Raw genomic sequence first — 144,179 nt, forward strand, 5'->3', positions numbered from 1 at the left:
ATCGCCCTTTAGTACACAATGTAACTACAGAAGAGTCAAGTTTTAAATAGGAAAAATATCAAAACTCTTTGGTTATTTTTTAGCGTGATGCTAATGGTCTAATCTGATTCAATGGCTAAGCTATGCTAAAAGGGGTAGCGCCAGACCTGGAGATCCCTTTAAGATAGTATCATTTAATTGGAGAACCAAAGGTAAAAGTGTATAAGCAGAGTCTATCATCTATCGTATCTTACTATGCAGAAGTAGGTTAAACACCGCAAAAAGTATAAATACTGTCTCTGTGCTATTTGTTTGAGCAAGTGAGGTGTAAAATACTTGGAAAAACCAATCCATTAGATTTTCCATTTAACTCGGTTCAATCCCAACCAACCATCTAAAGCCAACCAGTCAAACCCTGACACCCTGGTTCAAGCATTCCAGCCAGCCCAACATAGCTACATTGGCTCGCCCAACGCCATGAATTTAACACAGGGACAAGAAGAGTGTCGAAAAAGTCTGTTTGAATGCGGATTACTTTTGCTCATCCATTCGGTGACCATAGTAACACAGAAATTACTCCCGTAAACCTCTTCTGCATCCTAATAGACCTGAAGAAAGCATCCTGCCCTTACTGACAACACGTTCGACCCTAGTTTTCTTCGAAAGACCGCTCTGCTTATGACCTGCAGCAATCCCTGGTTCGAAAAGCATATCCTTTAACATCTGTATGTAGGGTGCAATAATGGTTGTGGATGATGATGTCAACGTTCTCCCCAGCAAAACAGAGATGGGGTCAAATCTGACCCCTTATTTTCTTGCTACGCCTGCTGCACCGATGGCCTTTCAACTGGATAATCCTGCATCACCTATAGGCAGTAAATGACAGCCTTTCATCGCTTATAATTATGGTGGCACAGCTGTAAAAAGGCAAAAAGGTAATTTATATTAATTACAGAGGAATGAGTATAATAGCGTAAAACAGTGCGGTTTGACACGCTGTACAAAACATGCAGTAAAGCTGTCACAGGCATGTGGACAGGAGGCCCGTAATTGATGCTTAAAGCTGGGTGTGTGTCTGCAGTTGCGGCAGTCTATAAATTATCATCATCTACAAGCTAACAGAGTCTGTGTCACTGTCTAAGTATCGCACCTTTGCTCCAACAACCTCTGACACGCTCGCACGCTGAATGCTTTAATGCGACCGTATGCGTGCTCTACTGAGGACTCGAAATCAAATGCTTTGCATGCGAGAATGCTCATTCATATCAAAATAGCGGGTGTGTTTTGTATTCATTGTGCGTGCAGCCCAATGCTGAAGCTGAGCAAACAGCATGGCTGCGATAAATGGCCTGCATTTGGTATAGGCAAATACAGGCGGTCCAAATTCATCAAGGACCATAGAAAGTGGAATCCATGCACAACAAGGTTGAGATAAGAGTGGAAACTACGCACGCCTGTTATGCCGAATTTTGACCTCCTGCCAGATACGACTGCACTCATTCAGACTCCTGAATGATGAGCCAACAACTAAACCCAACCACACTGGGGAATAAGTGGAGTCATAATCGGGCAAACAGTCATTTTTCGACACACCACACGGGTCCCTAGGCTAGCACGGACGCTAGCGGAAACGCCTCGTGTGACTTGATGTTTTATGGCGCCTCTTTCTCTCGCAGGGCTTGTTTATGGATTCCCGTCCAATAGAAAATCATTTCACATCGGAGGCAAAAGCAGCCAAAACCAACAGCAATGCCACGACTTGTGCTGATCCAGCAGTATTTCAACAAGCTATTCTATCGTGTGTAATAACAACGTCGTCTTTGCAGTATTTCATTTAGAGCCGCGTTGAAGTTATTCGTCTCCTGAAATCGTCAGAAGCAGTCACTTTTGCAGGTTTAAAATCCTTAAACGTAAACTTCACAGGTGTACGAGTACACTTAGGAAATCCTTGAGATAAATCTCATATATGGACTGCTAAAGACCGGCTAAAAGTACGGCTTTAAAACTTGGATCCCGTTCGCATTTAAGCTATGTGCGATTTCAATATTTACACAAGCGCACATTAAGCGTTTCAAATGTGCCATTCAGAAAGGCTAAGATGTTATTGCTTTGGCCGGACCTCCGCGCAAGAGTATAGGCTACCTTATTTTCATATCGCATGACGGAAAGTTTAAAAACACATAAATTTAAGCGAAGGCATGCTACATTTATCAGCCAGGCTGTTGGAAATGTCTACAACTGTTTAGACGTTTCTATTTTAGATTTGCCTGCGCTATTTGTCACCGAACCTGGCCGCGGCCCCCTGTTGAAAACGAGGCCTGTCGATTTGAACCAAAGATGTTTGCTGAGTACAAAACGCGGTAAGCAGCAGCCTGTTGACATTTTTAAAGAGGGGGCCCTTCTTTCCTGCCCCATGATTTAGATGGAGACTCAAATCCCCTAAGATCCCAAAGTCCGTCCTGCTGCGTTACAGCTGTACACGCAAACCAACAAACACGCTGTCTTTCTTAGTTGTGAATGTTCATGCGTGTAGAACATCTGGTCAGCAGCCTTGCTCGAACTAAGCACCATGGCCCAGCTCAAACAAACCACGAGTCATTTTTTCGTACGTTAAATCATTAATTTATGTCGTCATGTTACGAAGAAGCATTTGAGGTTTTAAATGGGCCGAATGTGTTTGAGTGTCGTGATCTGAAATAATCTTAACGGAGTCGGTGATTAAACCAGTGATGTAATTGTTGAGCGTTATGTAGCCATAACTCACTTTTGCCGTGGACACTCAATGTCACGCACAGCAATGGTAGCAATTAAGCTTTACGACATTTTTCTTTTTCTGGTGTTAGGGGATGCGTGTATTCGTCTTCTGTGGTCATGTTTGGTCTTGTTTCGCACAAATTTTCACTTTGATTTTCACCCATTATGGGTTTACAAATGAATCGTTGGGTAACCAGATCAAGACGAGCAGGATTTTTTGCACGCTTTAGCTCTAAGTGCTCAGCTTTCCCCTCCCTCGACCACTCTCTCTCTCTCTCTCTTTCTCCCTCCTTCATATATACTTTCATTCCCCCCTCACCCTCACGGATTCCCCATCTGCACCACAGCGCCCGTTAACAGACGCTGGCCTGACAGATTTACCGCCGCCGTCCCACCATTGGCTGCCAGCATGACAGAGTTGATTTAATGCTCGCCTCTGATTGGTCCGGGGGTGACAGGCGAATTTATGGCCGCGCTGTGATTCGACGCTGGCTGTCTTTGATGTGAGTTACCGCTCTGTTGCTTATGGGACACAGAAACGGTGTCAGGTTTCAATCGTAAAATCCTCTCCCCAAGGGAAGGTGCACGGAGTGCTCAACATTCCTGACGTCAGAGAGCAAGAAGGAAGGAGAGAGAGAAAGAGGCAGAGAGATGATTTGTAGCCGCAGTCATTTTCACTCACTCAGGCCTGCTTCTGTTTCTTTGTGGAATGCATTTGCTATCAAACTCAAAAATAACATCCTGCTCCATGATTTTGGACGGGCAGGATCATCTCAATCGACAGTCCAATAGAAAAGTAAATAGTGTTTTCGAGCTCCTGTCATCACCGTGTCCTATTTGATGTTTACTTTGTGGCCTGCCAATAATAACCACATACATGTTTTAATTCTAGGGGTTCTGCTAAACAATGGAGCATTAAATGTTTTCTTTATCCTCAGTTTACTACCCTTCGAGTAATATAGCCGACTAACAGACTGAAATTTGCTTTTGCAAAACTCTACGCTAGAGTTTATTTCTTACTCAAAAAACCAAACCACAAATCTCAATCACAATCTGATTCCAAGACATGGGCCTCCCTACGTCTATGCGAATGTTTTACCGATGTTATCGTCCACCAGGTGACAATGTCGTAAGGATGATCTGAAGTATGATTCATATCTATACCACAGATGTTATCCGGGGACTTATGCACTAAAGTATCACATTAAGTTTTGATGATTATTTAAGCAAACACCATTAATTATGCCATTAAAACCGAGTTGTGCAACAATATGTGCAGTTAAACCGCTAATATGTAACAAATGCTGTTACTGTAGCTCAACTTGTAAAGCATGTCACTAGCAACTCCAAGGTCATGGGTTTGATTACCAAAGAACACAGAAACTAATGGAAACCTTGCACTGAATGTTGCTTTGAATCCAAAGCGTCTGCTAAATGAATACTTTGATGGCAACATATTGTTTCCATGCTGAAAGTTTCTTTGGCAGTCAAATCGATGCAGTATAGTCAGAAAAACCACATGCACCCACAAGAAAACAAAATACTTAAGTTTATTTGAAGTATTTATCATAGTAAACTGTACTACACTATACTATATTGTTTTGTAGTATTGACTATTGATAAACTGTACACTAAAATGATGTGGTTGGGTCAAGTGCAGTATGAATAAACCAAACCATTGGGTTAAAATTAAACCAGAATACTATAGAGTACTTTACCATAGTAAGATTTGAAACCACTATAGTATTTAGGAATTTTACTATAGTAAACTACAGCATTTTGTCATTTGGACACAGGTTCATTAAATACTGTACTTAACCAGGTTTAACTACAAAAACAATGGTTAAACTAATTTGGGGTAACCAGGGTTAACTCTTGTTGCCATGTCTTTTGTTTATTTTGCAGTAAAACCATAGTTAGTTTGCATAAGGGTATAGTTACCATATGCAGCATAATCCGGTTATATGTTAGAAGAGACCCTAACGAAAAATAACCATGGTTTATCTACAGGTAAAACCAAAAAATCATGGTACTCCCTTACGAAAATTAACCATGGTTTTACTACAGTTAAAAAAAATGATTACTGTAGTAAAACCATGGTAACCACAAAATAACCATGGTTTTGACAACCATGGTTTTCAAAAACTATAGTTAAACCATGGTTAGTGCAGTAAAACCATGGTTTTGCTGATAGTAATAAAGACACCAAAAAAGTAACCAATACACCAAAAAACATGGTTACTACACTTTTACCAAGGTTAACACAAAATAACCATGGATTAGCGAGCATGATTTTCAAAAACCATAGATAAACCATAGTTACTGTAGTAAAACCAATAGTAATCAATAGTAATCAATAAACCAAAAAAACATGGTTACTACACTTTTGCCACATTAATTTTCGTAAGGGGAAAATAAATGCTTATGTCCAAAAATTCCACAGTGTGCAGTAAGTATATTTCTTCTCAAATAATTGTTAAAAAACCCACGAGAAAGGATCAGCCGGCAGTTTTTAAAGATAAATGGCGGCACGCAATTACTTCATTGTCACATAAATCTTTACTTTATCTCTTCATCGGCGCGCGTCTTCGCGTGTACTCTGAGTGGGTGTGTACGCGCGTGTCACTTGCACTATCTACCTCACGAGACTCCATATTCCTTTGAAAGACGAGAACGTATCACAGTGTCCGTGGAAATTTCCCTGAGATGATCAAAAGCAGGTTTGCGGAGTTATCTCTGCCATTAATTTCCCCTTGTACATTGATGCCTTGCAGGTATTCAGTAAATCACAACTTGAGTCTTTAAAGCAATAAGGCCGCAATAAGCCAAATGGGCTTATATTGCTTTTAAAAGCGGCTATAAACCTGACAAAGTTTCATACAAACAGAGAAACAATGATAATATGATCATTAATATGATATTAATGATAATGATATTGTAATTATTATGTTATATTCTTCCGCCAATCAAGGTAGTTCCTCAGAAACATTCGCGTTCAATGGTTGCCATGCAACACACGCGCAGTGGCGCAGTAATACTGCGGTCCCAGGTTCATGCTGCATTCGACAATTACGTACTTTTATACTATAAATGCGAAAAACAGCATGGGAAATGAATAGTAGATGTCAGAAATCTCAGTGTTAAAAAAACTGAGCTAGAGGTAGTGCTTTTATGTACCAAAAATGTATTCCCTGTGGTTAAATTGTACCTGTTTTAACTACACAAACAAGTACATTTTTTATGGTTGTTGTTAATGCATCATAAGTGAATAATCGTATGACTCACTTGATATTAAAAACATGAATGTACTATGTACAGAATGTTCCATACCCTGTACAAATGTATTTTTTACAGTCAACAACTTTTATTTTGACTAGTGATGAGTTGCTGTAACTTATAAAATAAAGTTGAATTTGCTGAACTTATTTTAACTTTATTTTATAAGTTACAACAACTCATATTCAAGATTAAAAATAAAAGTTTAAATGACTTGTACACTTGAAAATCTGATGTGTAAATGCTATAATTTGGTCCCCAGTGCTTGTATCAACCCAGATCAACCCAGTAACTTCGTTTTGGTAAACCATTCTCTGCAGGCATGTGAAAAAATAGGTAATTGAAATTTGGCTCCCCTTGTGATGTCAGAAGGGGATCTTATTACAGTAATCCCACCCCTTAATCTGCACTATTCAACCACGACAATGCCATTTAGTGCAGAGATCAGCTCATTTGCATTTTAAAGGACACACCCAAAAATGGCACATTTTAACTCACATCTACAAAGTGGCAATTTAAACATAAATTATATGGTATTTTTAACTAAAACTTCCCATACACACACTCTGGGAACACCAAAGATTTATTTTACATCTTAAGAAAGTCTTGTGAAATGTCCCCTTTAAGTGCAAAACATTTTTTACAGTGCACACATAGGCCTACTATACAGACCGTATTTATTTGATAATAATTAGGTAATTTATTTAATCCGTAGTTAATTCCGCAGTCACAGTAGACTACACTTATGTCTACAATATGTGGTGTTGGCTCGACCAATCATAATCAAGAATCTGATTGTTCCGTTTATTAAAGAAATCATAACCCTGTTTGCTGTTCATCAGACCATTTTTTTACCAATTGTCCCTATCTTGCTCCCCCTCAGATTAGCAGGGCTACATATGACTCATATCTCTTCAAAGTACTTTGAACTGTCTCATATAAATCAATGTATCGTAAAGCTGATCAATAGCAGCTGACTGCCAAAGTCACTTTGGCCTACCGTCTATTCGTTCTCTCATCTCCTTAAACGCTCTCTTCTCATCCATCTATATCCCTTATATCTACATCAGCCACGCACAGCTTACATGTTGGAGATGGCGAGCGCAAACCTACTGAAACAGCTGTGACCCGTGATAATTTCTAAGGGTAAATAGCGAGGCCGAAGCCGTCCGTCAGAAGCTCAAGGATTCGTAAGACGTGCACCTCCACCTTACCCCTCGCTTCACCTTGCTTGTTCATGTGGAAAATTGCAGTGGGAGGGCACGAGCACAAAATGAAGGCCCGCGAAGGCCTTCCCAACCTCACGCATAATTGCATAACATCTAAAGAGACGCATTAGGGTTTTTTAACATGCGTGCCAGCATGCGAGTCGCACCCGGGGTTCGTATCTCACTGCTGGAGGCATATTGCATGCTTGCAATTTCTGTTTTATGTTTCTTCCTGAACAAACAGGTGTCATAAATGTATCAGCGATTGAGACAGTGACACGAGCTGTTTATGGAAGGTCAGGGAGGAGGAAGTGTTTACACTTTGATTAGTTTAATCAATTTTTGTGTTGTATGCCGAAACGGTGGCTTGATTAAATTACAGCTGGGGCACGAAATCCCATGCATGCAGAATTATCCTTCACTTTCAAAACACCATAAGTTCAGGATTTCTTTTTATTGTCGAGCTTATTAGTCAATCATGAAGCAAAATTAATGTGCAAAAAAATAGCGATAAGTTACTATTGCATTAATATAAGAAATAAGAATTCCCAAGCACTGCTTCTCGATGGGAAAAGTATAAGATATATTATTTTCTGGTCAGCCAGCTACTTACGAATGTAGTATTTACAAAATAATATGGCAGTAGTTGTAGCCTAGCGGTTAAAGATCTTGGCTAGCGATACAAAGGCCACAGAAACACTTAAGTGTTGTAAATAACACAGCTAATAACACTTAAGTTTGATGCCTATGCTCTGCATTTGTGTTCGCATTTAAGTTAGCCTTTCTCATAACCTGTACGGAGGACCTTGGAATGCTCCTGTGACCCAGACTACATCATCCTCAGACCCCTTTATTCAAGAAGGGCCACCATTTAAGAGTGGTGACTCAAGTGGGAGTCAGGCCACGGGCTTCTCTAGGGAGACCTGAAGCGGCGATGTGGGACCCAACAAGCCACAGATTGATGGGGTGGCACGGGGCCACTGTATGTTAATGTATCTGTCGAGGGGAATGTGCCTCTGTCTAAGAGTGATTTTAACGCTCTCGGCAGGATGCCGAGGCATTCGTTCTGTCATCAGGAATGTGAATGACTCTTGAGCGAGATAAATCTTGACAATGAGGTGCTGGTCAACTGAGTCTGTCTCACCACTTTGGGTCCCCCCTCATAAAAAGAGTTTAGGGGTCGACAAAGGAATCTTCAGAGGAGGAAAGAGAAAATTAATTCCAATAACTGCTTTTGTGCACCTTTTTGGAATTGTTTTTCTATTTTGTCACTATCAACATTTTTATGATACATTTTTTTTTTAGCATGGTTAAAAGCAAAAGCAGTTAATTGGAATATGTCATGTATCAAACTATAATTAACTATGTTTTTAGCAACACACATTTATGTCATTAGTGTATTTTTATTGTTGTTTTCTTTTATTACTTCTAATAAAACAGAAAGAGAAATATGATGACATGTCATTTATCATCTTAACTTTCTATAAGAGCTGTAAATATGTTAAAACATGTTAAAAAAAACATCTTGTGTAACTGCATAAAAGTGTTTTGTTTTTCATATGAATATGCATGAGTTATTTGGACAGAAAAGTAGGTCAAAGAATTACAGTAGTTCCAATTCCCTGGTTTCCTGTCAGCAGTTGTTGACAGCATGTCTTCTTTGAGAGCACATTGTAAAATAACAGAGCTCCTTAATTAATCTTCATCAGGACAAAGTAAGGTCTGTTGTTAAGATATATATATATATATCTATCTATCCATACATCCCTCCATTCATTTATCTATCTATCTATGCATCTATCTATCTATTTATGCATCTATCCATTTATCTATGCATCTGTGCATCTATCCATCTTTGCATCTATCCATGCATCTATCCTTGTATCTATCCATCTTTGCATCTATCCAACGTCCATCCATCCATCCATCCATCTATCTATCTGTCTGTCTGTCTATGCATCTATCTATCCATCCATCCATCCATCCATCCATCCATCCATCCTTTATCTATCTATCTGTCTGTCTATGCATCCTTCCGTCTGTCTGTCTATGCATCCATCCATCCATCTATTCATCTGTCTATGCATCCATCCATGCATCCATCCATCCATCCACCTATCTATGCATCTATCCATCTTTGCATCTACAACGTCCATCCATCCATCTATCTATCTGTCTGTCTGTCTAAGCATCTATCTATCCATCCATCCATCCTTTATCTATCTATCTGTCTGTCTATGCATCCTTCCGTCCGTCTGTCTATGCATGTATCCATGCATCCATCCATCCACCCTTCCATCTATCTGTCTATGCATCTATCCATCCACCTATCCATCTGTGCATCTATTCATCTTTGCATCTATCCATGCATTAATCCATCTATGCATCTATCCATCTTTGCATCTATCCATCTATCTGTCTGTCTCTGCATCGATCCATCTATCTACATATCTATCCATGCATCCATCCATCCATCCATCCATCCATCTATGCATCTATCGATCTATTTATGCAGCTATCCATGTATCCATCCATCTACCTATCCATCTATCTATGCATCCATCCATCCATCTTTGCATCTAAGCATCTATCTATGCATCTATCTATGTATCTATCCATGCATCCATGCATCTATCCATGCATGCATCCATCTATCCATCCATCTAAGATAAATCTATACACACACACGCAACATTTCTGTGCAATACAATAATCGATTTTTATAATGACATCTGCCAATGCAAACAGATACCAATAGTTTTGCTTTTCACTTCTTGTTTCAAAATATTATCTCATTAAATCCTAGAATTGAACAAACAAATCTGCCGATGTTCAATAGTGAGAACAATGCTTTTACCTGCCGATACCGATTTTAAGCTGATATATCGGTGCATCCCTAATATATAACTGTTTGTACGTCTATATCTATCTAGTTGGGGCTTTTTACACAGATGTTTATGTGTTTTAAACTCAAAGTAATGCAACAGAATGCAGTCTCAAGATGCATTTCTTAAACTCCCCATACTTAAACAAGTATCTCCAAAACCACATATTCATTGCACAAATAAACAACAATGATAAGTTGCAACAGTCAAACAGTGCACGTCCACACAGAAAAACAATTACAACGGCCCATTACAGTGCATTTATACAGTAATGAAACCAAATATTCAATATCAGGTCATTGAAAACCCATAATGGTAGAGGATTACCTTTAGCAGGGTGTGTACCCACACTCATTAACCATTAGGTTAACCACCTCTAAAAAGCTACAACACTTTAATATTGCATTTCCATCATTTCTGGGGGTCTGCATGCATTAATCCATGGTCCATGCGTGCAGCTGTGTCTGGGGAGATTGAAATTTTAATGAAGATGGCTGCCTCGCTTGATGGGTACGGCAAACCTCTGCTTGGTTAAATATCACCGCTAATTAACACGTAAAGGTGCAGCGCTATGAGAATGACTGATGGCTCCAGAAATGCATGAAAGGGCTGATTAATCTATGAATTAAACATTACACAGTGCCGTACAAGCGGATTGACGTGAAAGAAACCCCATGTGATGGGTGTCAGGGGGCCACGGATGTAAAATAAAGACATTTTGAATTTAATCTATAGACTGTTTTGCTACACTGGTATATAAAGAACATATACAGGACATTCGTTTCCTAATGCAACTGCTTAAATTGTATGAATCTTGGATTTTGCAGATGTCTACATCTAAGAATCTCTTCTATTTCTTGGTTTTAAAAGCGAGTGTGTTAAGTGCACACAGCCCATGGGTGCTGTAAATCAGGTTTAGCAGTGGCACTGGAGAGGCTTTGGATGTCTGCAGCAACACAAAGGCACAGTCTTTGTCTGACTCTGTCTCCTTTAGCTGGCAAAGCTGCGTTTTCCCTTGCATCTCTTTTCTGTTGGAAATTTCAGATCTCAGTGGTATTAAACACTTTTTTCCAATACCAAGTCCTTTCCAGGCCATATTTCTACACTACAATGGCTGGTGATATATAGCCGCTACTATTGTGGGCTGTTATTTAAAGCGTTGACAAATATACAGCAGTAACCCAAGGTAAACTGTGGAAAATGTCGGTCTTCAAGAGTAATATATGAAACATGAGACGCGTGTAAAATAGCTTATGTATGTAAACAATACATTTTAGCTTATAGTAAGCTCTCTTTTACAATGCAAGTACTTAATCTGTTTTACACTGACTGCTTTTATTGCTCCTATTGCAGCAGTGCATGCTTTTGCTTAACGTAAATGAGTGTTTGTGACATTAGACATTACGATGGATCTCACAGTAGCTTTAGTGTAAAAAAATGCTCCCTAGCTGTCAATGGGATGGTACCCCTGGTATAACTTTGCACCTAAAGAGTTCATATTAGTACCAAATGTATACATATACGTACCTGAATAATACACATTGGGGACGGTTTTAAAGGGGACTGCCCCAGTGACAGCTCGGGACCATTTCATCTGACTATTTAAACAGCACATATGCTTGTATTTTAGGTTTTGCATTCTGATGACCTAAATAAAGAGCAAAAATTGTATTTTTTATGATTCAAGGCAAACTTAATATGCACATTTGTTAAAATCTGGTGGCTTATGCCACCTGCTGGCAAGCTTGGGTTTCTTGCAAAAATCAGTTTACATGTAATACATTTCACAGACTTTTATCCAAAATTGCTCACAGCACATTTAAAGTATACTACATATATTTTTTTCAGTGCATGTGTTCCTGTTGTCACTGGTACCTTTCAAAAAGGTCCTAATATGTACCATTTTGGGGTACCAGTGTATCTTTTAGGTACAAAAGTGTACTTTTTGAAAAGTACCACCCCAGTGACAACTTTGGTACCTTCTTGTACCTTTTTCCTTTATTTTAGAGTGTGGGAATCAAATCCCTAATGTGCCTTTTTAACACTCTACCAACTGAGTTACAAGAAAACAGAGATGAGAAACAAATTTCTGTAATAAACAAACCCTTAATACAGGGTTCCCACACCTTAGTTAACTTCAAATTCAAGGACCTTTCAAGGACTTTCCAGGTCCAATACCCTCAAATTCAAAGACTACATGTGGGGACACATTTCACGTAAGTGCAAGGTTACATTGTGTAACCTTTTAAGATACATTGTTACAGTTCCCTTTTGAGGGAACTCGCGCTGCGTCACTGCGGTGGCCCTTTGGGGACGCCTCCAGGGGTAAGTGCGTCTGAATATGTATATCAAATTCAACCAATGGTGAGGCTTAACGACAAAGACAGGGTGACGTGCAAGACAGGAAGTATATCGCTATCTGAAATATTGGCAAAGACGGCATTAAAGGGACGCAGGAAGTATGGCAAGGGAGACGCAGCGTCTCGTTCCCTTCTCAGGGAACAACAGTAACATACGTAACCCGAGACGGTTTAGCATGTGTCCTTAAAAGTCTAGAAATTGTATGATATTATCCTGCACTACACAGGGAATAATATGGATTTTTTTTTCAGAAAACTTCTTGCATAAAATAGATTCAAGCACTTTCTATGTATCTATGTATGTATATTTTTAAAAACTTTCCAGGGCCTTGAATTTTTTCCACCAGATTCACAAACTTTCATGGATTTCAAGGACCCGTGGGAACTCTGTTAATAACTTGTTAGTTAAAAAGAAGGCATTTTTTTTAGAAAAGAAAATTTATTTTCAATTTGAGGTCCTATGCCTTCACTCTCTACATGGCGCCTATCAGGATAAGAATGAACTTTAGTTGTTTGTGAACAGTAAAAAATACCAAACAATTAATTATTTCTTAAAGAAAAAAGGAACATTTTCACTTTAAAAACATTAACAATGACTTATTTACAATATGCATTTAACAAAAGGAACATGCACACGTACATAAAAAAAACAACACAAGGAAACCACTACAATAAACAGTGGCAGCAGTCTAGTCCAGCTACAGTTTCTACTTAAATTATTTGAAATGCTGAAAAAATATATTAACTCAAGTTCAGCAGTGAAAAACTGCACAGGTCTGTGTTCAAGGGTAATATGAAATTTAAGACCTATGTGAAAACAAGCAGTTTTTATATAGTCGTTGTCTCTCTATGAACCCGTTAAAAGGTTTTTAATGCAATTCTTGGCTCGGCTTCATCTTTTCAGACACTGAGATGCCAACAGAATTGCCACATCATACGGTCTCGAAATGTCTAATTCACTTTCTAATACTCAATGAAAATTCAGTGTTCATTTTGACCGAAAGGCTAACATCGAAAGCTTGACAAATGTGCAGGCTTGGCATCATGATCTCTCCTTTGGATGAATTTATGATGTTTCAGACGTTTCTTAAATCTTTTTAACCAGTGTAAAGCTGTCAATGGTCACAAGCTTTTGTCACATTATTTTATGAGAATACACTCTTGAAATAGCAATGATTCATTGATGAGTGCATCAAGAATCTCATAATTTGTCTACTGTAACGTGTTGGAGCAATGTATAAGATTGCTCAATCTGTTCACAGGCTGAAAAGCGCACAACAGCGCAAGTTTACCCAAACTACAAACCTCCACGGGAACAATAGGAAGTCATTATCTAGCCATTATTGCCTGGACCATATAAAGGAATAAACTGCTTGCTGATGACAGTACCATCTACAATAATTAAAAATACAAAATACGATGTTTCCCAGTGTAACAGTATAAAAGATTTCACTGTTGGTGAGTCATTAAAGAGTTCAGAGGCTCGTGGTGCCGGACTGTATGATTGGCCACAGTCCGTTCTGTTTGCTGGGGAGAAGTTTGTATGAGCGATCAGCAGGTCCGTCACACTGCCAGCCGGCTGTTGTTTGTCTGCAGTGGGCTCCATGAAGACGTGTGCTGGGAGGGGTCCTGAGAAAACGGCCGCACCTCGCAACACGGCTGGTTCTCCTCTTTTGGGACGCCCACGGCACACAAACGTCGATGTCGAAGTAACCGGTCGGTTCTGGAAAAGTTCTGCATGACAGAAGGAGTTCGGATGATTACGTACGGAAGAGGTTCGTTCGGACGTGATCTGTCGATCTGATCGTACGTATTTTACATGATGGCTAATTCGTATAGATTCATAGGACCAACTGAAACCCCTAATAGGTTGACTGAACTCATTAGATTGAGTAAACTCGTTCCCTCAATTCAATTTAGCAATGGGTCTCCCAAAAACTTATATATTTAAGTTCACTTAATTTGGTGGCCACATAGACTGAACTTAATTTGTTAAATTCAACAAATTTGGAGTTTGTACAGTGCACTTAAACAATTAAATTCACTTGATGTTCATAAAGACTCGTCTTTTAACTTTATATGACAAGGTGTTATGAAATGTATTCAGGTCTGACTCTATGTCAATCAACTTAATTTTTCACATTTTCGCAATGGAAAGAGTGTAACACTAAATTTTTTTAATCAACAACAAACATATTATTTATGTTTATATGTCCCATCAAGTTGTTATTCTTTTATCAAAATTAAATCAATCAAAATTTTCAGGTACAAGGGATTATGGGTATTCCTCAGGCTCACAGCATTTTGATCTGATCATTTTAAGTTAATTGCACTTGAATTTGTAAGCGTATGGTTTTTGTAAGTAAATAAGTTAAATGAACAAACATAGTTAAGTTATGGATCCAAAATGCAAAATTAACTGGGCTTTCAATGTAGGTATTGTACGATTTGCTTTCACCCATGTGATGTTGCCGTTAGGGGTGGGGTATCATAATTAATTTTGACTAATAATCGTATATTTTTGTATTTATTTATGAACTTATTCGACTTTAATTCATCCAAGAGATCAGGGTGGTATGACCACTGTAAAAATTCCTTGTTTCACTTTAAATGTTTAAATTTAAACAACTTGAATTAATTTAAACTTTGTTGACTAGTTGGTATAAATTAAAAAAATAAAGTTTTTCAGAACTTATACCTATTCAACTTTATTTTTTGAATTTATACCAACTCCTCACCAAGTAACATTTACATTTAGCAGACGCTTTTTAGTCTAAAAGTCTAACACAGTATACACAGTCAAGGGTTAGTATATATATATATATTTTTTTTTTTTTTTTTTTTTTGACAGAATGTAAAGATAAAGATAGAAAAAAGAAAAGATATTATCAAATTGAAATAATTTTTTACAGTGCAGTAGTCATCACGTGGCATTTTACTTTTAATATGTGTAATCAATATGGCGTTGATAAAATTATTTAGGGTGTGTTTAACATTGTCAAATTTACATAAAAAATTAAAGCCAAAGTCTATAATTATGGCAGCACTAATGTCACAAAAATAATTGAAAAATTTGATTTTTAAAGAAAAATGGTTTCTGCAGGTTTCACCAAGTCAAATTTAAGACTTTTTAAGACCTTTTTAAGACCATTATGAGTGAAATTTAAGACCAACGCGACACAATGATCTCAGAAATTCTCAAAACATTATATTTTTTATTTTTATTATATCATTACATTTTTTTTTTTTGACAAATAAAATCCACTAATATGGGAAGATCAGTATGGTCAGCTGATGATAAGTGCCTTGTTAACATGTTTTACAATTTCTCCACCCATATGTTATATGCATAAATATGCACTATATATCGCCATCACATTTATTCGTCTCTCTAATTACACAATAATTAAATGAATTTTATTTTTTGCGGACAAATCTTTTCGGGAATAAACGGAGACAAGAAATTTAAGACTTGGGTTAATTAAATTTAAGACCTAGGATGAAAATCTGGCCCTTTTTAAGACTTTTTATGGCCTTAAATTTAACTTTCTGAATTTTAGACTTTTTAAGACCCCGCGGGAACCCTGTTTCCAAATAACATTTCAAACATCTTCCTGTCTTTTATTGGTTGTCAACCAAGGAAATCAGCATATAAGTGACCCTGCCTTTGAAAACCCAGATATTTATCCAAGTTATTTTATTTGTCCTTTACCGTTTTCTAGAAAAAAATCATCCTACATTTGATTTTTCAAAGACAAAGAACATATTGTGCAATTATTATTTTAATTGTGTAATATTTTGTAATATAATTGACTGAGTGAATTTTTTTTCAAAATAATAAAAATGTATTAAAATAAAACTTAAAACTCTTATAAATTGATTATGAAACTTCAACCTGGATTTTACAGACACGGTCAAATACGGTAAGTTTAATAGCGTCCGAATATTAAACTTGGATATGAGAATCCATTTTAACTTTGAAAAACTTGACAGTCAAAAAAACGATTTTGTCTTAATATCATACACAAAAATGGGATACACCTTGAAATACTATTAAAAGTGTCAAAAACACAAATAAAATACATGTGGTAAGTGTAAAAGTGTTGTATATCACCTGTTGACAGCGGTCACACTGATATGGCTTCTCGCCGCTGTGAACACGCTTGTGTCTCTCCAGGTGATAGCGCTGAATAAACCTCATGTCACACATATCACATCCGAAAGGCTTCTCCCCTAAACACAAATTGAAGCATATATTTTCAATTATAGGCTGGCTAGGTCAGCGGACAAAACCCATAAATAAGTCATATATACAGAAAATGAGATGAGGGACACGTGTTACACTTCAACCTGAGTGTGTGCTTAACCACATAGCCATAGCACTATAAACTAAAAAAAAGATATATCAAAATAGACAACGAAAGGTTCATGGCATACCCGTATGGGTGAGAATATGTCGTTTCAGATGGTAACTGCTGCGAAAAGCGCTATAGCAGTGTTCACAGATGAAGTTCTTCTGAACTTGAGAGCTGAGCAAGTTATCGTCGCTAACATCAGGCATCTCCATCTACACATACACACAAGATAACAAAGCACATGCGTTCTGTCAGGACATTAATATATAAAGCAAATGTTATTACCAGGCCAACTCGCAGGGTAATAGATCAAACAGAATGCTTGCCTGGGGTTTATCTCGCATTTTGGAGGGAAGTCCCGACTTCCTGTTCTTCTTCTTTGGCTGGACGTTCTGGCTGGCTTGCATGTCTTTTACATCCAAGAGCCGTGACGAGTGAAAGTCTCCATCCTTGCGGATAAGCTGTTCGAAAACAGGGAAATATAGGTCACTGAATTATTTTACAAATACTTCACTGTGATATGTACACGTCCCGACCACAAGGTTTCAGACCACAGAAATCCCTAGTATTTCAAGAGTTTTGATATTCACGGAAAGTGAACAAAAGAAATCCCACTTTCCCACAAAAGTGGGCAATGAATTCAGACATGGACTTGATCGATTTCAGTCAAAACTGCTCTTTGATCCCTAAAATAAACCAAGTGTGAACACTACTACATGTCTGCTTGTGATCATTGTCTTTTTCCTTACCAGTGGTGGGCAGCTGACCCCTGAAGGTAACACCATGTGGCTATGTTGGTTCTGGGTCTCCTGGTTATGGTTTTGGTTGTGAGTATTGTTGTGATTGTGGCTGTGATTGTTTTCTCTTGGTCCTTGGCCCAGATGAGAGCCCATCTTCTTGTGGTTGGGCATGGAGCCGGCCTGCATGAGCGCCATGCTGGACAGCACCGCTTCACAGCCCAACAACCCAGCCTGCATACAAGCACAACAATAAACATACAGCATTTATTACAAGTAAACCAACAGTGCTATCCAAACTTTTTTGCCGACCACTAATCGGATGGTTTTGGGATTCAACTTTAAATTTGGGTCATAAATGACAGGCAAGATTTGCCAGGACAAATATGCGATTTTTTAGGAATACCACAAATGAAACGACAGGAATCACTAAGAAAATAAGAAATGTGTATGTCACAACCCTTGTCTTTTAAAGGAACAGTTCACCCAAAAATAAAAAATTAGCATATTCTCATCCTCAAGCCATCCTTGGTGTCTGTGACTTTCTTCTTTCTGCCGAACAGAGTGGGAGTTATAATAAATAACATCCTGGCTCTTTTCAGCTTTGCAATGGCATTAGATAGTGCCCCATTTTAAAATCTCCAGAAAGTGCACCTATCCAATAAAAACTAATTCATACAGGGGTGGTTTCCCGGACAGGGATTAGCTTAAGCCAGGACTAGACCTTAGATTAATTAGGAAATATAACTAGTTTTAACAAACATGCCTTAAAAACATTACAAAAGGCACTGATGTATTTTAAGATATGTCAATGCAAGTTGTTTTCAATTTGACCAGCTCATACATTTATTTTAGTCTAGGACTAGTCTAATCCCTTTTTTCGGGAAACCGCCCCACAGTTATTAAATATCCTCCAAGGGGAAGTTAAGTAAGGGGTTTTGCAGGGTAACATTCATATTTTAAGCATTATAAACTACGACTCTGACCCAACACTCCAAAAAATGTCTGGGTTGTTTTTAACCCATGCTGGGTAAATATTGGACAGAACATACCGCTGGGTTCAAATTTACCCAATGCTGGGTGGTTTTAACCCAAATGTCGGGTTATTATATCCCATGGCTGTGTAACCACATGCCAACATTGGGTCATTTTTAACTCAGTATGTGTTCTGTCCAATATTTACCTAGCATGGGTTAAAAACAACCCAGACATTTTTAAAGCGAACGTTAAAAAAACATTGCGTCACTTCAGAAGACATTTATCAACTATATAAATTAGTATTTTGTAAATAGATGCGCTTTTTGGAGCTTTAAAAATGGGGCACTGTCCAATGCCATTATAAAAACAACCACGATATTAAATTAGTCGGATTGTGTTCCCTGAAAGAAGAAAGTTATATGCACCTAGGATGGCTAGGTGAAATATATATATATATATAATATGGGCTAATTTTCTCTTTTTTGGGGGTTAACTATTCATTTAACGTCAGAAAACTTGGAAGCAGGGCTACTCGTTAAAAGTCTCAAAGTGCTGTCTCTCATGGTGTTACTAGTAAAATTGCTTACATTAGTTTAATACAGTAAAAAGGATGGATGAAGGAAATGACTTATAATTCGTTAAAACACAATATAGTCAAAAGAAAGTAAAATGGAAATGTTAAACAACTAATGTAGACAAATGCGAACAAAAGAGGAAAAATGAAACACTGACCCATTTCATGTGCTCTCGTACTGAGTTGTTGGGAAGGTGTGACATCGCGGTGGTGAGAATGTGTGTGTGTGTGTTTTGGGGGACAGAGAACTTCGCTCTGGGCTGGATGAAAGTTTAGAGACCACACAAGCCCCAATCATCAGGGGCCCAAGCCTAGAAACAGAAGGGGTGGGACATAAAGCCAGGGTAATATCTATCTCTGTCTATGAAGTTGCCACATTTCCAGCTCACCACATGAAGACAAATCACAGCGTTTATTCGCTGGAATCATATATATTATATCTTTGTTGCCAAAACTCTGTTTGTGTAGGCCTAAAGGATTGGGTTTTCAAACCATACAGTAATTTCCAGGCGTCAAGAATTCCAAAATGTGGAAACAAACCCCATTCAAAACGGCAACTGAATGGAGTGAATTCTCACAGATCCTGAAATACATTCAAGCATTTACAACCTGTTGATTTTGGATTGTTATGGGAATCATTCCGGAATTTACAGGAATAGTAAAAACATTGTTATTTAAACCACCCCTCTCCTTTCTTCAATCCCTTTCTTTTGTCTGCTTGCACGTAACTTCTAAAGATCCTGTTGGTTTGATAAAAATAAAAAAATCATAGAAAACAGACAATTCAGAGTATGAAAACGAAGTAGGTGAAGTATATTAACTTAATAAATGAAATGAAATAAAATAAATCAAAAGGCTGTGGGTGACTACTGTATATTGTCAAACTTGAAAATGCTCTTCAACTTTTAAGTAGATTTGGATAAAAGCGCCTGCTAAAGAGATAAATGTAAATGTCAATATTGTGACATCATATAACATCAACTCTGCTGACTTCTTGGGGATTTGGCATCCAGTCAGTTTGTAAGGTACAGTTCACTTCAGCAGATACAAAATAAGATTGCATCAGACTTATCACAAAGCAAACAGTACTGAAGCAACTTTTGCAAGAAATAGATTCAGTCTATTTAATACCTTACCTTTGCAGCTTAAATGTGTTGACTGCGACACTGTATGCGTGCATATCAAAGAAAGCATTTAAAAGCAACGCAGTGCATTGAATTTAGAGCAGCTGAATCAAATAAATTAGCTTTTTTATCTAATATGCACGAATATTACTGATCTCAAACCCATTCATCACAACAGGGCGTGAGTTTACCGTCTATTTAACTCCACATTACAATGTCTTTTAATACTGTTAATATTGAGTATTGTGTATTATACTGTTATGGGCTGCATTAAAACATATTTTTGGTTTACCTTACTCTTCTTCTTTTACAGTAGAGGAATATTTTCCTGGCGGACTTGCAATGTTTTCAGTTTACAAACACAGGAAACGTTACCGGAAGTGCTCTCTTGGGAGAGCGCCTGTCACGTGATTGCCAGGTCAGGAACAAATTATGGGCTGCTTCCGGTGTAAATAAACTCCACGTTTCAACATCCAGTGTTATGAAGAAATGATTTATTATTGTGTAAAATGCTGAGCAATAAATCAACTGCTTGCTTGACGTTTTACGAATTTTGCGCAGACTTTTATTATGCCTTACATGGTTTTTTTTTTTTTTTTTGAATGCACTGGACAATTTTAAGGTCTCAAAAAACAAACTGAAATAAAATAGATTTTAGTTTAACAAAAAAAAAAGTGTTAAAAAAAAGGCTGTGAACAATCTGACGCAGTTTGTGTATAACAGATAATGTAGTGTATAACAGATAATGTAATTTTTTGGGATTTAATTTTCTACATAAAATCATGTTACATTATATAAAGAACATTTTGTGAAAATATAATCTTAATATCTTTAATATTTACTGATGTCATTGAAATTAAAAACTATGAGTGAAATCAAATTAGATTATGAGACTTTAGTCTGGATTTCACGGACAGGGTCACAATGTTTATATATGTAAGAAATAATTGACAATATGCCATTGGATTATTCGTAAATAATGCACACCCGAAGGTGGGAATTTTCTAATTATTCAAAGGATCAGAGTCAATTATTGTGCTTATACCATGGTTACCACAAACACTGCTATGGTGGTTATTTTAAGACATTTGACCGGGTCACACGGTGTGCATTTATGGAAAAATAAAGCATACTTGTGGAACAAGTTGCACTGGTAGCACCTTTGTATAACATCAACTAATTTATAAAGTATCCTTGGACACCAACACAAAATAAAAATAGTACATTGGACAAAACATTACAATAAAATAACAGGAATGTCAATTGTATCAAAAAATTAAACAAACAAAGACAAATGATATACAAATTTTGAAAAAGATATTGCATTTTTAAACATAACAGTTTTATGTGTTGTTAAATATTATTAATTTAATACCATGTATAAAATGTCTATATCACCAGAAATGGTGTCCTAAAATATCACAGTCTAAATGACAGACTTGTGAAAGAGACAGTTTACCCAAAAATAACAATTCTGTCATAATTTACTCACTCTTGAGTTATTCAAAACTTGTATGAGTTTATTCTGTTGAACACAAAAGAAGACATTTTGATAAATGATGGCAACCACCACACAGTTGACAGCACCCATTGACTTTTAGGAAAAACAAATACTATGGATGTCAATGGATACCATTAACCGTGCACCATCATTTATCAAAATGTCTTCTTTTGTGTTCAAAAAATAAAGAAACTCATACAGGAAGGCTACAGAACAACATGAAGGTGAGTAAATAACGAAAGTTTCAATTTTGGGTGAATTATCCCTTAAAGTCACAGTTTTTGTGAGAGGATTCAAAAAGAGGGTGTGTGCTTGAAGAGACATTGGAAAGAAGGAGTCTAATTAACATGGTTTAAATCACTTACAGCAACTTAAACAATGATTTTTTTCATTTTTATATGAACAAGAATCTATTAGATCCATTGACTTTAAAAGCATGTCCTATATGTAAAGGGGACATTTCACAAGACTCGTTTGTGTATGTATGTATGTATGTATGTTCTAGCTCAAAATATCATATAGATAATTTACTATAGCATGGTAAAATTGCCACTTTGTAGGTTTTAGCAAAAATGTGTTCGTTTTGGGTGTCCTTTTAAATGCAAATGAGCTGATCTCTGCCCTTATTGGCAGTGGTTGGATAGTGCAGATTAAGAGCGGGATTATCACATTCTGACATCACAAGAGGAGCCAAATTTCAATGACCTATTTTCAATGACCTATGTTTGTAGAGAATGGTTTACCAAAACTAAAACTAACTGGGTTGTTCTTTAACAATTTTTTAGGTTGATAGGTTGTGGACCCAATTATAGCACTTAAACATGGAAAAAGTCAAATTTTCATGATATGTCCCCTATAAAAATATAGCAGAGTGTGTGGTGCATCAGTTAAGGGACATCTATCAGTGATTATTTTATATACTTCCTCTACATATATCTAATCTCATTATAATTAGGATTTTTACATTTTAAGACAATTGCTCAATTCAAAAGTGGATGTAAAAATAGCTACTACAAGGCAATATACATATTTTTAACTAATTACAGGTCTTTGCCTAGTCTCTCTATCTCATTAAGAAGGAAATCCATGTCTTTAGTGGTGAGCTGAGGAGAAACAACAACCATCCGGAAGAAGTTGACGTATCCATCCATAGGCTGGTAGCCCACCATCGTTGTTCCACATTTCACCATTCTTTCTTTGATGATTGGTGCCACCTGGTGGTGAAGATTGAGAATTATATTAGAATTATTGTACAAAAATCCTCTGACCAAAAAAAAACTTTAATATTTTGTCAGGCTGTACACATGTAAACAACACCAACCTTTGATAGTTTTTCCTGATAATCTATGCTGTTCTCTTTCCCTCTCAGACTGGGAGGTATATACCAGAAACAGACGTTCACAAACTGCCTCTGTTAGTAAAAACATTTACAACCATATAAAATATATTTTTATATAAACAAGCACACTGTAGGACTGCATACAGTACATTACCTCAGACACCAGCTGAAAATGTTCCCTCTTCTTCATTTCTGCCACTAAATACCTAGTTCGAGTTACAAATAAAGAGTGCTGAAAGTCCGCAATTCAAAAATGGATAATTTTGACCCATACAATGTATTGTTGGATATTGCTGCAAATATACCCGTGCGACTTATGACTGGTTTTCTGGTCCAGGGTCACATATTATATATCATATCAATAACATACAATCATTATTAAAGCAACACACCCACATTTTGGGAAAGATAAGTCCGTACATACCTTTCTCATCTCCGTGTGCGTGCTGTAAATCTGTCTGACGCAGCCCCTGCTAGCTTAGCTTAGCACAAAGACTGGAAGTGAATGGCTCCAGCTAGCATAATGCTCCCAATAAGTGACAAAATAACGCGAACATTTTCCTATTTATGTGTTGTGATTTGTATAGTCACACTGTGTACAAATAACAAGGTCATATGAGAGACAGCCAGCTTTAAACAGTATACATACTGGGAACTATATTCTCAGAAGGCGAAGCACTGCTACTTGGGCGGAGTGATTTGTACAACTCTGACCGAACTCTCTGCTCCTCACCAGAGATGGCTGTGTCTCATATGACCTTGTTATTTGTTCACAGTGTGACTATACAAATCACAACACATAAATAGGAAAATGTTCTCGTTATTTTGTCATTTATTGGGAGCAGTATGCTAGCTGGAGCCATTCACTTCCAGTCTTTGTGCTAAGCTAAGCTAGCGGGGGCTGCGTCGGACAGAGTTACAGCACGCACGGAGATGTGAAAAGTATGTGTGGACTTATCTAAATCTGCGGGATACGGTGAATAAGCTAAATTCCGGTTGTGCCTCATAAGTCTTGAAAAGTGAAGCTGCTGGCTCTTTGATCGCCCCCCCCAGTGGCTGGCTGCAGTACAAGTCATAACCCCGCCCTCTCCATTTAAACGAATGGGACTTTGCTCTAAATAAAAAATATTTACACTTCCAATTAAAGTTTCAGAAAGATGGTTTTGGTCCTTTCAAGTAGTTGTTATCACGCTGATATAAGTGTTCATTTTTGTGATAAGTTTCATTTTAGCTAGAAATTTGATGCTATAGAAACGGGGCGTGTCGTTAAGATTGGCATGGTTGAATTGGTCGCGCGAGTGTTTGGGCGGAAAATTGATACCGCGGCCCCACCTCTGGCTCCATGAACAATTCCTTCTGCGCATGCCTTGGCATGACCATGGTCGGACATTTTTGGCTTCAATTCATTACAATGGAGAGAGGCGATGTCGAGTCATCCATCTTTTTTTTACCGTCTATGCTAAATTCCCAAAATGTGGGTGTGTTCCTTTAACTTCTGAATCCCACAAATGGCTAATCAGAAACAAGTATCACAGAGAGTGGAAACTAATATTTTTATTCAACTACACGGTGATTAATTACAAAATGCACAAAATGCAATATAAAACTTTTTTTATAATTTATTTTATTAAATTATTATTTATTAATCAAAAACATACTAGTGCACCATTACCTTGCAAGGGAAAATGCCTTGTCTACACGCTCTGCAAATCCATGCGATCCAATTGCCTTCCACATCAACCAAAGCTTCAAACAATCCACCTTACGGCCACACTGGATAGATTTGTCTCCCGTGTCTAGGCTTGTATCGTAAAACTTGTCTTGTTGGAACAAGTAGGTTGCTTTTGAACTGTGACAGTGCATCAGCAGATCCTACGGGGAAAAAATTGCATGTCAGAATTGTATTCATAGTAACAAAAACTTTGGTTGGTAAAACTTGGCAAGTGCACACCCTGTACTGTATGTGAGCATTTCAATCTGCTATATTTACAATAGTTACTTCTAAGTAAAAAACACAACTTATATTTGACTGAATACTGCAAGTTATTTGCAAAGACAATGTAGACTTTGTCTACAACGCTACATTTCACAGAACTTTCTTACCGTGGTGTCTCTAAACAAAACCACAGAGCACTGCAGGCCAGCGAGAAGCATTTTGTGGGGGTTCCAGGTCACAGAGTTGGCTCTGAGTAATACAAAAACATATTTTTTTTAAATGACACAGTCAAAGATGAGCCATTCTTTTGTCAAGACAAGGGTTCCCTTTGTCATTGTGAATAAGTTCATATACTTCTCACAGCCAAAACACCAGCATAAAGATTAAATATAAAAAACATGGTTATACTGTATACATGCTAGATTAATATAGTATACTTTGTGTCACTGTCATCCATGAGTCCAAAAAAAGAGGTACACATTTTTGGCAAAGATTTTGTTCAGAATGAGTGCTAAAACTATTTCCCCGAGGCCTTGTTCTGTCAGCTCATAGTGCATGGAGTTCAAACCTTTCTATTCCAGAGACCAGATGTCTGTGTTTTTTGGAGAACAGCACGCTTCCACCCCATGCAGCCTGTAAATGAGAGAGGATGGGATCCAGATTGTATATGTTGGAAAGCAAAATTATAATACGTCTAGAGCTTAATAAGTGCATACAACAGCATACCTACAGTATAGTGCTGAGGCACAAGCATATACTGTATGCAAAGACAAGCAGTGACTTGACTGGATTGCGTAATTTTTATGTATGGCTACTACACGTACGTCAACATGCATCCAGATGCCGTTTCTTTCGCTTATGTTAGCGATTTGGTTCAGAGGATCAAAGGCGCCCTGCACTGTTGTGCCTGCTGTGGCATTGACAAAAAATGGCACAGCATCCTGAAGGAAAGACATTGGAAAGCAATGTTAACCTTCGGCCTTTAGATACTTAAAGTAATAGTTCATGCAAAAATTAAACTTCTGTCATCATTTACTCGACCTCATGTTGTTCCAAACCAATGTGAAGCCAAAAATAAAAACAGAAAAAAAGTAAAGTGTTTGGAACGAGATGAAGGTAAATAAATGATGACTGCAGATTTAATTCCAGCTTATTTCTTTTAAAATGTTCAAATAAAAATCCTAACATATACAGAATGCTTCAATTTACCATATTGATTATGTGGGAATTTGAATAGTTACTTGGGATTTTGCCAGCACGATTTTTGCCTCCAGATCCTCTGGTATCATGCTGCCCCTATGATGTAACAAGAAGCAGAATTTGATAAAGTGAACCAGTGGTCTCCTGACACATGCTAGAAACTAAAACTCACGTACCTCTCATCCGCCTTCACGACAAAAACATTCTCCGTCCCAATACCAAGAAAAGCAGCTGCTTTCATCATGGAGTAATGACTCTGAAAGAAAAAAAATTGATAATAAAAAATACTCAATATATATTTATATCCACAATTTAACGCCATTCACACAGCACTTTGGTCCAAGAAAATTTCCCGTAAATTGGTAGAAAGGCTTCTGTGTGAACAAAAACACGTCCCACACGTAAATGTTTTGGGATAGCTCCCGTAAAGAGGAACCAAGTACCATTTCCGTAACATTCACGGAAACCATTCTGTGTGAAGCAAACAAGATGCAGAAATAATGCCAGGATGTCAGGATTCCTACACCTTAGTTAACTTCAAATTCAAGGACCTTTCAAGGACTTTTCAGGTCCAAAACCCTCAAATTCAAGGACACATTTCAAGTGAGAACAAGGTTACATCGTGTTACCTTTTAAGATACATTGTTATAGTTCCTTTTCAAGGGAACTCGTGCTGGGTCAGTGCGGTGACACTTTAGGGACGCCTCAGAGGGTAAGTGCGTCTGAATGTGTCTAATTCCACCAATGGCGAAGCTTAACAACAAAGACATGGTGACGCGGGAGCCAGGGAGTATATCGCTATCTGAAATATTGCCAAAGACGGCGTAACAGGGACAAAGGAAGTATGACAAGGGAGACGCAGCGTCTCGTTCCCTTCTAAGGGAACAACAGTTACATATGTAACCCGAGATGTTTTCATGTGTCAAACACAACTATGCAAAAAAGCATTTTGGTATGAATCAACATTCGCATACAGAAGATAAAAGGATTTAAAGCAAACAGTTCAGCACGTGTGCTTAAAAAGTCTAGAATTTTTCTGATATTATCCAACACTACACAGGGAATAATATGAATTTTTTTTGCCAGAAAACTTCTTGCATAAAATAGATTCAACCACTTTCAATGACCTGTATCTATGTATGTATATTTTCAAAAACTTCCCAGGGCCTTGAATTTTTTTCCCTTAGATTCACAAACTTTCAAGGATTTCCAGGACCCGTGGGAACGCTGGTTTTGGTTCAGCTCTTTGACAAAGGGATTTAAATCCAGATCAACATTTACAAAGAGAAATGTCGGCAAACTGGACTGAAGCAGAGATCAGGGAGCTCGTATACGCGCTGAAGCCGAGATCATTGACCAGTATGACAGAACAGCACATTACGCGCTCCTTATGATCTTGTCATAAACGAAAATGCACTAACAGTGTGAATCAGTCCCTCCAGAAAAACGTGATTATGCGATTGCATGATTCAACGCATAATCAGCCAAAGTCCGTATATTTATGCGGGGGCCGCATTTTTTCAAATACTCCGCACTTTCGCAGCATAAATTGCAGATTTCCGTGCGCAAAATACGGGGCTTGCATGATTTCATAATCCCCGCATTTTCGAAGCATACATATATTTTAACAGAAAGTTGAAAAATTTTGCATTTGCTTCACACAAGCGCAGCCATGTCCCTTGTTGCCATGGGAACGTTATGAAGTGACGTGATTATGTGATGTGAACATCACTGAAAAGCTGCAAACAGTTTTTGCAAGTTCCCTGCAATTTTTGCAAGTTCCCACAATTTCATCGCATAAAATTGCATAAATATCCTGCATATTCCATCGCATTTTTTAAGAAAACGTGCCACAAGATCAAGAATTTTGCCCGCAACAATCACAAAAAAAATAGTTTTTTGGAAGGACTGATGAATGAACCAAAAATCAAAGTCCCGGATGCATTTTCAGTAATCTCTGTGTGAAAAGGGCTTATGTAAATTGTCATTTTAACATAAAATTATTTGAAAACCTGGAATGGAAATGGAGTAAATTGAAAACTATTCTTTTAAGGGCCCTTTAAAAACTCTTTACTGTACCTGCTGTGATGTAAATATGGCCAGGCGCGGTATGGCCCACAATCCTTGTGTCTTCACATTGGGGAAGGCCCAGTATCGTGCGGTATTCATGGCGTACATGTTGGATATAGATCCACCTGGACAAAATATTCCATCTCCTTCTGACCATCCAACCAGAGATCGAAGCTTCCTAAGCACCTCCTCCTCCATCAGGACAAACACTGGAGCCACTTCATAGGTATATCTGTAATGACATCCAACTAAGTATATTGTCTAATGGCCATGATATATGCATGCGTTTGAATCTTAACATTTCAGCGAAACCAGCAGCTTTGTGTTGGTACCATCTGATAACTTCAAGTGCAGATAAGTTACTTATTACTATGACAGTATGAGTTTAATGGAAAACTATTGCATCAAAGAGTAACAGTGTACAGTTTACTCAAAGTGTCAGATTGATGCAATGTTTTTTTTTTTTTGATTTTTGCTGATGAACAGATTAAAGCACTTGCAAACTTATATACTTTATGAACTAGAGATCTTCTTAAATAACTTCATCATGACGTACTGGCTGGTGTTGAGTGTCTCAGTGAGGAATCGTCCCGTCAATGCATGGTAGTCTATACCAGCAAACAGCTGATTGAAGAACCGAGGATGACCTATCATAAAAAAAGCCTTATTACAAGTTGCATGTAGTGATGTAGTGGTTAAGAAAAAACATTGAAAACCAGCATCAGTACATCACTGATGAATGTAACATACAAGTTTTAACGCTGTATTTCGCCACATCCTTCACCCTTTTCAGTAACTGTTCGTGAGATTCTCCATGATCCCTAAGCTCCAGATCCAGTAGAGATCTCAGCTGATCTGGATCTTTCCACTCACACACCTGTGGATGTAATAGACACACACACTTATGACCTCAAGATACAAGATAAGATAGGAAGACACGAAAGTTGATAAATTAGATGATAAACTCTCAACCTTCTCTTTTATGTCAGTTCCCTTGTGAAGTATCTCCTCCACAATCACTTTAAAAGACTCGGTAAGGAACAACGTCCCATCTGAATCATATGAATCTTCAATGTGGACAAAGCCGTTCGTATACTCTGTGAAATTCATAGAACATCTCTTATCATATAGACCAGTAAGTTAATAACCCCTACAAAATTGACCATGGTTTAACAACCAATTAAACGTGGTTACATTGTAAAACAATTTATCAAATTCTCATGAAACGTCCCTGTTTCAGCAGTGCTTTCTTTATTCGGCGCTGCAAGAAACGACAAACGGATGACGTCAAAGTACCGCGAGAGCGATTCGAAAAATCTTATTGAGTAATCAAGTTTCGACTAGCTCTCGCGGTACTTTGACCTCATCCGCCTAGAACCGAACACACCTAATGTCAACACACAGTGGCCGTTTCTCAATCGGAAGGCTGCATACATATGATTTAGTTTTAGAATATTAACAATTACAAAGTTGACTAATATTCTTCATTTCATCATAAATTGTTGTGAATGACTTGCGAACTTAAATAAACCAGGCTTGATGACGTATGCAGTCTGCATATGCGACCTCTGGTGGCTGCAGGCAGCCTTCCGAACGAGAAACGGTCGGCCAGGAGAGATGGAAAGTGATGCCAAGAGAGCAGCGGCTGGGTGTGTCAACTGTGTAATTACAATTGAGGTCCACACACAGCCTTATCACTTTGAACCTTTGGACCCTCGCGTGCATACAGGAGAAGGTGATGACGAACCAGATGAAGTCTCGCACTAGCGTTTTTAAAATAACTATTTTAAGTTTATCTTTAATATAAACTCTGACGTACTTACTGTACTTTGAACACTCCTATTAATACAAACTAACCTGTATTGCGTCTTTCTTCAAAAGAAGACGATCTGCGAAACCGGATTGCACTAGTCCCCAATTCACAAGAGTGTCCGGTAAAAATGTTCCTTACAAACATATTTTCCGTGTGTGTTTGAGGGCCACCGCAAACCAGCACATTGCACCCAAACTTCACATCTGGTCGTGTCGCGGGGAAACGAAAATAACACTTTTGTGTTGCACTGAACAATGCACGAGCCATGACTATAAGTTAAACAACAACACCGAGTGATGATACTAGTGACACTTTGCACATATAAATACTGCAATAGCTCGTGCAAATCACGGCGCAGTGATTGGTTTAGACGAGTCGTTTCTCATGAATAATGCTAAAAAAACTGTGACGTGCATTCGCAGTTTGTGACAGCTATTACTGATGTGCAACAACACGTACATCTGTTAACATCTAAAAAATGTGTTGTTGACCTCCATGACACTTTAACTATGGGTTTTCTAGTAACCGTACTGTAATTTAATCATAGGCTTTATTCAATAAGCTGGGTTATTTTCAAAACAGCATTGGGTCAAAAAGGGACAAACCCCGGCACTGGATTGTAATTTACATGGGTTGGGTGGTTTCAACCCCAAAATATGTTTTTTAAACCTATAGCTGGGTCATATATAAACACTTCTGGGTTAAAGGATTATTTCACTTTCTAAAAAAACTCCAGATAGTTTACTCACCCCCATGTCATTCAAAATGTTGATGTCTTTCTTTTTTAGTCGGGAAGAAATAAAGTTTTTTTGTGGAAAACATTCCAGGATTTTTCTCAATTTAATAGACTTTATTAAACCTCAACAGCTTCAAAGTGCTCTAAACAATCGCAACTGAGGCATGATTGTCATTTTCGGCAAGAAAAAAAAACACTTTTAAAATCATAAGCCATGTGACGCGCCAGCACGACCTTACGTAATGCGTAATAATGTCGAATTATGTCTTTGTGTCAGTTTATTGTTAAAATGGTCTGCAAATGTGCATTTCACATTTGTCAAAAGTGACCTTTCAACGTTCTTATGCATTACGTAAGGTCGGCTAGTGCGTCACACGGCTGGTGCAAGATGAGAAATTGTGGTTTAAAAATGCATATTTTTTATTTTTCTTGGAGAAAATGACAATCGGTTTGCTAGATAAGACCCTTATGCCTCGGTTGGGATTGTTTAAAGTCCATTTAAGCATTTTAAAAACACTTTAAAAAAAACTTAATTTCTTCTCGACCGAACAAAGAAAGACATCTACATTTTAGATGACATGGGGGTGAGTAAATTATCAAGGTTTTTTTTTAAGAAAGTCGAATATTCCTTTCATTTAACCCAATGGCTGCTTTTCTCCCTTTTTACCCAAGGCTGGGTTGAAAATAACCCAGCATTTTTAAACATGAAAGGTTACTACATATTTACCAAAACAAATCAACAGCACGCACATAAACTGGGACAAAAACAAAAATCATAAAAATTCAGGCTAAAACAAGAAAAACAGGCTATAAAAAATAATATACACTGAATCTCCAAAAGTATATAAAAAAGCATTGTGGACTTTTAAACGATTTTTGATATTTTTGAAGCTTCTGTGTTCTTACTTTTAAATATATTTTCTACTATACTTTTAATACTGGAAAAAGGTGGTAAGCTGGAAGCTGGTTTAAGCTTTGTATAGTTAGAACCCCAGTCATGTTTTTGAATGGTCATGCATCATTTTCTCAGTTGTCGCTGAGACAGGAGAAATACAGATTTCAGTGTTGCACCTCCTTCTTTCAATGATGTAAAAATCATCATTTTGCATCATTGAAAGAAGGAAGTGCAATATCTTTGTTGAGGGAGTGGGACTACAGACACCCCTTTTCTCTGTCAAATAGGCACCAAATTCTAAATGTATGTTACTTTTCGACAACAAATATGACACACTTTCAATAAAGATTAATGTTTCTACGGGTGAAATGCTCCTTTAAGGTGGCAACTGGTTTAAGCTAGTTCTCCCAACATGGCAAAGCTGGTCAAGCTGTTAGGGTCAGCTTGTCCAGTTTAAAAAGAGAACCAAAACACAGCTAAACAAGGCTGAGAGACCAGTTAAATCCAGCTCACCAGCTTTTTTCAGTAGTTCGTAGAACAACAATATTAAAGCAACACCAAAGAGGTTTTTTTTACCTTAAAATAACGTTTCCAAAAAAGTTTCATTGGTTAATCCACTCAAAACAGGGTGAATGGCACTTTCACATTCGCTTTGCAGCCCTCTATCGGCCAAAACCGCACTAAAGAAGTTTCCAACTGTCGGATAGTGGTCCTGTAGTTCGAGTGAAAACTTCAAAAACTTGCTTTACGTCCGACCTACAATCCAATCAGAGCCAGCTACGCTGCAGTATTTACGACAGTGCTAATGAACAATTACGCGTCTAACCTGTAGGGGGAGCAAAGAGCAATAACTCTTTAGTGCTGCTTAGCAACGAACAGTAGGGTTTCTTCCAAAGCGTCTAATTCAATCAGAATTTACTATCCACTATTTTAAACTGCTAATATAATACTTTTTATTTTATAATTCCAGCCTTATGCTTGAGTCTTTTGTTGTTACTCAAGTATTATACACCATGCATAGATTAAACAGAAGCACCAATCACAGTACAGTATATCATAAGAGAAACGTCATCAACGCCCAAATTCTTTAACTTTTTTCCTGCTGGAAAATGGAAATATGACACCGGTGCAAGCTGGCTCAAAGAGAGAAAAGAGAGATTACGCTAAAATATGCAAAATTTTTGCTAATCCAGAATCAAACAATCTTAAGCAAGACATTGTTGCCAATGTGCTGATGCTCGACAAACAATGAAGTTCTTTTCTAACTGTGCTCGAACTAAGACAGGCATCATGTCAGCACTCTTTACAATGCGTCCATTGTGTCAAACTTATATATGTCCACCCCGAGCCCCTGCAACTTTTCCCTTCACTTTTACGACTTTGCACGCGCGCACGAGCTTATACAGTAACAGTGCAGTACTGCATCATCAGAGACAAAATGCAACATGCAGCAAAACTGAGAAAGGAATGCATATGAAAGAACACGTCATGTATGCATGCATCAGCAAAACTAAGAAATGCAGTGCATATGAAAGAAAACTTCGTGCATGCATAATATAACAAAGAAAACGTCTCACCTTTAGATACAGATGAATTCATTCTGATGTGTTTTCTTTCTTCCTTAGTATATGAAGTGTCTACTGTATGTGATGTTGCACAGTAGACCTCTAGAGTCCAGCATATATATGTGCATGCGCACGCATATCGTCATTCAAGTGACAGTCTAATTGGATTAAAGTGATGTGGGTGTGTCAACATAAATCAATCTTTAACTTATAAAATTGCTTTCTAGTCCAAGTAGTCCACTTATATGCTATTTTAAGTATATATTTAGGTAACCTCATTATTATTTATGGTGGTTTAAAGAATATTTGCTGAGGATATTTACAGTCTTTATTGCATGTTGCCTGCACTATTTACTGAGGGGGTCCTGCATCTCATCTGTAAAATTATGCAAATGAGATCTGCACCCCAACAACCATCAAGACTGAAAAATAGGGTAATAGTTGTGATGCCTTAAAGAAAAGGACAATGTTCAATATCTTCCAAACTTTGCAGTGTTGTTCTAAGTTGACGTTAGACTTTACATTTGCTGATTAAAGATATATCCCCCCCTCCTATGTTTGTCCAATTGTGCAATGATCCCCCACACACTCACTCACAAGATTGAATGGAATTTCCCCGGGTTCAAAAAGGGTTTGCATGTATGGATCAAAAGCAATCTGATGTGTGAAAACACTTACTTAAGGAAACAGGAAATGTTTGTATGCAAATATCCTTGAGGATATGCTCGACTGGTTCAATTATTTAAAACCTTTAATTAGGAAAAATCACTAAAGATGACATTTAGCAGCCTAGAAATGTTTAGGAGTGCCTAAACATTTACACTAAAAACTGAACACTGTGAATGGGTATGAAATTAGACATGCAGATGACACAGAAGATAAAAATACAATGATTGTGACATTAGGAGTCATTTATTCACATTAAGAATATTCCAAGAGACAGATTTTATGAGCTTAAGCTTATAAAACAACAAACAAAACTTAAACAAATATCAAAAATAAACCTTTATAGGTTAAACTTAAATCCCATAATGAAAATAATTATTTTTATTTTCTTTTACATTAAATGATCCCATCACCTTTAACCTAAATCATGTACAAAACACAATTGATATGTACATGTAGCAAAACATCATTAGCTGCAATGGAGGGAAGAATACACAAATCTTTTTTTTTTATTAATTAAAGCATGATTTGACATTGAAATGAAGGCTTTCATATCTGGTTGCAAGGTTAAAAATGTTTTATAATCCAAAAGTAAAAAATAAATGTTTAATTACCAGCCTGCGCAATGGAATTGTACAAAGCTCCACCTCTAAACCCATCACCTGCTTGGCATGCAAAACAAGGGTGAACAAGGGTGAACACGGGTGAACCACCCGGGTGAAAATACATCAGGGTGAAACAACGTGATACTTGCCGAGAGACCAAAGGTCGTTGCAATGTTGCCAGATAGCGGTCTCTGTTGGAACATAAAATCCTTTTAAACTCCTGTCATGAATGTAAGGCTTTTCTTATCTGTTCACTGAATTGAATTTTAAGTGTAAAACCAGATAAAAAGCTTTCACATTTGTTTTTCTTGAAAAAAGGAAATGTATCGTTTTGCAGATTAAAGCTGGGATGCCATAGTACAAAGCAGGTTCACCTGAGAAAAAGTTATATCATGAAATACATGTACAGATAGTGCAAACACATCTTAAAAAATAGGAATGTACATGGTAATTGACCTCATGTGAAAATTATGGAAACAAAAAATAATGCCAAGAGACAAACAGAAACACAAAAATGCTACACACACACAGCTCAACTGGTTATTTCAGTCATACCTCCTTTAAAAAGAAATTATGGATCACACAATAAAAGACTTAATTTAAGCAAACAATGTCTAAACAAAAGTTTAGACATTAAGAACCATCTGAAATACCCGCTTGATATTCTAAGCTGTTGCGCTTGAGCTTATATCGTACTTTAATATACCCTTAATAAACAAACAACAACCATAAAGCAGTAAACATTATCTATTGTAACTGTCTAGCAGTTATAGCTCCCTCTAGTGGTGTGTCTAAGTGCTACTTTAATGAGTGCTCTCACAGGCCTCAGTTGTTTTCCAGCAAAAAGTTTATTTTCCGGGGGTCCACGCCGTTCTCCTCTTGGGTTAAGAGGTTATAGAGACAGAATGCTGTGGCCCCATCCCTCTCGCGCATGCTCCATCGTCGCAACATGGCAAAAACGCGTTCGGTGTGTAATTTGTTATCCTCCTCGATCTGCTGAAGAGTAGTGGTGCTCATTTCCAGTGCCATAATGCCCACCTCCCTCCAGCTGTTCCCAATGCATCGGGCGACCTTCATCATCTCCTTCTCGGTCACCATTCTGGAATCTGCAGGAAAGAATTTATGGAAATCAAAATGAGGCTGCAGTTTGGGAAGGAGGCTATCATGAAAGATGCAAAACAGGCGTGACTCACTGGTCATGCATGGCTGCTCGCTGAGAACATTGTTTTCCAGCTCTGTTTTTCTTTTTGCTGTTGTTTCTGAAAAGATAACAATTAAATAATATATAATCTAAACATCATACTATTACAATATTGACTTCACTTTACATTATCTGATTTACAGTGATCGTGTGTTGGTTGTCATACCTATAGATTTTGGGGCTTTTCGTTTGTTGATTGACAGGTCTTGAAGCACCTCTAGTTTTGGAAATGTGTCTTGCATGTCTTGTCTTCTCAGCAACCTTAGGAATTCCAGTGCACTTTTGTTGCCTTTGTGAATCACATAATCCAGGATATCCCGAACCTGCTTTGATCGGTTATTAATGTCTTTGATGTTGTTGTATTCATTATTGGACAGTATGTTTAGTGAATGGCAATGCTGCAGGACAAAATCCGAATCTTCCCTTAGGGTTTCTATAAGAAATGCCTTTCGACTCAAAATGAGCTTAGTGCCATCTACTGGTCCACCCATTGCTTCTTATCATTGAATAGTGATGTGAGGACTTCTGCCTGTAACAAAATGTAAAGTAAAGATTAGCATGTTTTTGTAATAAGTTATGAGATTTTAATGAAATAAAGTCAAAATGCATTAACCATCTGATTTTTGTCACATTTCACATATCAGGATGTAAACATATCAGTACCTAAATGGTATATACCAGGGGTCTCCAACCTTTTTTTGAGCAAGAGCTACCACAATAGATAAAACCATATGGATGAGGGCTACTTTTTAGTCTACTTAAGACCTTTTTGTTTTACTTGTTGATTTTATTTTATTTTACTTGTTGATATGTTTTATCACTGTTTAAAATGTTAACACGCATAAAAGAAGCCAAGCTAATACAAAAATATGTAATAAATAAATATTAAAATTGAGGCTATAAATAGTGCACCTCACAGACCATGGGCACCATGTTTGAGACCACTTGTTATGGGGGTAATTTTGCTGATATTATTGAAAATGGACAGACTAAAAGTCACAAATAGATATTACAACTTGTAAATACAATTTGTAGATCTTGTTTTACATTTGTGGATGAAGAGGACTGTGTTTGTGGATTTTTAAAAATATCTGCCAATGGGGTGAGAATTTTTTCTTGAATTAAGCTTTTAAGAAAAACATTAACTTATTTTTCTTTTTTTTCCTCACCCCATTGGCAGATATTTTTGCTTGTTTTATGCACAAAATCACTAAAATTTGATATTTTTGGTCTAAAAACTAGACTTATTTTATTAGGTCATTTTGCTCATCAAGAAAAAGCATCTTAAAGGAACAGTATGTAAGAAATTTATATAAATTAATCATAAAATGGCCCTGATATGTCACTTAACATAAAAAAATCATTTTCATTTCAAATACTTATATCACTGACAACAGTGGTCTGGCCAGGATATTGTCATTTAAAAAGTGGAGTTGCAGCCCTCAACTAGGGATGCTCCGGGCACTCGCTAAATTTGCCGATCTCATGAGCCGATCTTTCTGTTTAACTTTTGTCATCATAGCGTTCCTGATGCGGCTGCAATTAGAGACCATTTTACACAGTGTGAGCATTTTGTAACCCGTTGCCCATGTGTGACGTGAAGATTTTGCGTATTTTCTATGAAGACGCGCTCCGGTCCTCAGCGCGATGCATCTTCACATCCCTATCAAACAGCGTATACAACACATATCTATCGCGGACAATTGCATCCTCATGCCGAAAGTTTATTACTTGCATTCGTTTTAAAGTTTTGAAGGTTTAAACTTCCATTTTCCTCACAGCTGCTCCGGTTTGCGGACACCCGCCGCACGCATACACAGCAGCCTGTAATCAGTGCACGTGAACAGAGCGATCTCTCTCTCACGTCTTAAAGCTGCAGTAACCTAATTTATCTCTCAATAAAATCACTCTCTGCTCTTGACTAAATAACTTTTATACTTCATACGAATGCGTGTATATTCATTCATACAGTAAAGACTGTGAAGTGTTTTATTTGAATTACTTTTAACAGACATAAACCTTTTTAAAGGCATATTACATTTCTCTTTGCAAGCAGAAATATTTGTTCTGCTTATTTATTTGATTCTCTATTAAAACAATAATATAACTAATTTATAGTTAGTTTCATTTCTACAAATGGTGCAAACTCTGCTAGATTATAGATAAAAGATTCCACTGCCATCCTGTGATCGGCACTGATCGGCGATCGGCAGATCATGATCTTGGTGATCGGTAATCGGTGATCGGCCCCAAAAATGCTGATCGGAGCATTTCTACCCTCAACTGATGTTTATGTTGTCATTTTGTGTATTGGCCACCAGTTGTGTGATTGCAGTACCAGTTTTGGCCACATATACATACTGTTCCTTTAATTTAATATTTGTACTGAAAACAAGACAAAAATGCTAAGTAAGAAAGCCATTTTTATAGTGCAAAAAATGACCTTCAAGAAAAAATGTACTTAGTATTTTTGTCTTGTTTTCAGTAAAAATATCTAAAAATTCTTAAATTAAGATGTATTTTCTTGATGAGCAAAACGACCCAAGAAAATAAGTCTAGTTTTAGTGGAGATTTGGGGCATAAAACAAGCAAAAAAAATCTGCAAATGGGGTAAGCAAAAAATCTTGAACATTTTTAAACACTAAATTCAAGAAAAGTTGAAGAAAAAATTGCTTACCCCATTGGCAGATTTTTTTGCTTGTTTTATGCACAAAATCTTAAAACTTATGGACTTAAAACTTATTTCTTGGATTGTTTTGCTCATCAAGAAAAAGCATCTTATTTTAAGAATTTTTAGATATTTTTACTGAAAATAAGACAAAAAATATTTTTTTTTTTGCAGTGTATATACTATATAAGGACTTTTGTGACCATTTTTTCTGACGGTATTGTCTTTGTAATTTATAGTTTTGACATGCGTCTACCCCATTGTCTTATAATAAATTTAGAAAATAAGAATTTATTTATAATAAAAAGTTACTGATGACAATAAAGATCCAGAATTACTGTCAAATACTAGCAATTACACTGGTCTTATGAATATTGAAGGAAATGAAATGGGGCCATATATTTTTTTATGATATACGACTGAACTACGCCCTCCCACTTGCTTCTGCATCATTGGTGGAGGTAAACTCAAGGAAGAGAGAGCGGTATCTCTTCATGTACGATGGACTGCCATTGGCAACTTGTTGTTTTTAATAAACTGCAGGTGGTTTGTGATCACACTTTAAATTATAAACGTGCATAACAGTGCACTGTTAATAACTGCACGCGCTTATCACGCACAAACTCATCTCAGTATTTATATTGTATTCATATGCAGCCCATGTCGTTTAAACTGCATCTAACGTAAGGGACTTCCCAAACCATGCACTACTAGAGATGCGTCTATTTTGTTTACAGAAAAGGCCATTACACATGTTGTATTCATTTTCTGTGTGCTGTTATTGATACACACGAGTTATTGCATAAACTGAATCATTTACATACACACCGACTTTAATTTATTGCATCTGTATCAGCAAGAACGAGCGCGAAAACGGAAGAGAACAAAGACGTGCACATGTATCATTGATGCGCAACATTTTGCGCTTTCACTTACGATGCGTTTAAAATTGTAACACCTTGTAACCGTTTATACGCGCCTTTTTTAACTAACATTACTCCACGCGCTAGCATTGTTTTTCCGAGTATCTGTTGTTATTATGACGTAGAAACCGAAAGAAGAAGATGCGCGTGTTTGGGAATACTCCCTAAAACATCACATGAAAGCACCTGCGGTCATAAAAGATCAAGTATTTTCATAAAAGATGAAAGAAAATGTGGTTTACCTTGAACTGACGGACCGAAAATGTTTAAGCTCATCCACACACTTCCTCTGAATGAAATTTGATATTGATAATAGAACTGCACTGCCCCCACATGGAAAAAAAGAGGGGTGTGCATATTAAACATGTGTGTCATTTTGGTTACATGTAAACATTCGTATTTAGCAAATCATTTCCTGATGCGAAAACTGAAAGACTTGTTTTTCTCTTATTGAAAAAGATGCAGCTTGGTCCATGGTGACTTTAGTCATGTTAGACATAAATCTATGATGAAAGCTATAATGAGTCATGAATGAGTGTGTTATGATGAAAGGCAATAAACTTCTGCACTTTCAGTGAGTCTATAGTCAGTTGAAGGGAGTACTCGTGCTGAAATGCTGAGACATCAAGAATAATTTTAGTGATGACAAAATTTGTTTTATAATGGTGACACTCAGGCGTTTTATTGTTAGGATGTTATCTCAATTAAAAGGCGAAACAACAAAGCATTGCAGACTGTACTTTATTAAGAAGACTACACTCTAAAAAAAATGCTTTGTCAAAAAGAGACAAACCCAACCCATTGGATTGTATTTTAGCATACAATCTACAAACAAACGGTGCTGAATTGGTTCGTAATCATAGAGGAACCATTTTAAGTGCCATATAGCACCGATGAAGTACCGGTAATGATGGGAGAAACGAAGCAATTGAACCATTTGATTAAGAATTGATTAAGTTTTTCGAAGCCTTCGAAACACCCCACACGCTGGCTACACCTGCTGGTCAAAATAGTGTAAAGCAGATATGTCCAAAAAAAATTCACTTTTTTTTCAAAAAAATAGCAAGATTTTTATTAAATATGTTTAAAAAAATTATTTTACTTAATTAAGACATAATTCAAAGTGTATTATCTGTTTTTAGTTTTGTTTAGGGCAAACAAACCATTAAAACTAACTTCCCTTTTAATTATGCTTATTTTTGTCATTAAATCTGTCTATAAACAAAAAGTAAACAAAATGGTAGTGTTTTAGTCAGAAGGATGAATGTTTTATGAACATGCACCCGAGTTCTCCTAAACCATGGGTGGGGAACCCTGGTCCTGGAGGGCCACTGCCCTGCACAGTTTAGTTCCAACCCTAATTAAACACACCAGAAAAATCTAATTAAAGTCTTCAGGATTATTAGGAAATGAAATTCAGGTGTGTTTGATTAGGGTTGTAACTAAACTTTGCAGGAAAGTGGCCCTCCAGGACCCAGGGTTCCACACTCCTGTCCTAAACATATTAGACACTGGTCTTTTGTGATCAACTCCCCCTAGTGGTGAATCATCGGATTTTCGAAACGTTTCGAAACAGTTATGACGTAATGAAGCCTCGTTTGCTAAAATCACGTGACTTGTCCAGTTTGAAACAAGCTCCGAACCAATTCATTTGAAACAAAAGATTCGTAAAAGTTTCGAAGACTCAGAAGCAGTGCTTCGAAAGCAACCATCTATAAGTAATGTGAAAAATAGGTCATTGAAATTTGTCTCCCCTTGTGATGTCAGAAGGGGATAATACCAGTGGCGGCCGGTGACTTCTTTTTTTGTCACAACATGCATGTTGCCCGTCATATGTGTGGTTCGTAATTTCAAAATATGTGTTCTGCGCGTCGAGTGATCCTATCTAGTGTCTTGTCATAATAAGTGCCTGCTGCAGATGCGTCTAAAGTGTTTATGATAAAATAGACACTTGCGTCTCAGAGTTTACTGTTAAGGGAGTGTCTTGTGTCTATTTTGTGAAAGTGAGCGTCTCTTTTATCACAAATGGTTTTGACACATGTGCAGCAGGCACTTATTTTGACTAAACACGTGATGCACATGGTTTACATGACGCAACAAATATATTTTGTGCCCCTCGGATGAGCAGTCACAAGCCGCCACTGGATAATAGTGCCCCTTAATCGGCATCCAACCACTTTATCTCTTAATAATAGTGTTCATTTCATATCATACCCAAACATATTTTTGTGCATTTCAAAAACCATGTTGTCCAAAAATAAGGTATATGTGAAAGGAGCACAATAGATTACATATCTGACCCTGGACCACAAAACAGTCATAAGGGTCAGTATTTTATACGGAGATTTATAATTACATCATAAGAAAGTTGAATAAATAAGCTTTTCATTGATGAATGGCTTGTTAGGATAGGTCAATATTTGGCTGAGATACAATATTTAAAAATCTCAGTGTGCAAAATAAATCAAAATATAATATACATTTTTGATACATTTATAGTAGGAAATGTACAAAATCTCTTCATGGAACATGATCTGCACTTAATATCTTAATGATTTTTGGTATAAAAATGTCAATCATTTTGACCCATAAAATATTGTTGGCTATTTCTACAAATATGACTCATGACTGGTTTTGTGGTCAAGGCTGACATATGATTCACATATCTTTAGTTTTTTTTTTTTTTTTGCACAGCTGTGCAGATTTAATACAATTTCATGCATTCCACCCAAGGAAAACTGGGTAGAAATAAATACTGCATATATTCATTGAGTTTAAATAAGTGTAAAGTGCAAATACTATGTGGTGAATAAAAAGGTGGAATGCCGAGACTATTCCCAAGCAAGACTTTCATGTGACTGGGATTAAGCAGGGCTTTTGAAGATGCCTCCGTGAGAGATGTCTTGTTCTGTTCCACATTTTTTTTCTGGGTTATTTAAGGTTTTCATAAAGTATTTATCTATTAAACTTCAGTAAGATTTCATTTTCTTTAAACTGCCTGAACTGGTTTCGAGCTTACTGTGCATTTTGAAGGGTAATTCCCTTTCACTTACTTATTATTTTTCCCTTCCGTGTAATTTCTTGTATCCCATGCTGTGACCCTAAAAGTGAAGAAGCATTTCAGAAGAGTGCCAAGTAAAGGAAATGCTTGATTTACAAGGCTTTTCTTTTGAACTAATGACATCATTCAGAAGAGGCGGGGAATAAACGCACTTCCAGGAATCCAGTGGGATTCCCAGACCATTCAGAGGCCTTGTTGACTCACACTGGCAGTCTGATGATATGAAATCCGGAGTGGGCGTGGCCTCACCTGCTAGGTGAAAAGCAGCTTTCTTCTCATTGGCTGAGAGCAGTCAGTATATTTTCTCAGTTACAAACAGTGAGCTTTCAGTGTGTTGAGAGCTTTGAGGAAGAAAGGACAACAGATTAACTTTGTTGTATACACACACAATACTGAAAGACTGCAAGAGGATACTGGACAGAGCACAGATTTTAGAGTATGTATGCTTTTATTGTGTTTAAGAGGCTTTTGTTTGTGTTTTGGCCTAGGCTTGTTTTGCATTTTTAAAGGGCATGCTATGTGGTTTGTTTGCTTTTTGGATTTAAATTGAGCTTCTCATGTTACATCTCAATTGTCTCACAGTCATATGTTTGTATAGATGTTTGTGATCTTAATGGATTGACTTGCTATGCTCTTCAAAAGAGTTCATTCAAATGTTTGTATATTTCATTTTTGTAAACATAAATGTTTAATTTTTTAGTTTTACATTAATTAGTTTAGATTTTATATTTATTAAATATTATTTAAGACCTTTTTGGTGTAAAATAGTGCTAAATGTGAACTAAACCTAGCTAGCCTGTAGCTGAATATGCACATAATGTGCATCACTTGAGAGTTCCCACAGTCATAAAAAAATCTTTTAAATATCAATCAAATAAATTGTGCTTCCTATAGCCAAATAATGACAAATAATAACTGCTAAGCTCATGGAAGGCTCATAGTGAAAATATTTTTGCTCGGATCATTTATTATAAAACCCATAATTTAAAACAAATGATTTTCAAAATCCTAAGCACAAATGTCTGGGAAAGTCATGCAAGTGCATTGGTCTTAATGTCTGGGTGTATTCTTGTTGAGATAAACCAATAAAAACTGAACTCTGGGATGAATCTGACTTATGGGAACTAAGTAGAAACTTGTCTAAGCATGCTGAAGTGTTGGTGTGACCTCTGGGTGAATGTTTCTGCTTCAATGACCCATGAGATAAAACTCTTGTCATTTATAAAGAAGCATATGATGTATTTTACACAATCAAATTTTAAATGGAAGTGCATTTGGGCTGAATCATCAAAGCATAAAACGTTTAATAATCATAAAATTCTGATTTTTAAGAAAGTCTCAGTTTCATTTTGATAGTTTAAAGAAGTTTTGCTTCTGTGTTTCCTCTGGAAAAGTGAAAGTGTATCATTTGTTAAAGTCATATCCAGATGTTTGCATATAATGGAGCTGTAAGAAAAAAGTAATGAGACCATCTGAATTCTTGCTTTTCAAGAGTCTCCTCTTGAAAAATGAGGCAAGATATGTTAGGGTGTTTCTTCATTGTTTTGTGTCACTGTTTCAGGGGGCCTGTGAGTAATCTGAGATCATAATGACTCGCTGTGTCAGCAATTTGAGAGACAGTGATACCAACATTTCAGTTGAGCAATAAAGGTTTCAACTTGCTTGTTTCTGTTCAGATCCTTCAAAACGTGCTTTTAAAGGCTATTTTAATAAAAATACATTTGTATAAAAGGTACTTTATGGCGCCATAGAAAAGAAACCAAAAATGTTTTTTCTTTGGTAACCTTTTAAGCACCTTTATTTTTAAGAGTATGTAAATTGAAGCATTTTACTATGACCTCTTGTTGTGAGCTTTAATAATTCCCTTTATTGTTTTATAAAACTAAAAATGCATTGTTGCTAAACATCTCAGACTGACTTTGAAGTTATTCACTACTTTTAGACCAGAAAGTACATCAATCCACTTCCTGCTTAACAGATTGAAGGATCTCACTTGTGCATGAAGAATTCATTCATGGAGATGTTTCTGCTTGTTTCCAAACAATCTGTTTCCTGTGAAATTTTGTAAGAGCTTTAACAGATTACCATTATGTGCGATAAGAGTATTAGCCACTGTTTCCTGCTTTGTCAGGCAGAAGTCATAGCATGTCTGAACGCTCAGGTGAGCTGATGTCGGTGATGTACTGTGATGTACCGATGACTCATTTCACAAATAAAATTACGAAAGCAAATATTTCCTAAGGGTGTTCAGGTGTTTTTGGGATCTTATGGTTTACGTAATCGTTTTTAGAAGTCATCAGAACATTACATAGAAACAAATGGAAGTATGGGCATTATGTCCCACAAACTTTAATGAGGTGCATGCATCCTGCAATGCTTTTAAGACATTTTTGAAGTTCTCATCAATCTCAGAGTTTAAATGTTGGTACAATTTATGTTTCTACACATTTGAAACCTTTCATATGATTTTTAAACTATCTCAGCAATGTGTCTGTTTTTGGAGAACTTATAAACACATTTTTGGGGCGGTTTCCCAAATCAATTCAGGACTAGGCCTTAGTTATATTATATTAATACATTTAAGCTCTTTTTCCAAACAAACCTGTAAAAAAAATAAACAGTACGCATCTTGAGACAAAAAATGACACTGATATATGTTAAGTACAAAGTGTTTTTAATTAAGGCATGCATTTTAGTCTGAGACTAGGATTAGCTTTGTCCAGGACGGCTCCTTGTTTTAATACTTAATGTAAACAAATGTAGAAGCATTTGTTTTTGTTTTTTTTACTCTAGGTTCACTTTATCCAATTCTGGTTGTTTTCTCGTTTAATATGTTAATGCATGTTAATGATTTTAATTTCTGTTTTTCAACAGAAATCTTACTGAAGAAACCGAGATGGCTGTGAGTTCATTTCATCGTGGACAATGGGCTTCCAAGTCCTTACGTGTAACAGCAAAGGAACTCTCTATTGTTAATGTGCGTGGTAAAAACACAGCCATCGCCGAGCGATTTTCCAAGTAAGCAAATCACAATATTTGCATAACTAAATCTGATGTCATCTGTCTTTCCATTTGTGCTCTCTCACTTACATTTGTATCACTTTAGTGCACTAAATGCTTTGCGTTTCCAATTTTTCTCTAAAGACCTCTTTGTATTCATGCATGTCTGGGTGGTAATGCATCTTATGTAGCCTATTGCATTTTATAAATTAATAGTATTGAATTAAACAGCAAATGACCCTTCTCTTTCATGTCAACACGAGTAGTCAAATTTTTAAGTGACGGGTTTGATTTACAGCAAAATATTTTTCTGCTGGATTCATTAGAAGCATCTTTCTGGCCTCAAATGTTTCCCATGCAGAACAGTTTCTCCATTCATCTGGATCTTCTCTTCCATATAGCTGATGTCTTTTCCAGACTTCATTTTTGGCTTCATCCTCCCCATACATCAAAGCCATGGATTAGATGAGTTTATAATCTGACACTGACCTAACTATTGGCTTACAAATGGAGGCTGGTTTAAGATGAAAGTACCTGTTTAAACCTAGTCCATCTAAAAGTTGTTAAACCCTTCCGGCTAACCAGGCCAGGCTGTTTTATAATACGGAAGAACCGCCCACTTATACTCTGTCTGACTGACATGTAAAGCAACCAATCAGAGTTCGTTTTGTTTTTACTTGCATGCACCTCACTGTGAAACAAGAGCAAAGTAAAATAGCGGAAATATAGGCACTCTGCATCTTTGTATCTTTTCCTTTGAAGCTAATCTATAGTCAAAACAAGCAGTTACATGTCTTTGTGTGAGGCGGTAACTCGTTTATCAAGTTAGTTGAGTAGCCTATTATCATTAAAATCAAGTGAACTGTCTGCTCTCAGATTTTGATTTAAATACCCAGTTTCAGATTTGTTTTGACATGCTTTCCGAAAATTAAACGAAGCAGTCTGTCAGGTTTATTTGTATGCAGTTCCGCATGTGGCCGCTTGAGGCCGCCAGTGTTGCAGTTACGGGCTTATGTTTATTTAAGCCGTGAGCAGCAGACACAAAGAGGTCGACCATTTAAACATATAATTAACCAACATCGTTTGTTAAGATTACAAAGCATGAAGTTGTTTTGTCTTTATCTCATCTCAGGTATCAGAGGGCTGCAGAGGAGTCCAGTTTAGACAAGAAAAAAGTGAGTTATCATCTCCTGTAAGACGTTATGAAGTACCTATAACTGCATGAGCTGTCTGATGTGTGCTTAACTTTCTACGTCTGCCATGAAAAGCCTTGTGCTTTCTGATATGTGAGATTTATATATAATTATGTTCCTATGTATGCATTAAAAGCTTTAAGATCTTTTATATGAATATATATTTAAGAATCTTTAAAAGTTTTGAGTTCTCTATAATATAAATTCATGCAAGTGCCCTTCCTTCTTTTAAAATCTTTATTGTGCTCACTGATGTAAGATAAATGTTTAAGTGCCTTTAACTTTCCTGAAAAGCTTTGAGTTTTTTAATGTGATATATATGATCAAGTACATTTAGTTCCCTTTAAAAGATTTGAGCTTTCTATGTTTTGATATATCATATAAAAAGTCATATCTATCATAACAAACTTAAGCACTGTTTTAAGCTGCTGCTGTTTAGACACGCATGCAGTCAGTCTCAAGTCATTTTAATCCCTATTTAGACGTCTTAATCTGCAGGTAATTCCCATGTGCTTTATATAACCGCTCCTGTCAGTTTGTGTCCTTGCTATGGTGGAGTTTATCTGGAGCCGGACCGCTCGGTAAATACTGAAAACAAACTAAAGTAAATGGTGTTTAAGAGATTGTCTGGGTTAGAGATTAACACAGATGAAGATGTGCAGATTGTGACTTTTTCTGTGGATGAAGGTATGACTTCCTGAAGTAGACTGCGGTGACTTCCTGTCAGCTTGGGGATTTTTGTTGTTTTGTATTTTACTGAGGGTTTCACACTTTCACATAGACTCTTAAAAAATATACTGTAGGTACTAATTTTTTTTTTTTGAAGCAATACCATAGAATAACATTTATAAGAACCATTTATAAAATCTTCAAAAATTCTTTAAATGGTATCTTTTTTTTATAAATGACTTCTCTGTGAGCTTAATTATTTTTAAGAAATGTTTGTGCCCTTATAATCTTGAATCAAAAACCCAAATCTTCTCCCCTCCTTAAAATAATCTCTCTCTATTTTTGGTCACGAGGAATGGTGAGAGGGCGAGGCTCGTGAAAAAATCACAGCAATTAGCAAATAGCAATATGACCCAACTTCCAATTAGCCAATCATTTCTCAATAGACGAATTAAAGTCCCGCCCTACCTCACATTTCAGAAGCCATTTCACTCGGATAAACGTCATGACGGAGACAATTGTTAGTTCTGTTTTATTGTGACTTTAAAGAGTAACTAAACCCCTGGTCAGAGCCTGACTCCACCCACTGGCAATATTTGAAAAATGCAAGAAAAGTGTGCAGACCCCAATGGAGATAGGTGGACGAACTGAGCTCGTACCAAGTGTGATTATGAGAATCGTATCAAGGGCTGGTGAGCTTGAACCTGCTTGCGTAGGATTGTACCGCTTACGTCACGCATTACCGCAACATCCAACAGGAAAATGCAACTGCAGTAGCCACCGTTCAACCTAAAGAGGGCAGCACTCAGATTTTTTTACAACATATATTGTAGCATTGAAACACGTTATACCCAAATGTCAAAAAAGTTACTAAAATCAATGAACAGCACTAATAAAGCCCAATTCTTACAGATCATTAAAGGGGACAGAGAATGAAAAACCATTTTTACCTTGTCTTTGTTGAATAATGGTAGTCTACCCGCATTCACAAACATACAAAAAGTGCTAGACATGATAAACATCTCAGTCTCATAGAAATTCCTCTTTTAGAAATGTCAGCCAGAAAACGGCCCAATCTGAAAAACTGATGCTTATGACATCACAGGCATCTCACTGCCCCTCCACTTTAAAATAATTGGCTACATTTTCTGAGTGGCAGCAAAGTCAGCCAATCAGTAATGAGATTGCAAGTTAAGCCAGTAGGGGGAGCCAAATAGCTGCAAAACCACTTGTTTAAAATCCCCCACCCTAATAGAGCTATCTGAGAGAGGTTTTTAGGAAGCTTCTAAGGCATTACAGACCCAAACAAATTTTTTTTGTCTACATGTCACATCACAGAACAAGGATAAATACCCCGTTCAATCATTCTATGTCACCTTTAACTAAAAAAGTTGGTTTAGGGTTAAGTTACTTTTTAAAGAACCAATTTTTACCTTTTTTATATCTTAAGCTTTGTGTTTCACAGTAGACGGTCTGTGTTTTGAAACGAATGCAGGAGCACATATTTAAGAGGCCGTTTACATGACAATGTTTCAACCGAAACTTTAAAGCAACATTATGTAGTTTTTTACCTTAAAACTTCTTTCTCTAAAATTATTTAAGTAGTGTCGCTGCAACCTGAGCAGCCTCCTAGCGGCTACAACCACACTATAAGTTCGTGTTCAGGTAGGAACTCACAGCCCCGCCTGTTTCTGCATTCACCAGTTCCATCTGCTTAGCCAACAAATTAAAGCGTATTGGTGTATTGCCCTTCCCACTAGGAGGCTTATAAGACGTCAGTATTAACGACACTGGTGAAAGACAATTGCACTTATCAACCACATTGGGGAGCTTGAGATAAAATAAATCGTGTTGCTTTCAACTTTTTTTATGCGATTTGGCTGATCGTTTACGCGTCAACAGCAATTTAAGACTTTTGAAGACTGGTTTCAAAAGGCTAGTTGCTGAAAACAATTCCTTGTCATCTCATGTAAACTACATAAATGCAAATCTGTGATAACGGTGACATCATGCGCATGTGTTAATTCAGTCTATATAGGTTTAAGTGGAAGTAACATAAACAAATGGCTTTTGTGGCCCAAACTTATCTTCTGCTAATGCTGAGTTTACACCAAACGCGGTTTGGGCGTCAAAATCGCGTCTACCGCGCCAGGTTTGCCGCTTGAACATTTTGGATGCATTCGCGCGTGTAGAGCGGAGTAGACGCGCGGAAAAAGCAAGCATTTGACGCGCGTCCGAGGCAAACTCCGCTTCTTGTGGGAGGGGCAACTGCTGTGCGAGTGTCTGTTTGCAAGATGACTGATGTTACTTGTGCATTTATCAAGAGAGTTACCATTTTGTATTGGTTAACCTTACTATGTGGAAAAATAAACGGCGCGGGCAGATAAACGTCACGTGACTCAAAAGTGAAGCGTGTATTACAACTTACCAAGTTGCCCAAAGTCCTTACTGACACTCTTCCAAGCGAGGTCCTTTTTATCCCTGTTTCCTCTATAGAAATAACAACTTGTGTCATATAGCTCCGAGTGACTGCTTGAATGAGTGACTCCGGGCGGGGCTGCCCCCACAGCAGCAGGCAGGCTCCTGATTGGTTAACGCGGCGCGAAATTCCGCCAAAGTTCAAATTTTTCAACTCGGGCGTCAGCCGCAAATTCGCGTGAACCGCAAGATGCACAAAAACAACATTCGCGCTTACCGCGCGTACCGCGCACAACGCTCAATTCGCGCCTTTCGCCCGAGCTTCACGCGCGAAAGAGGCGGAAACGCGTCTTCCGCGCCGCGCCGAACGCCTCTTCCGCGCCGCGGGACCTCCTGACGCGCGTCAACGCGTCTGCACATTGACTTAACATTGAAATCACTCGCGCTTCACGCCTCTACCGCGGTTGGTGTAAACGTACCATAAGAATAGTCTATTTGTGATAACAAGCAAAGTAATTAAAGAGTAACTAAACCCTAAACCTAACTAAACTTTTTTTAAGTTGATGATCTGTAAGAATGGCGATTTATTAGTGTTGGTCATTGATTTGAGTAACTTTTTTGACATTTGGGTATAAAGAGTTTCAATGCTACCATATACTGTATGGTGTAAAAACGTCTGCATGCTCCCCTCTTCAGGTTGAACGGTGGCAACTGCAGTTTAATTTTCCTGTTGGATGTTGCGGTACTGCGGGATGTAGGAGGTACGACCCTACGTAAGCAGGTTCAAGCTCACCACGCCCTTGTTACGATCTCCCCACACCCTTGGTACGAGCTCAGTTCGTCCCCTCTATCTTCTTTGGGGTCTGCCCACTTTTCTTGCAATTTTCAAATATTGCCAGTGGGTGGAGTCAGGCTCTGACCAGGGGTTTAGTTAAATTTACATTATATAAATCATAGCTAAAACGCATCAACTGCTACACTGTGCTAACGTTATTGTGTAAAATGTTAACTACAGAAATCTTGCCTAGCTGTCTCCCCGCACAATGGTGATCCATGCTCGCTGTCTCCCCTTGTATTTAGAAAATTTCTATTTTCAACAAGGTATTTGTTCCAGAGGTCAGTCTGATAAACATACCCAGACTGGAAATTAACTTCGGGTAGGTGTGGTGCGGCAAAGCCTGTGAGTCTAATGAAACCATAGGCATGCGCGATTATAACCAAAACAACAATTTATTACCACTTCTCCAACAAAGTTAACAAAATTTTTGTGCTTTATAGTCAATGGTCACTTAAATTAAAGGGGACATATCACGAAAATCTGTGCTTTTATCAACCTAGAAAATGTGAAAAAAGATCAACTCAGTAACTTAGTTTTGGTAAACCATTCATTGCAAGTATGTGAAAAAAAGTCATTGAAATTTGGTTCCCCTTGTGATGTCAGAATGGGATAATACCGCCCCTTTATCTGCACTATCCAACCACAGCACTGCCATTTTTATTGCAGAGATCAGCTCATTTGCATGTTATGACACACCCAAAATGGCACATTTTTGCTCACACCTACAAAGTGGCAAATTTAACATGTTATTATAAATTAAGCTAAAACTTCACATACAAACTTTAGGGACACCAAAGATTTATTTTACATCTTAAAAAAGTAAACATTGTGAAATGTCCCCTTTAAAAGACCTCATTGTCCCTCTAAACAAAACTGTTTTTGCCGTCTTGACTTTGGATTTATCGTTCTGTAGGAAAATGTGTGTGAATGAATGTAGTGTTTCTTATTTTGCCGTCTACTGGCCTGGTGCATTTAATAAAGCATTGAAGTATGTATGTAAAAGTTTTAAAAACACGCGAAGGAAAACTTTTCAGTTTTATATTTTAACGTTGGTAGCCAAAATTAGCCAGATGTTCTAGCACAATAAGCTTTCCTTTCTAGTGTGGTACTTCTGTGTGGTTGACATTTAGCATTAAACAAAAGTAAATTTCCACTATTGAGATAAAAAAGGTGTGGTGTTGCATGATTTTTTTAATGCACTTGATTTCATGCGGCGCAACAAACTTACCACACATACTCTTTTATAAAAAAGCTGTTTTACTGCAATGCAAAGTTGTTAAAAGTGTTAAAGTATGTAATATGTTTCTTTCTGTAAGTCAATCAAAAAGTGGTTTTAGTTATTTCTGATATATTTCTCATTGTTCTATTTTATTCATGCGAAAACTCACTGAAAGCAGTTTTGGTTCAATTTAAAATGGACAAGGTGTGACACATTACTTCTGTTCTCATACTTTCCCTTTGCATGTTTCCTGTTGTTACTTCCCCCCTCCGATGTTCTTCCTGGTTTATCTGTCCTGTTGTGAGGGGGTTGGCCTAGTTTCTTCCTTCAGATACTTTTTAAAGACTAGCATCTGGTGCATTTTTCCCCTCATTTTCACCAGCACAGTGAGTCTGAAGGAGCCAACAGTTTACCAGGTTTTTGAAGTCTTTCTCTTTCTAACAAACTAACAAATCATTATTTATTCATCTTGGTAGATGTAGTTTAGTTGTAAACATGTGAACTTCTTGACATTATAACTTTTGTCCAGTCTTAAATCACAGAAGAGATCAACAGAGTTCAGAGATGATTGTCTCAAGAATGCAGAAGTTGAGCAACCCCAGGCATCTAGCGAACATTCTTCTGAAAGTGTCTTTGTTCTTTACAGTCTCCGGAGAAATCGACTCCCCCCTTGCGCAACGGCAATCTGAACGTCCTGAAGCAGCTGTGGGAGCAGCCGTCTGCCGTCACCACCGAAACGCAGTCCAGACCTCAGGAGACCCAACGGCATCATTTCACAACCACTTCAGCGGTGAATTCCTCAGACCAATTGAACACCAGGAACCGAGAGCCTTCAGATCTCAACACAGAGCCTGACTCGGTTTACAACTCGTCTGAGCCCCCGTTAGAAAGCGACAGTGACCAGATGATGGAGAAGTGGATGCATAGAGATGTGGAGACTCCTGTGGTGTCCAGCATACCCATTGAGAAGCCAGCCGTGCCTCTTAACAGCCTGAAGATGATGTTTGAGAAAGGGGAAGCCCAACAGAACAAAGTAAGCAGAACGTTGAGAATAATAAATAGATTGGGTTGTTTGAATGATGAGTAATGTAATTTGGTGTGCTCATTGCTTGTTGAAGTCATGTTGGTAGTCACATGATCGTGTGCTTCTTCAGTGACTCTTTACTGAAGCTCCCACTGGGCTTTGTGGATATTTCAGTAGATTCACGGCTTGGCTACACAGCATGCAGGAAAACTTGTGTGTGTCTGTGGGTCAGTAACTTTACACTAAATACACATTTACAAAAAATTTGATAGTTGACTCTTAGAAGGATCTCTTGACAGAAATGCAATATAATATACATAACTATATTATCAGTGGTTAAAGACTTTATAAAATGAACTTTATTGTTTTTATTACCTTAGAATGAGCCATTTTATCTACATACATCACAGGTCTCCTTACATGGAAGTTGCCCTAAATGGATAAACTGTTATACAGACCACATTTTGTCACTACGTTGTCTCAGACATTGATATGTTTGTCCTGTGACAGCTACCGTACTAGTGTTTCAAAATTGATGTTGATTGCAATTCGCAATCTCACCACTCGAAGCCGCTAAAACACATTAAACACATTTTAAAGAGCCGTCTAGTAAAGAATTAGTCCATTTCCAGATAATTTACTCACCCCCATGTCATCCAACATGTGAATGTCTTTCTTTGTTCAGTCTAGAAGAAATTATGTTTTTTGAGGATTTTTCTCATTTTAATGGACTTTAATGGACTCCAACACTTAACAGTTTTAATGCAGTTTAAAATTGCAGTTTCAAAGGACTCTAAACGATCCCAAATGAGGCATAAGGGTCTTATCTAGCGATACGATTGTCATTTTTGGCAAGAAAAATAAAAAATATGTACTTTTAAACCACAACTTCTCGTCTTCCTCTGTCCTGTGATGCGCCAGCGCGACCTCATGTAATACGTCATCACATCAAGAGCTCACGGAGGACGTATGCGAAACTACACCCCAGTGTTTACAAGTGTGGACAAAGAGGACCGTTCAGACGTTGTTGTATGTGGAATGATACTAATTAATGTCTTTGTGTCAGTTTATTGTTTAAAACGGTCCGCGAATGTGCGTTTTATATATGTAACACGTGACATTTCGACGTCATTACGCAATTACGTGAGGTCGTGCTGGCGCATCACACGAACGGAGGAAGAAAATTTGTAGTTTAAAATTGCATATTTTTTATTTTTCTTGCCAAAAATGACAATTGTTGTGCTAGATAAGACTCTTATGCCTTGTTTGGGATCGTTTAGAGTCCTTTTTTTAAACTGCATTAAAACTGTTAAGTATTGGGGTCCATTAAAGTCCATTAAAATGAGAAAAATCCTGGAATGTTTTCCTCAAAAACATAATTTCTTCTCGACTGAACAAAGAAAGACATCAACATTTTGGATGACATGGTGGTGAGTAAATTATCTGGATTTTTTTAAGAAAATTGACTAATCCTTTAAAGAGATACTCCAGCTAAATATCACAATTACACCATAATTTAATCACTTTCAAGCAATCCGTGATACACATGTCCCTCATCTTTCAGACGAAAACATTTGAAGTTATTTTAGTAAATGTTCATGTTCTTCCAAACTTTATAATTGTGGAAAACTGGGATCAGTGAACAACTTCTGACTTTAAACTCCAAAAAAGTGCATTCATCCTTCACAGAAGTAATCCACACGGCTCCAATGGATAAATAAAGGTCTTCTGCAGGTAATTGATGTGATTTTGTGAGGAAATTTTCCATATTTCAAACTTTATAAACTGTAATAACTTGCTTCCGGTAACGATGGCATCTTGGATTCATGCGATCCGCAAGTTTTAGCATATTGAGCATTGTTTGCCATGTGAGTCAAAGATGGCGTTGTTACCTGAAGCTAAGTTTATAAAGTTTAAAATATGGATATTTTTCTTACGAAATCACATTGATTACCTGCAAAAGACCTTTAAAGGCAGGGTGCGTGATCTTTGAAAGCCAATGTTGACATTGAAATCACCTAAACAAACACGCCCCTACCCCAATAGAATCTGGACCTTCTTTTGATAGACCCGCCCCACACATACGCAACCTAGGCAATGATGTCTATGATGATGGCAATGGTGTGAAAAATCACACACCCCACCTTTAATAACCCCTTGGACCCATGTGGATTTCCTCTGTGAATGTTGGATGCATTATTTTGGGCTTCAACGTCAGAAGTTTGTTTTCTACCATTATAAAGCTTGGAAAATACATTTATTAAAATAACTCCAAATGTGTTTGTCTGAAACATGATGGACATCTGTATCTCAGATTGCTTAAGGGTGAATAAATCATGGGGAAATTTTGATATTTGTCTGGAGTTACGCTTAGAGTTACAGTATTTATTATATTCACTTTAGTCAATTTGAATTCAGCTCACATTGTTTTTTGGGATAGTAAAGTCGTCTCCATCGAATCCCCATTTAAAAATCTAATCATAAGTACTAGGTTATCTGGATACTTTTCGAATACTATGAAGACATGCTACTCGCCTTGCATAATGATTTTCGTCTACTATTAAGTATGGAAGTAGGGGATTTCGGACGCAGTGTACATGTTCAAAATAAACTCGGGCTTCAGAAGACACAACGGAGTATTGTTTCCTACATGAACTAAAGAATTGTGCCAAATGTTTCATCTGGAAACAAGAAAGATGTTTTGATGGAGCGTGGGTGGAAGAAAGGGAATTGAAAAGTGTTTTTTTATTGTCCTCCCAACAAACCATCATCCCAACACGCAATGAATAATACTCCATTCGACCAAAGTTAGTGGCTTTTACTGGCGACACTTGTATCCCAAACGACTTACAAAGCCTTCAAGATGCATTTTTTATCAGTCTGTGTGTTCCCTGGGGATCAAACCCATGGCATTTGCCTTGCAAATGCAATGCTTTACCACCTGATGTACGGGAACACTACACTACAAATGTTTCAGACTAGAGGAACGCTCAGTCTTAACCCTGTTTAATCACTTAGAAGATCTTCCAATCATCTGACAAGGATGAGACATCTCTCTCTCATTGAGACTCTGTTTGCTGCTTTTGCTGGCGGCAGATGATGTCATGAGATAAAACTTCACATGATCACCACCGTTTTCTCTCTCCTTTAACCTGAGGGATGGTCACGAGGGAGCAGGACTCATGAAAGTCTCCACTGTTTAAAAAAAAAATCTGCTGTAAAGAGAAACATCTCATATGGAAATTGAATATGACCTGAATAATGACGTGTTTTAACAAGTTGTTAATGGTAGCTCAGTACGATCTGTTTGGTAGATGAATTTCATAAGCAACTGAAGTTTTGCAAGCCAGGATGTTTCATTACTCATCCAGACACATCATTGGTTATATATCGATGTGATTTACGATATTGAGACATGTAGCATCATTACAGGTTAAATGACACACATCAGAAGATTGAATGTGTCATATTGACATTGTGCAGCGAAAACCTTTTTTAGGATTAATTTGAGGAGTTTTGGTAGTTCTTTCATTCTCTCATTGTTTATGTGTTGTTGCAGATGTGACTCATTTTTCAGTCAACACAAATGGGAAGTTATAGTCCGTGTAGAGTCATTTCAGAGAATTGTTTCTAAACGCATTATAATTTGCTTTATAAATGTATTGCTGAAAAACGTTACAAAGACTGTGAAGTATGTAGTACTGTATTGTGGAGTTACACCATTAAACAGTTTTTCCACATTTCTGTATTCAGGGATGTTTGGGTGGGGCTAAAACGGTGGCTCAATGAGACACTGAGCATAGCCCCCTCAGCTTTCCTGTGGGTGGGCGTGGTTTTAGCACCGACAGCCGACACGCCCACAGCGTTTGAGAGAAGAGAATCCTGTTTTTCCAAGTTTTTTTTAAACTTATTTTATTTATTTGGTAATTATTCCAATTTGGCTGGCCAGTTAATAACAAATTTTTCTGACTTTATATACCTGACTTTACAAGGACTTTAAAGGCACAATATGTAAGTTTTTGCCACCAAAGGTCGTATTTTCTAAACGATAACAAAGGTGATGCTTGACAATGTTACGAAGGATACTAAAACAATAGATGTCTCTTTTTCTGTGAAGTTCTAGGTTGTCGCAAAGCTCTCTCCATCTCGAAAAAACCCCCGCAACTTTGTTTTATTACCCAATTTGTCATTTGTTTATGTTTTTTGAGTTTTCTGTACTCGCCAATGAATAATCGAGATCTAGGGTTACTAAATGACACAACAGTGGCATGCAAGATGCTATATCCACAACATCCACGTTTGTCCACTAGGGGTGTAAGAAATCTATATTTTGTCCGGCAATACTGTGTTGATTCTAGACAACAAAATCAAACAATATCGATATTTTACAACACTGCAAAAAATGATTTTCTTACTTACTATTTTTGTCTTGTTTTCAGTAAAAATATAAAAAAATGTTTTTTCTTGATGAGCAAAATATGTCTAGTATTTAGACCAAAAATATAACATTTTAAGTGAATTTGTGCTTTAAACAAGCAAAAAAATCTGCCAATGGAATAAGAAAAAAATTCTTAAATTAAGTGTTTATGAGAAAAGTTAAAAAAAACTTATTTTAAGAAAAATTTTCTTATTCCATTGGTAGATTTTTTTACTTGTTTTAAAGACTAATCTACTTAAAGTTTATATTTTTTTGTCTAAAAACTAGACGTATTTTTCTAGGTCATTTTGCTCATCAAGAAAAAACATCTTAATTTTAAGAGTATTTTTGTCTTGTTTTCTGTAAAAATATCAAAAAATTAAGTAATAAAGTATTTTTTTCCAGTGAAATAGCTACACTGCAAAAAATGATTTTCAAGAAAAAAAATTCTTAGTATTTTTGTCTTGTTTTAAGTAAAAATATCTAAAAATTCTTAAATTAAGATGCTTTTCTTGAGGCACAAAACGACCAAAGAAAATAAGTCTAGTTTTTAGACCAAAAATATCATATTTAAGTGATTTTATGCATAAAACAATGGGGTAAGCAAATTTTTCTTGAATGTTTCTTGAATTTAGTGTTTAAGAAAATTTTAAGATTTTTTTTGCTTACCTCATTGGGAGATTTTTTTTTTTTTTTTTTTTTTGCTTGTTTTCTGCACAAAATCACTTAAAATTGATATTTTTGGTAAAAAAAACTAGACTTATTTTCTTTGGTCATTTTGCTCATCAAGAAAAATCATCTTAATTTAAGAATTTTTAGATGTTTTTAATGAAAACAAGACAAAAATACTAGGAATTTTTTTTCTTGAAAATAATTTTTTGCAGTGCAGGAAGAACTGGCCAAGGGTGTGCCGCAATGTTTTTTGCTAAGGTTTGCATATGGTGATGTGTTCTCAATGACAGCTTTCCTAAAATTATATCCCATTATATTCCTATATCCCAAATACGGCAACATCATATTGCATCGCAATACCTCTATCATGATATGTATCGTATCGCAAGATTCTTACAGATAGTCATATTGTCCACGTGTTGCCATAGTTTCTACAAGCGGAAACCAAGGATAGTGCGTAGTGATTTTTCTTCAATGATACACAATGACAAGGGACGAGACGATATTTAAAATAGGAATTTAAAAATCATTGGAAACTTTTGGAATAATGTAAGCACACAACTGCATGAAATATATCACACTGTGCCAGTGGTTTTGTATATTTTATTACACAATCTTACACATTGTACCTTTAAAAATAAAGGGTCTAAAAGAGTTAAGTCTATTAAATATAGTGCAGAATAAAAAATAGTTTTGAAAAACATTTAAAAGTAAAAGTTATTATATTTATATGACACTATACAGGGAAAGATATAAAGGTTGTGCATATCCATCATGTTTTGGTCCTGTGATAACAAAAGGACGCTCCTCATTTTTGTCAGCCCGTGGCTCAGATGTTCAATCTTTTGTGCGTTTTGGATTAATAGAGGCTCTTTTGTCTGGGCCCCGTGCCTCCTGCGGCCGTTCTGCCATCAGCTTTTGTACCATGTTTATTTCCCGCTCATCTTGTGTTAGCACACCAGCCTGCAGACGACCAGCCGGCCGGTTCCCCCTGAGCCCCACCGATGGTTAATCCACAGTGGGGGGTGGGATAGTTTCAGCCCCCTTTTGGATTTAAAGGCTCAAGCAGCTGCCCTCATCGCCCCTCAAACCCCACCCTGTCAGCCCCCACCCCACACACTCCTGCTGTTGCCAGCAAAACACTGGCATGCTCCCCGACTCTAATCTGCTCTGTGAGCGCTGCCGGGCTTTAGTCAGACAGACATCGCTCTCGGTAAATCTCCAGGAATCGCTGTGGATTCTGTCTGTCTGGTTTGAATAGGTAAGGCATGCGGCTTTCAAATTGGTATGGTTTGATTTTTAGAAACTGTCTCTTCTGTGGGTTGATGTCAGTTGGTTTCATGTTTCATTATTTTCGTGGGAACAATGACGCTGCACATACTGTAGCAGACTTTTGCAAAGATGTGTTTGTACTGAGGTTCATCACCATGTTGAAGAACATTTATATGGTTGGGACAGGGTTTTGTAGCTCTTTGTGTTATTCCTAGATGTTTAAAGTAATATGACTAATGCAAAATGGCAATATAATAATTTAATTGATAATGTTATTGTTGGAAAGCGAGTAGAAACAAATACCAGAAATCCATCTGTGACACAGGTTTCCCAAATATTTACTATAGTATACTGTATTAAACTTCCTAGATACTGTATAGTATCGAAGCTTACCATTGTATTATTTACTACTGTTTATCAATTCACAATACAAGAGTCAAGTCGGTTTATTTATATATCTCTTTTGTATTGTATTTGCATTATATATGTTGCAATCTTTCAAAACTGGAAAATTATTAAATATATAGTAGGGGACACCGGGTCACAACCTAACACTTTTTGTTTTTTGCTCAATCATTCAAAAAATATTTGAGTTTGATTAATTATTTTTTTACCCATCTCTGCTACAAATGAACATTTGAAGTTTGTTTCTAGTACTTACCATTTTTGGACAATTACACAAAACATGACAGAAGTGCAAACGTTACAACTTACCCCATACAGTAGGTGGGGTTAATTGTAATAGGCAGGGGGGTAGTTGTAACACTTGCTAAAAATTAAGTTTGCAGGCAATATTTCAATACAATATACTTAAAGTGGATATTGTTTATATGTCTGTCTATAATAGGTATCCACACTGTATTCTTTTATTCAGCCCTTTTATAACAATAGTTCAATTATAAATGAACACAAATGTGTAAATATGTGAGAAAAAGCAGCACAATTATGACCAAAACATTTTTTTTATATGTTACCCAGTCTGTAATCAAATTTTGAGATAATGAGCATCAAAGTCTGATTTTAGCCATTCATTTCATTATGATTTCAATCTTTGATGTGATCTTATTCAATCAATATTAAAGATATAAAGAAAAAAATATTTGACACACGATTTTTGATAAGACAGGCACATTTATTTTATTAGCAGCCAGCAATCATTCGTGTGTAGCCTATTTAAAACAACGGCAAGAATTACGCTAACGTTAGCGGTTTTCATATGGTAAGTGCTGAGTGGTTAGTTGTAACACAGTGTTACAATTAATCCCGCTGGCTCAAAATATTTTCAAGCCCACCAAAAAAGTTGCTAAGAGCTGCAGACATATTTCAAAACGATGCTGTGTTTTAGTCAACAAGACACTGATTAATATGACCTAGCATTGGATTTTGTATCTTACACAACCAAGTTAGAAACCGAAAAAAACTTATGATGAAAAAATTTACATGCATGCCACCAAAACACTCATCATCAATAACTCTCTAAAAACATTATACATTTCCAATAATTTGCGAGAGATCATCTTTTGGCAGCGTTAAAAAAAATACCAGAAAAACGAAACGCTCAACCTTGTGCAACAACGTAAACAGTCCGTGTTACAACTACTAACCCCGCGTTAGTTTTTGCCCCGCGCACCCCTATATAAAATTTGGAATTATTGAATGACTTTGCAATGTATCGCCTTACATTGTCAGTTAAGCAGCGCCATCTGATACTGTCTCGTTTATACAGGTGCTGCAGCTCCCCCTTGTGTTTTTTAGAGAGATGTGCAATCATTGCGGTGATCTGAAATCATCGCAATGAGGTCAAACAATCGTGTTGAGACGATTATTTAATCATTGTGAGAGCCCTATATACAGAACACTTATATAAACTACAGTATACAAACATTTTTCAAATGGTTTATCTTATGCGAAAGGTTTGTACAAATAAACTCATGCCGTCTATTGCAAAAGATTTTATTACGTTTATGCATTTGGCAGACACTTTTATCCAAAGCGTTTTATCACGTCTGTTGTCTGGGTTCAAACTCATGATCTTTTGTGCTGCTAATGCAATGCTCTACTACAGAGTATGATTTTACTCATGTATATCTTATTAGCTACATGCGTCACACAGGGTCTGGTTGTTTTAGTCTTCATGTGTCCGATCACAAGTCAGTGTGATGGTGAATTGAGGCTGTATTGTGGTTGTTTTGGGATGGTGTACTGTAGTAAAGCCAGACACCGGTCTGTCTGAGAGCTTATTAGAGGATTATCGATGCCAGACGTAGTAAAGGTGGATGGATAGAGCAGAAGAAACATTTCAACTTCAATTTTCAATTTATAATCAATATACTTCATGAATGTGTTTTACTGTTTAGGTGTCCAAAGAGCCTGGAGACGATAGCTTCGACAGTATGGAATCAAGAGACAAAGGTACTAAACAATACACACCAACTGGTGTATTTTTGTTAAACAATCAACTTCCAACACATCCTAAACTTCCTGTTTCCTTTTGCAACGCTGTAATACCGTAAGTGTCAGTTTTCTGGAAAGTGCTGAAAGCCATTTCTGTGGAAATTCCCGCTTGCTGACCTTGTACCTCTCATTTTCCTGGCTCATGTCTTTTTATTGTAGTGTCTGATTTGACACTTTGCTTTTTGTGATTCGCAGAAATGTTCGAGTCCGAAGCCAAAATGGTGGAGTCTACCCCTCTCAGGGACCGGATGGCCATTTACCAGGCAGCTGTGACCAAACTTGATCTCTCTTCCTCCCCCACGGTGAGCATCTACACTTCCCCTTACTGCCATAAATCACTGCCTGACCGTTGTCACTTTATTAAATCTAATAGATTCACTCAGTTGTGTGGTTTATTGAATAACATACTCGCCGCTGACCTTTTGTTTTTACCGTTTGGGTAGAATGAACCGGCAGACGGTGAAGTCCGCAGTCACGGCGGGAAACAGAAGGAAAATGTGCCACCGATCTTTACCGATGTGGTGAGTACGCTTACTTTCTTAGCACAGGTTGATGGTCTTAAAGGGGACATATCATGAAAATCTAACTTTTTCCATGTTTAAGTGCTATAATTGGGTCCCCAAGGCTTTTATCAACCTACAAAATGTGAAAAAGATCAACCCAGTAACTTAGTTTGGCAAACTCTGCAAGCATATGAAAAAAAAATGTTATTCAGATTTGCTCCCTTTGTGACATAGAAAGGGGATCTTATTATAACATGATTTATAATATCCAACCACGGAGAGAGATCAAAAATAATTGATAGCAAAGTTGAGTTTTAATTTCAGCAAACCACCATCATTGCGATCAGTTTTGGATTTCATCAGCTCATTTACATTTAAAGGGACACACCCAAAAATGGCACATTTTTGTTCACACCTATAAAGTGGCAATTTTAACATGCTATAATAAATTATCTATGGGGTATTTGAGCTAAAACTTCAAATACACACTCTGGGGACACAGAAAACTTATTTTACAATTTAAAAAAAATCTCTCAAAATGTCTCCTTTCTCTGTTAATTAAGATAAAACATTTGCATAAAAGAAGTGTTCCTGATGAGGTTTTACGTTAAACGTGATTATCCACTAGATGGCACACTTTCCCAATTTATGAAAAAACTGAAGCAAATTTTTGTTTACCAATTTTAAACTCTGTGTATGTTTCGATAATCGTTCTGAATCTGATCTCTATCAAAATTCCTTCACAAAAAACAATTATGTCAGCTTTTTGCTATTGTTTTTTTTTTTAAGAAAAATACCCATATTTAAGAGTTTATAAGCAGAGAAAAAATATAAATAGGATAAAAAAAAAAATTCCTGTTTGTTTGTTTAAAAGCAGAGGGTCTGTTCTTTCATTTGATATATTTGTATGTTTATATATTTTTAGAAGAACATTTTCCTGTAAGGCAGTGTTTCTCAAACTTTTTCAGCCCAAGGACCACTTTATCTTCCAATTTTTTTCTGAGGACCACCTAACAGAATCCCACTCTAACACTCAACAAAATTGAGTTTAAGTTTAATATGCAACTGTTTCAAGTCAAAAACTAATTTTTTTTAAACAAATGCAATGCTATGTTCAGAAATTATTATATGAATTTTATTTCATTTGAAAAAGTAAATGTTTATATTAAGCCGCAACTCATTTCACAACAAACTGCACATGTGAAAAAAAATGCAATAAAACATACTATAACAGCCTAGGTCCCACTTAATGTCATTCCAAAGAGCCATTCATTTAAAACTGAGGTGGTGGGTAGATGAAGTCTATGGTTGTAACTATGGTAACAATAAAATACTGGAAAAAAATGTTCCCCTTAATGTCCAAAATCACTGAAATTACAGGTATTTTACACATGATCAAAAACTAGTACATTACAAAACTAATAGATCTGTGGATTTTGGCTGCTTTCAGTTGACGCTTGATCTTTTCTTTTGACTCCTCTTTGGTTTAGCCACCGATCCATTTTTACGTTATTAAAACAGAAAGGCAAGAACTGATATCACAGTTACGCAAGTGCATTAAAAATCTACTTAAGTAAGTGACGATTGTATAAACACTTGCCTAGTTTAGGTCATCGGCGGACCACTGGGGGGGTTTGGCGGACCACTAGAGAATTACTGCTGTAAGGCATTTTGTGAAACTTTTGTGAAAAAAAAATTAAAATGCTGGCGGGGAATGAGTTAATGTGCATATTACTTCAACTACCAAAATCTGTCAGTTTTTCATTAAAATATAATAACTTGCCCTGCATCTGAAACATCTTTACTCACCACCAAGCCATTTTATTTTTAAACCCCTCCCTATCGACCACCTGCCCTGTGTTTTATTCTCATTCAATATTGTGCGTAATGCACTCAAAGTCTCGTTTCAAAAGTGAAATTGGTTATGTTGTCATTTCATGTTGACTTAAAAACGGTGTATAATTTGTACCAGCACTAGCATGTCTGTCTTACTGGGCTCTTTGTGTGTTTGCAGGCCTCTGAATCCAACACTGTGAAAAGTCCCACTACAGACAAAAATGGTGAGTTTATGCTTGGTGGTCTCGCACAACAATACTAACTTAAGGCAATTTTTACACCTTTAATTTAGAGGCTCTTTGAAAGGTATTAAGGCGCGTTTTGGTTGATCGGATTACAAGTGGACGACGCTACACTGCAAAAACTGATTTTCAAAAAAAAAAATCTTAGTATTTTTGTCTTATTTTCAGTAAAAATATCTATAAATTCTTAAATTAAGATGCTTTTTGATGAGCAAAACGACCCAAGAAAATAAGTCTAGTTTTTAGACCGAAAATATCAAATTTAAGTGATTTTGTGCATAAAACAAGCAAAAAAAAAATCTGCCAATGGGGTAAGCGAAATATCTAACAAAAATTCTTAAACACTTAATTCAAGAAAATTTCAAGAAACATCTGCTTACCCCATTGGCAGATTTTTTTTTGCTTGTTTTATGCACAAAATCACTTAAATTTGAAAAACTAGACTTATTTTCTTGAGTCAATTTTGCTCATCAAGGAAAAGCATCTTAATTTAAGAATTTTAAGATATTTTTACTGAAAACAAGAGAAAAATACTAAGAATTTTTTTGCAGTGAGGTGCAAATGGGGTGTAAACGTTTGAAGCTTATCCGCTCTCGACCACTCTCCAATACATTTGAACAAATGCCTGCTACACCACAAAAGCAATCCGGTCGAATGTGTTTTTGACTTCCTCTGAATGTGGTCTAAAGTGGATGAGCTCAAAAGTTTTACACCTCGTTTACACCTGTATTTAGCGTCGTCCACTTGTGATTCGATCAACCAAAACGCATCTTAATACCAGGTGTAAACGGCCTCCGAAGGAGACACACCAGTTCACACCTGGTCTCTTTTATCCAAGACCACTTCGGTCCTGATGACAAGGGGAGGGTCTATGGGCGTGTATGTGCTTGTGTTGTTAGTAAACATGCTGCGCAATGTTTTTACGTGTATATGTTAGAGCTTTCTCTGATCTTTAGAGCATTGGGCAACTTTTACACACTCGCAAAAAAAAAAGGCGGAGAACACATCAATGATAGTCTAAAGACGGCGTTGAACACTGGGTTAGTGCTAGAGGTCAAGACCGATAAAAAACATTGTGCTCAGTATATCAGACATTAGATGAATGGGCAGAGAGTAGGCAAACTTTTGTAGATATACCACAAAAGCAATCCGGTCGAATGCGTTTTCGACTACTTCTGAATGTGATCAAAAGTTGATGAGCTCAAAACACCTAACACCCCACTTACACCTGTATTCAGCATCGTCAACTCTTGTTCGACCAAAGCGCATCTTAAAGGGACAGTTCACCAAAAAGTGAATTTATTCGCCCTTGAATTGTTACAAACCTGCATGAATTTCTTTGTTCTGCTGAACACAAAAATATTTTGAGCAATGTTTGTAAGCAAACAGTTTAGGAGCACCATAGTATTTTGTTTTCCTACTATGGAAGTCAGTAGTGCTTCTGTTTGATTACAAATATCTTCCTTTGAGTTCAGCTGAAGAAAGAAATGTATACTTGTTTGCAACAACTTGTAGGTTAGTAAATAATGACATAATTTTCAATTTTGGATAAACTTTACCAAAGTGTAAACATGGCCCTAGTAAGTATTACTCCTATTCAAACCATGAATTCTTAATCCAGTATATTTAATTATTATATTTAAAGTATTTAAACTATTGGAGAGACATAAGGCACTTACATAACACCTAACTTGTCTGCTTGTAAAACATGAGTATAGTGGATCAGCCAAGGTCATAGGTTTTCTTCTCAAATAACAATCATACATGTAACCTTTGAATGCAACTACCTACCATATGGAAAATATAAAATTTACATTTTACATATTTGCATTTGGCAGACGCTTTCTCAGAGTAACATACAGTGCAGTCAAGGTACATTTTTATCAGTATGTGTGTTTTCTGGGGATCGATCTTATTACCTTTGCAATGCTAAAACAATGGGTCTCATTCACTACCGTAATAATTGCGTACATTTTATGTATTTATATGCACACTTGAACTTCTCACGAAACCTTTCTGTTAATTCACAACACGTGCGTACGCACATGAATTTGTTCTTATACTTGTTCTTACGTTAGTGAATTTGGGAGGTTTTGCTGTCGCTGGAGGAAGCGAGTGCTGTCCACCGACCAGAGTAACATTAAATAATTATTGTATGCGTTAAGAAATATGCCATTTAATTAATATGACGCACATCTGTATCTAAAATAAAACGGGAGATCAAGTGATTGACGTTTGGACTTTGGCGTGAAGATTTGTCATTGCGTGAATCATCTTTATATGTGTAAAAAATAAGTTGGCTATAATATAATGTGTATAATAATAATAATAATAATAATAATAAAAATAATAATAATAAAGATCATGTATAATAATATTATAAAATATAGTCATCTACATTTTATATATCAACATTATTATAAACATTATATTTGATGATAGTGTACGTGATTATTGCGTACGAGTGGTTTTAGGTTTTCTTGGATTTTTGTGTACATTTAGAAGAAAGTTTGATATGAAAGTTTTTGTTGAATTATGATTTGTTCTTGAAAACATTCGTACGCACATCCCATGCACAAATGCTTACACATGCTTACCGAATGAACCAGTAAAGGGATAGTTCACCCAAAAATGACCTCATGATCTATTTACCCTCAAGCCATCCTCAATGTATATGATTATCTTTTTTAGACCTATACAATTTAAGTTAAAGGATTAGTCAATTTTCTTAAAAAAAATCCAGATAATTTACTCACCACCATATCATACAAAATGTTGATGTCTATTTTTGTTCAGTCGAGAAGAAATTATGTTTTTTGAGGAAAACATTCCAGGATTTTTCTCATTTTAAATGGACTTTAATGGACCCCAACACTTAACACTTAACTTAACACTTAATAGTTTTTTCAATGGAGTTTCAAAGGACTTTTAAACGATCCCAAACAAGGCATAAGGGTCTTATCTAGCGAAACAATTTTCATTTTTGACAAGAAAAATAAAAAAGTGCACTTTTAAACCACAACTTCTCGTCTATCTCCGGTCCTGAAAGCGCCAGTGCGACCTACGTAATATGTCATCACGTCAAGAGGTCACGGATGATGTATGCGAAACTCCGCCCCAGTGTTTACAAGTGTGGAAAAAGAGGACCGTTCCTACGTTGTTGTATGTCGAATGATACTAATTAATGTCTTTGTGTCAGTTTATTGTTTAAAATGGTCCGCAAATGTGCGTTTCTCACATGTCACCTTTCTACGTCACTACGCATTTATGTGAGGTCGCGCTGGCGCATTCAGGACCGGAGATAGATGAGAAGTTGTGGTTTAAAAGTGCATATTTTTTATTTTTCTTGTCAAAAATGACAATTGTTTCGCTAGATAAGACCCTTATGCCTCGTTTGGGATCATTTAAAAGTCCTTTGAAAAAACTGTTAAGTGTTGGGGTCCATTAAAGTCCATTAAAATGAGAAAAATCCTGGAATGTTTTCCTCAAAAAACATAATTTCTTCTCGACTGAACAAAGAAAGACATCAACATTTTGGATGACATGGTGGTGAGTAAAGATTTTTTTTAAGAAAATGGACTGATCCTTTAAATAAAAAAATGTCCTGGCTCTTCCAAGCTTTATAATGGGAGTAAATGGTGCTTCTGATTTGAAGGCCAAAAAAGTCTATCCATCCTTCACAGAAGTAATCCACAGGCCTTCTGAGGACATTTTGTAAATTATGGGGTAATTTTAATTTTTGGGTGAACTATCCGTTTAAGCTACACTATTTCAAGTTCTCTATAATGTTTAATGTGTTGCATTATTAAACGCCGCATACCTCTCTATTTTTAGGTTCTGTTGTGAGTCCCGAACAAAACCAGCCTAAAGCTGTTAGGGTGAGTATAAAAGTAGTGACCCCTGTCTGTGAAATCCAGGCTAAAGTTTTATAATCTACTGATTTTATAATGATATTTTCACCGAAAATTCTTCTTTACATTATGAAGGATGATTAAAAACTGTATGTAGACTTTATAGCTTTAACTTATACATTTGTATATTTTTTTTTTTATTCACAGAAGTTTCGTTTGCCTGCTCGTGAAACCTGCGTGATGTGCCTTAAGACTGTGTACCCTCTTGAAAAACTTGTAGCCAACCAGCAGATTTACCACAACACCTGCTTTCGCTGTGCCTACTGTAACACTAAACTCAGGTAAAGCCCAGATAAAATGTATAGTTTTAATATACTGGAAGTCACTTTGGATACGAGTCTAACCTTCTCCGCTTGTGTTTTGCTGCCCTCTTCCGGTTAGTCTGGTGAACTACGCCTCTTTGCACAACAACGTCTACTGTAAGCCACACTTCTGCCAGCTGTTCAAAGCCAAGGGGAACTACGATGAAGGTTTCGGACACCGACCCCATAAGGAGCTTTGGGAGGTTAAAGGCGAAGGACCTGATGAGCCGGAAAAGTTGGCGTCGACTCCCGAAACCACCTTGGTAGAAGAGTCTCCCCTGGTTAAAGTTAACGTTCTCACGGCCAGTCTGGAGACACGGGCCCAGGCCGGCTCCGAGAGGTCGGATAAGCCGCTGGAGATGGGACGGCTGAAAATATCCTGGCCTCCGCAGACAGATGGGGAAAGCACAGGCCAAGTTTCCGGGCCTGCCGATGCTGTCAAACCCATTCGCCCGAAATGGCCTCCAGAGGGCGACAGCGTATTAAGCAACACGGAAATCTCTGATCTTCCAAAGATTCGCAGGAGCGTCTCTCTCAAAGAAAGAAGCAAACCTTTTTCCATCTTCAGCACTGCTTCTGTGCCGGTGACTCCATCCCCCAAATCTCCATCAAACGAAAAAAAAGATGCAGAGGAAATGTCACCCGTTTCTTCAACCACAGACACCGTCATCTCTTCAGAGGACATGACTGAATTTAACCAATCAGAAGAGGAGGAAGAAAGCGGACAGGAAGTCACAGGAGGGCAAGATGATGATGAGGAAAGTATGGAACACGAGGAAGTGTGTGACGACAAGGATAAGGATCTTTCCAGCCCCCAGAGTGAATCCGGATCAGATTCCCAGCTGAAACAGGCCTCTCAGGATGTGGGCTTTTGGGATGGAGAGGAGGCCGAGGAAGATGGAGCTGATGTTTCTGTGGAGGACCTCATCAAGAGAAACCGTAATTACGATGAGGAAGAGGAAGATGATGTGGTCTGAAGTCGTACAGAGTAAAAATAGCTGTTTTCCTTCTTTAGAAGCGCAGGTATATTTTTGTTTTCATTGTCTTATGTGCAATCTTTGTTTTCTTCATGTGCCTATAAATGTATGTAAATAAACAGCTTGTAGTTGTCAGGTCCTTTCTCTAGGCAATACAGTGGCTTTTTTCAGCATATCCTCAGAAGTGTAGTTTTATGACCTTTTATTCATTTGGTACTTTTTCTATATTCTTTTATACGTTGTAGATTCTTTTATGCTGCTGATACTCATTTGCGCAAGATTGTTTTTTTAAAAGCTTTTTCACAACGCTTATCCTAGCGAGAACTTTCAGTTTACACCGATGTTGTTGGGGACAAGCGGGCTATGATGACTGCTGTAATGCACTTGGGATTTGCTTTTGTATGTTAAACAACTCCTGGCTGTACCACTTTTGATTGGATTGGCAATTTTTGAATGTTTATTGCGAAATGATATTTAATTGTGTTTTAAATGTTATTTTTATCATGGGACCAAATATCTGGAAAACTTTTTTCAAATAAATTGACTGTGCCAGAAAGCTGTATGTTTTAATTATTCCTCTAAACAAATTGTTTGTGTTTCGAAAAGAATGGAGACGGCCTGTCGGTCACCGTTACAAAATATTGTGCACGCAGAAGATAACAACATTCATGGGGGTGTACAATTGAATTATGAAAGGGAACATTGGACCCAATGCAAAGTCTGTGGTAATAATTTATTTATTAAAGTAATAGTTAACCCAAAAATAAAAATTGTGTCATCGTTTTCTCATCCTCATGTTGTGAATTACATTTTTCTGATGAACACAAATGAAGATACTTTGATAAATGATGGTAAGCACACAGTTGACGGTACCCATTGAATTCCATCATATTTCTTTTTCCTACTATGGAAGTCAATGGTACCCAACTGTGTGCTTACCATCATTTATCAAAATGTTATTTTGTAATTATCAGAAAAAATGAACACAGAATATTTTTGGGTGAACTATCCCTTTAACAAGTTCTATAGACATTAGCAGAAGTCTGAAATAAATGTACAAAAGCCATAACTGGGACGATACCCTTTAAATTGGTTGCAATGGCGCAGACAGGGTTTAGATAAATCCAGGTTTTAGTTATATTAGGACATTAAAGTAGTTTTTACAAACTTTCCTTACATAAAACATATAACTTATGTGCATCTTGAGACAAAAAAAACATTGATGTATGTTAAAGGGGACATTTCACAAGACTTTTTAAAGATGTAAAGGTGTCCCCAAACTACATATGTAAAGTTCTAGCTCAAAATTAGATAATTTATTATAACACCTAAAAATGTGCCGTTTTTGGGTGTGTCCTTTAAAATGCATATGAGCTGATCTCTGCACTAAATGGCGGTGTTGTGGTTGGTTAATTTTTAGATTAGAGACTGTATAATTATAATAAGATCCCCTTCTGACATCACAAGAGGAACCAGATTTCAATGATCTATTTTTTACATGCTTGCACAGAATGTTTTACAAAAACTAAGTTACATATTTTCTAGGTTGATAGAAGCATTGGGGACCCAATTATAACACTTAAACATGGAAATAAAATCAGATTTTCATGATATGTCCCCTTTAAGACATGTGCAGTGCAAGATGTTATTTTTTTTAATTAGGGCAGCTCAAACATGCATTTTAGTCTGGGACGATAAGCCCTGACATGGAAACCGCCCCAATATTTACTTCTAAGGCACTACTATGCACCCTTTGAGTACAAGGTGTACTTTTTGAAGCAGGTACCACCCCGAGAGCAACATCAACCTGATCATCACCCTTATATCGTATGAACCAAGCAAGCACATTCCAGTCGAGGAATTCAAAATATTTGGGAGCGAATGACCGCTTGGATAAACTTAACTGATATTTGGTGAGGTATTTGCTTGATTTATTTCAGGAATATTGAAATCACTTGTATACGTTTCACAGAAGAGCAATAGACCGTGACCCCATCAATCGAATGACTTCCTTATATTACTTATCCTTAGATAAACGTCATTTTTATTTCAAACATCAATGATAAAAAAGCTGAGTATTATAGAACGAGGAATTTTAAACAGATGAATCAAAGCTGAATAATTACATGATCAAGATCTATTTAAAACACTGTCTTATTCGGTCAGATACAACTACAGCTGTTCTGAATATCATCATATTACTATACTACTGTAATAATACCTGCAGTATTCTGTACATAGCATATGCACATTTACAGTTTGTACAAAAGTCAAAAGGCCACCATCACCAGCTTTGTTGTTTTAGCAAAGTTTTAATGTCCATTATTATTATTATTATTTTTCACTCTTTTTTATTAAGATACAAACAGAAAATACAGGAAATATGTAAACAAAATTAAAAACACAATTTTCAGAACTAGATGTCTTCAGTATTTAGTTTTACCTCTCTTGGCACCAAACACATCTTGAGCTTTTTTTGAGGAAACTGAAGTCCTGAAGTCATTCGATTAGAATTAGAAATTAGGATTAAATTTTATTTAGGTTTAAGAGATCCTGCAGTGGAAGGGGAGTTTACCCTAAATACAGTTTTTAATACTACATACACATTTCCTGTATTTTCTGGTTGTATTCTAATAAAGAGACGGAGAAATAATTATAAATCTAATGGAAACATGGTGGCATAAGACTTTTGCACAGTACTGTACTTCATCTGCCAAAATGTGCAGTAAACAACAGGGCACTTGTGTGACCCTCGTAAAATCCATGCCGAAACCCCATCAAAGTTAAATTTCACTTATTGATTTTCCAGGTAAAAATATACTTGAACATACTAAAATAAACTTAAATACCAGCAAATCCATTTTAGACCACTGTTATTTTTGTGGTAAATAATAATAAGTTATACAATTTCTTGTTGTAAATCATGCCAAGAAAAGTATTGGGTACGAGACCCATATCCTGAATGCTAACTTTGAATTAATACCATCAGGAAAGATGTACGGGGTCTTGATGTGAAGGTCTAATCAACTTAAAAATTCATTTGTTCCCACTGGAATCAAAGCTTTAAATAGACAAAATACTGTGTGTGTGTCTTTTATGTATTTATTTTTATTTATTATTTTAATGTATGTTGTATTGACAAGATATGTACTGACTTGCAGGATGTCCAAGACAAATTTTTATTAGTGATGGGACTAATAAAGTATAGTAAGTAAGTAAAGTAAAATGTTTCAGTTTAAACAACTTGAATTAACAAGTCATTTAAACCATCAACTAATTAGAAGTAGCTATAAATAAGTTGTAATAACTTTAAATTCATTGAACTTTATTGTTTTAAATTTCAAGTTTTTTAAAGTTAACATTTTAAGTGCAACAAGGAATTTTTTTACAGTCTAGTATACTAATTAAAAGTGCACTGTATATTTTTTTGTTGCACTTACATTTTTAAGTTTAGTCAACTTAAATAAAAAAACTTGACTAGTGATGAGTTGCTATAAAGTTGAAATAAGTTAAGCTAATTCAGCTTTATTTAATTTTTATTTAGTTGATTATACTTAAAAAAAATGTATAGTTCTACTTCAGTAGTACCTTAGAGCACTTGATTCAAAGTATACTGAATACCATTAAAACGTAAACAGATTTTTAATGTATTGAAATAAATGGCGTTTTAAAATAGCACAGTTGAGTACACTTAGATGTTTAAGTTAGAAGTCTAAAGACTAAGGGATGGTTAGTCCCTGACAGGTCTTATCCTAGTCCCAAACTACTGCATTTTTGAGCTGCCTTAATTTAAAAACACCGGTAACACTTTACAATAAGGACTTATTTGTTAACATATAGTTAATGTATTAACTAACATGAACTAACCATGAGCAGTACATTTGTTATTTGTTAGTCTTTGTTAACATTAGTTAATAAAAATACAGCTGTTCGTGGTTTGTTCATGTTGGTTTACAGTGCATTATGTTAACAAGATTTAAATGATTGAAAATTAACATGAACAAAGATAAAAATGCTTTAGATGTGCAGTTCATTATTAGTTCATGTTAACTAATGTAGTAAACTAATGTTAAAGCGGTAGTTCACTTTAAAATAAAATTCTGTCATCATTTACACTCTAAAAACAAACGGTGCTACTGTATATAGCACCAAAAGTGGTTCTTTGCTCGTAATCATAGAAGAACCGTTTTTAGTGCCATATAGCACCGGTGAAGCACCAGTGAAGCACCTGTGTAGAACCAAATAGAGGCCACATAGCACCACATATGGTTCTACACAGGTGCTTCACCGGTGCTATATGGCACTAAAAACGGTTCTTCTATGATTACGAGCAAAGAACCACTTTTGGTGCTATATAGCACCGTTTGTTTTTACTCACGTTAATGTTTTTACAAACCTGTATACATTTCTTTGTTCTGATGAACACAAAGGAAGATATTTTGAGAAATGATTGTAACCAAACCGTTTGTGGACCCCATTTACTTCCATAGTCTTTTTTTCCTACTATAGAAGTGAATGGGGTCCACAAACGGGTTTGTAACAACATGAACGTGAGTAAATGATGACAGAATTTTCATTTTTGGGTGAACTATCCCTTAAACTAATAAATCTTATTGTAACGTGTAACCAAAACACCTTGTACTGACATATCTTAACATATATCAGTGCCATTGTATTGTCCCAAGATGCACAGCAGCATTACATTTTTGTAAGGTTTGGTTGTAAAAACTGCTTAAATGTCCTAATATATCTAACACCTAGTTCTGGATATATCTAAACCCTGTCCGGGGAACCGTCCCCAATTGTTTATATATCAAGGATAAAAATACGTGAATGAATATAGCACATTTACAACTAATCTTTGACATTATCTTACTCAGTCAATATTCAAGATTTTTTTCAGAATGATTTTATGTAGACAACAGTAAATCACAAATAATGGCTTTAGGTGGGATTTTACAGGATGAGTCACATTGTGTATAATATTAAATCCTTGACCTTTCATTTCTAGTGTAACAAACATCCCAAATATCACTACCATTGATTATCATTTATTTCTTTACTCATATTTTGATTGTACCGCTTTAAGGTTTAAAGGGATAGTAGACTTTAAAATGAAAATTCTGTCATCATTTACTCATCCTCATGTTGATCTTAACCTGTATGAATTTCTTTTTTCTTATGAACACAAAATAAGATATTTTAAGAAATGATAGTAAACACACAGCAAATAGTAACCATTGACTTCCATAGTAGGAATAAAAAAATGATGGAATTTAATAGGTACCGTCAACTGTGTGCTTACCATCATTTGTCAAAATATTTTCTTTAACATTTATCACAATACTTCCCAAATATGTTTTATTCCTACTATGGCAGTCAATGGTCACTTACTGCTGTGTGTTTACCATCATTTCTCAAAATATCTTCTTTTGTGTTCATAAGAAAAAAGAAATTCATACAGGTTTAGAACAACATCAGGATTAGAAAATTATAATTTAAAAGTCAACTATCCCTTTAAATATATATATTTTTTTAATCGATGTTTTCAGAATAACTTTCTTATTATCAATAGTGAAGTTATGTACCATTGTAGCAATATATCACTTTTAACATCCTTTAAAACACTTGAACAGCCTAAGAGAAACAGACACCGGAACAAAGTAATACAGAGAACAGTTTAATAATATAATCAATTAACAGATATGCAAATGCAATGTATATGAAGACATTTCAGATAACCTGTATTGAAGGGGACAAAAGTAGATTTGGCAAAGATATGTAAAAGGACAGATATTGCAGCGGTGAACTGTGCAAACCAGCGTTTGGAGGGCAGCAGGTTTATAACCGCTCGCCCATCACTCCCATCTTTAAAGTGCTTGTGGTATTCGTGAACCGGACTAGTTCACATTACAGCAGACGACGTCTGTATAAACAGCTCAATGTTTCAAAACTAAATCAAATGTGTGCTTGCAAAATCTGATAAAATATCTGTGAGATGAGAAAACCCAAGGTAACTAAATACAGAAGATGAATTGCTTTGTTAAGCTGCATTTATATATGGATTTATTTATAAAACTCAAACAAGCCTATTGAGTTTGTACTCGTTCGCTCTTTTTATTGCAATGTACCTAATGACAGACGACAGCGTAAGATATACATCTGGAGACAATTCACGGACATCACTATTAGCAAATTCTCCGTGCTGTTTATTGGCACCGACAGAAATAATAGCAAAAGTGGCACTTGATTAAATGTGACATTCAGGACGAAGTAAAACATGACCATAACACGCTGTCATGAACATCAAGATTCATCCGTGTGATTCATCAAAGGAAGTGTTTGTGGAAAATTGTGACATACGGTCAAGTATGAGAGATCGGGTGCGATACTGAACTCGACCCAGATGAAAAAAAAATCAAGAGTAGCCGTTTTCTGCCTTGTCGTCGATTATTCACTACAGTTTTTGTAGCAGCCAATACATACCTTTACATATGTACACGTAGATTAAAAATATATAGTTGATATTTTTGAATAAACTTTAGCTCATACAATGTAAATATTTCTGTCATCAGGCTGTTTTGAGGCCTGATGTTTTAAATATGTCCATACCATAACCGCCTTATGGTTTCACAGTAAACCGTTAAGAAAGCGAACAGTAAAGAGGTTTAAGTCATGCACCGAGGTTACGTGTTAATATTTTAAGTGCTTCCTCAAACGCAAAATATGTGGACTTTCATACAAAAATAAGTCTTGCACTTCTCTGTCCTTAAACTTCAGCTTTGTTAGTCCGGTTGAAGGTGATTGGCTGACGGCGATGATTTAGATATGAAGTGGTTTCTAGTAGGTTATCCGCTGAGAGGATGGAGGTCCACCTTTACCTTCTCCCCACTGCTGAGCATACCGATAGTGGGGTAAAATCCTCCGGCCGGAACCACCACCTCCCTCCTGCCGATGATCTTGCCGTTCCGGGTAAAAAATACCTGGATGAGCACAGAGGGGCGTCAGCGAGTCAGCATATTTGAGGGAGTGTGAGTCAGCATTTCCATTGCTGAGGGCTGATACAGGGCACTCGACGGTCAAAACGCTGGATACTTTGGAGGAACTGTAAAGCTGTGATGAACGCGATAGGAACGCTGCGAACATCTGTTTTTGAGCATTAAGCCTTTCCAGACTGCCTCAAATAATGTTAAATAAATTATAAAACATTTTGCTCTGACAACCTAAGGTTTTTCATATGAAAACCTTAACTTTCACCCAGTGGGCAGAGATGTGCGGTTGAGCCATCATGCACGATGAGTCAAGAGCCAAACGTTATGTGATTACAGTCGCAGTTTTTGGCACCGGGACTCTTGATAACATAACAGCCCACTTGGAGACCTTAATGCATTCGTCTCGTGTGAGGTTAAAACATTTAACTTGATAAATGAATGTTAAACAAACTTAAAACTAAAATAATGATGGTTAATTTATTCAGCTGTCAGACTAAAGCTTCGAGGTTGTTCATTGAAAAGTAGAAATTGTTTAAGTTATAAGACGAGGGTATACGATAAATCCGGTAACACTTTGCTTGAAGGGGTTTTTATAAGACTGACATCACACATTCATAATCATGACATAAACATGAAGGAGATTTATGCACGTTTATGTACATTAAGTATCATTTGTTAAATGATGTCATTTTTAATGCATAGATGATATTGTTTGAGATGTCTTTGTCATGACAACTTGACATTAACCAATACATCATAACTTGTCATGACAACTTAACTGAATATTTTTCTTGACCTTAACTACAGTGGTACAAATATAATCTGTCATTAAAATGTCATTAAAGAAATATTCAATTTTCTTAAAAGAAAAATCCAGATAATTTACTCACCACCATGTCATCCAAAATGTTGATGTCTTTCTTTGTTCAGTCGAGAAGAAATTATGTTTTTTTGAGGAAAACATTGCAGGATTTTTCTCATTTTAATGGACTTTAATAGAGCCCAACATTTAATACTTAACTCAACACTTAACAGTTTTTTTCAAAGGAGTTTCAAAGTACTATAAACAATCCCAAACGAGGCATAAGGGTCTTATCTAGCAAAACGATTGTCATTTTTGACAAGAAAAATAAAAAATATGTACTTTTAAACCACAACTTTTCGTCTAGATCCGGTCCAGCGCGACCTAACGTAAATGCGTAGTGACGTAGGGAGGTCACGTGTTACATATATAAAACGCACATTTGCGGACCATTGTAAACAATAAACTGACACAAAGACATTAATTAGTATCAGTTGACATACAACAACGTAGGAACGCTCCTTGTTCTCAACACTTGTAAACACTGGGGCGGAGTTTCGCGTTCGTCCTCTGTGACCTCTTGACGTCATGACGTATTGCGTGGGGTCACGCTGACGCATCACGACCAGATCTAGACGAAAAGTTGTGGTTTAAAAGTGTATATTTTTTATTTTTCTTGTCAAAAATGACAATCGTTACGCTAGATAAGACCCTTATGCCTCGTTTGGGATCGTTTAGAGTCCTTTGAAACTCGTGTTCAACTTGTGTTGAGTTAAGTATTAAATGTTGGCCTCTATTAAAGTCCATTAAAATGAGAAAAATCCTGCAATGTTTTCCTCAAAAAACATAATTTCTTCTCGACTGAACAAAGAAAGACATCAACATTTTGGATGACATTGTGGTGAGTAAATTATCTGGATTTTTCTTTTAAGAAAATGGACTAATCCTTTAAGTGTTACTACTCTGTCAAAAAGTTTTATAACTGCGTCATGAATATTCTTCAGTTCATAGTGTTTTTTTTTTAAGTTTCCTCCATGTGTTTAAGAAAAAAATAAATCATCTAATAATAATAATAATAATAATAAAAATTGATAAAATGATATTTTATTGCATTTAGAGACAGATTCACCTAAAATTAAATGAAAACAGTACCATAATGGTTTAAGCCATGCAGTGTTGGGTCCATATCGCAAAAAAGTTTATTAAATTAAATTAAATTGATTAAAAAAAAATTCAGAACCCTCTGTGTGAGGAAGAACAAGTTCTGTTAGTTGTTAGTTTTAAAGTATTGTGCACATACATAAAGTTAAGTTTAATCTTTTGACGTGTCTGTTGCATTTTGTTAAGGTATTTAAAATTATTTGACAGTATTAACACTTAATGACATTTAAATGACAGTTTAATGTAATGTTAACCCATAAAGCTAGGTAGTTTCTTAAGTTTGATAATTATTCTGCTATGTCATGTTTATGACAGATTTATGACAAGTTATGATGTATTGGTTATTGTCAAGTTGTCATAACAAAGACATTTCAAACAATATCATCTTTGTGTTAAAAATGACATTATCAAACAAATGACACTTGAAGAGTTTCATCGCAAAACAAGATAACTCCTTTTTTTTCCTCAGAAATCTCGTTTTTTGGTTGTGCATTCCAAATAATATTCCAATTCAACTGCAGTTTTTTTTTTATTTAAACCTTCATAACTTAAAAAATACAGCTAAGTAGCACCATAAAACAAAATAATACCATAATAATAAACATGTTTTGACAAAAATGTTAAAAACGGAGTTATCTCGTTTTGCTACGAAACTCTTCACTTAATGACAGTTGTCATACACATGCATATAATCTCCTTCTTGTTCATGACATGTGTCATGTCAGTCTTATGAACACCCCTTCAAGAAAAGTGTTACCATAAATCCCAAAAATTTCTTTCTGTAGGTACGTATGCATTTCTCACCATAACTTTCCGGCCATCGTGTTCTTGTTCTGGGTCATCTCCTTCTTCTTCATCTTCGTCGTTCAAATACAATAAATTTTCGACGCGGCCCTGCTTCGGTCGTACGTCTGCAGCATCCCAGTCATCGATTTCATCTGACGGAGAAATGCATGTAAAATATATAAATTTATAACAAATGCCATGGCAAAATAAGAGTCCTTTCTGATCAGCATCTTTACTGCACTCTCACCTTCAAAGTCCAGCATGTAGTCCCTGGGAAACATTATTCCACAGCCCATGATGTCGCCTTCGAAACAGCGTGGCCCAAACTGGTCTCCAACTCCACTGCCATGAAAGATCTTCCCATCATCTGCGAAACAACAAAAATAGAGATTAAGAGTTTTAGACATATAGTATCTAGTAAACAGATTATACTTAAGTGATTCTGACCGGTCCAGAAACTTTTTGGAAAAAGTCAAACACTACCACAATAACAAACTGGCAGGTGAAAAATAGAGATTGTTCACATCACTATAAATCAATTATTTATCAATAATCGATGTGATTTTGTAATCAATATAAAATCAATATTTAAAGGATTAGTCCATTTTCTTAAAAAAAAAAAAAAATCCAGACAATTTACTCACCACCAGGTCATCCAAAATGTTTATGTCTTTCTTTGTTCAGTCGAGAAGAAATTGTGTTTTTTGAGGAAAACATTCCAGGATTTTTCTCATTTTAATGGAGTTTAATGGACCCCAACATTTAAAACATAACTCAACACTTAAGAGTTTTTTTTCAACAGAGTTTCAAAGGACTCTAAACGTTCCCAAACGAGGCATAAGGGTCTTATCTAGCGAAACGATTGTCATTTTATGACAAGAAAAATAAAAAATATGCACTTTTAAACCACAACTTCTCGTCTATCTCCGGTCATGAAAAGCGCCAGGATGACATGGTGATGAGTAAATAATCTGAAATTTTTTAAGAAAATTGACTAATCCTTTAAAACTAAAATAACTAACTTCCCGTAATGACCGACACCCAGTGTTCACGAAAGAGTGCGTTTCCACTGTATTACGTGGCATATTGACCTACGTGCAAAGAACAAAACAAAACCGCAGTCAGGAAATTAAAATCTAAAACTGGGATTTTTTTCAGTGTTCGTCACTACGCCACTGCGTCTTGTGGTGTCCATTATGAAGCTTGGAAAAACAAGTATATTTACTATTATAATTCAGATGTGTTTATCACCGGCCAGATTGATATTGTGGTATTGTTCACATGATTATACATTCATTAGTGCTTTTGCATGTTACTGTACACTGCAAAAAATTATTTTCAAGAAAAAAGATTTGTAGCATTTTTGTCTTGATTTCAGTAAAAATATATAAAAGTTCTTAAATTAAGATGCTTTTTATTGATGAGCAAAACGACCCAAGAAAATAAGTCTTGTTTTTAGACCAAAAATATAAAATTTAAGTGATTTTGTGCATAAAACAAGCAAAAAAATCTGCCAATGGGGTAAGCAAAAAAATCTTGAATATTTTTCTTAAACACTAAATTCAAGAAAAATGTAAGAAAAATTTGCTTACCCCATTTGCAGATTTTTTTGCTTGTTTTATGCACAAAATCACTTAAAGTTGATATTTTTGGTCTAAAAACTAGACTTATTTTCTTGGGTCGTTTTGCTCATCAAGAAAAAGCATCTTAATTTTTAGATATTTTTACTGAAAACAAGACAAAAATACTAAGAATTTTTTTCTTGAAAATCATTTTTGCAGTATAGCTCAACTGGTAGAGTATTGTGTTAGCAATGCAAAGGTAATAAAATGTCTAGATTGAATGCACTGCAAGTCACTTTAGATAAAAGATAATCTGCCAAATGTGTGAATGTAAAATTAGCGTTAAAGGGATAGTTCAGGAAAAAATTTAAATTACCCCATGATTTATTTACCCTCAACCCATCTGAGATGTATAAGATTATCTTTTTTCACATGAAAACAATCAGAGTTATATTAGATAATTTCTTGGCTGATCCAAGCTTTATAATGGAAGTAAATGGTGCTTTTGATTTGAAGCCCAAAAAAGTCCATCCATCCTTCACAGAAGTAATACACACGGCTTCAGAGGGTTAATAAAGGCCATCTCAATCGATGTGATTTTGTAATAAAATAATAATATTTAAAACTTTTCAAACTAAAATAACTAGCTTCTGGTAACGGCCAACGCCCAGTGTTCATGAAAGAGTGCGTTTCAAGTGTATGACGTGGCATACTGACCAACGTGCAAAGAACAAAACAAAACACAAGGCAGGAAATAGAAATCAAAATCTGGGATTTTTTCCATGTTTGTCACTACGCCACTGCGTCTTGTGGGCTTCAAATCAAAAGCACCATTTATTACCATTATGAAGCTTGGAACAACAAGGACATTTACTTTTATAATTCAGATGTGTTTATCAGCGGCCAGACTGATATTGTGGTATTGTTCACATGATTATACATTCATTATTGCTTTTGTATGTTACTGTAGCTCAACTGGTAGAGTATTGTGTTATCAATGCATAGGTAATAAAATGTCTAGTTTGAATGCACTGCAAGTCGCTTAAGATAAAAGATAATCTGCCAAATGTGTGAATGTAATATAGCGTTAAAGAAATAGTTCAGCCAAAAATAAAAATTACCCCATGATTTATTTACCCTCAACCCATCTGAGATGTTTAAAATTATCTTTTTTCACATGAACACAATCAGAGTTATATTGGATAATGTCTTGACTGTTCCAAGCTTTATAATGGAAGTAAATGGTGCTTTTGATTTGAAGCCCAAAGAAGTCCATCCATCCTTCACATAAGTAATTCACACAGCTCCATAGGGTTAATATCCAAAGAGGTCAAATTGTCTCCAGGACATACTTTTTAAAAAGTTTTGCTTTTGTGTCTTCTTTCTCTGTTTGTGCAAAAAAAGATGTTTATGGTAAGGGTCTAGGACAAGGACAGATGCGCGAGACAGAGATGGACCGTGTCATCTTGCGCACACACGCGTCTCCGTCCAGCTTCCAAGCTATATTCAAGCACGGACACATGCAGTACAAATGATTTCTCATACAAATGGTTACTTTACCAGACCGTCAGGGCAGCAATAATTTGCATCATTTACAGGCCATTCACAAATTAAGGATAGAAAAGTGGCTAAATGTCTGTAGGACCCGCAAAATGCATTAACTTTTTTCTTTCAACTGATAATTTTAATTGTTCAAGTTGTTGAAATTGAAAAAATGTTGAAGGAAATAATATTCACTTTACATGTTCGTAAAGTAATTTGCACTTGTTTGTATTGAAGATAAATAAATCATGCATGTTATTTAACAATACACCGCAAAACCGCGGGAATTTGTTGATTACGGACCGCGGTAAGAAAAAATCCAAACCGGCCCAGCCCTACCATATATTTTATATGAAAATAAATTCAATCATTTCGTGTTGTTGCTCGGGGGTGACGGGTCTTAAATTCGCAATATAAAAGCAGAGAGACATACCAGTATCTCTACAACAGGAGAGTCAGTCGAGTGTTTAAACATTGAATAGACCAAGAATTCATGTTTTTAACCTTTTTAAGCGATAGTTTAAAATGTCACAACTGTTCCTTTGGTGTAGCAATTTTTAATGGACTTGTTTGAGTTTTTATTGCAACACGTCAAGCTTCACGCGGTCCGACAGTCAGCAGCATCTTTATCATTCGGCACATTTTAAGTTAATTGAACAAACATAGAATTTACATATTAAACAATTACATTTATTCAGTACTGTTTTCGTTTTATGAAAATATTATTACATCGCTTCTTACGCACTAGATGGAGACATGAGCTTATGAAATTATTTGCTAATTTTAAAATAATTTGCTTTTTCAATTTAAACATAACAAAAGTGCATGCAAATACATTAAGAACTATTATAATAGGGCTGGGTATCGATTCAGATGTTCCAGATCGATTCGATTCTCAATTAGATTTTCAATTCCGCTTCCCAGACCAATTTTTATACTCTGTTCTCGATTCGACTCAATGAATATAGATTTAATACAAATAAATACTATTTATAAAAAAGAACAGTAAACAGCAGTTTACAAGTGGGTAATTAATTAAAAGAAATTAAAAGCCAAACACTATCGTCATCGTCTTGCTTGCAAAATCTTAAATGCTTCCATACCTCTGACTTTTTATGTGAAGGTGGCATCAATGTCGACGAAGCACCTGAAACCGCCATTTTAAGCACTGAATGAATGAATTACAGACTCGCCTCTCGCGAGAGGGTGACATCTAGTGGAGAAGACTCGTAATTAGATTAACGTTAATCTTACGTTCAGTGTTTGCTGGGAAAAAAATCGATTCGTGGCCTTTGAGAATCGATTTTAAATCGACTACGTAAAAAAACCCAACAACGATTAATCGAAAATCTATTTTTTTGCCCAGCACTATAATATAAACATTAACTAATAAGAAGTTTATGTCTATATATTCTGTACTGCAATTGAATTTTTTAAATAATATATAGTAGCAAAATAAATAAATTAGCATATTTTTATCAGCATAATATTAGTTATGTTTGAACAATTATTGTATTTATTGTTCACTGCCAGTGATGGATGTGTGTATACAGATCATGAGTGCACGTGCGCAACATACATATTCGGCTCTTGTGCGTGGATTATGGTTAAAAAAAGGTTTTTTAGAAATGTACTGCATTTGTAACAGCTATTATTGCAACCCCTAACTGCACACATTATGCCGGTCTTCCTGGATTTCATAATAAACATTAAAAAAGCCAGTCAAAACAACACACTCGTGTCCATCGCAATACGACTACAAATAGCTTTAGTGGCACACCGGAAGTCTTACACAAAGCTCAAATATGGCGGCACCCACATTTACGTCGAAACTAAGGTGGATACATCGAGGATAGCTTCAGGGTGAGTAAATCATAGGAGAAATAAAATATTTGGGTGAACTGGCACTTTAAATATTTACTACACTGCAAAAAATTATTTTCAAGAAAAGAAATTCTTAGTATTTTTGTCTTTTTTTCAGTAAAAATATCAAAAAATTCTTAAATTAAGATGCTTTTTCTTGATGAGCAAAACGACCCAAGAAAATAAGTCTAGTTTTTAGACCAAAACTCAAATTTAAGTGATTTTGTGCATAAAACAAGCAAAAAAATCTGCCAATGGGGTGAGCAAAAAAAAATATTGAAAATTTTTCTTAAAACACTAAATTCAAGAAAAATTGCTTACCCCATTGGCAGATTTTTTTGCTTGTTTTATTCACAAAATCACTTAAATTTGATATTTTTGTTCTAAAAACTAGACTTATTTTCTTGGGTCATTTTGCTCATTAAGAAAAAGCATCTTAATCTAATAAATTTTAGATATTTTTACTGAAAACAAGACAAAAATACTAAGAATGTTTTTTCTTAAATGTTTTTTTGCAGTGTATGCAACTAAGCTCTAAATTTAAAGTTAAAAAAAAATCAACCCTCAGAATTTTGGTTATAGAAACAATCAATGGATCTTTAGTAGCGCTACAGGACAGTAATGAAGGCTTAAAATCCAAACATCTGCATGAGTCTGCAAGTCAAAATCCAGCACTATGTATGAATGAAGACATTATGAATCACTGGTACACTTAAGTGTTTGTTGCAAGCGACAGTCCTGGTGTGAACCTGAACACACAGAGCATTCCTGACACATTTGCTCTTAATGATCCAAAGATGTCTTGCACGCTTCGCCCAGAGTCAGGAACGAGCTCTCGTGCTTCTCTATGTTTCTTTCTCCTAAAGACGGGGCAATGTTCCTTATGTAACGAGATAACAAAACAAAGAAAGACAACAACCATGAGCAAGCGAAAGAAAAACACGGAGAGGTTGCCTGCGGACACAAACCCCACTGCGGTGCGCGGCTGGTAAATATTTACGGAGTTGTCATGGGACCCGTCCCGGCTCAGGATACCGTTTAAACATCCCTATCTGAACGCGGGGAGGGAGATGAAGACACTGTATCATTATGACTCCCATGTGGGTCCCTGACCCAGCGCTGCATTCCCAAACACCTTAGTCGCCGTGAGAGAGGAAGGTGGCTAAAAATAGACGAGGGGCTCACGCTCTCTCTCCCCGGCCTTTCCGGAGAGGTTTCCGTTCCTTTGGCACCCGAGCTGACGGGAAACGGGAGTGCAGAGTGGGTTTTCCCTCGAACGATGGAGGTTTTCCTGGAGCTGGGATTCTGGATCGCTTCCGCAAACAAGAAGGGGTTTATGAGGCTCAGGGCAGAATATGGAAAAGCTATTTGGTTGTTTGTGTCATCGGTGGGTATCGCCATTTGAAGTAACTTTAACAGGCTCGGGTAGCCCGCTGTAGCCTACATACCTTATAATTAACACTATTTAATGCATCGCATTAATATAGAGACCAAGCATATGTATACATTTACGTATGCATGAGCAAAACAATTAGAAGAGAAATCAAACAAATCCAATAGCAATTTGGGGCAACTTGGGAGTGGATGGCTGTAACTTGTGGGATCCCACCCCAACTTCAGTCCATCACATTTTCACCGCCACACATTGTATAAATTTAGCGGACTGCCTTTCAACTTCATCAAACTGAGATACAGCCGTCCTTGTCTATCCTGTAAAGGGGATGCTGACCGCAGCGCAACATATCAATGATCCTGACAGCGACCGTCCGTGCCCATATGTGAGGATTCTGAGTCATGGATGTGGGTAACATATAGATCAGGGTAGGACAATGAGTCACGCCCCCCTAATCTGACCCGCGTGTGAGCTAATGCCAAACCTCCATCAACAGATATGACACGCACCATCAATGTAGCACCTTAAAAGTCAACAGGAGGGCCTCCAGGTGCCAATGATGAAGTGCACCACCCTGATGTGAGTAATGATATGACTGAATTATTCTCGCAATAGTAGGCCTGGGTGAATTCACGAACAAATAAGCAATCTTCCATCGGTTTGTTGGGTAATTATGGGTGTCAACCTTAAGAAAGGGGCATTGATGTGTGTACAAGGATGAATTGGTAGTTGGGTAGTGGAGTAAGTAAATCAAGCATAATGAGGCAAACCGAAATATTACGGAAAACAGAATCTATCAAAGTCCCGGGTAACAATAAGATTGATGAGAGAGATGTTAAGGCGTGTACATCGCATCTCTGTGCACATCGGAGCCAAAATGTAAGACCTCAAATAACCCTCCATCAGGAACGTAGTTATTAACAGACCAGAAGCTGTATTTAAATACATCAAAATGAAAGTTTCATACATTTTCATTCATACAATGACACACTGACTAATCTGTTGTGTGGAGTGACATGAGGGCATGAAGGGCTGCTGGAGTGTTAAGATTGTCATCTATACATTGTACGGTCTTATCCAGTATCGACTTCCTTTAGGCTGCTTTGAAAGACCCGTGGAGTCAGATAGGGCTATTTATGCTGTTGTGATTTAAAGAGGATCTGATTTTAATCAGTCATCTCATCTCTACAATCCTCTTATCGGGATCCAGTCCCACCACACACTGTAGAGATGGTGCCCATAGATGTATAAGTTTGAATGGAAGAGAGCAGCCAAGTGACGATGATGATCCTCACCTATAGGAATTCTGTGTAATCCATGCATGAACAGTGGTAAGAACGCAACCAGAGATGATGAAATGGAAAAATCCAAAACAAACTTTATGTAAACAGGATCTGGATGTGTGGAATTTTTGCAAATGGGATTTGATGTGGGACAGCTTATGTGGGTTGCAAAGACTCAAATTGGATCTATACTTGTTTTACTTATAATCACATAAATTTTATTTTTATTAAAATATTTGTTATTATTTTGTAATGTTATACACTGCAAAAAAATGATTTTTAAATAAAACAATTTCTTAGTATTTTTGTATTGTTTTCTATAAAAAGATCTAAAAATTCTTAAATTAAGATGCTTTTTCTTGATGAGCAAAACGACCCAAAAAAAATAAGTCTAGTTTTTAGACCAAAAATATCAAATTTAAGTGATTTTGTGCATAAAACAAGCAAAAAAATCTGCCAATGGGGTAAGCAAATTTTTCTTTAATTTAGTATTTAAGAAAAATGTTTAAGATTTTTTTGCTTACCCCATTGTCAGATTTTTAAAAAGAATTCTTGAATATTTTTACTGAAAACAAGACAAAAAATCATTTTTTGCAGTGTAGTGATCATATATAATTGTTTCTCAGTCTCTTTAATAGAATACATCCAGTAAATACAAGAAATGTGTATAAAGTATTAAAAACAGCATAAAAGTACAAGCTGAAGTGTGAAGTATTTAAGATAAACTCTCCTTCCACTTGAGCAATAGCAGGAAACTGCGGGATCTCTTAAACCTAAATAAAATTAAATCCTTATTTCCAATTTTTAATAAATTAATCTTTTCACTTCATTCTGCTCAAAAACGCTCAAGATGTGTTTAGTGCCAAGAGAGGTCACACTAAACACCGACGGTGCCTAAAGAAGACATTTAGTCCTGAAAATTTTTTTTTTTTACATATTTCATGCATTTTCTGTTTGTATTTTCATAAAATAGATTGAAAAATAAATATGGATGGACACTAAAACTTCTAAATCAACAAGTCTGGTGGTGGTGGCCTTAGACTTTTTCACAGTACTGTATGCACTTTAAATAAATACAATGGAAAACAGGAAGTTTTAGGGACTCACCTGCATGATAGGCAACAGAACCTCGACTCCAGCCCGGATGCCGGTTCTTTGGATAATCCTAAAAAATAAGAAAAAAATCAACAATCTATATTTTAATAAAAAGTTATTGTGTTAGAAAGTAATAAATGTTCGTCTAGCAATGTTTGTCCTTTTATTTATTATTAATATGCATGCAGGTAGTCTTTTGTAAATGTAATATAATAGCTCAGTTTTATTATATAAAACCAGTTATTTAGTGCCAGTCATCTTATGATCTACATGCATTTATGTTCAATCTGTTGTCTTACTGAAGTTTATTGTATTTGTCTCTTAAAGCATCAGACTGAGAATGATGTTCATCAGCATGAAGGACACACCAGCAAACACATACAGACAACAGCTGCTAAAACCTTTTAGCAACAATTGCATTTTACATACTTGATGACTAAATGTAAAGTAAATACAGAATGGCAATGCTTTTATTATTATTATATATTGACCTTTAACTTTATTAATAAAATAGTGTTTAATTAGCACGTTTCTGTGTTTTTCTTTGGAACAGACATTGGTAAAGATTTTATTTTATTTTATTGGTATTGAATGTCCTTTTTTTGATACCGTGAGAACACTATTCCCATACACTGCAAAAAATTTCTCTCTTACTGTTATTATGCTCATCAAGAAAATACATCTTGATTTAAGTATTTTTTTGGATATTTGTACTGAAAACAAGACAAAAATACTAAGGAAATAAGTCTAGTTTTTAGACAAAACATATACAATTTAAGTGAATTTGTGCTTAAAACATGCAAAAAATTTAATAAAATCTGCCAATGGGCTCAGAAAACCTTTAAGTGTATAAGAAAAAATTCAAGATTTTTTCTTATCCCATTGTCAGACTTTTTTGCTTGTTCTAAGCAAAAATTAACTTTAATTTTATGTTTTTTTTATGTTTAAAAACTAGACTTATTTCTTTGGATATCTTAGAAAGAATTTTTAGATATTTGTACTCAAAACAAGACAAACCACTAAGTAAGAAAGTAATTTTGTGCAGGTAAAATATCAAATACTGAAAATATTTACATACAGTGACAGTATCAAATGCGATCGCAAACATGAACTCACATTTAAACTAATATGGTGAAGATATAAATCATTGTTTGGCTGTAGAAATGTAGCTGCAAGCGTTATGTATTTTGCGTACAGACGAATCACGCCAGCAAAAACATGAGGAACAGCCAATATTCTGATATGATCTAGGAATGACTCCAAGGTAATTCATTCATACAGACACTATCAAGTTTACAATAAACATTAACAATAAAATGAGCAAAATTAACAATATTATAAAGGTTATAGCTAGTGTAACTAAGTGCTGTAACTAATAACAGATCAACATCAGCCAGCATGAAAAAAATTGTCAATTTATGTTAAAGCTGCAGTCTGTAAGTTATGTTACTTATGCAGGATACTAGGGGTGTAACGGTACGTGTATTCGTACCAGACAGTTTCGGTACAGGACTTTCGGCACGGTGCACATGTGCACCCAATGGCCAAATGCAATCTTTTATGTGCAGAACATAGGTCAATATATTCGTGTTTCAACCCGAACATACTAAGTGCCGGAAGTCTCCGCGTTCAGCGCAAGTCTTCTGTTAAACATATAACATAATTCGGCCCGCAGAAAGATTTTATTTACTTAGTTGTATATTCGGTTGATTATTGATGTAAACGTTTACTGGGCTGCTTACGTGTGTGTCTAAAAGTGCGTGTTAAACGCTTGTCAACACGCTGTTTTGTTCTTTCAAAAGTGCGTGAGAGGTTGCGCAACTCTCGTTGCTACGCAATCATGAGTCGCGCTTCTGTGATCAGATTTTTCATCTGCACCTCACGTGAATCATATCAGTGTCACAATGCCATCAGTTAATCTGGTCAGGACAGAGAAGAGCTGTAACCCGGGCTTACTCAGCTGTTACTCAGCTGCGGAGGGGTTCGTTAGTTTAATTCACAGCTTACATTAAGATGCAAAAGATAAAATATGGCTATGTATGCAACTCACTCATCTCAATATGAGTGTATTATAAGTATATCATCATGTTGCTTGCTATGCAGTTACACACAGAGCAGTAATATTATTTTTATACAGAGATGGTACATAACCAATTAAATACTGTGACTTAAAAAAAAATCCAAAATAAATCAAAACAGAACATTTTTTGGTGGCAAAAATATAGGCTAATAGTTCATAAATGTATTCAGGAATAGTGCAAGGTTTTAGAAGAAAAAGTCTAAGAGAAGGTTTAGAAAAGATTTTCCTACTGTTATAAAATAATGTAAAAAAGTATGTTATTTAGTGGAGAACTTTGCAGCATTATTTTTTATTATTCTTTTTTATTTTATATATTTTTTTTTATTATATTTTAATTCAAAGTTTTTAAAAAAGTGTAAACAAATTGTTAAAATTTTTTTACTGTACTGAAAACAAAACCGTGGCTTCAAAGCCGAGGTACGAACCGAACAGTGATTTTTGCGTGCCATTACACCCCTACAGGATACGTATTAGGGGTGTAAATCAGATAGTTAATTGAGATAAGATACACTATCGATTATCTGCGCCAACAATGAGAGAACATCAAATATTTCTTCAACGCAATTACGATTCGATACGATTAATTTACAGATACTTTAATATTACGGGCCTAGTTAAGTAGTTACATTTTTAATAACTCATTAATGAAACCAAAATATATAACATGAATGTTTATTTCAACACTTTAAAAAAAGGCACAAACTCTGTCCCAATTTGGACATTAACAACAACAAACTAAGAAATTTTTTTTTATAATGAGGGAAAAAAATGTCCCATAAAATCAAGCTTGTCATGGCAACAGTCAAAGTCTTTTGTGTTTCAGCTGGTGCTGGCAAAGGTTTTCTGGCAATCTGTTTCCAAATACAAAATATTTCCAATCCTTTCGCTGTGTAATGCGTGCTTTGGCGGAAATGCATAGATGGACGTTACGTCAAAGAATGAGCACGCAGAGAGTGTAAAAATAAAGGAACCTCACATTGATATTTTATGCGTGGCATCGATGAATCGTTTTGTTAGAAATGTAATCGATGCATCGATCTATCTAAAAGTCCCACATTGCACCTTTTTAAGTCATATTTAACTTAATTTCTGTAATCTTGTTTTGGGATTACATTAAAACTGTTATGCTTAAGGTTTTGCCAAAGATATTTAGATTAATTTGCGATCTACATTAAGCATAAATCACAAAACTCTGTTTGGAAAAAGATACACATGATTCAAGTGTCAACCACAAAATCCCATTGGGAGAAAGTAAGACGACACTTTTAATATCCTTTGGTCTGTTTACCCACATGTGCAGTAAAGCTCGACCTCGTCTCCAGTGCTGCACGAGGCACAGAACTAAATTGTGAGGTTGTGCAACAAAGGGTAGGCATAATAACGCCTCGGGCAAATTTGACAAACAGCCCTAAACATGTACAGACAACGGAGCGTCACTCTGCAAATACACATCACCGCGTAAACTGTTTTCAAACATTACTTAATTTAGATGGAGTTTACATCTGCAGCCCGACGGGATAATAAAAAACAACATCTGCGTTCCAAATCGTGTGCGCGTACAAACGCACACCTACGCGAACACCTCCATACACAAGAAGCCATCAATCACTCGGCTTATCCCATAAACCCACATAACAGTTTTTTTAATTCATCAAATGAAATTATATACCCGTTTGAAAAAAGGAGCCGTTCATGCGTACACCATTTCTGCCCCCCCCTAAGGAGACTGCAAAAGCCATTAGAGAGAAGCATCGAGCTTCCAAGAAACACAAACAGTTGCGTATGTGTCCGTGCACGGGCCCTATCAGATCCACCTGGTGCTTTTATGTGCGTTACTCCAGCTACCTGCATTTCCACACTGTGGCAAAGTCAACAACTGCCGGTGGAGGCAGATGCACATCTCCACACAACATATAGCTCAGAGATTAGGCCAAGAGGGTACCGTCACCATGCGGGCGCTGTTAAAGGCAAGGAACGGTGTTTGTGCAAGCTTCTGTCATCGTGAAACAATAAACACGCAATGGAGCGATAGAAGAGGTCAGATACTTAAAGTTGCACTCTGTTTTAAAACTATAACAGGGTACGTGTTTCGATGGGAAGAGTTTTGGAGAGGCAGCTCATAATGAAGAGCAGAGGAAGTGGCGATGCAGGACGGAAAGGGTCAGAAGGTAACAAAGGTCGAATCCATTCACGTACTGTGGCCGGCGAGGCTCCGGTGCGCTCCACCCCTCATTACGGCCCAGACGATCTTTGTCCTGCATCCTAGCAACGCAGTTTACATCCGGACGCACACTTACGTATAAAAGGAAAGAGAGCTGGGTCTACGGCAGGCCGGGTTCAGAAGGGGTGAGGGTTTAATGATCGCAGATAAGAACTCCCATATGGGAGGACTAAAACCTGGACTGTTTCAGAGTAATTCAGCCCTGACACAGCAGGGATCCCATCACGGCCCAGGCAGATTGCCATCCCGCGGTTGTTTCTTATAAACAACACCAGACCCATAAGCCACTCGGACAGAGGTGACAGACGCGGCCTCGATGTTTTTACAGTTAACGACTGCATTGTTTGTAAATGTCTCTCCAGACACAGGATGCAGGGAACAGGGCTGACGTCCAATGGGAGTAAACAGCAATTAGGCAGCTATGCTTACCTGATATATGATACATAAGAAACAAAACTCAACACAGATGCACGGACACAAATGTTTCAAGTATACAAAAAAAAACTCTTGTTTATGGCATCAACCCGCCAGTGTGGAGACCTTGCACGATTCGACAGACTTGTTTACAGTATGCTGTCCTCAACCTTTGCCCTCCATGCTTTCTTATGGCCATATATAGATTGCAAGGAAAGCACAGTGATTTCACATTACTATGGTATCCATCCAAACGTGAAGCAAATCTTTAAAAAATTTGCAAGTTGATGGAGCAAATAACATTGGTATTGGTAACCAAGTAACAAACAGTAATAAAACAAGGCACGCTTAGAAAATGGAGACAGGACTGCATTTAGTTATAAATTTACTCGCAGTGCAGCTTGTAATGCCAAACCGAATGCTGTGCACAGAAGAAGAAATGCAGAATTTTAGATGTAGGCACTCACAGCAAGAGCATTGCGACGACGTCAATCCCCATATATGGGAAAGATAACAACAGCTAATACAGCTATACGATCACTCACGTGGGTTTATTGTTCGCTTTGTCAGAATTTATCCGGCAAATAAGTTTCCATCTCCCAGTATTCCCATTAACTCTTTTTCACAAAAACCACCTTAAGAGAGTTTAAAAACTTTTCTGGGAATTAAGCGATTTTTATATAAAATTTGGCGTTTTCATAAATCGTTTTTATGCAATACTTCAAAATGCGCATAAGATCGAGGTGATGGAAACCCAACTACTGTTTATACCATGATGCGTACCATAGACATGTTTAGGTTTTATTCAAGATGTCATTTAATGCATGCATACTAGGAATGGGCACGAGTACTCGATTGCTCGGGTACTTGAACGTGGCATTGATGATCGATCACGAAAACGATGATCATGTGGGTTTATTTATTTATTTATTTTTTGTGGTTATGGCGGCATTTGGATGTCTGGTTAGCATTTCAAGCGCCTGTGGTAGTAAAGACTGGGTGCGTGTTTGGCGTTGTGTTGAGCTATGCAGACTGGCGTATGACATCACATCAGTAACGTTACCATGCACGATAAAAAAAAAAACAGATAAAAGTCTGTTGTATATAAGGATTAATATTATGTAGAGTGCATCATATAGAAAGCACATGAGTTGGTGTTTATTAACCCTTTAGTTTAGCAGCTTTTCCTGTTACAGGTTTCTGTTAAAAACATTTAATTCATTAATAATCTAGTCTTAGGTTCTTTAAAATTAAGTTTTATTTGAGTGTTTTTAATAGATATATTTTAATTTTCACCATGACACATATGATTGCCCCTTTGATTGATGTAAAATATAAATAACACATTTTTTAAAAAATTTGCTCATTCCGACTCATTTTGCCAGCATGAGTCACATATACAATAAGTATACAAGCATATACTTAAAAACAATTCATGCACTTCTCATTCAATTCACATGAACTATTTAACAGACCTGGGAATAATGCAACAAATGACTTACTCTTCTTGCCAGGCCCAGGGCGATGTAACACTTCTCTCCGGGATCCACGATCTCCACTTCAAAGTAGTGACTCCGTGTGGTGAGGGGCTGCCGAGCCTGAGCCAGACCCACATCCATGATGCTCTTTCCTTTTCCAACATACTCCAGGAGCTGTGGCAGAACACATCACAGACTTCATTTAGATCAATTACAGACCATCAGACAACATAACAACATGTGGTTTATTTGGTGGGTTGAGAAAATTTCAGGAACACTTGGCATAAACTTGGGGAATCTTCTGAAACGGTCAGACAGCCAAGAGGCAGGTTTGGGAAATGGGACATGTTGTTCAACTAACATACCTGGCTAAAGTTGAAATGTGATTTGAAGGAAAGGAAAATCTTGGTTAAGGCCAAGTTATTTTAAAACTATTTTAAAAACTAACATTGCTAATGGTAATGTGTTTTTAAATGATATTATGTAGATAAATATTTTAAAAGAATATTCCACTTTTATAAAAAAATTTATATCGCTGTTCTTCAAATTGTTTCAGGTATTTTCATGGTAATAAAGAATATTTTGAATGATTTGTTTAACGAGTGTTGCTTTTTTAAATGCACGTTATAAACGACTCCGACTCATAATGATTTAATGTTTGATAAGGACTTCCTACTGACCAAATGCCGTAGTACACACACAAGCTGTGCATGAAACACTGAATCGATTAAAAATCTGGAGGCATTTTAAATGGGACACGCGATTAATCGTTGCAGGCCTATCCAAGATGTTTGTCTTTCCTTGTCTAGTTAAGAAGAAATTAAGTTTTTTTTTAAGAAAACAGTTGCAGTTTCAATGCAGCTTTAAAGGCCTCCAAACGATCCGAGGCATAAGGGTTTTTTCACCAAATAAAATTATTTTTATATACTTTTAAACCACAACTTCTCATCTTGCACTAGCCGTGTGATGCGCCAGCGTGGCCTTACACATTACATAATCACGTCAAAGGTCACGCATGACGTCTGCGAAACTACCGCTATAGTGTTTACAAGTGTGTAGAAAAAGAATTGTTTCGACGTTGTTGTATACTAATTAATATCTTTGTGTCAGTTTATTATTTAAAAGGGTCCACAAGTGTGCGTTTCACATATATAACCTATATGACCTTTCAACGTGATTACGTAATACGTAAAGGTAGCGCTAGTGCGTCACACGACAAGTGCAAGACGAGAAGTTTGAAAAGCAAAATGACGAATGTTTTGCTGGATAAGACCCTTACGGTACATTCACACTGCAAAAAATCTTCTTACTTAGTATTTTTGTCTTGTTTCCAGTACAAATATCTAAAATTAAAATATTAAATCAAGAGGTATTTTCTTGATGGGCAACATGACCTAAGAAAATAGGTCTAGTTTTTAGAAAAAAAAAAAAAAGAATAAACATTTTCTGCATTTGTGCTAAAGACAAGCCAAAAAAATCTGCCAATGAGGTAAGAAAAAATATCTTGAAATTTAAACACTTAATTCACTGCACACGGCAAAAAATTATTTTCATGAAAAAAAATCTTTGTATTTTTGTCTTGTTTTCAGTAAAAATAATTAAAAAATCTTAAATTAAGATGCTTTTTCTTGATGAGCAAAACGACCCCAAAAAATAAGTCAAGTTTTTAGACCAAAAATATCAAATTTAATTGATTTTGTGCATGTGGGTTAAGCAAATTGTTCTTGAATTTAGTGTTTAAGAAAAATTTTCACAATTTTTGCTTACACCCCATTGGCAAATTTTTTCAGCCAATTACGTTCATGCAAAACTGGACAACACAGGAGAATGTGTTGCAGTCACTGTGATTGGCTGTTGGCCACGCTTCAAACACCGTTATCGCTGACGCCCCGTGTGAATGTACCGCTATGCCTCGGTTGGGATCATTTAGAGCCCTTTGAAAATGCATTGAAACTGTAAATCATTGAGGTCCACTAAAGTCCACTATATGGAGAAAAATCCTGGATTGTTTGCCTTAAAAAATTACTTTCAATGAAACTGAACAAAAAAAGACAAAAATCTTGGATGACATGGGGGGTAAAGTAAATTATTAAATTAAATTCAATTTTATTTATATAGCGCTTTTCACAATTGGTGATCGTTTCAAAGCAGCTTTACATTAATAGAAGTAGTGGAAAGCACAGAAAATCGACAGATAGCATAACATAATACACGATAGCACAAGCAGCTAAATTTGCTGCGGCTATGAATCAACATTATAAGCGTGCGTATTACTAATGTAACGTAAAGAAGAGGGTGCTAAGTTAAGCCCAAGAAGGCTGCCTCCCCGGGTTGAAAAACCCCCTAGGAGAAAAACCCCCCAGACTTTTTAGCCGGGGAAGTTAAAAAAAAGTCCTAGGAGGGAAAAACCTATATAGGGATTTTTTTATGAAAGTGGAGTATTCCTTTAAATATTTCTTTAGCTGGTATTCACTGATGTACAGAGTATGTAGAGATGAAAACCTAATGCATGGCTAGACAAAACATTTTTTCCGATATATCCTGATGAAAATGTCAACCTTGTCTAGCCATGCAATGCATTAGGTTTTGATCTCTAAATCCTCTGTGTACATGTCATCATTACTTAGCGTGGATCATGTATGGGCGAACCTGAGCACACGATGGTGATGACAAATCTTTTGATTGACATTTTCCATCAGGCGTGTTAGCAGAGATCCTCTGACATAATAAGCTTATTAGTGAAGACAAAAGGTATCTTTAATACGTTCATGGAATAAGGAGGGTTGGGCTTCATCTTTCAGCTACAGACATGCGAAGGGTATCAACAGCCCCGCCTAGCTTTACGCTTGAAAAGAAAAACTTGCCAATGGATTAAATGTGATATTACAATCACTAATGTATGCCAACTTTTACAGTTTATGGCATTGTAGGCCAAACATTTCATATAGCAGTGTGTCATAAATCTGGAATGATGAAATAGCACAACATCATCACCTGTATGTGTAAAGGAAAAGTGTGCCCTAGGAAAGCATTTTGTATCTGGATGGTTTAGATTAAAAGGTTTAATTTGGTTTTAGGGATACTGTTGCTAGATTATAAAACCGCAGGCTACTGCTAAAGCAAGCATGAGCCATCTCTCATCAACTTTCTAGTAAGCTGTCTACCTTATGTTAATTTTAACTCAAGTTAGGGTGAAAATCGAGTAAGCCACCCAATCTAACAGAACATTAGGGCATCGAATGCAATTTTTTAAAAAGCCAAACTTTTAAAACAACAAGTAATAGCTACCACAAGTAATAGTTCCCACACCTTAGTTAACTTCAAATTCAAGGACCTTTCAATGACTTTCCAGATCCAATACCCTCAAATTCAAGGACTAAATGTAGGGACACATTTCACGTGAGTGCAAGGTTACATTGTGTTACCTTTTAAGATACATTGTTACAGTTGTCTTTCGAGAAAACTCGCGCTGAGTCACTGCGGTGACACTTTGGGGACAAGGACAGGGTGACGTGAGAGACAGGAAGTATATCGCTATCTGAAATATTGCCAAAGACGGCGTTACAGGGAAGCAGGAAGTATGGCAAGGAGACGCAGCGTCTCTTTCCCATCTAAGGGAACATCAGTTACATACGTAACCAGAGATGTTTTGTGTCAAACACAACTATGCAAAAGCATTTTGGTATGAATCAACATTCGCATACAGAAGATATAAGCATTTAAAGCGAACAGTTTCGCATGTGTGCTTAAAAAGTCAAATTTGATATTATCCTACACCACACAGGGAATAATATGGATTTTTTTCCCCATTGCATAGAATAGATTCAAGCACTTTCAATGACCTGTATCTATGTATTTATATTTTCAAAAACTTCCCCGGGCCTTGAATTTCCCCCTCAGATTCACAAACTTTCAAGGATTTGGTACCCATATGTACCTTCAAGGTACTAATATGTACTTCTAAGAAACTAATATGAGTAATCATTTAGGTACAAATATGTATTTTTGAAAAGCTACTGCCCAAGTTAAAGCTAGGGACCATTTCTTGAACAGTACAGGTTGCATTTGGGTTATACAATGCAAACAATAAATCTAAATTGCTAACATGTAAAAACCTAGTCACATCATTGTTGACCAAAAATGTACAGGTCTCCAGGTCAGATGGTCATTTGAATAGGCCCGTGAGACACTACCACATGCTGGTAATGGCCCACATGTGCTCTTTCGTAAACATATCTGTGCACAAATGTGCGTGCAAAAGTCAAACACACTATTAAACTGATGAAAACAGATTGCTGTCAATTATGCAAGAACATCCCCTACCGGCACTGATGGACCACATAAAGTAATACAAACTGCAAAGAATGTGTTTATGCTTTGATCCAGGCAAGCTTTTCCATTAATATCCTTAATGCTGATCAATCCAGTTAAATAAATCACCATTCAATATGGAAGAATGTACGTCATGATTTGACTCTCATCTTTATGTAGTTCACTCGAGAACACACCAAGGGCCGATATCCATTAATCTCTATTCACTGTTGCTTTTTATAGACACAAGCAGTGCTTTTAATCTGGCTCTTCTTTTCACATCACCATCTACAAGCTTTCGTGCCAAGACATTTTTCTGCTCCTTTGAGGATGGAGGCAAAATTGCACCCAGTCACACCTTCCTGCCTCCTTGATGCTGAGTAATGGGGAGGTTGTCTACCTTTCTACCACTCCCAAGTGCTCTCAACAGCTCCCAGCATGCTTGGATGACAGTGCTGACAGATCCAACACGCTCTCGAACGTCACGATCCGCAGACCTGCTTGGGGGCGGCAGATTGTTTTGTTGACCCGCTGCCCCGGCAACAGGTGCAACATCGCAAGCAAATGCCACAACTTCCTGCAAACGTGCGGGGAAGGTGGAGAACACAAAGGGAAAAATCCCACGAGAGGAGCCAGTCAGATGTTTGTTTCATGCATGGTACATTTTCAACTTCTGACAGATGAAATTGCTCAAGCTTATGTCGCTACAAGTTAGACTACCTGTCTGTCAGCAAGACTGAGGACTACTTGATTAAATGCAAATTATCCTACACAGTGTTGGGCAATTCACTTTTTGCATTTAGGCTCATCTAACTGACCCAACATTATATTAACGGCAACACAATTTGAAGACACAAACTAGAAGTTCTTTCATGTCAAGCTATAGCAGCCAGGCATTTCACCATGTTATAATTGTTTTAAATTAAGCGTAAATCAAAACAGCGCCGCTACTTGGCAGATCTGGGTGTATTCATTGGAAAAAAACTTCCAGTGTCTAGTTGGAAAATTTCACCGGTGGCCTGTGGAGTCTTTCAGCACCTTTGATAGGACTATTTGAAGTTTGAGGACCCGTTTATGCATGAAGTAAAATGCTCCGCAACCATACTCATTCATCCCTGCCAAAATACTGATATCACTGATGCTTTCGGACCTGACATGATCGAAAAGACATTCAGATGCTTGCATGGCTCCGCACATCCGTCACAGAAGTAGAATGCAACAAACCTCAGAGTTTCCTTCCGATTAGTTTACACTGACAAGACAGTTAAAAATACATCTAACCTAAATTAATACCTCTAATTTTAGGATGAATGGCCATATACAATAAATATAGTTTGGTACTTTCCACAAAGTGAAATAAATGTTAATATGCAAGTCAAAGCCTCATGTGAGACGTAACATTGAACCTTATTAATTCTTTCCCCGCCAAAATTAAGAGAAAACGCTTCCCTGCCATTTAACGAGTTTTTACGACAATCCATATTTTCGTTATTATCCACCAGGTGGCACTCTTACCAAACTTATAAAACCTGGAAGCATCTGCTAAGGCCAAACAATAAAATCTCTGTTACAGTTCCCTTTCGAGGGAACTTGCGCTGCATCACTGCGGTGACACTTTGGGGACGCCTGCAGGGGTAAGTGTGTCTGAATGTGTATATTAAATTCAACCAATGGTGAGGCTTAACGACAAAGACAGGGTGACGCGTGAGCCTAGAAGTATATCGCTATCGGAAAATTGCCAAAGACGGCGTTACAGGGACGCAGGAAGTATGGCAAAGGAGACGCAGCGTCTCGTTCCCTTCTCAGGGAACAACAGTTGCATACGTAACCACAACACGTTTTCATGTGTCAAACACAACTAAAAGCATTTTGGTATGAATCAACATTCGCATACAAAAGATATAAGCATTTAAAGCGAACAGTTTAGCACGTGTGCTTAAAACGTGTGAATTTTTATGATATTATCCTACACTACACAGGGAATAATATGGATTTTTTCCAGAAAAAAAGAACTTCTTGCATAAAATAGATTCAATCACTTTCAATGACCTGTAACTATGTATGTATATTTTCAAAAACTTCCAGGGCCTTGAATTTTTTCCCCAGATTCACAAACTTTCAAGGATTTCAAGGACCCGTGGGAACCCTGTATATTTAAAGAAGAACATTTTCTGTAAGGCATTCAACTTTTGTGTAAATCTTAAAAAATGCTGGCGGGGAGAGAGTTAAAACAGCATTTAATGAAAATAAAATTCAAAGGTTTTTCAAAAATATGAAACATGCACGCTGGTCGGAAAGCTTGCGTCTGAGCTCAGTGCACATTTCTGGCAAATCTTTTATTGCAAAAAAGGAGGGACATATCAAAACAAAATCACGTATCCCATTGGGAAAAAATACAGACATATTATACCAAAACTCGATACAATGCCAAGCCCAACAAAGAATCCTTTATTTTTTTAAGAGTGCGGTTAAAAGATGTTTTCCCAGAAAAAACAAAGCATACAATTTTTAAGTTTCTCAAAGTTTCTTTGAGTCATTTGAGTCAGTAATGAGCCACTATTACTTAAAAGTAACTTAAGTTTAAATTGCTTAACTTAAAAAAATTTAGAAAATAAATGTTGATATGACTTCAAATACATTTTTTACAGTAAAAGTTATGTCAAAAATAAAACCTTTACAATTAAGTGGCCAATTTAAAGAAAACACCTTTCATAAAAATCTTCTCCGTTTCATTTAAAAGTTATGTGCTTCTATTTTTTTTTGTCATGTCATGTCGTGTGTCCCACTCAACAGCACAATGGTGATGGATTAAGGCTTGCTTTATGTGGAGATCGAATCAGCAACGCTCCATTACAAGCCCTAAAGTACCACTAAACCACACCACCCACCAAAAAACAGGCCTTACGTTTCCAACAAAAGTGTGCTGGATGGAAACTGTACCGGGGTCTCCCATGTGGGTGGTAAGAATTCTCAAACTAAACCACCAAACCTAAACCATTCTCTATATGATTTAAAGACTATAATTGCCAACAGCAGCAAGCTCTTCCTGTGCCCAACCTCCACCTGTTAATCTTCTAGAATAAACGTAAACCATTCCAGCTATTATTTAAACTGACTCTGTAAAGTATCTTTCACATGAAGCTCTCAACACATGCATTGTGTGCTGCAGACATCTTTACAAGCTTGCTAGATAACAAGTTACGATATGCCTCCTGCTTTGTGTCATAACTAAAAACACACAAAATTATCTATTTTCCATCTTGTTTGGATTTTCGTGCACTTCCCACATAATGATACATCAGGCTACCAATTCTTGCATTCAGGAGTGGCGGACAGTCGACATCCAAAAACCAAATCCTACAGGAAACTGCATCATTCTGTCTGGTAATCGTGAATGGTTTCAATCTGACTACAGCATCATGCTTTTTATCAAACACTAGGAAAGGAAGCAAACTGAACAAATATTTTATGTTACATTAGGTTACACGCCTCTCTCTGTTTCCTTTCAGAGCTGCTCTCACATACTGTTTCTTTTGGGTTTCAAACTAAACTATTTGGCTAAAAGTTTGTTCAAAGGTTTAAACTAATGGAAATTACAGAAAGCTGCAATAAGGATTTCTCAATTTCTCAGTGTGGGTCAAGCTTTGCCCTGTAGGGAAAAACATAGACTGTATAAAACATGGGCGTAGTTTCGGTGATGTCACCTGTAGGTTTCTAAACAGCATTTTTAAAGCCCAAAGTTGGCAAACCCTGCAGCACGTCACCATGCATCACTCGCAGATAACCGAAAATGTGCAGAGACGGAACGTGGGTGGAGCTGAAACCACTCCCCCTAGCTTGGTGACAGAAGCAAATTCATGTGTCACTCAAGTGGCCACACCCCAATTTACCAAAAAATTTACCGCGTCACAGTCTAATGAAGGTCAAAATTTGATAAAAAGACAAAAAATATTTATTTTTGTTGTAAAGTTGGGCATATAAACATGGGGGGCATGGGATTGACTCTCTTTCTTGCAAGTAGATGAATTGCAGTTTGAGTCACTTCCATGTTGGCTTCACGAGAAAGACTGGAAGATTGCCCCTTGGGAAAAACACATTTAATTTTCTGTGATAAACTGCTACTACCCTGTTGCAAAGATGCTAACATACATCTCTCAGGGCAATTCAATATGAATATATAATTTAATCATTTAGCCTATAATGTTTGGTAAACTACTGGCCGGAGGAGACAGTAGAAAAAAATACCCTATTGAAGGATTTTTTTTTGGTTTCACCAACCCTGGTGTGAACTATGAAACCCGTCTGACAGTGGTTTGTGTTACAGTAATACAGTTAGGCTGGCCGTAATGATAATGAATTCCCGTCCAGACTTAATTGTAAAAGTATGTCTTTTAAAGCCTAACCAAAATGAACCACGCCACAGTCACATCTCCAGTGCCAGAGGGGCCGACGGCTGTCGCTGTGCTTTTGTTCGTGACACCGAGGTTAAATCATTTCTCTGGGCTGGGGAAATGTACAGCAATGGGCCAAAGTTTTCAAATCTCTTTTTCATGCACTCTGCAACACTGCCAGGCCCGATGAACCACAAGTAAAGTGACTTGTAGACAAAGGGGCCAAAGAGCCTATGACAGTAAATCTTGACTCAACATGCGTGAGTCAGCAGGAGTATGAATGAGTATGTAAGACGTGAGTGGCTGTGTGTCTGGGTGACACAGCTCTTTATGGTGTAAATCTGTTAGTATAATGCAAGTCATTGTGAAAATATGCATGTTTTTGCTTTAGTAGGTAGTGTAAGTATGTGCTTGCACCACGCAATACTGTTTGAGACACAGTAATTGGTGTGAATAAGAATTTGTTTCAGTGTGTAAAGTAAGCAGATATCCAGGTGCTGTATAGCGGTCACATAGCTGTAGGAAGATTAAGTCGCTGGGCAGAGACTCTGCTAAACTGATCTCCACCTCGTGTTTGCAGAGAACCGCACGTACGCATCGCTGCCAGCCAAACCCCCCTAATAACACACATACACGTGGAAGGGTGACCATCAGCAAAGCCGCCTTTGTGTGTCAACTCGTAATACGGCACCTTTCCAGGGTTAAAAAAACATTGAGATGCCAGCTAGAAATTCCATAGTTAATCTTAAAATTTGTGGGATTAAATAAATCTAATCAGCAATTTTTCATATCACTAACTGGAAAAAAATATATAATATGAGATCCTTTAAAATATGCAAAGGGAATCTCACACCGATAAGAAAATATTGGACAGCAGTAATTCATGTGCTTAAGTTTGTCTGTTTGGAAGCACAAAGGGACCACATTATAACTAAACCAGACCCGATCTATAAAAAAATTACTGTTACAGTAAATACACTTACAAAAAGTACAGAGGACAAGGCACTTTGAGGGTTTAAAATCAGAAAAGTTCATATTTTGTACAATTTAACCAATGTGTTTTGAGCAGTGAATTACTGGTGGAGAACATAAAACCACTGCTATCCAAAACCATCAATTTTCACATATCCTAACACCTTATTATCAAGTTTTTGGCATTTTTCACATCACGTTGATTTTTGCATACTGACAGGCTTATCCAGTTAACAGTAAATCCAATTTAATCTGGAAAATGTTTATATTGTCCCATTGGACAATCCTTTTCCTGCAAAAGATGTAATTAGTTCTTTAAGGATATCCTTTCTTATGTCATGTGTATATTTTGTGTAAATGTTATCATGTTTACTGGTGTCACATATATATATACAATTATATTACATTAATACCAGATAGTTGATGGTAACCATTGACTCCCATAGTATCTGTTTATCCTGCTATGGACGCCAATATAGGTGCAATCAACTGTGTGCTTACCATCATTTACCAATTTTTTTTTGTGTTCACAAAAAATTTGTACAACATGAAGATCAGTAAATGATAACAGAATTAAAATTTTTGGGTGAACTATTCATTTAAACCCTATAAAAGTACAGTAAAAGTGCCTTAATGCACTTTTTAGTTCACAATTTTATAAGTTTTAAGGTTAAGATAAATATATTTTAAGAAAATAATACATATTTGTGACCCTGGACCACCATGGGTATATTTGTAGCAAAAGCCAAAAATACATTGTATGGGTCAATTCAACATTTTTCTTTTATGCCAAAAATCATTAAAATATTATGTAAAGATCATGTTTCATGAAAATATTTTGTAAATATCCTACTGTAAATATATCAAAACATTATATTTGTGAGTGGATGGAGTTGCTAATGACTTCAAAGGTGATTTTTTTCGATATTTTGATTTTGCACCCACATATTCCAGATTTTCAAACAGTTATATCTCTGACAAATATTGTCCTATCCTAACAAACCACATATTAATGGAAAGCTTATTTATTCAGCTTCCTGGTTATGTATACATGGAAAATTTACCCTTATGACTGGTTTTGTGGTACAGGGTCACATTTTTTATTTGTTAATTTATTTAACCTATTTTTATCTGGAAATTTCTTTTATTTAATGTAAATTTTGTAATTTTATGTTTGGAAATTTGTTTAATTTGGACTCGACTATTACCTTCTTCAAAAGTGAGCTAAACAAGAATTTATTGGATTGGGCTTATATAAATATTGAGAACAAGTATTGAGAAATAAATAATACGTCTTGTGCACAAGTTTAAAAAAATAATGCACATTTTTGCCATGGAGCGAACATAAAGCAAACACGAATCAAGAAGCGGAAAATAATCAACCCTATGTGTAGTGAATATCAAACCGTTGCTGTTTTAGCCTTCTCGCTCATGAGCTCTGTATGTACGAGACATGAGCCATCACAATTGTGCCTCCAAGCAAGACACTTAGGTTTCTTTTATTAAGGGAGTGGCATTGGATAAAAGAGGTGCTAAATGACTACTTACAATTCTGAACACCCATTAGATCATGATACTTACTACCTTAACATCTACATATCTGAAGACAAAAAGCCATGACAATCCGTCTTAAGTGTAGTCAATTATAAACAAAAAAGCATGCATCTCACGCCATCTACTATGACAGCGAATTATGCTATTATGACCGTCAAAATATCTCCCTGTTATCACACGCATAAAGATGGATGACATATAAGGCATGTAGATAAACAAAATCAGGGAGTGTTTGGGATCTCTCTTGACAGCTAGGATGACAGTTAGCAGCGCGCCAGAATGAGATTCTCTTATCTAAACAGGAGTGGCTCTCCTATAACAATGAACATAAACACTGAACAGGAGCAGTACCGCCCTACACGGCAAAAAAGTGCTATTGTAATCGGATCTGCGTGGGCTGAAACATCTTAATTTCGACCTCACTAAATAAAATAAACAAAGCATTCAATCATGAAATTTAAGTCTTCTTTATTTTTCTTATTTATGGGTTAATCTTTCTTTATTTACTCAAGGTGTTAAAGAGCATAGCTTAAAGAGGATTTACTATGTAAACAACTTTTTATTGACACTTTTCAATTGCGCAAAAATTCCATTGGCTCTGGTCTATAAATAGATTCTTTGAGAAAGACATAATCATACTTATATCTACAATAACAAGTGATATTATTGAATACGTCTTAACAAGCTTTTGACTTAAACAAAAGCTTAAAACCCAAAACCAACGTAATTTCTGAAATTGAAAATCTGACATCTCGTCATAATACAGCCAATGATATGATGTTTGTTGATAACTTCAAAAATTCTGTTTCGATCCGATGTTTTCTGTATCTTTCTTTTGTCCCATCGCAATATGACGTACAGGCCGTCAGAAAATGTAAACGAAAATGCGCAATTTTACGAAAATACGTAGATGGACATTACGTAAACGTATAAAGGTACCTCTTATTGATATTTTACCAAGGTTCCCACACCTTAGTTAACTTCAAATTCAAGGACCTTTCAAGGACTTTCCAGATCCAATACCCTCAAATTCAAGGACTAAATGTGGGGACACATTTCAAGTGAGAGCAAGGTTACTTCGTGTTACCTTTTAAGATACATTGTAACAGTTCCCTTTCAAGGGAACTCATGCTGCATCACTGCGGTGGGTCAGTGACACTTTGGGGACGCCTCCATGGGTAAGTGCGTCTGAATGTGTCTATCAAATTCAACCAATGGTGAGGCTTAACGACAAAGACAGGGTGATGCAGGAGCCAGGAAGTATATTGCTATCTGAAATATTGCCAAAGATGGCGTTTACAGGGACGCAGGAATATGGCAAGGGAGATGCAGCGTCTCGTTTCCTTCTCAGGGAACAACAGTTACATGTGTAACCCAAGACGTTTTCATGCGTCAAACACAAGTATGCAAAAAAGCATTTTGGTATAAATCAACATTCGCATATAGAAGATATAAGCATTTAAAGCAAACAGTTTAGCACGTGTGCTTAAAAAGTCTAGAATTTTTATGATATTATCCTACACTACACAGGGAATAATATGGATTTTTTCCAGAAAACTTATTGCTTAAAACAGATTCAAGCACTTTCAATGACCTGTATCTATGAATGGATATTTTCAACAACTTCCCAGGGCCTTGAATTATTTCCCCCAGATTGACAAATTTTCACAAAATGTAAGTCCTAGTGGCATTCCAAAAGCCCAAACAGCTAGTTGGATTCATTAGAGACAGGCCATAAGATAAATGTTCATCTCTCGTGACAGACCGTGAAAAAATACCAAGTCTTGGTTTACTTTAAATCGTGCCCTAAAGACTAAAGTGGAGCGCATAAATGAGTATCTTCAAAATCTGCCACACAAAACTTGGCTATTAGGTTGATTAAAGAATCATTTTATTATGGCTCTACACAAGATCTATCTCGTAAAAAGATCTCCAAATCTCAAAGAAACGATCGCATGAGTTTACTCAATGGTGACTAATGTGGAAACTAAACCACAGTGCATTCAGACATGGTTCCATCTGCCCAAATGTTCAAGTTCTTGTCGAAACACGCACTTATCAGCGAGTCTACGATTCTTTGTTTCCCAGCCCGAATCATACACAGGTGACAAAATTATTCTTGTTCAAAAGAAAGTCAATCCAGAAAACGGCTGAGATGTTAAGCTGAGAAAGACTTCGACAGGCAAAAAAATCTTTGGCACCCTGTTGGTGCTCTTATTGAGTTTTTACAAGCTGGTCTGGTGCCAGGTCTGGCTCGCTCCAGCTCGTTCGTGCCATCAAACCAAGAAAGCATAAAGAGCGAGCCGCACTTCATGCGGTCTGCTTTCAAGAACTCAATATAGCGTTAACAAGCTGGAAGAAGGTCCAAAGCATCAGATGGAAAGGTGAGCATGATGGGTTTGAAGTGTGCATGCTCCGTTTCCAGAAGCACATCTGCACCCTGGGCTTTTTGCAATTGCAGTCTGTCGAAAGGCCCTGCTTCATAATCGCACTGCATACTGTTTACTATATTGGTACTCAAGGTACAGCAGATGGAACCATCGTATCCAGGTAGTTTTCGCAAGAATGAAGATGATGCAAACTTGGTAATGGCTCACAGGAAGTCAAGTGTGCGATTTCATTCCTATCATAATTTATTGGGGCAGGCCAGTATCTCTGTATCTGGTGAGTTATGATGATTAAAGTATTTAAAGTGGGCACGACATCAAAACAATAGTTTTGGGAACATATACCATATCAATCACAATAACCTTCAAATGTTCAAAGAATCGAAGAGAAAAGAGACAGGCTTGCCTTTACACAATGTGGGTGGTAAGCAGAACTTTTGCAACGATACATGTGATCCTATCTGAACAGGAAACAAAACCGCTTTGGTTAAGAGCTATTCCAAGTAAGACGTAATGCCAAGAAACAGGCTATACTGAGTCATATATCACTAACAACTATGAATACTGTGTAATACACTTGTATTGCATTAGTCAGGCAAAATTTGATTCCTTAGAACAGTTAATATATTCATCTCCTAAATCTGCAGCAGACGTATCATGTGTGATACAAAATCATCTACCCACCAAAGTTCTTCAAATCTAAAGCCTACTTCTTGTCCAATGGTAACAGTGATGCTTGCCATAGGGCAAAGGTTCCCAAAATAGTGGGCAGGCTTTTATTGGGGGATGTAAGATGTTGCCAGAGTGGGCCCAGTTTTATGATATTTTGTAAATGACATTAATTTATCATAAATTCTGGGAAAAAAAACTATTTACCAACAACACCACATTGTATAATTTAATATATTTTGTTTGGTTTAATTCAAATTCTAAGTTTCAGATTGTTTTATGTCATGCATTTTCTTTGGAAGGGGTACAAAGGGATGCGCCCTACAGGGGGATGCACGCCAAAAAGTCTTAGGGTGGGGTCACATTACACTTTGAGCATGCAAATATTTTTCAGACGTTGCTACGAATGTGGGAGGGGGCGGTTTTTTCCATATTTGCTTTTCTGTAGAGAAAGGTCACACAATGACGTACCGATTTTCTACTTGTCTTTATGTGATCTTTATGTGATACCAATTTGAAGGTCAGAGTTCAACAAACTTTTTTCAATGCAAAACTTTTTGCATGAGCTTGTCTCCAGTCTGATGCATTCGCATACTTAAGAATGAAATGAGTGGCCACACAATTATCAACCATATATAGTATACACAAATACACCAAAACTTCCCATCAAGCATCTGCCTACAGTAAAACATACATTTCCATGTATCTGCAGTGTCAAAAAGGTCATCTGATTGGCTTCACATTTGGGTTTTTAAGGCGCCGACGCCCACTTACCGTGCCACTGACTCTGACATCATAAAGGCGAGCCCATTCATCTTCATGGCTGTCCACCATCATGACACTGTCTTCCTCCTCTGAACCCCACTCTGCCTGCAGGTCAAGCCGAACCTCCTCACCCAGAGAATGCATGCCAATAGCAGGAAACAGCCCATCTGGAGCCACTGGGACCACCACTGACCCCACCTTCCACACAGACACACACACAAAAAAAGGGCTCTGTTACAAGATTCCATGCGGTTAACCATTAGAGCACATCATATCGGTGAATAAATACTGTTTGAAATGATGTCTGTATCATTCCAAACCTCAAATTGTCTGGCCAGCTGGAAAGCCAGCCGTGTACCATTCAGCAGCAGCAACTCAAAATTTGAAGAATAGACTATTGTGTGTTTAAATCCCTATTTATTCTTATAGATTTTCATAACTACTTTAATGTGGTATGAAATAAAACAATTACACACCATGGATAACAGAAATGAGACCTTGCTAAAGTCCATGAATGATGTTTTTTTCTACATCACAGACGTGTGATTTACTTTAGCATGTGGCCTAAAAACACAGTTTAAATTTAAGGCAACTGCTGATATTTGTGATAAGATAAGATGATATTAAGCCTTGATTTCATGCAAGTATTAAAGGTGCCAAAGAATGCATTGAAATAATGTGTAAAAATTATGCAAAAATTATCTAGAAATATTTTTTACATGTCCATTTCAACCTTAGGATTTGCCCTTAGGAAGAAATGGTCTATTATTACCTTATTTGAAAGGGTCATGAATAATTATCTTTGCTCTGATTGCCTGTTTCTTAAAACAGTTCATTAGCTCTATATGTGTGCATATGTATGTGTGATACAGATTTTGAGGAATAATTAATTAGCGGACGTTTCTAAGTGGTATGTTTGTGTTTTTTCAGTATGGACGTTCAAAATGTAACATTAAAGGGACTGCTAATTTTCCAGCCCTTCTAGAGTTAAACATTAAATTTTTACTGTTTTGGAATCCATTCAGTCGATCTCCGGGGAATGCGCAACCACTTTTAGCATAGCTTAGCATAATTCATGGATTCTGATTAGACCATTAGCATTGCACCTTAAAAACAATCAAATAGTTTCGATATTTTTCCTATTTAAAACTTGACTCTTATGTAGTTACATCGTGTGCTAAGATAATGTAACTACAGACAATGTAACTACAGAAGAGTCAAGTTTTAAATAGGAAAAATATTGAAACTCTTTTTTTTTAGGCACGATGCTAATGGTCTAATCAGATTCAATGGATTGTGCTAAGCTATGCTAAAAGTGGTAGCGCCAGACCCGGAGATCAGATGAATGGATTCCAAAACAGTAAGAATCAAATGTTTAACTCTAGGGGAGCTGGAAAATGAGCATATTTTCAAAAAAAAGTGAAGTGTCCCTTTAACGTCAATAGTAGAATTTCTGCATAAACGCTAGCATATAGAATTAACTAGCATATAACGTTAACTTAGCAGTAACATTTTGTTTTCAACATTTTAATTAATTTAATATGTGATTTAATGTTTGGGGCGTACGTAAAGACTGTAATATCCCAGTCAGAGTTATGTTGAGATTGGCCTGTTTTCCAACAGTTTTTACATAAGGAGGAAACAATCGTGTTTTAGACTCACAATATGTCATTACCATGTACTGAACTCTTACTATTCATCTATGCCTTTTTAAATACAGTTTTACATTCTACGCTACATTTAAGAAAATAAATATTTTATATGTTCATTGTCATTTATTATAGTCCATATAAAACAATATGTGCTATGCAAAGACATGAGGACTCACTTCCTTTCCATTCTTGGTAAAAAACACAGTGACAAGGCCTGCATCAAAAGTGTCTGCATAGATACCACAACCGATTCGGTCGCCGCGGTTACACTTAGGCCCAAACTGCTGACCGACCGGGTTGCCATTGTACAGCCTGTGGACAGAAGAGACGGTCATCAGTGACTCATAACTTTAGGGTATCAGAGGAAGTGATGCTAAACAGAGTCACTAGTTTGTATCAACATTTTAAAGCCAGGCTGAACAAGCTAAATAAAATGATACAATGCTGTGTAAAGGTCAGTGATGCGTCTAACTTACTTCCCATCATCAGCATGATAAGCAATTGAGTGTGGAAGCCAGCCCGGCTGTTGGTCAAGTTTGTAATACTGAGGAACCAGACCGACGGCGATTGTTCCCCTCACTCCAGTATCCATGATGGTCACCTATAGGTATCAAAAAACCATTACAAGATACCATCAGTATACGTGCAGCGCAGCTACACTTTTCAAAGCTTGCGGCAACCTGACAATTTGTTTTGGAATGACTAAAGGGTAATAGATGGCTTTTAGGGATTTCTAAGAAAATGCCAACGGTAATGTGCGTCAGTAGAGGCGGTGTAGGAATCGACAATTAACAAGAAGAGCTCGACTGAGTCATTGGATGGAAATGTCAGGTAACCTGTTATTAAGAATTTTTATTTCTTCAGCTGCCACTTATTTCTGCCTTTGTATGCAAAGCATCGAGTCACAATTTCAGCAGGGCCACACCTTCCCGGTAGCGAGCTCCTCAAGGCTAGACAATTTCATCAATGTTCAATTGTTAAAAAGTGTTAAAGAAATGCCAATCTTCCTTAATCTGGCTGAAACAACTTGGGCTTCAAGCGTTTCATTTTTACATGCCCTTAAGGGACAGTTCAACCAAAATAAAAATTATTATTCACTCACCGTAATGTCATTCCAACAATGCATGACCTTTTTTTCATACATAAAACACAAGCAAATACTGCAGAATGCAGCATTATTTGAAGAGTTCGGTTCCAAAGCGCAATAAATCCATTTTGACTAATTTCGGTGAAAATGTATTTTCTATACCAAGAAAGTGACAAAATGAAAACCACTATTTTCTGTTACAAACTTTCAAATAGCATCTTTAGGTTATAATAACATTAAAAATTCAAATCCATAATTTGATTTTCAAAGATTTATTAAAAAAACTGTTTTTTTTCCGCAAAATGCATTAAATCTATTAAATCAATATATAAATGAAATGTGCATTCATCTTTGCCATGTTATATTCATTTAGTTGACTAGTGGTATACACTGATTAAAAAAATAAAAATGAACGGCATTAATCAAAACAGTTACTTTATCATATTAAGAACACTATTCATTGCTACTGTCATCCTTGGGACGTCGTCACTGAACTTTTTCGACAGCAATCAGCTGTAAAATGTTTTGGTCCTGCTCGATTTTCGTTGACTTTGGGTAAAATAATGGAAAGTTTTTCATAAGATCCCCTGGGGTCAATATGTTAGCATGACAGAAGGTAACAAGCAACAGCCGGTGTCATGAGCAATTCGGTCCCCCCGAGCAATTCGGTCTCCCCTAGGACCCCGCGTGATTCCATTGGCTGAAAAAACTCCTCATGGGTAGTTTTCTTAGCGCCTTATTACAATTCCTACAAAATCGCGTTATGATTTATGTAGTTAGAACGTTGTTAAAATTACAATTGATGTCTTTTAAATGATATGTTTCATATAGTTGTATAGTGTAGGCTATAGGTGGGAGATCTACACATTGATCTACACATTGCTTGTGTCATTTTATTATTTAGATATTATATACTGTACCATTTCCACTTTTTACTGTCTACTTATACAATTACTTACTCATTAATTACTTATACAAAACATGATTACTACATAGTTGAATCACACATTTAAATTATAATTATAAGCTATGATTACTATACTTTTACTATTAAAAAATATATTCCGTAAGGTATGTTAATAATTTACAAAAAATAAAAGTATTGTTTTTGTAAAGCAGATGATGACACAAAAGTACTGATGTGTCTGCAACATGAATATTAGTTTATTATATTATTTTTTTGTTAACTTTTATTTTTAAAAAATGTTATGCTTCTATTTTGTACAACATAATTAGCTTGCTAGACCGCATATGCAGACGAGATATCGCAATGACAAATTTTTGAGAAGGCATTAGTGCTAGGTACCAATCGGGGTCCTAGGGGAGACCGAATTGCTCGGGTAGACCGAATTGCTCATGACACCGGCATTTTTACATCTCCCGAGAAGGAGGACTGGCGTGTCGCGGGTTTGAAAAAAATGGGAGAAAAAAAAATAACACAACGGATATCGGATTTTGTGTAAAATTAAGAATTTACTTTTTAATACTGACAATATTGATTGAAAAGTCTTACAATTCTTTTGTGACTCTGTCTGTGAAATCCATAATAAAGTTGCAAAATGACATAAGAAGCATTGACATTTGAGTCACTGACTTTACATTGATTTCAATCTTTGACTTGACCTTACCCGGTCAATATTGAAGATATCAAGGTTATATTTTCACAGACTGCTCTTTACATTATGTACACTGTCAAAAATAAAGGTACAAAGCTGTCACTGGGGCAGTACCCTTTAAAAAAGGTCCTAATATGTACCATTTAGGTACAAATATGTATCTCTGAACTGCCAATATGTACCTTTGAAGCACTTATATGCACTCTTTGGGTACAAAGGTGTACCATTTGAAAGGGTACTGTCCCAGTGACAACTTTTGTACCTTTATTTCTGAGAGTGTAGGAGGGTTTCATGTAGGACAAAATAACAAAAATGACATTAGCAGGGATTTCATAGGAAGGGTCAGATTTCAAATAAGAAGCTTCAGATTTGACTTCACCAATGAGACATGGAAACCATTTGAGTTTGTCTCCACTGGGTGTCAAATCTCTGTTGCAGAAAAGAAAATTATACATGTTTAAAACAACATATGACTGAATAAGTGATGGCAGAATTTTCATTTTTGGGTGAACTGTTTCTTTAAATATGGGTACCTATTATGCAAAATCCATTTGGACATAAATCTTTTGACAAACATCCACACATGAGACTTACAGTATATCACATCTTATGAAAATGGGCATAATAGGCTCTAAATTCCCAAAGGATCTGAGTCATGATGACAAAAAATACATCAAATCTCATCTTTGAAGGTGGTGCACAATACTCATGATGCAAAAAGTCTTGTTAAATGACGGTATACGTGTATACTTATGTAGTTATAAAGGCAAGCAAAGATCTGTTTCAGAGTTGCTGCCACATAAACTAAACTTAACTCTGCACTCCGAGCCAAAACCACTTACAAGCTTAGAAAAGGATTCCAACAAGTCCAAGATTTCTCATCTTCCTTGTTGCCTCTTTCGAGGATTTGCTTTACAAACTTTAGGAAATCAATAGTAAATCCTTCAAAACTTCATCTAAATACAAAACCCCACTGCCGATTCCACACATTTCCTGCTGTGAATTCAAAGCACTACGAACAAATAGGGCACTCAATTATTTTACCACAACGTCAACAAAAAACTTTGCCATGAACCCCGTGGCTACAAAATTCCACTCCGGTGTTCCAGAAAAAATAATCAATTACACTAATAGAGAAATTTCCACTTGACTAAGGACAAAATTGATTTGCACATGCACACTCGAGCACCCTGAGAAAATAAAACGGGGGTTATTCACTGCACAGCACTGCTCAAATGTTAAAACGAGGAAAACGGCAAAGACGCAACAACACAGCACTGAATGTGATGGAGCACTGGCTGCCCAGCCCAACCGAGCTGAAATCAAACCCCTGTGAAAGCATAATGAGGAAACATGAGGACCACGCTGACGCATATCCCGTCAGGCAGATGGCTTTGATGGAGGAAAAAGTTCCCAGACTTTGGCAATCTGAAAGATTCGGTTGGTTCCTGCGTCACGATCAGGTGATCTAAAGCCTATAAAATGAAAAGGAGTTCTTTATTGATTACTCATAACTCAGTGCTGTCGATGTCACATTCATTCTTACAGGCCGGAGATGTTTGTGGAGCACACTGATGCACAGAGTGACGCCATAGGTCGATACGATTGCAATATAGGTTGTTTTTTTAAAACATCTGCTTTGAGAAAAAGCTTTATTTACGAAACACACATTAGTGTTAAAAGGGGATTTCTGCTAGTTTTTTGGCCATTTGTTACCTTGTAAATACTTTACAAGAAGGTTTTTTTTTCCACATTGGTTAACTCCATTAGTTCACATGACTATCAAATAACCCTCTACAGCAGTTCTCAATCATAGTTAATTGAATCATTTATCAATACATTTTTACAATTAAAAGGTGTATCTGTTTAAGCTGCGTGACACTGCATGAATTTTGCAAAGTTGACCATCACAAAACATTTGTGACGATTCCTATAATCGCAGCTCCTTAATAGTGATCCTTCTTTGTACAATGACGGAAATTCAAAGACGGCCGGTGTCATGGTCTTGCGATCAAATGGCACTTTCATTGCATAGTACCCCACAGTTTAGGTCGGGTCAGCTCGCCTCACTTTGGCTTGGTTAGCTTTTAGTATCACTTCGGAGTGGGAGGGATTATAGGCGTGCCGTTATATTTGCGCTGCCTACTGCTGTGACATCATACAAGTACGATCGTTGTTGGAATGCTATACATTCCCATACATTCATCAGTCGGCCACAAAATTAAAATTCACCACCACAAACAAATGTTTGCACATCGCGTTAATCACTACCTAACAGTTACTGTACAAACACCCGTAGCTCAGTCGATGCCATAGATAAATACACTAGATGTCGCCTTGGGGTTCTGAGCATGCGTCAAAACCGCCGCCATCTTAGGACAGGGGTCTTGTCATAGGAAGTATCTGGGTAAAGCTGCTATCTCCGCCTGTACTTCGAATTCATGGACGATGCCGGACTTTTGTGCTGCGTATGGATGTTAGGGCTACTAGCACTTTGCATTACAGTTAGAAAAAGTCGATTTTCAAAATTTTAAAACTTTACTTTTTTTCTTGACCCAATGCTAAATTTATGTCTGACTGTTGAAACGAACCAAAAGAAAACAAAGAAAATCGCATTCATGACGATTTATGGTGATTTTATTTCCGTTACACCCTTGCCTACAATGACGCTGATACGGGATTCCCCTGTTTCAAGATGGCGGCTCTGTTTGACGCATTCGGTCCAATGCACTGCCGTAGCCAAGACGACATCTAGTGTACATATCTATGAGTCGATGCGCTCCGCTGAGCCTCATTTAAGTTGCATGTAAGCATATATGCGGACATGCTTATCGCGAATGTGCCGCCACAAACTGCAAGTCTGGAAAAACTGGTATGGTGTTCCTGATTCTCAATCTGTGGATGTTTTAAATCGCTAAAAGGGAGTTTGGGAACTTAAAGCAAAGCACAGATGACAACAGGTTTACTCGAGACAGCGCAAGCTAGCACGAAGGTAAAGCTAAGCTTTTACATAATAGCGATGATGCCGGTAGTGACGATTCTCTAAGACCAATCAGTGATCCACAGTGTTTTCGCGTCACATTTTGGTATCAGCTTGGCCCGCTTAGAACCCCAACCGAGGTGGTACTAAAAAGTATCGGGTACTACATACTGCACCCAGTGGAAAAGCCCCCAAAAGTAAGCCAACCTGAACCAAACCGTGGGGTACTATGCAATGGAAAAGCACCAAAAGATAGCCTACATCTATTTTCGGGACTGCCAGTGTCAGAAATTTAGCATGATTCTACCACCTGTGCTTACTGACTGCCAATGAAAACGCGATATGAAATGATGTATTGGTCAACGCGACATGTCGCTAAAACTTAAATATGTTTTACTGCATAAACTCTATGTGAAGACACTGCAATAATCATAATGAATATTCAGTATTACTGTACAAACAGGCAAGGTCCATGTGCAAAAGTGCCATCCGCCATTCACATTTGCTTACACCTAGGGCTGCTCGATTATGGGCAAATTAATAATCACAATTATTTGACACGATTACTCTGTGACTTTGAAGACATGCATTTATTTAACTGTGTTGAAATAGGCTACACGTGTCAAAGCAGGAGTGCCTTACAGCAGCAATTTATTTTCTAATCACATAATAATAATTGTTTTCCTCGATTATCTTGTTTTTGTAATTGTTTAAAAAAAAAAAATGAAATTGAACATCAAAAACGATTAATTGCACTGCCCTACTTATACCTAGTGCTTCCTAATCACAGTGTGATCTGTCATGATCTTATAAGATGGTAGAAATCGCACAGGCTGTACGCAAAATAAACCAACATGAACAATTGTATTTGTATTTACATTAACAAAGATTTATAAATGCTCACGCTAGCTAATACATTAACTACTAAGGTAATTAAATGTGACCTTATTGTAAAGTGTTACCATATCCCTTTACTCAAAGATGGACAGATCAAAGCAGTAGAACTTACAAAATGTTTCTTTATTTAGAAACGAGAGACTAGATTGTTTGAAAAGGGGGTTTGCTGTAGTGCAATGCATTTTATGCTGGGGTGTATGTAGGACTCATCAGGGTAATCTATGGGGTGTTATTTTCCTGCTTCAATGCTCCAGAGAGGAAGTTCATCAAACCAGCCCAATCTTTCAGCAGCAGAAGGCCATCAGTGCTGTCTCCTGGCTCAGACACGCATCCAAGCAGCTTCCATAAATTAAATAATGCTTGCTCTCTCCTGAAGCTGAATTTACAGCGCAGAGTTTTCCGCTACTAAATCACCTACGAGCTTCTCTTTTAAACTGTATTTCATGGCAAAGTTGCAGGAGAGGCAATACGATATCCAAAAGGTGATATTTGTGTTTATCAACAAGGGCAGTGTGCTTGCTTAACAACAGGAACGAAGCAGACAATGTGCTACAATTTAACAGTAATGCAACAATTGTTGTCAATATCTAAAACAACAACTCAATATTAATATGATGTTGCTGTAGCTCAGTTGGTAGAGCATTGCATAATCAATTCAAAACATCATGGTTTCAATCACAAGGGAACATTTACACTGAAGTCACTTTGGATACATACTAAAATAAATAAAAAAATGGGACCCCCGGACCACAAAACCAGTCACAAGAGTCATATTTTTTATTTAAATTGGCTTTCCATTCATGTATGGCTTGTTAGGATGGCATAATATTTGGCCGAGATTCAACTATTTGAAAATCTGGAATCTGAGGGTGCAAATACATCAAAATTGACAAACTGCCTTTTAAAGTTGTCCAAATATAGTCCCAGCAACACATATTACTAATAGGGATGCTAAACAATTAATCGCGATTAATCGTTAGCAGAATAAAAGTTTTTGTTTACATCACATATGTGTGTAAACTGTGTATAATAAATATGTATATATATAAATATGAACACATTCATGTATAATTTTAAGAAAACAAAAGTTTTCTTAAAAAAACAAAAACAAAAAGATTAATCGCGATTAATCGTTAAGCATCCCTAATTACTAATGATAAATACATTTGAATATTTTGCAGAATATTACAAAATATCTTTATGGAACATGATCTTTACTTATCCTAATGATTTTTTATATACAAAATTCACTAATTTCGACCCATACAATGTTTTGTTGGCTATAATTGCTACAAATATACCCGTGCTACTTATGACTGGTTTTGTGGTTCAGGGTCACAAATCTGACAACAATGACCACCCCGCCCATGCGTATAAAAGGGTCCCTTATAAGATCAAAGTGCAGCTTCCCAAATCTTAGAAAGAATCCAGACTTTGACAAAAAAAATTATTCAAGACTTATGGGGCATATTTTCTTTTACAAGAATATATATAAATGCTAGGCATAAATATAAATATATATAAAAACTGGAAATTTCAGTGAGAAGCTACACTTAGAAAAAAAGGTGCTACACGATCACCATAGAAGAACCTTTTTTGGTTCCTCAAATAACCATATAATCTAAAGTTCTTACAAGAACCATTTTTCTTATCTTTTTGTAGTCTGAAGCACATTACTTTGTGTAAAACAATGTGTTTGCGAGGTTTATGATTCAAAAAACACATTATTTTACACACATCGTACATTTTTGTAGCACCCATTTGTAATGAGTCGATTTTGTAATGAGCCAGTGTGTTGTGATTGGCCGAACACCTCAATTACGTAAACGGAAATGTGATGCTCCTTACCATGTTTTGAAAGATGGGCTCCCAAAGCAATAGTGAAAACCAGGAGATAATATCGTCTTTACTACCTTATCAATACGAGCCAGAATCTGACCCACAAAACACAGATGAGTAAAAACTGATCAATCAACTTTACCAGAGCGATGTGAGCAGAACGTAACAGATTGGTAAAAACTAAGGATACTAAAACAAAAAACCATGTCTGCATTTGTGATCATAGAAACGAAAAACAAGTGCTACTCTACCTTGCATAAAACTTGCATTTGAATCATCACAAGGAAATTCATTAAATATGAAAGCATCGAGCTACTTACAGGACGTCAGTCAGCAGAACCAGAATGTAGTTGCAAAGTTGGAATTGCTCCACTTTTTAGACAAAGCCTTTGTGAAGGCCTACATCCAGCCTTGCAACTCCAAGTGATCAGAAAGTACTAGTCCTCCGTAAAATGGTCAGTACACAATCGATCATTTGGGCTACACTGTTCTGGAACAGTGTTGTAAATAAAACCTAACCCCTGGTTTCTTAAAGGTCACATTCTTTCTGATCCCATTTTTCAAACTTTAGTTTGCTGTTACAGCATAAATAATAGCTGCAAAATGATAAAGCTGTTTAATGATTTAGTGATAAACGCGATGTGCAAACATCTATCTGTGGTGGCCAATTTTAATTTTGTGGCGGACTGATAAATAAATAAATGAATGGGAATGTACAAGGACGCTCTCACGTGTATGATGTCACAGCAGTATGCATCACAAATATACTGACACGACTATAATCCCTCCCACTGCGAAGTGATACCAAACTCGATGGAAAAGCTAACCACGCCAAAGTGAGGTGAGCTGACCCGACCCAAACTAAACTAAACCGTGGGGTACTATGCAATGGCAAAGTGCCATAAGCTGCTGTTGAATCACACTAAACAAGCTACACAAATCGTTACGGAGGGACTTCGTAGAACAAGGAAGACATCAGGCTGTTTTACGACAGTAAAAGCAGCAATATAGAGATAAGAAATTGTTTGAAAAATACTGCGTTTTTTTTACACGTGAAACATGAACACATGTTATATTGTTCACTGTAAACCCAATCAAAGCTTCAAAAATGCAGAAAGAATGGGACCTTTAATGTTTACACTATTGGAAGGCCAATTAAAGTAGTTTGCCTTTTGCAACGAAACACACAGCGTCTACTTGACATGGCGGCAGCAATACTACAGCGTAAGGGTGGGCGATAAACCAGTAGACATGATTAACCGGTAGAAATTTGTCAACTGGTAGAGATTTTGGACTATCGTCTCTATCGAGGTTACATGCCCACGTCACGCTCCTGTGTGCAAGGTCATGAAAACGTAACGTTTGTACATGTATTTAAGCACAACAGTTTAAAAACAAGTTTTAAGCCATTGAAACGTTGTCGCACGACCACTGCTTTTCTGTGTGTGAGGAGCGCGCAAGTCACGCAACTGCTGCTCATTAAGCTAATTTTTCCCGCTTTATTGGCCTTAAATACATATATGCGTCAAAATTCCCATCTTTGCAAGTATCCTCATTAACACGACTATTTAGGGCTTAAGAGAGAGTGAACAGCTAAAAGAGAAAACGCGAGTGTAACATACGGTCCGAGCTTTGGTCTTGGGAAGTTATCTAATTTTGCTCCTGTCTATCACTCATGTTAATCAAACAGTTGACTGTTTATCGTTAGAGAGCTTGAGTTTTGTTTGTTTTTATCTTCTTTTTATGCTTGTATAAGGTTTTTTGTGAGAATTGTGAAAATTTCTATGGTATTAAAGATTTTAATAAAAGAAAAACCTTATTAAAACATAAAAAAAACTCTACTGTGATACATATCATTATCATGAAATAAAACGAATCCTATCGTGATAGAAGATTTTGTTCATATTGCCCACCCCTACTACAGTGCGATTGAAAGTTACACCCTCTCTATCTCCGCGTATACAATAGGGCGGTGTTATGCAAATATTCGAACCAGTATGACTTCTAACTGCATGGGCGTGTCTGAACGAGCTATTTTAAGAAGGCATGGATGAGGCTTCTTTCTTAAAAAGAAGATCTCTTTGGATGTGAAACTTAAATGTTTTACATTTCAGATCTTTTATGTGCACAGACAGCTCTAAAAACAAATGAACACATTAAATCGGGTCATATGACTATGGAGCTAGAAGAGTCTCAATAAAGATAAATGCACACACTACATTCACATATGCACACACAGGATTCATAAATACACACGCAGGATACACAAATGCACACAAAATTCACAAATGCACACACAAAATTTAAGAAGCACAGAAGATTCACAAATGCACACAAAATTCAGAAATGCACACAAAATTCATAAATACACAACCAATTCAGAAATGCAAACAACATTTACAAATGCACTCAAGATTCACAAATGCACAGGACAAGATTCAGAAATGTATTTCTGATGCACACACAAATATATCTTGATTTACAAACTGTTTTTGGTCTGTGAACTTTACTGCATTTGTGTGTGAATTTTGAGACTCCCCTGACTTGGCTCGACACACAAATGCCTTTTTTTAAACAGGGAATGATCTGCAACCAATTAGATATCTCGCTTGTTTTAGCCAATCACAAGAATGCCCCCCACGTGGGGGATTGTTTACTTATAAGCCAATCACATGACCTTTAAGCTGGTTTGCCAACCGCCAATAAAACCGAAGAAGAAGAAGTTTACACAGCGTTATATGCACGTGGTGCGGGCACGAGCTAACGTTAGCGCGGTGGAGTTCAGTCTGTCAGTTGGTTGGTTGAGACCTCAACATGGCTTCTGGCAACCACAGGGGAGCGGTATGTAGAACTTAAAGTGTTTAGCTAGTTATCTCCTTGTTATAATCGCCAAAAGCCTCAATTACAACTATCCATTTGTGCTTATTTTTGTGCGTTTCGGACGTATGTTTAGACACCAAATACAGATAATCGTGATTACAATATCAATGTGAATAATCTGCAATTATTCTTAACAAACCAACTGACAGGCAGAACTTCACCGCGCTAACTTTAGCTCGCGCCCGCACCACGTGTATATCACGCTGTGTAAACTACTTCTTTTTCAGTTTTATTGGCGGTTGGCAAACCAGCTTAAAGGTCATGTGATTGGCTTAAACAAGGGAGATATCTTATTGTTTGCAGATCATTCCCTGTTTAAAAAAAGGCATTTGTGTGTCGAGCCAAGTCAGGGGAGTCTCAAAATTCACACACAAATGCAGTAAAGTTCACAGACCAAAAACAGTTTGTAAATCAAGATATATTTGTGTGTGCATCAGAAATACATTTCTGAATCTTGTCCTGTGCATTTGTGAATCTTGAGTGCATTTGTAAATGTTGTTTGCATTTCTGAATTGGTTGTGTATTTATACATTTTGTGTGCATTTCTGAATTTTGTGTGCATTTGTGAATCTTCTGTGCTTCTTAAATTTTGTGTGTGCATTTGTGAATTTTGTGTGCATTTGTGTATCCTGCGTGTGTATTTATGAATCCTGTGTGTGCATATGTGAATGTAGTGTGTGCATTTATCTTTATTGAGACTCTTCTAGCTCCATATATGACTTCTTTTATCCACTATTAAAAAACTTTCATGCACAGTAAGGTTCTTAAGATGCTAAAGGGTCTTTATGGAGCCGTACACTAAACCATGTTTTTTCTATGGTGATCGTATATCACCTTTTTTTTTTAGGAAGATAAGGAAATCTCCAAAATGGAAACACTCTTTAAAAAAACACTGGAAAACAACACACACAAAGGTACATAAAAAGGTTTTAGTTCTGAGCTATTGAATTTCCTTACAAGAGAAGCAAGAGAAAGGGTGTTGAAGTGAATTCTGATGTTATTAGCAACCCCATAACATAGGTGTGCTACTTACCTCAAAGTAACAGTTTCCTTTTGATAAGGGGCGTGGAGCCACATAGCAGCCAACTTCATCAGAGTTCCCTTGGTAACTACAGCAGGAAAGTAATAAAAAGCTTAATCTCTAATAACCAGAGAACTGTTGCTATAGGTACATCATTACTTTGCCCAGTGAGGCATGGACTAGCTGATGAAATCACGTATGGCTGTGTTTCGACACGTTTCTTGATAACTCTTTCAAAACAACAAAAAGTCATTAAACACAATTTTAGCTGTCTTTCGCTACAGTGAAAATATTTAATATTCTGCTCACATGAATGTGGAGTCAAACCGCAAATCACATTTCGCCCTGACTGTTCACACTGAAGTCACATTGCAGAAAATCCATATACATTTGATTGAATATGACTTTAGATGTGTCATGCAAAAAATGTGTCTTAGTTCAAACTGGACAAAGTGTTTCAAATTAATTCCAAAAATACTGCAGAAATGACGTCACGCGTGCAAGGCCTGTTTATTTTTACAATAAATCAAGTTTGCGTTTCATCTAAAATAAAAACAAGTAGCCGGTGACTCTTTCTGCAAATATAATTGTTTCAATCAGCGAGGTCGAGCTGATTCCCTTTTCGGTACTGAATAATGGCTTGAACACACGCACCCAAATCCAGCTCACAAATACCGATGGCGGTAACCGGTTGTGCAATACCAAACATACAAATAAATAAGGAAAAATGAAAAGCAGTGCTGAAATTTTCCATACAGACCAGAGGCGGTCAACGGATGAATTCCTATCCAGGTGCTGACCTCCAAACACAATGGAAAAGAACAGAACATGGGTTACGCACGGGGCAAGCTCACCTTAGCGTGTCTCCGTTCTTCAGCATTCGTTTGTATCGCTCTTGATAACGAACAGCACGAACTTCCCTAATTTCTCTGATCCTGCGCCGCCAGTTTAGGAATCTGTAGTGTAAATTGATATCATCCATCTCGCCGGGCTGCGGAGTGAGAAACAGATGCTGTAAGGTTCAAGGCCTTGATCTGGGGACCTGAGACTTTAGGCAATTTATCTGATTGAAGGCATGAGAGGAGGTACATGCAAATTCAATATGAAGAAGTAAAAATGCACTTGCTGTTCATGAATTCACATAGCAACAACATCTGCGCGAGCTATATTTAATTTAACCATTAGATACGGCTAGGCTCTCATGGAAACTGCAGAAACAGATATACACATTGGCTTGTCTTTTACAGATTTGTTTATTAAATATTTTAGGTAATTCAGTTTAAGTATGCTTTCGGTTATATTTTATGCGCATATTTTTGCATAACATGAAAAATAGTGAATCTTTTACACGCCATACCACATTTGTGACTCTGGACCACAAAACCAGTCATAAGTAATGTGTATATTTGTAGCAACAGCCAAAAATACAAAATTATTTTTTTTATGCCAAAAATCATTAGGATATTAAGTAAAGACCATGTTCATTGAAGTTTTACTACTGTAAATATGTCCACAATCTATTTCATTAATAATATGTGTTTCTAAGGACTTTAAAGGCGGTTTCCTTAATATATTTTTTTAACCCTCAGGTTCCAGATTTGCAAAAAGTTGTATCTGGGCCAAATCTTGTTCAATCCTAACAAACCATACATCAATGGAAACCTTATTTAGCTTTGAGATGACTTATTTATCTAAATGTATTTATTTGTAATAATATTTCCATCACCCAGCACAAAATACCTGTCAGACTTGATTCGACTGATTTAAATTAAAACAAAAAACAATCGTGACAGCCCTAGACAAGAATCTGGACAGGGGCTTGTCTGTCATTCATAAAGTCAGCATCATAATTCCTAAAATTAACCTGTCAATCAATGCTTGAGTTATACAACAGCAGATGAATAAAGTCAAAATGGGCTGCGTGTGATGGTACATGATGACAAACATGTACATTAAGTAGCCTATATACAAATCACAAGTGTGACCACTGTAGTAGCTTCTTATAAAAATACTGACATATACCTACCACTTTACCACAGTAGATATTCAAATATATTACAGTATTTATTATCAATTCACACATACTGTAGTAAATACTAACAAAGTGTAGTAATACTATAATAAACTAATTATAGTAGACTACAGTTTAGTAGTTAACTACAGTGAATACTAAAGTATACTACTGTGTTTATAAAGTTTGACAGTTTGTATAATAGTCAATGTTTATGTACAGTTGACTGACACTTAATAGTATGATTTAATGTCTACACAAACTAAATAATAGTAACTTAAGCATTAACCTACAACGTTATCATATACATGAGACTAGCAAATTATGTAAAATGTTAAAAGTAGATTAGTTTCAATCACTGCTAATCATCTTGCTAACATATTATTAGCCGGATTGAGGCCTCTTCAAAACAAAATGTCAAAAACTACCGACTCGCTAAATATCTACATTCAAGAGTAACGTCTCTAAATACTTTGAAGTAATGTACGTACCTTATGTACATCAGTGGTTTAGACATTAAACGATTTAAGCCCACAACTACTTGTTATCGACTCCATTAGCTGACAAACTTCGCAGAAGTGACAAGGCTCTTCCTGGATGATGTCATGAGCGCAATAAACGCCGCGCACCAATGAGAGCGGCCGCAGCGTTGATTGACGGGCGCTTAGCCAATGAGAAACGTCGTAGCGAGTCGCGCTGTGATACAAAGTTGATTAGTGTTGTAAACAGCATTTTTTTATGTTGTGTTATTTTATTGATATTATTTTAAGATGTTTACAACTGTAAAAATCAATGATGATGAATTAAAATATATATTTGGGTCGTTTTTTATGTAAACATGAAGATACCATCATTACAGTGTTATTATAAGTTATTGTGTTAACAGACGTGATTGTGGCATTTTTTAATCACTCTTTAATTAATCATCTTTACTCATGCAGCGGGAACAAAACTAAATTAAGTGACATAAATAAACACTAGCGTTGACACTAAAACATCCTATTATTTTAATTTCATAATTTATAACTTTCATGTTTTCTATAATTTCTCATTATTCAAATTTTACTGTGTGTTCTAAAATTAATGTAATGCAGAATTGTGCCCTATAGAAATACATTTGAATTGACTTGTAATGTCCAGTCCACTAAAATGGTCTGGCAGAGTGCCAATCTTCCACAGCTGAAAAGTGGGTTACAGAAAAATTTGGCACAATCTAAGGGCCCCTTGTAATCATGACTCTCAGTGACTGCAGAAGATAAAGGCACTGTACTGTACAGAGCAGAATCCTCCAAAACATGCACCATATGTGAGCCCTAATAAACTCAGAGCAAATGGATGCAATGCATTTTAAAGCAGATAGACGTGTAAACTGATGTATAGAAAGGAGGGTCGGAATAGTGGGGAGGAGAACAGTGTAATCTGACGGATTCGGAAAAAGAGCCTCCATCGGTCTGGCACGCCTCATGGAACATTCTCCCGACACAACATGTGGAAACAGAGAATGAGTCCGTGCTGTGGCGCAGATGGCAACGTCATGCGGCAGGTGATTTTTGCAACCGTTGCCAAGACTAATCAGCCCAAATAAGAAAACATTAGCCAATTGACATCTCTAATAACAAGAACGCTCCAACATTATGGGTTCCCAGAGCCTAAAGTACCAAATCGGAATCCTTTACTGCTATTTATAAGAAAATAGCCTACTTAATGGTGTGGCAAAATGAAACAGAAATTCTGGAGGCATTCAAAAGAGCTATGAGTATACATGTCAATACAGTACGATAAACATCTAAATCCTGTTCGACATCTTAAATTTCATCACAACAACAAATAAACACAATTCTGTCCTTATGGGACCCTGTGCACCCGGGCGTGACCTGAATTTATTGCGACTCCATCTTTCAATAGCACACGTCTGTTTGGTATGCTTAGATCATTAAATAACAAATAAATCTTTTTATATAAATCTGTGTCTGAGTCTTTCCCAAAAGTACACTGTGATAACTTTTTAAACTCCAGACTAAAAGACCTAAAAGACAATTCAACTATTGATTAATGTTACTTGGGCCAATTTAGGACAACTAGAACATCATGAGGACTTCCAAAGAGATCAGATTTATCTTTCTGACTGGGTTGATGGATTGCGTTATTAGCAGCTGGCATATACTTGTCTCGTGTAAATTCCAGTGAAAACACTGCCCCAATTATCCAGACAATTCCCTATCCAAAAGAAATTATTAAGTGGCAAAATCTCCACTGGCTGCATTGCTCCAACAAAATGCAACATTCTGCAGTTCAAACGGTTACTGTATCACATCACATGGGTCAAACTAGGTGACATTTGAGTAATCATTTTTCTAAGAGCAAATCCAAAACCTAATCATGTAGTTTGTTTTTGCCAAAGATTTTTAACCATACTGATATCTCAGATGTCAATTTTTGATGGCTTAAATACCAATGTGAGGTCTATGTTTAAGTTTTCAAACATTTTTCAAATTATTTTTCATAGTTAGGTAAGTGCAGCTTTCAGAACTGTCACATCCATAGCATAGGTTTGTGCATTTTAAAGGAGACATATCATGAAAATCTGACTTTTTCCATGTTTAATGCTATAATTGGGTCCCCAGTGCTTCTATCAACCTAGAAAATGTGAAAAAGATCAACCCAGTAACTTAGTTTTGGTAAATCATTCTCTGCAAGCATGTAAAAAAATAGCTCTCCCCCTGTGATGTCAGAAGGGGACATCCAATCATGACACTGCCATTTACTGCAGAGATCAACTCATTTGCATTTAAAGGAAACACCCAAAATGGCACATTTTTGCTCACACCTACAAAGTGGCAATTTTAACATGTTATAATAAATTATCAATATGGTATTTTGAGCTAAAACGTCACATATGTACTCTGGGAAACACAAAAGATTTATTTTACATCTTTAAAAAGTCTTGTGAAATGTCCCTTTTAATTCACAGAATTCCTACAAAGTATGTAGTCTCCTTAAACACACGTATATTTCTTTTATCTAAAAAAGAAAACACAAGTATAGACTGATATATCTCTGATGTTTGGATTATATCATCCGAGGTTTAGGGAAATATAAACAGATATTGGAAATTATATTTCCATTTTTGACTGAAAATGTCACATCCATTATATTAAAATAGATCTGAAAGATTACAAAGACAAGTTACCGAACTGAAATAGTACATAAAAAAAACTTTTCTTCTGAATCGAAGTATTGAGGAACCTGAAAAAAGTCTTCTGCACTTTTGTTGTGGCTGATGGTTTTAAACCATTAGAAGCCACAAGATTAAAGCTCCTCTCCCAGAGCAAATTACTGTAGTCGGTGAGAAATGAAATCCCTCGCCTTCATTGTTACCATGGCAAAGATGATAAGAATGCTCTAACATTTTCCCGGATGATGCAGGAAAAGTATACATTTCTGGATTTTCAATGAGCTTAACATAGCCTGAGCAAGTATCCTCAGCCAAATGAATGCTTCCAAATACGATAATGGTTCGAGTGAAAGCTGAAGCAGTGCTTGATCATTTCTAACAGAAAAAATAATCACTCTCTTTCGTCCCCCCCTCTTTTAGACATTATCTCTCTCTCTCTCTCTCTCTCTCTCTCTCTCTTTCTCTCTCTCTCAGTCCCAACCCCTGAAGGTGTCATAAGCGTGCTCTCTCCCTCTCACTCTCTATCACCGCCTTTCAGATGTTTAAAAGCCACTGCCTGCTGTATCTCACTCGTTCTTGGTTCGTATCATCTGGTGCTGCAGGGGACTCCAGGCTGCCTCACCGCTGCAAAAGCTAAGCATCAAGAAACGCTGAAAAGAGAGAAACACTTCCAGAAATAGCATCATCCACATACGACAGAACAGAGCATGGAAAATCTGAGACTCGGGCGCAAGATCTCTCTCCTTTCAAACTTGATGCCGGTTGTCCTGTTGCTGGTTATCCACTGTGGATCCACGTCCCTGGCAAGTCGTTTGGGGCCCCAAAAAAACTGCCTGAACTGCAAAGACGGGCATCACACGGGCACAGGTCGGGCCTCCAGGGACCACGGAGGGGCGGCCAGCACGACCGCCCTGGCATTAGGGGAACCCTGCGGGGTGTATACCCTAAGCTGTGCCAAGGGGCTTCGCTGCATGCCACCTCAAAAGGAACACAGCCCACTCCAGGCTCTGTTGCAGGGCAGGGGCTTTTGCGCTAGACAGGGCAAAATGAACCCGACAGAAAAGCCCCACCCCACAGGTAAGCCTTAGGGAAGCGGATGCCTTTGAGGTGCCTGTTTCTTCATAGGTGGTACCTTCTTGGCGTGTTTCTTTTGCCGCATGCAGTTCTAGAATATGATGGCTAATCCTCTTTAAGTACCATGGCTTAATAGCACCAGGATGTATTTCAGGGTCCACAGATGTGCTGGCAAGCATGTGCTGCAGTGTTCATACTAAAGCATTGATATAGGATGATCAAATGTAACTGAAATGAGGAGATGCGCACAAAGTGCCGATTTGTTGAGTTAAAGCATTTCTGTGCATACTGAAAATATGCAATTGGGGAAAAAGATCTCTTGTTTTAAGTGTGCATTTGTATAAATGTCCAAGTGTTGTATTGAAGTACAGAATGCTTGTATATGGAAATGTGCATGCATGCATGCATATATGCATGTGCGCATTACAACTGTGTAGTGAAGAAAATAATTTAAGAAGAAATTAAGGATTGAAAAGAATTAGTTGCTTCTACTCTATGTTAGTGTCAGTCACATTCCTGTCATTGCTATTTTGTATAGAAGGTGTCTCCATCTGCTGTTTACTTTAGGTACATACAACTTACACTCAAATGATTTGCAAAACTATTCTCAAATGTTTTACTGAATTTTTCTAGAAATGTATACATATAAATACATTATACAGTGTGGCGTTTTAGACATTCATAATGCAATCAAACCAGACTCGTCCTATGTGATCCTATGTGACCAAAATTGTCTTTTTCACAAAATGCAAAGTCATATTTCATTTTTGCTTTTGTCACAGGGACACATACTGCACACGGTGGTGACATAGAAAAGGTGAGTTTTTCATAATTTATAACATCTCATGTTATTGTAAGCTTACAAATATGAACAGGGAGTAAGAAAAACCTTCTGGATAAGGATTAACATGTAAATCCTGCAGAAATGTAGCTTCGTAATTTCCCCTGTGGTTTCGCATTTATGAAAGATCAGAATCTAACCACAATCTACAGTATTTCCATAACCTGGCAGGGCAATGCATGTTATTATAATCTTATTACTGCAACGTGTATTTGAATACAATTTGAAATGATTAAAATAACAAACAGGATATATGAATCATTCCGTCATTTTATCCAACATTTCCTTCCCAGGCTCCATGTCGAAAGCAGCTCAACACTGTGTTACGGGGTCTGGAGCTTACTATTTTCCAATCTGACCGTGATATATACATCCCAAACTGTGACACTCGTGGCTTCTACAGGAAAAAGCAGGTATTTAAAGACGAACGTTACTGCAAGATGATTAGAAAAAATTTATACAGCAAATGTACAGTTGGATAGAATACATTGCTTTTTAAAGCTATGGTTTTGAATTGTTTAAAAGAAAGAAAGATTTATAAGATGTTTTATAAGAATTTATAATATAAATACGAAGAAGGGATATTTAAGATTATGAAAAATGTTTCGTTCACAAATGAAACGAGCAAATATGTGACATTGATCATGTTAAATCTGCTGTACATTATGTCAAATTTGCTTGCAGTGCTTACTGTCATTGGAGCAGATAAGGGGGGATACCAAATTCTGAATTTCTTACAGTTTTTTGGTACAGTCGCTTTGGTACATTTCTCAGATCAGAAATTCTCACGTCATTGGGTCACTTGTGCACATCAAAAAAGCAGTTTCTCATTTTTTTGAAGAAGTTGCAAATGCTTTGGTACATCCATGCAAATTATTATGTACAATTCTCTGCTTTTTCCTACATTATTAGTTGCTTATGATCAAAATGTATTATAATGGGTCGCTGTTGAATAGTCTAACCCCCTACGACAATTAGGCATTAGTTCATAGTATAAGTCTTTACATGCAAAATGGTTGAACAAGTTGTCATAATACAGGGTTTGGTCAAACATATTTTTTATACATTTCCATTAGACGTTTTTTTTCTGAATCTGTCCTGAATTGGTACACTGCAAAAAAAGATTTTCAAGAAAAAAATCAATTTTTGTCTTGTTTTCAGTAAAAATATCTAAAAATTCTTAAACTAAGATGCTTTTTCTTGATGAGCAAAACGACTCAAGAAAATACGTCTAGTTTTTAGACCAAAAATATCAAATTTAAGTGATTTTGAGCCAATGGGGGTAAGCACATTTTTCTTGAATTTGTATGAATTTTGTGTTTAAGCAAAATGTTCAAGATTTTTTGCTTACTCCATTGGCAGATTTTTTTTGCTTGTTTTATGCACAAAATCACTTAAATTTGATATTTTTGGTCTAAAAACTACACTTATTTTCTTGGGTCGTTTTGCTCATCAAAAAAAGCATCTTAATTTAATAATTTTTTAGATATTTTTACTGAAAACAAGACAAAAATACTAAGAAGTGTAAATTGCTCGCAGGTGAATCTGACTTTCTCTAACAGACAGGAACGTCCCCAGCAAGCAAAACCGAGACGTTGAAATGACGGCTAACTATAGACCCAATATAGTCCGGCTATGAGTAACCCACTTCTACCCTAAATAACCTTAAATTTGATCACTTGCCATTTTTGCCAAAATAACTTGAAGATGTATGATATGATCGAGGTGTTTTCTTTCATTTCTTTCACATAAAAGTATAATGCATTGTCTATTTTTGGGCTATGGTTTGACGTCTTTCACTGGCAGCCCAAATTTAGCCTTGTTTTAGCCAAACATGCTTGCTGGGTCAGGAGGTATAGGAAGACTTCAGCATGCACAGTTTTCCTTAAAGATATTGTTCTATGTTCACATTTCTACTTTTTTTTTTTGCTATGCAATGTCTTTTCCTTTCTGTATGGCAATGACATGCACTGTAAAAAAAAGTCCGTAGAAATTACAATGTTATTGCAGCTGGGTTGCCGGTAATTTACCGTAGATTTACATTTATGTTATTTACTGGCAAGAGTTTGTTCAAAGTTAAATAAATGTTAAATATTAACAAGTCTTTATCTTTAAAGAATAAAACTATACAATAAAAGCCTCATGCAAAGCATTCTGGGAACCAGAAATCATCATAAACCTTTTTCTGTTTTTTGCTTCAGATTTTGTTTCCCAGAATTTGCTTGATGCTGTTTTTTTAGTTTTACTCTGTAAAGACAAAGACTTGTAAATGTTTAATGTTCATTTAACTTTGAACAAAATGTTGCCAGTAAATAACATAAATTTAAATCTACGGTAAATTACCGGCAACCCAGCTGCAATTTCTACGGATTTTTTTACAGTGTGGTGTGTCAACGAATTACAGTACAAACAGTAAAAGCGTAAATGTAAATCTTGTCCAGTCTCTTGCAATAGCATAACTTTCAAATAACTGTCATGAAAACTTTAGCCATAGTTTCCATCAGAACATCCCTTCAGAGTAAACTGTTATATTGACAACATGACTAAACAATTTGACTGTCTTATCCGTACACAATGACTTGTCATTCTGATGGCCCTGACATGTTCATTGACACAGATATTTACTTTTGAGAGATGAACGGATTTTGAGTAAGAGACTGGCTTTTGCAGGTTATCCATGCGTTTTGCTATTTGTACAAATTGTTTAATGCACTTATTGTTTTGCAAATGTCGAGGATGATTCGAGAAATGTACCAAAGCGACTGGGAAAAACTGTAATAAAGTCGTCTGTAATTCAACATTTTGCATTAAATTGGAAACAAATGCAAAACAGATGCATTGCAACTGCTGTCAGACTTTTGGTCCTCATTGTGAAGGTATATACATATAGACGTAAATCTATATAGTAAAATGCAGGTTAACAAGAAACACCAGCTTAGACCGTGGATATTCTGGCTGGTTTATGATGATGGGTCAGCTGGTGGAAAAGCCAGAAAAACAACTAGCAGTTGTTGGGTAGAGATCGGTTGAGATAATAAAGAAAAAGAACCAAAACATAAACGATACGCTGTTGTCTTTCCAGTGTCGTTCATCTAAAGGCATGCAGCGTGGACAATGCTGGTGTGTCGATGGGCTGGGCAACACCGTGCCGCCACGTGTCGGGGATGACAGTAATTTACCGTGTGACGGAGAGTGAGGACAGTAACGGCACTACAGCTCTGATCCTGGAGGAAGAGGAGGGGTACAGGAGAAGGGGATGACTTAAGTTCGGTGCAAGATACTGCCTGATCAGGACACAACAGGGATAAACCACTTCACGTGGAAAGGTCCCCCACCTCCACATGGAAGGTTAACTAACTTCACTGCCATAAACTCCAAAGTCCAATATGTAACAGTATAAGCACACAGCAACAATGACCACTTCAAGTTTAAGTTGTGATTGGTCAGCTTTAAAAGAGAGTTATTTAATGCCCTATATAGTTGGAAACTTCTTGTTTGTGATACCTTGTGTTCTCTGTACTTGCGGGATGTTATACTGGGAACCAAATGGGGTGACAATGCTTTTTAACCTATCCCCTTTTCCGCCCCTCTCCCCTTCTCCAAAAATACACTGAGAAAAGGAATATACCTTATCTTTTTAATTTATTCTGGAGTATTAGTAAATTTCTTTGAATACTTTCCTAAAAGATGTGCATACTGTGTACACATTGTTCTGTAATCCATACGCATCGAAACGCTATTTTACGTTCACATGATTTAAAAAAGCACCCATTTGTTTTTCATGGTATGACACTGCGAATGCACGTTGTGAATTATTTGTACATAAGTGAGGTTTTTGTGGTTGGTTGTGTTATGAGGTGAAATATTCTTAAATGCTAATGGCTGTTACCCTTTTTTGAGAAGTTATTTTTATATATTTCAATATGCTATTTTAAAAAATATATATATATATATATATATAAATGCATATATAAATTGTTGATTTATTTAATGAACTATAATGCCATGTATTTTTATATTGTCCGCAGTTTTTCATTGTCAAAACAGATCTTATTTTATGTGCTAATATAGTTGGCGCCACACATTGGTCAAACATTAATAGGGGATAAACAAAAATGATATAATTTTATGAAAATATGTTTGGAAAAAAAATCCTTTAAAGAGCAATTGTTGCTTTTTAAAAATATTTCTGTCAATTATTTAAATTGATTGTTATGTATTGCAAAGTGTTACTATAGCCTACTGGGCCTACTAAATAATTACGTTTTCAGATTGTATTCGGGTTTAAATTCTATGTTTTGTCATTCCCGCAATGCATTAAGATTAAGTGCAAAAAATAATGGATGATCCATTGTAATTCAGTTGTATCAGTATATGTGCCAGTCATTGTGGCCTCTGCAAAAACAAAGTCTGCAAACAAAAAAAAAGAAGAAAAAAAAAGATGCAGAGAGAAATAAAGCATATATGTTAATATAAAATATGAATTCTTTGCAGTGTGTCATTTAAAAAATTTTTTTTGCATTATTAAAGTTACTGTAAAAAATACTACAAGACTACAGTAAGTTACAAAAAATGTACAGTTACAGTAGTTATACAAATTTATTTGTGTGAGCCATGGACATCTTTTCCTCACTATGAATAATATTCAATTTGTAATGGTAATAATAATATCTTATTATTAACCATTTGGTAACATGCATCTTTACTCTTAGTTTCTATATAAAAGACTTAGGATCGAACCCATGGCCTTTGTGTTGCTAACGAAATGCTCTAACTGAGCTACTTGAAAACATTATCCTGTCTCTCATAAGTAATAAATAACTCTTATAACATTAATCAGGGTTCCCACACCTTAGTTAACTTCAAATTCAAGGACCTTTCAAGGACTTTCCAGGTCCAATACCCTCAAATTCAAGGACTAAATGTGGGGACACATTTCAAGTGAAAACAAGGTTACATTGAGTTAACTTTAAAGATACATTGTTACAGTTCCCTTTCGAGGGAACTCGCGCTGCGTCACTGCAGTGACACTTTGGGGACGCCTCCAGGGGTAAGTGCGTCTGAATATATATATCAATTTCAACCAATGGTGAGGCTTAACGACAAAGACAGGGTGACGCAGGAGCCAGGAAGTATATCGGTATCTGAAATATTGGCAAAGACGGCGTTACAGGGATGCAGAAAGTATGGCAAGGGAGACGCAGCGTCTCGTTCCCAACAGTTACATACGTAACCAGAGACGTTTTCATTTGTCAAACACAACTATGCAAAAAATTTATACTGTATTTTGGTATGAATCAACATTCGGATACAGAAGATTTAAGCATTTAAAGCGAACAATTTAGCATGTGTGCTTAAAAAGTCTAGAATTTTATGATATTATCCTACACTACACAGGGAATATGGATTTTTTCCCCAGAAAACTTCTTGTATAAAATAGATTCAAGCACTTTTAATGACCTGTATCTATGTATGTTTATTTTCAAAAACTTCACAGGGCATTGAATTTTTTCCCCTAGATTCACAAACTTTCAAGGATTTCAAGGACCCGTGGGAACCCTGATTAATATATACCATCACTTCTATATTATACAGTGATTCACGTCGTCTTCTCACCTGCCTATCAGAGACCACATGACACACACAGTCAGGTGAGATAGCCGCGCAACGCATTCATGGTGTTTGTGAGCTGTCATTATGGATCAAGATCCGCTCCTGTGAACCAGTGGGAGGAGCGTATGGATCACCAGTACACTCCAACAGCCTAGTGTTCACTAACGCGGAATATCTAACCATCTGGCCCTGAATAAACAGCCGAAAACAGGCCCGCGTGTTTTCCTACCTCTGATCCTCAGCTGGAGGAACCGGAGCAGGAACACAGAGAGGCGGATCCGAAAGGAAACCAGACCGGGGTGCGACCGCGATGATGGCGTCCGGTAGCGCATCCAGTCCGATGGTCATCCTGGCCCCCAAAACCAAGACCAAGAAGAAACATTTCGTGCAGCAGAAGGTGAAAGTGTTCCGGGCGAGCGACCCGATGCTCAGCGTGTTCATGTGGGGCGTCAATCACTCGGTATTTCCTTAACTTCCTACATCTGCCATTTTATGAGCTAACTGTTAGCTGCGAGCGCGCAGACGATATGAGATGTTAATATTAATCGGGTCTTAATGCCATTAGCTGTGATGCAAATGTATAGAAATCACAATATGAAAGTGTTTAAGTATCAATGTGTGTTCTGGCGGGTGACGTCGAAGGCAAAGTTGATAGGCTACATTGTTACCTTGCGCGTGGCGGATTGAATAGTTGCAACTGTTGCGGTCCATGCAGCGCGTGCAACAACACTGTTGTTAAGTTAAGTTCATTTGTGTTGTTAATGCAGTTCTGTGTACATATTGTGGATGCGTTTAAAGTTTTCCCTGGTCAAAAACACAATATTTTGTACGCATTCCTTGACTTGGGCATTCTGGGGGAGTGAAAGCATTTAGTGGGGAGTTTTGGTTGCATAACCCTGGGGTACTGAAAATCTTAGCGTGGCTTGTGTCAGAGGAGGGCGTATACTGTTCAAGCTTTGAGTCATTTAAAGTGTTGGGATATGGAAAATCTGACAGTGCAAAGTTCATTTCAAATGTAAAAACTAAAAAGTCCTGTTTGTGTTACAGATCAACGACCTAAATCAAGTTCCTGTACCTGTCATGCTACTTCCTGACGACTTTAAAGCCAACACCAAAATTAAAGTCAATAATCATCTCTTTAACAAGTATGTATCAAGACACGTCATTGTTTTGTGTGCCATTGTTTGTAGAAACCACCACAAATATTTTACATTTAACCACATGATTATTTTTGTGATGAGTTTTGGAGCACCATTGACTTCTATTGTGGGAAGAAAATTCTATGGAAGTCAATGGTGCTCCAAAACAGCATGGTTACCAACATCACTCATTTCAATTTTTAGGTAAACTGTCCCTTTAAGGGTTATAATGGGAGTCGTATTAGATTAAATAAAAACTGTAAGTTAGCGTGCACACCAAAGCGTTTATGCCGACGTCTATTTTCAATCGTTTCCAATAGAAGCGCATCGCTTTTCAAAAAAAGCCAGCAGCTGGCGGGTTCTGTCCATGCTGAGCGCCTAAAGTTGAATATTTTTCCACATTGAGCACGGTAAAACCGCGAGAGCTCAGCTTGTGAATGTCATTCTCACTCGGCCATCCAATCACAGTGGAGGATGGGGGGATAAATATCACAACAACCAACCGGCGCATTGTTGAACGACTGATAAACAAAGCAGAAGAATCATAGCAACCAAAGCGCTCCGCAAAAACAAAGCTGGCAGTCGGCGTCCGCCTGCTGTTTTCAGCCTTGTTTAAAAACACCCCTAATGCTACGTACACACCAAACGCGATGCATCGTGTTACTCGATCAAGAATACTCCTGGGATTTAACTTCGTGTCATGCTAATTTTTCGCTTGAGTTGAATATTTTCAACTTCGGCGAATACGCGTTTGAGGCTAATAGCGCGTATTTTCACAGTGAACGTGCTTCCCATATCGCGTCATTTGCATCGCCCGACGTGAGGACGGGTCTGATCGGGTCTTTGCATTGACTTTGTATGTAATCTACTCGGGCAAATCATTGAACTCGCGTCTGGTGTAAACCCACAGTAATGCTACATACACACCAAACGCAGGGCATTGCGTTACTCGCTCTAGATTACTCGCGGGATTTAACTTCCTGTCATGCAAATTTTTTGTTTGAGTTGAATATTTTCAACGTGGGCGAAGAGGCGTTTGAGGTGAATAGCACGTTTTTGCGGCAAACTCGCCGCCCATATCGCGTCATTCGCATCGACCCACTCAAGGACGCGTCTGATCGCGTCTTTGCATTGACTTTGTATGTAACCTACTCGTGCAAATCCTTGAACTCGCGTCTGGTGTAAACCCACAGTAATGCTACATACACACCAAATGCAGGGCATTGCGTTACTCGCTCTAGATTACTCGTGGGATTTAACTTTGTGTCATGCAAATTTTTCGCTCGAGTTGAATATTTTCAACTTGGGCAAAGACGCGTTTGAGTCGAATAGCGCGTATTTTCGCAGTAAATGCGCCGCCCATATCGCGTCATTCGCATCGCCTCACGTGAGGACGCGTCTGATTGCAAATTTTTCACTCGAGTTGAATATTTTCAACGTGGGTGAAGAGGCGTTTAAGGCGAATAGCAAGTTTTTGCGGCAAATGCGCCGCCCATATCGCGTCATTCGCATCGCCCCACGCGAGGACGTGTCTGATCGCGTCTTTGCATTGACTTTGTATTGACTTTGTATGTAATCTACTCGCGCAAATCGTTAAACTCACGTCTGGTGTAAACCCACAGTAATGCTACATACACAACAAACGCATGGCATCGCGTTACTCGCTCTAGAATACTCTCGGGATTTAACTTCCTGTCATGCAAATTTTTCGCCCGAGTTGAATATTTCAACGTGGGTGAAGAGGCGTTTGAGGTGAATAGGGCGTTTTTGCGGCAAACGCGCCGCCCATATCGCGTCATTCGGATCGACCCACTGATCGCGTCTTTGCATTGACTTTGTATGTAATCTACTCACGCAAATCGTTGAACTCGCATCTGGTGTAAACCCACAGTAATGCTAAATACACACCAAACACGGGGCATCGCATTACTCGCTGTAGATTACTCGCGGGATTTAACTTTGTGTCATGTGAATTTTTCGCTTGTGTTGAATATTTTCAACTTTGGCAAAGACGTGTTTGAGGCCAATAGTGCGTATGGGCGGCGCGTTAGCCGTGAAAATATCGCGTAATTCGCATCGCCTCACGCAAGGACACGTCTGATCTCGTCTTTGCATTGACTTTGTATGTAATCACTAGCGCAAATCCTTGAACTCGCGTCTGGTGTAAACCCACAGTAATGCTACATACACACCAAATGCAGGGCATTGCGTTACTCGCTCTAGATTACTCGTGGGATTTAACTTTGTGTCATGCAAATTTTTCGCTTGAGTTTAATATTTTCAACTTGAGCAAGACGTGTTTGAGACGAGTAGCGTGTATTTTCGCGATAAAGGCATTGCCCATATCGCGTCATTCGCATCGCCTCACGTAAGGACGCGTCTGATTGCATCTTTGCATTGACTTTGTATGTAATCTAATCATGCTCAAATCGTTGAACTGGGGTCTGGTGTAAACCCACAGTAATCCTACATACACACCAAATGCGGGGCATCGTGTTACTCGCTCTAGATTTCTCGCGGGATTTAACTTTGAGTCATGCGAATTTTTCGCTCGAGTTGAATATTTTCAACTTGGGCAAAGGCGCGTTTGAAGCCTCCCATATCACGTTATTCGCATCGCCCCACGCAAGGATGCGTCTGATCGCGTCTTTGCATAGACTTTGTACGTATTCTACGTGCAAATCGTTGAACTTGTGTATGGTGTGAACTCACAGTAAGAGTCCCTGTGGGCTTCTGCTTTTATGTGTTGGGTAATAAGACCCAAAACATACTACATAAAGACATTTTCTAATGGTTTTAATAGTAAACTGCTGATTGTTCATAATGGTATTTGTAATGAAATGGTATTTGTTTTGCTTAGTTACAGCATGGTTATATATGCTGTAGTTTTAGTGTCGCATGTGAAGCTGCTTTTAAAAGTATATGTCGAGTTTCCCTTGATTTGCATTAAGTTTTTGTAAAGATCTTAGCAGCACGTTACATACAAGAGCCGCATCAAACCGTTTGTTTCCGCCTCGAGGTAATGGAAAAAGATTAGGGTGTGACACGCAGAATACGTGTTTCATGATGTTAAATGACCTCTGTGTCCCACAGGGAAAATCTTCCAGGCCATTTCAAATTTAAGGAATACTGTCCACAAGTCTTCAGGAATCTCAGAGAGCGATTCGGAATTGAAGATCTCGACTACCAGGTGACCTGTTGTTTCTTTCTTTACATAAACAATATCATTGCTGTAGTGTAATTGACAGCTCAGTTACTTGAGATCAGAGTTCATTTCCCTTCCCTTAAAATGCTCCCAAAAATAAAAAGATGATGTAAAGTGCACATTATGTTGTCAAGTCACCTTTATTATGTATGTAAAACTTTCTCGGATGTGGAGTAGTGGTTTGCTATTAATATTTGTCATTTTGCATAAATGTGAATGTAAATAATGTTGCATTGCTGTTATTGGTCTTAGGTGTCTGTAGCCCGCAGTGCTCCCACAAGAGGTGATGGTCAGGGAGAAGGTCACCTCTTCACTTCCTACGACCGTACACTGATTGTGAAGCAGATCTCTAGTGAAGATGTAGCTGATGTGCACAACATTCTGTCCGAGTATCACCAGGTAACTATAAACATACTGGTTGAGATATTCACACGTTCATTGTATTCAAATTTTCTCATTCGGTACTACTTCCTTGAATTATGTAAATCTTACTTGTTTACGTTTCCAGGCTGATACAAACAGCTTTATAATAATGCTTGTGTGCTACGTGCAGCATGAATGCAACACAATGCATTTTTCTTTCTTTTTTTTTCATAATTTCATAATTTCATCAACTGTATAAATACAGTATTTTTACCGTGAATCAACTGATTCACAGTAAAAATACTGTATTTATACAGTTGATGAAATTATTCCCAAACTGAGAGTCTCCTAAAATAGGATTACATGGGTAAAGTGAATAGGATTGGGCAGGTCATGTGATCTAAATTTGTTGGCCCACATGAGGGGCGACCCACCTTATGTCGAATAAACTCCTTTCTAGGCCACTGCACTTTTAAAAATAAAGGTGCTTAAAAGGTTTAGCACAGCGATGCCATGAAGGCCGTTTTTGGTTCCTCAGAGAACATCTTAGTCAAACCTTTTACTTTTTTATATTCTAAATAACCTTGTGTGAAACAGAAAGGTTCTTCAGGTGTTAAAGGTTCTTTATGGAACCATTCAGCCAAAAATGGTTCTTCTAAGACATCATGAAGCTCCTTAATTTTTAAGGGTGTCATGTGACTTTTTTTTATAAAAGAAACATAACAGTACCTTTGATACCACTACAGTTAATGAATCGAGGTGAGAGGTCACTTGGTTTGTTGGTCATTTGAGTGTCTGGTTAACTAGTGTTTGTGTTTGAAATACTTAACAGCCATGAGCCAAAGTGTGCATACATTTCTTTTTATGTGGCTGAATGAGCAGATTGAAATAAACGCCATTCTTCTGCATTTGCAGAATTAATATTCTTCAAGTACAAGAGGTCCAGAGGTGGCAACCTAAAATGCATCCAGAAATTATTTTTAAATTTATGTTTTCTTGAACAATTTCCAATATATTACCAAAATAAGCAATATGCTTGAATATTTTGCTGATATTGTTTATTTAATGCATTATGCATAAACAAAATGGCCGATAAGATTACATAAAGTTGTTGACTGAGTAACTTTTTTGCAATGAAGCATTTTTGTGAAGCAGACAGAAAAGAAACATAGTGATGTATTAAACCAAGAGCCATGTGACTTTGTTTTGGTACTGGATAACATATTGCAACTAACGTTTTATCATTGTGCATTGAACCAAACTTACATAAAGCCTTTTTAAAGCAAAGCAACTTCAATGATCAAGTTATATTTCAGGAAGTTCATGCATGAGTTTATTAATTGTGCTGTAGAATGGAAAACTGTATTTACATAGGCATAGATGAACAATAAGAGTTCTGTACATGGTAATGACATAACGTGAGCCTCAAACACGATTGTTTCCTCTTTCTTATGTAAACCTGGTGCATGCAAAAGACCGCTGGAAAACAGACCAATCTCAACACCAACTGCGACGTTACAGTTGAGATGTACGCCACCAACATTAAATGACACATTTAATTTATTACAATGTTGTTGCAATGCTAAAAACAAAGTTGTGACTGCTGAGTTAGCGCTATATGCTAGTTAATGCTATATGCTAGCATTTAGGCGGAAGTTTTACTATACATATACAGTTACGTATTGCAGGTCCATACTGGGAAAAAACACGAACTTACCACTCAGAAACGTTCAAATAATTGATTATTCCTCAAAATCTGCACTGAACTGCTCAGCCAATCAGAGCATAGCTCAACATTATTATTCATGACCCTTTCAAATAAGGTAATAATAGACCATTTCATTGTAAGGGCAAATACTAGGGTTGTAAATTGACCATTTAAAACATTTCTGGATAATTTTTGCAGGTAATAAAACCACATAACCTTTATGTAGACCTCAGAGAACAATTTAACAGATTATTACAATGCATTCTTTGGCACCTTTAAGCCATTATTTTATTCCATCTTTATTGTTCTTCAATATCTACTGGTTACATGCAGTTAATAAATAAAGCATGTGGTAAAGGCAGATGATAATTGTGTTTGTAGTTTATAGGCTAGGCTATTAGCTCAATGTTAAAGGGATAGTTCACATAAAAATTAAAATTTGTTTGTTTCCTTCTTCTGTTGAATACAAAAGAAGATATTTTGATAAATGATGGTAACCACACAGTTTATGGTTCCCACTGACTTCAATAGTAGGAAAAACAATGGGTTTAATCAGCTGTGTGGTTACCATCATTTATCAAAATATCATCTTTTGTGTTCAGCAGGACATGAGGGGGAATAAATAATGAATTTTCAGTTTTGGGTGAACTATTCCTTTAATGCCTCTTGCTCTATGTGCGCTTGTGGTCACGCTGTGAATAATACAATGGGTTTGTTTGTTTCCTCTCTGACAGCATATAGTGAAGTGCCATGGCAGTACACTTCTCCCTCAGTTTTTGGGCATGTACCGCGTTACAGTAGAGAGTGAGGACACATACCTGATCGTCATGAGGAACATGTTCAGCCACAGACTCGTGGTCCACAGAAAATATGATCTGAAGGTAAAATGTTAACAAGCGTTTCATATGCATCTGTGTAAAGATATGAAAGAAATTGACCGACTTTACTCTGAAAGCATCAACACCCAGTTGCTGTTTGTATTTGTTGCCACAAGAGGGGGTGATGTCTTTTATGACCCAGGACCACAAAACCAGTCAATTTAGATTTATAAATAATCTGAAAGTTGAATACATTAGCTTTCCAGTGATTTATAGTTGTTAGGATAGGGCACTATTTGGCTACATGTGCGACCAGTAAATTTGACCTTTTTTGCGATGTGACACTAAATTTAAAACAGCACAGATTGTAATTTCTGCATCTATCATCAAAGTGTTTATTATTAATACAGTGTATTACTTAGTAGAAATGTGAATATTTGGTTAGCATGTTGATTTACGGTATGTGCCCCTAAATTTTCTGGTTGCGCCCCTAAAATTTTCAGTTGTGCTCCTAGTGAAAAAAGTTAGTCTGGAGCCCTGAGATATTTGACTAAAAGTCTTCATGTAACATGATCTTATTATTTTTGTCATGAAAGATACAGGGTTCACACAGGTCCTTGAAATCCTTGAAAGTTTGTGAATCTAGGGGAAAAATGTAAGGCCCTGGGAAGTTTTTGAAAATAAACATACATAGATACAGGTCATTGAAAGTGCTTGAATCTATTGTATGCAAGAAGTTTTCTGGAAAAAAATCCATATTAGTTCCTGTGTAGTGTAGGATAATATCATAAAAATTCTAGACTTTTTAAGCACACGTGCTAAACTGCACTGAAAAAAATTTGGAGTAGAATTTACTTGAAAAAAGTTAGGAAAGTTTTTTCACTTAGAAAATGTGAGTAATTTCAATAGCATTCCCAAGTAAAAACTAAACACAAGGAACTGTAGCTTTCATTAGAAAATCTCAAGTAAAGTTTACTTGGAATTTTCCAGTAAATTGTATTGACTGTTTGTTTATATATTTTACTTAAGTAATGCTTATAAATTAATTTTTTTACACAATGATCCTAGTTATTTTATTAAAAATTTTGAGTAACCTTTACTTTAAATATATTTTAACATTACTTGATGTTGTTTATTTAAATGGTGTTCAATAAAATAACACTGACATACATTTTACTTGAAT

The 144,179-nt window shown here is 36.8% G+C and overlaps 7 protein-coding genes across 11 annotated transcripts in view; 3 read left to right on the plus strand and 4 right to left on the minus strand.

Annotated features, from left to right (window-relative positions):
• Positions 1–12,920: 12,920 nt before the first annotated feature.
• Positions 12,921–20,650, minus strand: znf740b (zinc finger protein 740b). 2 transcript variants are annotated; one of them, XM_065285309.1, is made up of 7 exons: positions 20,523–20,650; positions 19,265–19,417; positions 17,567–17,788; positions 17,144–17,278; positions 16,900–17,029; positions 16,577–16,695; positions 12,921–14,196 (listed from the first exon to the last, which is right to left on the minus strand). In XM_065285309.1, exons 2-7 carry the CDS (start codon positions 19,307–19,309, stop codon positions 14,026–14,028), a joined length of 822 nt encoding a protein of 273 aa, XP_065141381.1. In that variant the 5' UTR covers positions 19,310–19,417; positions 20,523–20,650; the 3' UTR covers positions 12,921–14,025. The 2 variants fall into 2 exon arrangements, with proteins under 2 accessions (XP_065141381.1, XP_065141382.1); XM_065285310.2 differs by lacking the exon at positions 19,265–19,417 and having other exon boundaries at positions 20,523–20,635.
• A 266-nt stretch (positions 20,651–20,916) lies between these two features.
• csad (cysteine sulfinic acid decarboxylase) lies at positions 20,917–33,384 on the minus strand. 2 transcript variants are annotated; one of them, XM_065285308.2, is made up of 14 exons: positions 33,298–33,384; positions 29,249–29,373; positions 29,027–29,153; positions 28,833–28,923; positions 28,286–28,508; positions 26,383–26,462; positions 26,248–26,302; positions 25,831–25,947; positions 25,575–25,639; positions 25,174–25,255; positions 24,743–24,942; positions 23,225–23,276; positions 23,053–23,142; positions 20,917–22,945 (listed from the first exon to the last, which is right to left on the minus strand). In XM_065285308.2, exons 1-14 carry the CDS (start codon positions 33,317–33,319, stop codon positions 22,772–22,774), a joined length of 1,503 nt encoding a protein of 500 aa, XP_065141380.1. In that variant the 5' UTR covers positions 33,320–33,384; the 3' UTR covers positions 20,917–22,771. The 2 variants fall into 2 exon arrangements, with proteins under 2 accessions (XP_065141380.1, XP_073669063.1); XM_073812962.1 differs by lacking the exon at positions 33,298–33,384 and adding an exon at positions 30,134–30,519.
• A 1,730-nt stretch (positions 33,385–35,114) lies between these two features.
• Positions 35,115–39,736, minus strand: LOC135775247 (uncharacterized). The gene is made up of 4 exons (XM_065285311.2): positions 39,591–39,736; positions 35,924–36,286; positions 35,750–35,815; positions 35,115–35,662 (listed from the first exon to the last, which is right to left on the minus strand). The coding sequence occupies exons 2-4, from the start codon at positions 36,246–36,248 to the stop codon at positions 35,382–35,384; spliced, it is 672 nt and encodes a 223-aa protein (XP_065141383.1). The 5' UTR covers positions 36,249–36,286; positions 39,591–39,736; the 3' UTR covers positions 35,115–35,381.
• Positions 39,737–42,687: 2,951 nt separating this feature from the next.
• On the plus strand, positions 42,688–69,912 carry lima1a (LIM domain and actin binding 1a). 2 transcript variants are annotated; one of them, XM_065285306.1, is made up of 11 exons: positions 42,688–42,845; positions 45,284–45,427; positions 46,542–46,584; positions 52,393–52,779; positions 61,489–61,543; positions 61,781–61,887; positions 62,029–62,106; positions 64,103–64,148; positions 68,001–68,044; positions 68,225–68,358; positions 68,459–69,912. In XM_065285306.1, the coding sequence occupies exons 2-11, from the start codon at positions 45,306–45,308 to the stop codon at positions 69,354–69,356; spliced, it is 1,914 nt and encodes a 637-aa protein (XP_065141378.1). In that variant the 5' UTR covers positions 42,688–42,845; positions 45,284–45,305; the 3' UTR covers positions 69,357–69,912. The 2 variants fall into 2 exon arrangements, with proteins under 2 accessions (XP_065141378.1, XP_065141379.1); XM_065285307.2 differs by lacking the exons at positions 42,688–42,845; positions 45,284–45,427; positions 46,542–46,584 and adding an exon at positions 51,824–52,162.
• Positions 69,913–75,023: 5,111 nt separating this feature from the next.
• On the minus strand, positions 75,024–136,130 carry spryd3 (SPRY domain containing 3). 2 transcript variants are annotated; one of them, XM_065285304.1, is made up of 11 exons: positions 135,993–136,130; positions 123,904–124,040; positions 123,062–123,137; positions 111,206–111,330; positions 110,906–111,041; positions 109,087–109,275; positions 94,053–94,202; positions 87,848–87,905; positions 79,345–79,464; positions 79,116–79,249; positions 75,024–76,339 (listed from the first exon to the last, which is right to left on the minus strand). In XM_065285304.1, exons 2-11 carry the CDS (start codon positions 124,029–124,031, stop codon positions 76,205–76,207), a joined length of 1,251 nt encoding a protein of 416 aa, XP_065141376.1. In that variant the 5' UTR covers positions 124,032–124,040; positions 135,993–136,130; the 3' UTR covers positions 75,024–76,204. The 2 variants fall into 2 exon arrangements, with proteins under 2 accessions (XP_065141376.1, XP_065141375.1); XM_065285303.1 differs by lacking the exon at positions 135,993–136,130 and adding an exon at positions 125,552–125,683.
• Positions 128,722–134,628, plus strand: igfbp6b (insulin-like growth factor binding protein 6b). Its single transcript, XM_065285302.2, has 4 exons — positions 128,722–129,312; positions 130,092–130,126; positions 130,444–130,563; positions 133,233–134,628. Exons 1-4 carry the CDS (start codon positions 128,943–128,945, stop codon positions 133,344–133,346), a joined length of 639 nt encoding a protein of 212 aa, XP_065141374.1. The 5' UTR covers positions 128,722–128,942; the 3' UTR covers positions 133,347–134,628.
• The window catches only part of pip4k2ca (phosphatidylinositol-5-phosphate 4-kinase, type II, gamma a), a 16,850-nt gene continuing 8,744 nt past the window's right edge, over positions 136,074–144,179 (plus strand). Inside the window, exons 1-5 of the mRNA XM_065285305.1 lie at positions 136,074–136,223; positions 136,811–136,908; positions 139,996–140,092; positions 140,360–140,506; positions 142,913–143,059. Coding sequence (XP_065141377.1) covers positions 136,074–136,223; positions 136,811–136,908; positions 139,996–140,092; positions 140,360–140,506; positions 142,913–143,059 — 639 coding nt within the window. The remainder of the gene's footprint in view (positions 136,224–136,810; positions 136,909–139,995; positions 140,093–140,359; positions 140,507–142,912; positions 143,060–144,179) is intronic.

This window comes from Paramisgurnus dabryanus, chromosome 21, assembly GCF_030506205.2.
Source record: "Paramisgurnus dabryanus chromosome 21, PD_genome_1.1, whole genome shotgun sequence".
Classification (NCBI taxonomy): Eukaryota; Metazoa; Chordata; class Actinopteri; order Cypriniformes; family Cobitidae; genus Paramisgurnus; species Paramisgurnus dabryanus.

What these genes read in the sequence shown, in the direction of transcription:
- znf740b (XM_065285309.1), bottom strand. Translation starts at nt 19,309, where the DNA reads ATGTCACACCTTCCCAACAACTCAGTACGAGAGCACATGAAATGG. An exon ending in TACGAGAGCACATGAAATGG is followed by an intron (nt 17,789 to 19,264) that starts GTCAGTGTTTCA and finishes GCTTGTATGCAG; the next exon opens with GCTGGGTTGTTGGGCTGTGA. An exon ending in ACATATTCTCACCCATACGG is followed by an intron (nt 16,696 to 16,899) that starts GTATGCCATGAA and finishes ATTTGTGTTTAG; the next exon opens with GGGAGAAGCCTTTCGGATGT.
- csad (XM_073812962.1), bottom strand. Translation starts at nt 30,356, where the DNA reads ATGGCTCGTGCATTGTTCAGTGCAACACAAAAGTGTTATTTTCGTTTC. An exon ending in TGAAGAAAGACGCAATACAG is followed by an intron (nt 29,374 to 30,133) that starts GTTAGTTTGTAT and finishes TGAATTTCACAG; the next exon opens with AGTATACGAACGGCTTTGTC. An exon ending in CTGGTCTCTGGAATAGAAAG is followed by an intron (nt 25,256 to 25,574) that starts GTTTGAACTCCA and finishes TGTATTACTCAG; the next exon opens with AGCCAACTCTGTGACCTGGA.
- LOC135775247 (XM_065285311.2), bottom strand. Translation starts at nt 36,248, where the DNA reads ATGGGTGGACCAGTAGATGGCACTAAGCTCATTTTGAGTCGAAAGGCA. An exon ending in AAAAGCCCCAAAATCTATAG is followed by an intron (nt 35,816 to 35,923) that starts GTATGACAACCA and finishes TTATCTTTTCAG; the next exon opens with AAACAACAGCAAAAAGAAAA. An exon ending in CGAGCAGCCATGCATGACCA is followed by an intron (nt 35,663 to 35,749) that starts GTGAGTCACGCC and finishes TCTTTCCTGCAG; the next exon opens with ATTCCAGAATGGTGACCGAG.
- lima1a (XM_065285306.1), top strand. Translation starts at nt 45,306, where the DNA reads ATGGCTGTGAGTTCATTTCATCGTGGACAATGGGCTTCCAAGTCCTTA. An exon ending in TCCCACTACAGACAAAAATG is followed by an intron (nt 64,149 to 68,000) that starts GTGAGTTTATGC and finishes CTCTATTTTTAG; the next exon opens with GTTCTGTTGTGAGTCCCGAA. An exon ending in TACTGTAACACTAAACTCAG is followed by an intron (nt 68,359 to 68,458) that starts GTAAAGCCCAGA and finishes TCTTCCGGTTAG; the next exon opens with TCTGGTGAACTACGCCTCTT.
- spryd3 (XM_065285304.1), bottom strand. Translation starts at nt 124,031, where the DNA reads ATGGATGATATCAATTTACACTACAGATTCCTAAACTGGCGGCGCAGG. An exon ending in AAGAACGGAGACACGCTAAG is followed by an intron (nt 123,138 to 123,903) that starts GTGAGCTTGCCC and finishes TTCCTGCTGTAG; the next exon opens with TTACCAAGGGAACTCTGATG. An exon ending in TATCATGCTGATGATGGGAA is followed by an intron (nt 111,042 to 111,205) that starts GTAAGTTAGACG and finishes TTCTGTCCACAG; the next exon opens with GCTGTACAATGGCAACCCGG.
- igfbp6b (XM_065285302.2), top strand. Translation starts at nt 128,943, where the DNA reads ATGGAAAATCTGAGACTCGGGCGCAAGATCTCTCTCCTTTCAAACTTG. An exon ending in AGAAAAGCCCCACCCCACAG is followed by an intron (nt 129,313 to 130,091) that starts GTAAGCCTTAGG and finishes CTTTTGTCACAG; the next exon opens with GGACACATACTGCACACGGT. An exon ending in ACGGTGGTGACATAGAAAAG is followed by an intron (nt 130,127 to 130,443) that starts GTGAGTTTTTCA and finishes TTTCCTTCCCAG; the next exon opens with GCTCCATGTCGAAAGCAGCT.